Source organism: Salarias fasciatus, chromosome 23, assembly GCF_902148845.1.
Source record: "Salarias fasciatus chromosome 23, fSalaFa1.1, whole genome shotgun sequence".
NCBI classification, from domain to species: Eukaryota; Metazoa; Chordata; class Actinopteri; order Blenniiformes; family Blenniidae; genus Salarias; species Salarias fasciatus.
This window is the reverse complement of record NC_043766.1, coordinates 21,553,447-21,655,410: the sequence shown is the minus strand read 5'-3', so window position 1 is coordinate 21,655,410 and position 101,964 is coordinate 21,553,447. Positions and strand designations below refer to the sequence as shown.

Below are 101,964 nucleotides of genomic sequence, written 5' to 3'. Positions count from 1 at the left end.
GTTTTCGTTCTTCTTTTCTTTTGCATTCAGTGTGAATATAGACTTGGAGGAGACATTTACCACAAGAAACAGAGGAAAAATAAAAGGAAAAAAAAAAAACCCCAAACAAAACAAGGAGCTACAGAAGAGAAGAATGGTGGACTTTTTCTCTCTTCTGGCATTTCACACATCAGAACTGTGGTACTATGAGCCCCCTTTAAGCTGAGCTCCAGGAAACGGGGTAAACACCAAAGGGGGACAAAATGTGACCTCCAAATGTCTTGGCTGACTCAGTATCTTTTACTGGAGAACGGGGGTGGGCGCGTGCGTGATGATGGTGGGTGGGTGGGGGTGGGTGTGGTGTGGTGTGGTGGGGTTGGGGAGTTGAAGCTCGGGACTCAATAGTTATCTGTATGGTCTTAAGATGCAACTGTAGCATTTTCAACAATGTAGTCAGACTAGCGGTGCAGATTAGATGAAGAGATGGTTGTAGAGGAGTTGATCAGGAGGTACTGACTAACTTCATGTTGCTATAAGCAGTGAGTTAAAGTCACCAAAGGAAGATGAGCTTAAATTGACTTGTGGTTTAAAGTTCAGTGAGCATAGGTAAATAGCTAGACTCAGCTTTAGGCATTAAGCTGACAAAATGACATTTGTTTGTAGTGAGAACCAATGTGGCTACCTCACACAAGCTGAGTGGTTTGTGAAACCGCCACCAATACCAAAGATACTGCAGCCTACCAGTCGCAAACTGCCTAGGGGGACACAAACCAAAAATAAAAGCCTCCCCCGTTTTTCGGCCACAGTGCTTACATACCGACACACATTGACAAACACACTTTTATAGTAACAGTGCAGTCAGACTGCATCGTGCCACATTGGAGGAGGTGGCTGCCTTGCAGATAGAGTTGAGTGCCTTTTCCCTTCAACCACGGGTGGGACTGCACTGGAAACACACACACACACACACACACACACACACACACACACACACACACACACACACACACACACACACACACACACACACACCACACACACACACACACACACACACACACACATGCAGATGCACACGTAACCCTGCACATCCATTTGCAAACATACACTCACACAGACAATGCACCCATAATTGGATGGACAGAAAGGGGGGGCAAAGAGAGGGACAACATAGAGTGGGGGCTGTGTCAGCATTTTCCCCTGTATTGACTTTCCATCTTGATACACTAGAATACAAGCACTTTATCATGTAGAAAGTCTATAAAACATTTTCTGTACACTATTTATTTAAAACAAAATTATATGTTTCTCCTTAATCTGTCAGTCTTTGTTACTGTACTGTTGACCTTCTACAAGCTATTCTGCCTTTGAGCTTTTTTCTTTTTACTCTCTGCCTGGTGTGCTTACACTTTCAGCCCCTTTGCCTTTCTCTCATCAGAGATATTTTTGTGTAACAGAGAAAGAGGGGGGTAAAATGGCTATTGTTCTAAGCACATACTGGTTTGTAATTGTAAAACACGACCACAAAACGTCTCTCTCTTTCTCTCTCCACTGCGTGTGAGCACAGAGGTTTCACCAGAAAAAGTGTGGAAGACTCGCTGACAGTTTATTGACACAAACTCTCTCCTCCCTCCACCTTGTCTGTCCAGTCAACCTTTCCCCCTGGCTAGTGCTAAGACTTGGTAGGCATGTGTTGACAATTAATTCTGAAATACCTCAAAAACCTTTCATGTAAACTTTATGTAATTTAAACTGAAAATAATACTGCTAATGATAACAATGATTATGAAACTATGATACTATGATAGTTAGTTTTGGAACTTGTGACTTGAAGCTTTATACTGTTAAATTCCTTTTATTTGTTTGCTTATTTTTCTCGTATGTTCTCTTGTTTGTTTTTGCTACGGCATGTACTTACTGTTTTCATAAAGGAAAAGACATTGTGAATGTTTCTGTGGAGGGTTATGTGAGAAAAGAAGAGACAGAAGAAGAAGACTAAAATAGAGAGAGGAGTGAGAGCTATTCTGTTTAGATGCATAGTTCAAGCCTCTCTCAAGGGTGGATAACTTCAAAGAGAAAAAAAAATCAAATGAATGAAAGGAATCACAAAAGATATTATTTGAACTCAATTATAAACCAAAAATTTGATGTTGAACCAAAGGAGGAATAACCTTATATTCACTGTTAGATTTCTTCTGCCTTTAAGTTGTCTTTTCTCTGGAAAAAAAAAAAACAAACAAAACAAAACAAAAAAAAAAAAACAACAACAAAAAAAACAAAAAACAAAACAAAAAAGTTTCACAGCTACTTTTGAAGGTTCCTGGGTGTGTTCAAGTGCTCCTGATGTTCTTAGAATATTAAAGACCAGCACCTCCTATTGAAAAGAAGGTGCGCTTTTTTCTTTTGTGCATGGATATTGTATAACTGTATAGAAACCAACAGGAATGACCTGTGATTTTGTGGGTAGAGGAGAAGGGTTCTAAGACTTGGGAGTGGGTGGTAAAGGGGTGGGGGATATTTTGGTTATCAAAGTAAACCAAAAAGGGTGGGAGGATTTGGGTTTCAAGCATTGGAGGGGTCCTTGTTTTTAGAATTTCCGTCACTGTTGGATTCACTGGTTGTGTGCATGTGTTGTTGCAACCCTTACCCTTTCCCCATGTTTTTTTTTTAATGTATATAAATCCAGACAGTAGGGGGCAGTGTGTGCTGGGGGAGGTCAAACTCCTCTCCTCCCAATCAATAGCATTCAATCTTCATTCCTCAGCTTGTGGTCCTCACTCGGGTCTTGAGATGTGTGTCTTGCTTTTCCAAAGACGGGCTGTTTACTTGGAGTTAATCAGAGGGACACACGCAGACCTGAGCGGCCTTGAATATACCTGTTTGTCTGTCTACATGCTTTTCTTCAATCTGTGTATGTGTTCATTTGTACCAATGTGGAAGACAAAAAGTATTTTCTATGTTATGTTTCTTTGCTATGGGTTGCAATATTTGTCATGCAAAAACTTTAAACCATTTCTTACTGACTGACTGACCAACCAACCGCAGCACCATTCGGCAAATGGTCATCCAACCTGAAATGGCACCATCTGCTGTCAAACAGCATGCGCGTGTTGCCATTTTGCTGTCGGACTGAACAGTTTGCCGATGGGACTGATGTAGACACCCCCAGTCACACTGTGCTCTCCCTCTTCTGTTACCTGTTAATCAATCAGAACCAAGTGTCTTTGTGATGGTAGAAGACAATCAGTTTCAAAACAAGAAAAAAGGTAGAGAGAGGGCAGGCCAGTGCGGAGGAAGAACAGGAGGAAGAACAAAATCAACGGGAAAAGAGGCTCTCTGAATCGTGACAAGCTGTAGTGCCCGACTGCCAAACGACAACCCCGCCACCCTCGCTCGCTCACTGCTTATGCCATCACAGCCAAACCCGAGTTCGATTCTCGAGGCGATTCACCGCATTCCGCATTGGCAACACACATTAGACATTCTGACTTCACCCTTCATCCCCTCACCGTTCATTCCTCTTCGCCTTTCATTCCTGCGTCTATATGGTGAAATGCAGGAGTATGAGAACAGAGCTGTAGTAGAAGGACCATGTTCCCCATAGCCCAACACAATTTTCCTGTTAATCCAACGATGATGTAACCAACCGCGAGGGATGAAAAATGGCTCCGGTTGGTGGCTTTTGCACAGAGAACTATGCAAACACCTGACCCCCCCAATCTTAATCGTTGCTGCTGGGTCAGAGTGTATAACCCTCAACCCATCCCTCTCTTCCCTTCCACATTTAAACCCACCCACTCACATGTTAACCTTCATGACCTTTCATCGTCCCCAGTCACCCACTCACACCGATCCCACGTGCCCCGCGTGGAGAGCAACCCCAGTCCCTCAGGGTATGGTAGACGGCAGAGAGCGGACGGGGAAAGAAAAGCACTACAACACCCCGCGTTTCACCAGACTGATGTCGCAAATAGTTTTACATGAGTGCCCCAAACTGCCACTGACATCAAAATGGAGTCCATGCTGACGTTTGCAAGCTGATCCTCCCTGCTCATGGCTCCATTGTTCTACAATGTTTGACTGTCTTTGTCCCCAGCGCCAAGGAAGGGCCACAATCAGTGCAAAGACACTTACATTGTATTTACTTAAGTTTACAAACTCGTCTGGAGATGGTGGCTTATATTGCACTTGTACAGACAGACACACAAACAGACACAGGCACATTCTGGAGAGGGTGAGTCTGCCTTTTGAGAGTGTTTGCTAAAACCAAAGATGAAATCAGAGGTATGACAATCTGGCTACCAAACCTAGAAGACAATGTTCAGCTCTCTGGGCTGCTCTACGGGTCCTTTGATTTTACCGGGCATGTGGACACTCCACATATTGCACTTAAACACACACGCGCGCACGCACACACACACACACACACACACACACACACACACACACACACACACACACACACACACACACACACACACACACACACACACACAGGGGATAAAACCCACATAATGTCCAATCAGAAAGCCTCTTTCCCCTCCTCCCACTGCAGAAGCCGGAGAGCCTGTGAAGGACTTTTAGTTTCACTCTAGTTGAGACTTTTGAGAAGGAAAAAAAATCTGAGTAATAACTGTTACAGAAAAATAAAAACTTAAAAGGATAATATGGGTAAATTGCGTGTTTTGAAATAAATTAACAAATAAAACAACTGTAAGACAAAGATGCTGTCTGTTTATTGTGTTTGGTCTGAAAGGAGATTTTTACCACAATGGTTTCACACAGAACAGATCAGAGAGAGCTGTACAGAAGTAAACTGTCAAAGTAAAGTGCTAAACAAGATTTATACCATAAAGTGTGCTTTGCATCATATTATTTTATATTAATGTGTAAAAGAGCCACACATAGAGATGACAGTTTTACCATGAGTTGCCCACAAATAATAGTTAACAAATAAAACAAATAAACGTAACTTTTCTGTAAGGCACTTCAAGAACAGAACTTCCCTTGCATTCATGAATGGTTATGGAGGGCTTCTCGCATTTTTGTTGGCCTTGTGAGTCGTCACCACGTTACCCACCGACAGCGCAGCGCTGCTGACACTGGTTGATGAAGTGATAAAGCATTCAGGCTGGGCTCCTTGAGAGATGGCATAAGAGGAACGGCGGTGAAATGACCCCCTTCTGAACTTTGACCTGAGCTCCACTGGGTGAGGTGAGACACTGTGGACCTAGAGCACAGTCAGGTAAGAATGACTTTAGTGACCATTTTCCAAGCTCACATCCACAAACAAATTAGATTGTCCAGTTTTCCCCAATAAAACGTCAACGAAATAGTCTTTCATCAGTCCTCCTGCACTGTGGCTCCTGGTCTCATTAGCTTGTGCTCTGTTGATTATTACTTTAACTCCCCCTCATTTTTTTAATCTGGCACTACTGAAGATTACATTTTTTGGAACAATTATTTCTCTCCGCTGTTGCTCAATTTTGCTCGTGTGAGAAATGAGGAAGACCTCCTTTCTGACAACATTCACCCAGTATAGAGCATCATCACTGAGTGTAGCAGAACTCAGTGAGTTCTTACAGGTTCTTACTGGCATGTGTGACATTGTCTTTATGTTCATTATTGTCTCATAAGATCTTTTGCATGTGTGTCTTTTTGTTGCTACAACTTCATTTCTGAGAGTGAAATTAAAAGTATGACTTGCAAAAAATAAAAGAGAGAGAGACTAAGTTGTGCTGTTACACCCTCTGGAACATGCAAATACTTCACCTTGTGTTTCTTCTGAGCAGTGGAAATGATTTCGAAGGCGTGGAACGTCAGCGACGGTAAAAAAGCTGTCCAGGTAGTGAGCAGGGCAGTGAGCCATACAACAGGTTCTCTGAAGGCCTTCTCTGACACTCCTGTTGAAAACAAATGTAAAGAACAATGCTCCCTGCCCACAGAAATGAAGACAGATACAAAGGTTCTTCACACTGTTTAAAAGTAGACAACATTTAGAACAATTAGAGCGAGGCTTTATGTGGGTGTTGCATGTTTGTGTCAGTTTAAACTAAACTGTAGATCTTTCAGGGATGAGATGGTTGAACGTGCTCAATCTGAAAGATTTTCATCAGGTTACAGGTTAACAAATGAGACTGAGATGAGTGTAAATGTACCGATGTAGGTATAGTCGCTGGGTGCTCTCTGGTAGAGGCCTGGACTTTGTGTGATCCTTGAACAGATGAAGAACATCACCACAGAGAAACACACCGCCAAGATATTGTACTTGGTCCAAAATCTGGTCACCATCAGAACCTGAGAAACACAAACACTGTTATTAAAGTAAAAAGTGGTGACTGTATAGACAGCGCTGTTGATATGACAACGGCAACAACAAAAACAACGAGATTCATAAATCTCACTGCCCATGTTAATTTTTTTTCAGGACATTGTCATTTAGAGGAAATAATCTTCTTTTTAACATAATTTCTGACAGTAATATCACAGAAAAATAACATTCGCACAAAATATTTTGAACTTGGGCAGAGAAGCCAGAATACAACACAATCCACGATTAAGGATCAACTAAAACAGAACCAGACAGAATCGGTGGTCTGCACCTCCATGTACCTTACAGTGACATATCCCTACCTTGAGTTTGGGCTTGGGTCCCCTATGTGTGGAGTTTGCATGTTCTACATACATACTTGTGCAAAAGTTTGAGGTTTATTGGTGATCTGTCAGGAGTACCCTATATTCAACATATTCAGCTGGGGTAGGTCACAGCCCCTTTAAGTTGGATATAGTGTTGCAGGAGTTGGGTGGATTGATACATTGGCACAGCAGTAATTAGTTTAGATCTCTATTTTGAACCTGCTGGCTCCAAAGCCTGTTTTTGTGGCGTTCATGTTATTGCTTTGTCTGAGAGACGTTTCTTCCAGAGTCCAAAAGCAAACACAATCTTAAACTCACTCTAATTTCAACAACTGTAATTTCTGTGGCTTTGCAAGAGTGATGGTCTTCCTCGCTATTTTGGGTTAGCCTAAGGTAATGCGGCTAAGCTCAACCTGGATGACAGACAATGAAATGCCGTATGTTCATCCATCTTCAGTGCTCACTTTATCCAACTTGATGTTATGACGGACTTCATGAGGAAGTGTGTTCACTCAGTCACAGCTGAGACCTACACACTGCACACACACAAGCCTCGGTGAAAGTGTTAATCCCGATGCAGCAATGTTGCCTCAACAGTACAGCGGCTCCATCACGTAATTATGAAAAATTCCAGTTATCAAAGAAGAAGAAATAAATATTGCCTTCTTAGAATGAAAAACAATTTGATTGACTCTGATATGCTATCATGCATACCAATGTTAATCTCTTTATAACTCTGGCAATAATGTATTGATCTATATAACTTCTTGGAGATGTAAACCATACAATCTATTTGCATAATTTTGAATAAATACATAATTTAATAATATAAAGGGCTGTAGAATTTTTTAAGCATGTCTGAAAGGAATCCTAGTATACCACTTAACCAAGGACTAAATTATCTGACTGGTTCCAGACTTAGTCTGCATAGAACAATCCTAATCATACTGCCAATGTCATAAAGTGTAATCTTGGTTCTGATTCCAACATCATGCAATCTTTTCGGAATTACATGAGGAGACTGATGTAAATGAGAGTCAGTCTGCATCCACAGAAAATCTGCTCTCAGTTATAACATATGGTTTTGGTAACTTTCCTGTTTTCTGTAGGAGGCGAGCCAAATATAAGACCCAAAATCAGGCCAACATCAGCCTACAAGAGGCTCCAATCTGTCCAAGGAAAGGGCAAAACAGTCAAGCCACTTATGATGATATTCGTTTGTGTGCGGTCGCTGAGCTTAAAAACGTTTGAGACCTCATGTCTACAGCTTTACCGGGACACTAGTGGATGCAAAGAGAAGCGGCACTAAATTCTCTTCTTCACTTCTTTTAATTCACTCGGCATCAACTGAAGTGATGAGAAATACAACACATAATACTTATTCATATCATGTTCTTACTTTCTGACAATTTGTCATATTTGTCAAAACATGTTGCCCAGCAATGTATGTTATGGGAACTTTTATGTTATATCTATTACTGTAAGTCAGCAATAAGTTCAAAAACAAATAAAACAACACGTGTTGTAAGTGTTTTGTGCTTAATGCTCCAGAGTAACTCTAATTTAATTTCTATGATCTTGAATTGAATATTTTGCTCTCATTCTTTTGACCGATGTCAGCAACACATAAGTAACACAAGGTGACCTCCATGAAAATAGGATCCTGACCTCAACTGTGGCAGTGAATGTGGCTGCCATGGAAACGGTGACTGACATAGTCTGTCGGTCAAATGCCGTGTTGTAAAAAACTCCACACGGGATGAAGAAGAGAACGAGTGACGTGTAGACAGCATACAGGAGTGACAGGCACATCTTCAGAGGGCTAGACAGCTCCTGTCTCTGGCCACACTTGTAAAGCTCGGGCAATTTCAAGCTGTTCTCAGCACTTGTATCCTAGGAGGCAAACAGAAAGTTTTACCCTCATGTTTCTCACTTTCTCTGGCATTTCACCCAAAAAGTAAAACAAGACAATAAGGAAAAACACACACAAACAATCTTACCTGTTCAAAAATGGCAACACACATTATTGGTGTTGCTGTGTAGAAAACAGTGTAGAAAGCGATGAACCATCTCTCATACAAGTACTGTGAAAGAAATTAAGTGATTTAGCACCGGTTCATAACGAAACTACGAGGCTTTGTGTACTTTTAAGTATTGCGAGTGTTCCTAACTTGAGCACTGTAGCCATTGTAGCAGCCAAACCAAACATTCACAAGAGCAAAGGCACAGGTCTTGAACAGGAAGTAGCAGAGGAAGGTGGAGATGCGACGATACGACCAGCGGCCATGGACGAGCAGGAGTCTCTGCAGAAACTTGAATTGGGACAAGGCGTAGTCTGCATTCTGCACGGCCTGCCCCCCTTCCAACCCAGCCAATCCCACACCAATGTGAGCAGCTGGAGATGTAAAAAGACAAAATAAATATATAAGAGGAGATAAAAAAAAACAACACAGAATTCAGTTTGTACAATTTACATTTTTTGTCATTTCCATGTTAAGTCATAGGACCTACTTTTAATCATGTTAACATCGTTGGCACCATCACCAATGGACATTGTGACTGCGTGGGTGTGTTTCCTGACCAGAGACACAATATCAGCCTTCTGTGAAGGAGTCACACGGCAGCACAGCACAGACTGACACTGTTCTGCTATTTTCATGAACGTGGCCCCCCATTCTGGTCTCTGGTGCAATTCTGTCTGTGAAAACAAACAAACAAACAAATAACACCAAATAGTTCAGCTTGGTGGTAGTCATGTTTGCTCTTAGGTTTTAACGGTGCCTCCAGCAAAAAAACATGTTGAAGTCGTTTTGATGTCTCTCCCCTTAGTGGTCAGTCCAGTATTAGAAAATAAGGGAGATGTGATTGCCTGGCTTGAGAACACAAAGCAAACAGTGCAATGACTGCAAAGAAATCTCATTCTGAAAACTTTAAGCCTAAAACAGAACCCATCTGTCAATTTTAGCATTTTTTAAATACACGTTCAGTATCAGCATATGTGAATAAATGTTATAAATATAACTTATAATTTATAATTGCTCGTGAAACAACAACAGCAGCCAAAGTGTTGAGGCTGATGTGAAATTAAAGTCACACTGCTGAAAGGCTCTTTACGTTAACCAGCAAGGAAAACAAGCAAACAAGCTGCACAGGAAACATCTGAAAGGAACACAACTTGTTTCAGACAGATGATTAATTAACAGGCTGCACTGAAGGGCTGCAGCGAAAAACAATAAAAAAGTTTCATTAAAAAAGAAGCTATTTATTCTATATGAGTGGATATTGAGAACATGGGAAAAATATAGGCATTCTTCGTTCTTTGTTTACAGTCTTGGGCGGTGCTTACCAGCTCACATCCGGTGAGGACTATGGCAGTTTTGGCCTTGGCCATTCCGGTGTTCTCAGCCCACATCTCTGTCTGCTTGGCATTTTGGAAGCTGACTTGTGGATATGGAGACTGAAGTATTTGTCTGAAGGGTGAAACAAAGGTCATGATGCTGTGTGTGTGTGTGTGTGTGTGTGTGTGTGTGTGTGTGTGTGTGTGTGTGTGTGTTACTAACCTCAGGTCCTGCCACTCTAGTAATCGGTCATCAGGATCAAGTAGTCTACAAGAATATCCGATGTTCACTGCCGTCTCTAAGCCCGCAGGTCGGTCAGGGGGAAAAAATCCCAACAGCAAATGCTTCAGTGACGGTTCTTTACAACTGATGACAACTTTTGATCATCATGAATCTGCATCCTCTGCTGTGTGTCACAGTACCTTTTTTGTCTCCCGTCAGCACCCATACTCTAATCCCAGCCTCTTGAAGAAGAGCGATGGTTTCAGGAACTCCATCCTGAAGCTGGTCTTCTATTGCCGTCACACCCAGAAGCTATGAGACATTTTTCTATTAAATCTTCACAATCTACAGTTACTTTACTCCACATGTAGAGCGGCAGTAACAGGGAAGGAAAGCCATAACAGGCTAACTTTTAAGGCCACAACAAGACAAAACAAGATCTGAAAGAGCCCAAAATTGGAGTGATGTTCCACACACACAAAACTCACTTTAAGGGAAAAGTAAGGGGCAGAAACCTTGTAGCACAATGTTAATAATAAAGAATTATCAACACTGGGCTTTCAATATGGAGCAGTCGGCCTGCGTTAAATGAAGGAATGACAATAAACATATAAAATCACAGTCAGCGAGAGCTCACCAACAGGTCTCTCTCCATCTGATCGTACAGCTTTTCCAGCACTGCTTCGCGGTCAGAGGTCACCATGGTAGCAGACTCGACCAGAGTTTTGCTCCACTCCTCCCATGTTGCCTCAGGAACAGATCGAACTGCAACACACAGCGTCCTCAGACAGTTCTCTGCAAACACCTGACAGAGTAAAGGTTAAAACGACATTTAGTAGGCTGCAATGTTTTGCATGCAGTCAGTTTCACAAGGGTGGAGGTTTGAGGACAAAATGAACATTTCTGTCACACACGGCTATGTCTCAGACGCTAAACTAGATTGAAAGTGGAGATGACTGGCCTCATCCTTGTTTCAAGCCCTATAGATTATTGATCAAGAACTTTTAATTGATCTTTAACTACTCTCATTGGCGCACATAGGAGGGAGACAAATGGCATTGAATAGCGATAGTGTACATTAAATCAATTTTGACATGTGCACATCCCAGTCACAAAAATGAAATATCACTAGACAATCTCTGACTATTTCACTTGCTCCTCTTAAAAAGACTTCTTTATACTCAGTTTAGCTATTCTGAAAGAATTACATTAATAAGGAATAACAGTGAAGTGTAGGACATTACTTCCAGAGCTTTTTCAGTCCTTTCCATAAACGGACAGTCGTTCTGCAGCCTCTCCATGATGACAATATCTGCTCCTTTACAGTACAGCTTTAGCCCACCGTCTGGCTCCCGCACTGCAAAAAGACAGAGAGCCAGTCTGTAAACAGGTAAATATGTAACAGACGACAAGAGATTGTTTTGTGGAGGCAGAGTGATGGAATCGCTCCAGACAGAACAGTTCCCTACCCACCCAGTACAGACATACGTCTCCTCTTGCTGGTAAAGTCCAGCAGCGCTAGCAGCTGATACTGGCGGACAACACCCAGCTCGGAGATGACAATAAAATCCCTTGACCTTTTAAGAAAGACCCAGCCTAATTCTCTGGCTGCACCAACAAGGGCTTCCTCATCTGGGGATGCAGCCTGGTAAACTGGAATCTCTGCAGACAGAGATGAGGCAGAGGTAAACATGTCGTCTCACAGGAATGGGCTGCTGTATCAGTCAGTTACTGTCATGTAAGAAATTATATCAGACTGCTGAATAAAGCTTATGATGTAAGAACTGAAAACAACTTTTGAGTTACTTAACAATACGCAAGCGGTGTCTGAGATTGCACTTGTCAGTGAATCGCAATGTGTTTATAATTAAATGCCTGAATTTTCATATCGAGACGAGTTTAATAATGACGATAGAAGTACTTCAGAATGGACCACAAAGAATACGAAATGATTAATCTCACCATTGCTCCACACTGCCATGACAGTGTGGCACAAAGCCAGAGCGGTGATGAACTGTCTGCTCATTGGACACTGCTGCTCTCGAAGTCGCTCCACTAGTTTTGGAGACGACATGAACAGACCTCCACATGAGTATGAGTTCCAGCTCAAATCCATGGGCTGAAAAATGAAAAAAACAACACGGGGCTGTTCTAAGGAACCACAGCATCTATCAAATATCTGGAAGTTCAAAATGATCACACAGCGTGTAACTTGAAGCAAGACTAGACACAAACATTAAGTCAAGTCACACAATGCAGAGCCAGGTGGAAAACGAACAAAACAGAATGAAAATACAAACACAGATGTGTGCTTATATGGTACCTCAAAATCTTCTGCTCTGACTGATGCATCACCTGTGAATGAGAAATTATTGGTTTGAAAGATTCGCAAAATGATTTAGAAATGGATTTAAGATGAGGAAAAAACAGCAACGATAAAACGGACTAACATGTGTTGTACATACTATATACAAATTGAATTAAAAGAACCCCATATAAAAACAGTTGCTTGAAAAGAATAAGATGGAGAATGAAAGAAAGAAAAAAGGAAATGGAACAGCAATCTTCTCAGACAAACTGGTTGATGTGATTCTGGTGATTCTGACAAGGTGTCAGTTACAGTTTGTCTTCTGTGGGCAGAGCTGGTGTTAAATATTTATTGGTTGGCAAGGTGGTTGTTGTGTATGAGCATGTTAAGTGACTCTGGTTGTCTCTGCGGAGGAAAGGGATTAATCCGAGGTTCATGTGAGGTTATTTCCCCAGAGCAGGCTGCGGTTTACTGTAAGCCAACGCACGAGCTTTGCTTCTTGCGCTCGGGGAACTTCTAGTTATTAAGTTAAAATGTTCCTGTTACTGTTAAAATGTCCATTATTAAATATCTAAAAGCAGAAATTGTGTGGGTCAATACACAGAATTCAGCATAAATCTTCATGCTATGAAACATAAGCGAACTTAAAGGAACACAGAGGGAAAATGGCCTGTTGATGTTAGTCCGCCTCATCTGAATTACATAAAGACCAAAGTCTGGATATCTAGACGTCTGGAATATACTGACAGAGGCACTGAAATGAAAAAAAATTCTCTAGACATTGCATAGATGTCAGTGATGAACAAAACTTACTCATCAGAGGTCACTGATGCTGCCACTGATTTACAAAGCATTTGACTTATTCTGTTGATAAATCATTGGTTCTTTCTTATGTTCTTTGTTTGAAATTGGAAAAAAAAAATTATAGAAGTACTTGGCATAAATGGGAGTTTTATAAAATACCATGATATCATTTGATGTTTCAGACTCCCTCTCTACAGTTGCTGAGCAGAACATTGTGTGTGAATGCATGGGTGGAAAGCAATCTTTCTTTCAAAGATGTGACCTTTATGCTTGATAATATTCACCTATTGATAGCTGATAGTCAAGATGATAAAGTGTCACTTGAGAAGCGAACGGGACAAAGAAACTCTTTGTATTAAACTGTCTCTTTGTAGCAGGGTAGCAGCAGGAATCTGAATATGGCACTGCTGACTTTTTGAAGAGCAAAGCATCTCTAATAATAACTTCTAATGTATGAGGACAAGATTCTCAGTGTTAGGAAGAATCCTGCATTCTGCAGAATGCTGGCTTTTCTTCTTCTTCTTCTTCTTTTTTTTTTTTTTTTTTTTTATTTTATTAATAAAAACTGATTTGAACACTTGTCAGAGGGTGAGAACTGGCCCCTGGTTCCACAGCCAGGACAATATAGGCATTGTTTCTTCTCAATCTTAGGTTTGAATATCGGTTGGAGCCTCATTTCCACGTCAGCATAGAGACCGTCAAAGACTGGAGCACAATTTTAATGAGGTCTCACACCTCCAAGTCTGCGTTCATGTGTGATCGACATACAGAAAAAGATAGCAGGGAAGAGAAGGACAGTTTTTTTCCACAAGTGATGAGAAGAGGGATCGTGAGTCCGGCTGGATTCAGGCAGGTAGCAGCAGCAATATGGTCAGCTGAAGCAAGCAGCTGAAATGAGTTTTCTCCACAGGGTGGAAGGCGTTACTCTTCATGATAGGGACGTGGAGCTTAACCATCAGTTTCAAACAACTTCTCTTCCACATTGAGGAGAGAGGTACGTTGGTTCTGATTATGATGAACCCAGACTACTGCCTCCAATAGTTTTGCCAGTCTCGATCAAACTTCAAGGAAGCCCTAAGGATGGGCCAGAGGGATTATGTCTCATATGGTCAGGTATCAGCTTGGGGTTAAAACAGAAGAGCTTGTAGAGGTGGAGGGAGCAGGGATTTCTTGGCTTCTTTTTCCTCCATACATCCCCTGCCTGGGTCTTGGACAAATGGAATCCTATCTATTAATTCATACGTGTACAGTTTTAATTATAACTAACTGAAGAAATATAATACTAAATGTTTAGGGATCCCCCCCCCCCCTCTTTTTGTTAGCTCATGAGATAATTCTGACTTAGCAACCAGTAATCAGTGACTTTGTTTTCTTACCAAAGATCTCCCCTGCTACGCAGCACTGTCGGAAGAGGAGACGATTCTGGGTCAGTGTCCCTGTTTTGTCACTCAGCAGGTATTCAACCTGGCCAAGCTCTTCATTCAGAGAGGTATTCCTGGCCTGGGCCGGTCTGTCGTCCTGCTGCCAGTACATGTTCACATCCCAGGCAATAAAGAGGCTGTGGATTGTGTGGATCATCTCAAAACTGCGCACACACACACGCACACGCGCACGCACACGCACACGCACACACACACACACACACACACACACACACACACACACACACACACACACACACACACACACACACACACACACACACACACATGCACACACGCGCGCGTAAAACTCAACAGAAACACAAACTTCCCACCTTCCTGCCCACCCACAAGCACAAATGATTGCAGTGTGGTAGATGGAACTAACGTGATGTAGAGCGCCATGGGCATGGCTGGGCTGAGGAGGATCATGTAGCTCCAGTACATGACGAAAGCGTTGTACACTGGATTGCCGTTAACCACCAGAGCAGACAGCAACTCTGTCTGGCTCATGACCTGACTTGAAAACACGCCGCTGGCAATGGCAAGGAGCAGAGCTGCCAACAGCAGAGACAGGATTATCTAGAAATCCAGAATATAGACACACACACACAGTTTACAGCTCTGTAAAATGCCTCACGCTTGTCATCCCCCTGCCCTTTACCCACTCACCCCGATCACCACTCTGTTGAAAAGTTTTTCCATCTGAGTCGTCTTCATTCTCACTTTCCCACAGTTTTTCAGGATCTTAGTGTCCGCGCCTGGCATAAAACAGACAACTATCAGATGCTATCGCTGCAGTGGCCCGGCCAAGTGAGTCAGAAGACCATCCTGCAGCCAGAGGGTGAGAGTTCAAGCCCCCGTGTCAGCAAGCTTCTGCTGATGTGCCCTTGAGCAAGATACTGAATCCCTACCAGCTCGGGGGTGTCTGACCCTGGTGCGAAGAGGTCAGCGGAAGAGAGAATTTTCCTCGGAGGGATCAATAAAGTATCACATTATGTTTTCCGGTGATGTTGTCTCAATCTCACATAGAATGTTGAAAGACATTGAACTTCATGTGTAAAAATGACAGAGCCATTCAAGGGCAGAACACTGATTCCAACTTAGTCCTACTACAGCAACATTATGTCAACTCTGATCCTGTTTAACTTAAAGAAGGTTGTGTCAAGTGTGAGGTTGGTTCGAGTTATAATCGGGCTAAACTGGGGTCACACCAATAGACAGTTTCTGATGAAAGGCATGAAACCCATCTCTGATCTATTGATCTGCTTCAGCAGAACTGAAAGGGTCACAGCTCTGACATCCACGGCACCTCTGCCTGGTCCAGTAATATCCGATCAATGATCACTTAAAAGACAGAAGAAGCTTGTAATCTGCCAGACGGCAACACACTCATACTTACGACACAGCTGCAAGACGTAGGTACTTAAGCGCCTTAATGAGTCATACACTGCATTTCACATTATGAAAACGGTCGTTGTACGGTTCATTGTATATAGCATCGTCATAATATATGGTTCGGCATCATTTAATTCTTTTGTTACAGACTTAGTGTTACTCTGATTTACTGCACAAGGCACATAAACTTGTTTTACCCTCTTTAATTGACTTTCATTTTGGACGCGACACAAGCCTTCAATTAATGACCATAAATTCCTTTTCCGGAATACAAAATCCATAGCAAACGTGACCATCTCTGCTCCTCTGAAAACGAGTTCTTCTTCTTACCCGTGTATACAGCCAGTCCATAGGCAAAGTCTGTGTTGCGTAGGACTGTTCCCCTCAGGAGGATGTGGTCGTTGTCCAGGACAAGACACTCTCCTCGCCACTGCAGCTGACCTCTGAAGGTGTACAGGCGATTGTTTGGTTCCTCACAAAGCACAACACCTGCAACAAGACAATCGTTTTCATTTTCTCATAGTGGAAGGAGGCAGATTTGGTGTTTTTAAGAGCGTATAGGATGGATTCTTGAACAGAAAACATTTTTCACCATCAAAGGCACTGAGGGCCTCCTCAGACGGGTGAGAGGTCAGCTCGGTGTGTGTAGCACTAAGTGCCTGCCGGAACTTGAGGTTGGTCTCACTGAGTGGAGAAGTAGAGAAAAAAAAAGAATTGCTCAAAGTTTGCAGATGCCATTGACAATTTCATTACAAACAAGAAACTAGTATGCTGTTCAAAAACTAGATAAGAAATCTAAATTTTAAGAGGACTGAAGCTGTATATATTGTTTCAAGGGTTCGTCTGCACCAACTCTGATAACAATGTTTAGAGCATCAAGCAGTATAAAGCTAAATATATTAAAAAGACTACTTCACATCTGTTACTCATGTCCATCACAATTGTTTGTTCATTTCCTAATGGCACTGACGGTCATCTTTAAAATAGAAAATTCTTCTATCTCTTTTTAATCTCTTGGAATATTGCTGTGGTAGTCAGCATTACATACAGTCAGTGTGTTGGTTTGATTGCATAGTTTGAATTATTCTTGTTAATTGTGGATTTATTCCTTTTAAAAAATGTTTACAATGTGCACAAAAAAAAGAAAAAAAAGAAAAGGGTTTCTGCATACATGTCTACATACATTGTCCAAAATGAAAAAAGGAGGGAAGAGAACATTGCATGAAACATGTTGAGGTTTCATTGTTTTTCTTACCCATCAATATCAGCTGTCTCCACATAGCATAAGCTGTGAGGCTCGGAACTGCACAGAAGCAGAAGATCTGCCTAGGATGACGAGTAAAAGCAAGACAAAACTGAATAACAAAACATGGTAAGATGAAACTTATTAGAAACGCACATCATTATGTGCATTGAGAATTAACAAATCTTTCAAAGTTCAGCTGAAGGATAACACTCCTCTAAAAGTATGATGAATTTTAAATAACTGTGTGAATATCAATTTAATACAATCTCATTCTACCACAGAAACTGATCAACAATAGACAAACCACATGTACTCTTAATATATTTTCAAAATTGTGAAGCTCACAGGGATGACTTGGCCTTTGTGGATTCGGACCACATCTCCCACATGCAGATCCTTCCACTGTACTGTTTTAAAACTGAAAGATAAAAACGCTACCAAATTAATGTGTTATAATGTTGGAAATTTTAAATATACTGGATATACACATAATTTTGTTATATAACATAAACTGTAATTAATACAACACATTTTATTTTTAAACTCATCAATTATGAAACTGTATTTGTTAAAAACACACAACACAGGCTATCTATAATTTCCTATAATTTGTGTGTGCGTGTGTGTGCGTGTGTGTGCGTGTGTGTGGTATTTTCACTTTGCAAGGTAGTGATGACAACACACTTTAATCCACACAGCTCTGAACCTGATATTAACATCTATTGTTATCTTATATTTGTGTCTAACATCTGCACAGAAATGATGCGCTGATTTTCTGGGCTTTAATGGGCAAAGAAGCCATCCAGGGATTCACTCATTCACACTTCATTAGAGATGCATTTGACTGTTTCAAAATGGAGCTGTCCTGACTCCGGAGAGAATAACACATTGCCTTTGTCCTCACCTCTGGGAAGCAAGTATCTCACAGGGCCTGGCGTTAATCTCAGAGTCACAGCGCCTTCTCTCCTGGACCAGAGACGAGGACAGAGACACAGATGAGCAGTGGAAAAAGGGTGAAAAAGTGAATGAAAGAGATGATTGAGACGGGTTGGTAGATGTGACAAGGAGGCAAGATAAGAGTGATAGACAGAGAGTGTGTGAGAGGGAGTGAGAGTGGCGGTGAAAGGTTGGACAGCAGCGAGGAGAAAGGAGAAATGCCATTACAGGGCTCTACAGTGACACCAACTGGAAGATTTACACCCTCCACTAAATGATTAGTCAATAGAGAGGGGTCAAGCAAGTGTTTCACCCAGAGCTGTTAACGACCGTAACTCAGTGATGCACTTAACCAGAGAATTCTCCATGCAAAACATCACGCCTGCATTTAAAAGGAAAAGCTTTAATGATAGGGGGGAAAATTAATGCTACTGGGATGACTGGTTTTGTCAATGAGGAGAGGACAAGGAGTCAATGAGGACAATGAAGGGGAGAAAAGAGTGCGTACATTGCTAAGTGCCAAGAGCATCATTGCATATGTGAAGGTGGTCATATATTTGCATTTAAATTCATGCATGCTCGTAAGACCGCATACATCCAGCTGAGAAATACAATGCATCCAAGCATCCCTCATAGAGACGGTCAGGAAGAGATAAGCAGGGTTGGCGGTCGTACCATGTCGTGAACGATGTCTTTCACTCCTTTCACACTGAGTACAAAGAGTAGCGGGATCATGGTGATGTACCACGGTATGGACGAGATGATGGGGATACTCTGGAAAGCACATGCAGATCTGAGCACTTTCTACAGAAACGAAAACACTCTCAACAAACACTGAAACGAAATGGCAGAATCCCTCAGTTAATTACTGGAACAATTTCCCTTCTGGGATCAATAAAGTCTATTCTATTCTATTCTATTCTATTGTAAATCTGTGCTTTGTAAACTTGGTGGATATGTGTCTTGTTGGAGATTTCTGCGGAGCACGAAACATCTCACCCTATTATCTTCGGTAAGACCAAGTGTCCCGGGGTGTTTAAAGTGGCTTCGACACTGACCAGACACCTCAAAGTGTTGTAGACTTGACCTAAAAGTTGTAGTTCGCATGCTGCCCGTATCATCGATCCTACTGGGAGATTTACATTTACTGGACAACTCAGTACATTATTATTATTATTATCATTATTTTTTTTTTTTTTTAGACTTTCAGAGGATTTGTCAGTATTTGCATGACTGTTGTGATTGTGCGTTACTGCTGCATTCTGTAGCAGTTTCCACTGCTAAAGCATCAGAGTCTCACCTCCTTCGGCATATTAGCTCCTCATTCAAGTTAAACAGGCTAAGGTATGCTGGACTTTGCTCATACTTTGGTGCTCGTACTCTCTCTCTCTCTCTCTCTCTCTGGCTGGGTGTGTGTGTGTGTGTGTGTGTGTGTGTGTCTTTTATTTTACTTATTTAAAAAAATATCACAAATGATTTGAGAAACCATATGTGTCTGTTTATTCAAAGTGAACGCTTTTCTATCCCAAAAATGTGAATGAAAGAAGGTGTTCTTTGTGATCAGGCTAAATCCTGAGATTGCAATTATGATTTTGATTTTATTTCTTTTTTTAAACATGAATATGTATGTAATTTGAATTGTGTGGTAAAAGCTGAGACTTCATACTACCTGCAACACCAGCATGAGCAGAAAATAGAGATTGGCTGCTCGCTGGAACTGTTCATACAGTGTTAGCGGCAGGAAGGTCAGCAGGGAGTACTTGTGGCTGCGTATCACATTGTCCTAGCAACCAAAGGGGAGAGTCACTTAGGAGTTAGTGCAGCATGAAGGAGCACAAGGGAAATTCACACATGTCAACACATTAACATATGCCTAAATGTATTAGCGTGCCAACAGGTGTGTGCACGTGTGACTGACTCACTGCATATCGTCCCCAATGGAAGCACAGGAAGGACTTCTTCTGTTTGTGTTTGTGGTAGTGGTGTCTGTTTGCCAGCACTTCCCACGTGAGGCCTGCCAGACACACCGTCAGCTCTCAGTCCATTTGCATGCAGTCATTTGTAGAGAGATGGATGTGTGTGCATGTGTATTAATACAATGGTGTATGCAGCATACTTCTGCTAACCATATCTCAAGGGGCTGGTATATCACCCCACTTAGAGCTTCATGGGAGGAAAAAAAAATAAAAAAGCTAAAAGCATATGCTAAAGACATAAATAAAAACTGTGTAGAGTGCACACAAAACTGATATTTTGTAGTGATGGATACCAGTAATACACTCTTTTTATATTTAAAGACGAAGACTTAAGCTACTCCCTTAATTGTTCTTACTTTGCATATTGAGGTAAAAAGACAGCTGTAGCAGGGTAGAAACTGAGCAAATTATAGAAATATGAACAATGAACAACATACCAGATTCAAAGCCTTCCTTTGCCATGGTGCTCGGCAGACTACAGTGTTAATGGACTCCAGTTAAGCTGCAGGAAGTTCAAACACAGAAAACTTATGCCCAACCATATTCATTAGTCTTGTAACTACAGTAGCTTTAATAATCCTTTTGAAGTCTTTACATCATTAGATGTTTGACCAATCACATCTAATCAAAAATATCCCACAAAACCTCAAAAAAAGAAAAGGAGGAACTAATCGAATACAGTCCAAATAATAAGGACCACTAGAACTTTTTTTTTTTTAAATCTCTCAATTGAATTTCTAAACAATTTATGCATAATGAAAATTAATTACAATCCTGAACTTATACAACACATCCGGGCATGTTGTCATGCAGAAGGTCAAAAGTCAGTGCTGCTGATTCATACCTTTTCTCCAGCCGTACCTCTACTCAGCTCAGCCAGTTTTCTTGAGGTAAACTGAGAGTGCTTGGTTGTCAGTATGATGAAATACTGAGAAATTAACTGATTCTTCAAGCTGGATCTTTGCTGGGTCCAGAATGAGTAACACTGCTGAGACTGAAACCTATATCTGCTCTGACCCAATCATTTGCATCAAGCCTGTGATGTTTGACAACACTGTCAAAGCATATCAATCAACATTTGAATAATAACTAATGACTGTCAATGGAACATCTGATCAACAACCAAATAATGAATTAAATTTGTTAAAAAGTAACAGAGAACCACAAATTTGAGCATAATTTTAAAACAGCGTTTCCAACTATTCGTAAAGTTGGTTTGTGCTGCAGGAAATAGTAACACTGCCATAGAAAAACACACCCACATACATCAGAAAACACCCTATACTCACTTGCATCCTCTTCTCCTACTGTTCTGTCGTCCTCTTGCAACTCCTGCTGTGTGGTGACAGGGCTGCGCCACCAATCACTAACCTCCTCTGACCAAAGTTATTTGTTAACATGAGTGTTTTCATTAGCTTTTCTCTGCTGCTCTTCTGTATCCAAATCAGGTCCATTCATCTCCCTGCTTTGTCCTGATGTAACATGACTCTGGCTCCACCTTTGTCTCTCCCAGGTGAGGACGGCTGAATCACAACCTGCGCTCCCCATAGGTCTTACCTGAGGAAGGAAGGGCGGAAGAAACAGGGCCATGGCATGAGCATCAAATCACATTACAGGTCCCTGATTTCATGGAAAGAAAGTAAGCAAAGTAAGTGAGCAAAGGTCAATGCTCTCTCTCTCTCTCTCTCTCTCTCTCTCTCTCTCTCTCTCTCTCTCTCTCTCTCTCTGAGAGTGTGCGTGTGTGTTCGAGTGTACGCGAGTGTGTGTGTATATGTGTTTTCAAGTAACCCAAATACCTTAAGCGTCCCAGAAAGTCTTAGTTTCACAATGCTGCTTTCACTCAGCAGCTCCAGCAGGAGTATCAGTTTACCACTATGTGAAAGCAGTGAAGCCTCCAATTTGGACCAGGAATCCACGAACAACTCTAAAAGTTTGTCTTCATTCACTGTTATTCTATTTGATTCTGTTACAGTCTTCATCCACAAATAATTATTTCCTTATGTTTATTATTAACAATGGTTTACATGATAGAAAATCTTATCTCAACAAAATCATTAAAACAAACAAATGAATAAAAAATAAAATCCAATCCTGACTGAGGAAAATCTATTTCTGTTACTTGCTTACAATAATAAAAGCAAAACATACCATGGCTTGACAATTAATATGACATTAACAATTTTAAAACACAATATTAAAAAGGGGAAAATAAAATAAAACACAAGATTCACTTTTCAATGTGTATATAACTGATTAGTAAGATATTTCCTTACCAGTGACAAAAATACAAAGACATAGTGACTGACTTCACTGAACATGTCTCATCAGGTACAGTAAAAATATTTTCTCTGGCCTTCCTCCTACCCTTTTTAATGCATCTAATGCCACCTGCTGGAGGCAAGTCCCCACTGCACGTAAACCATCAGATGAAGGTCAAACAGTGTGTGAATGTGTTAGACAATAGTAACTCTACGCAACAGGGAGCTCACTGAAGTACACTGTTTGTCAGTTAAATGTAGTATTTGTGGTTTCATATCTCTTTGTTTCATTTGTCTTCCTTAAGCGCAGTCACCCCCACAAAGGCCACACATCAACACCTGAAAGCATGCCTGCTGAATTTCTTTTAGATGTCTGTAAGCTGCAGTGTGTGCATATCTAGGCCAACCTTTCCTATCTATTTTTACAGCTGGGTTGTACAGCACAGTGGTTAGGAAGATGTGGCAATGTATGTGACAGGGGTGTCTTAACCCTCCACAAACAAATTGCATTCAAAAAAGGCCAGGCTTTTCATTTTACAGTTTAACCGTTGCCCAATACAATTGGCAAACCGCGCAAACAAAATTCATAAAATCTGTCTCTGAGCTTGTGGTTGTGGGCTGAGCATCAAGCTGGTGGCTGAAAAAAAAAAACAACAACCAAAAAACTGAATAGCAGAGCTTAAACTTATGGATGATTTATCATTAATACACCTGGATTCAATAGTTTTGTTGCAATGTTTATTTCAATGTCAGTTGTTTTTTTGGGTTTGTTTTTGTTTTTGTTTTTTGTTTTGTTTTTTGTGCCAAGCAGTATTTCTCTGAACCCTAACCAGGAGTCTAAAGTAACTTATTTTATGTGGCTCACAAGTCAAAGAATTACTGGTTAAGCCGAGAGAAGACCATTTTGGAACTTAACACATAATCAACCAATTTCAAAATTAACAATACTAAGGATATCAAAATATTTTTATTAAAACCTCATATGCTGTGATCAGAGTGTAAATCTAAGAAGACAAAACAGGTAAATGTTTATTTCATTAAATGTAATCTGTTAAAAAAAATCAAGTCTTAAGTACTTTATTGAGTTACCTTATTTTGACTGTCAATGATACCAAATTGATCAAATGGCAAGTAAAAACGAGGACTATCTTTAGAAAATATTGCATTATATTTTAAGGACCTGCTGTTAACAGAAGTCTTTGAAACACTTGGATCTGACCAGTTCATGTTTATGTTGCTCTTCTTGACTTCATATACTTCAGATTCACAGCCTCGCCACCTTATCGGCAGCCTGTGGAGGACGCAAACAGAAGAGGAAGGATAATTCAAGTTGAACTTCTCCAAATTTTTGTTACATACCGAATGAAACTTTTCAAACGTGCGAAATCTAGAGTGACTTTAATAGTGCAGTGCTGACCACAGTAACCACTGTGCTGCAGCTCCTCAATGCACAATGACAGAAAGCATTTTGTTCAAAGAAGTAATAAAGACAGTGATGATTATTCCTTGTTGCTGTAAAGTATGTTGAAATACATATTTGCATCTTCTGCATTCCCAAACTGGATCAGACAACATGAAATATGATCTTATATGAAGCACGATGATATTCTTTTGGACATGTGATCATTTCACTCCAACCAACAGCGAACAAACACAATGTCCTTGTCACATAACACCCCATCAGAGTTACAGGCTACGTTTCCTTTAATGTAATGCAATGTGAAAAAGTGCGTTCTCCTGCCATGTTGTATCTCACAGGATCAGATCATCTTTAGACCACCTCTGCGAGTGTGAGAAAGCCCTGTGCTGTCAAAAGGTAGCCAGTGCTCTTATTTGTCAACATTCAGGGTTGGAGGGTTGTGATGTGGCTGCTCTTCAAAAGTCACACTGAGTGTGAGGAGGTGCTATCTTCCGCTTCCTGTTAAAAGTTGTTGGCAGCTCGACTGTAAATTAAGGATCTGCAATCAGGATGGCGAATGTTGACCTCAACCATCCCATAGATGACCTAATTGTAAAGCTACCAAAGAAATCAGGGATGTGAGATTAAGACTGAGCCACAGAGCCCAGAATATGGAAACCTGCTAAAAGTAGAACATGTGTGAGGCAGTCGCGCAGTGTGGTGGAGTGCAGGTTCATGTGTGAACGCCGATGGTTAGGTGATAACACCATTAGAGTGTGCAGTGAACAAAGCGATTACATTAAGCACAGATAATGAGTCGCTTGGTGGTCACACTTGTGTGAACAGTTTGACACATTATAGTGAGGTTGAAAAAGTTTACAGGATGACAGTATTTGATAAACAAACAAAGCTATCACATTCTATTAAAACCCGAGATGTTGGCAGCAACTCCACCTCATTGAACCAATAGATTTCACAGAATAAAAGTAATGAACTGTGTTGTTTAACATTGCAAATTGAGAATTTAATCTGAGCATTTGATTAGAAAATTGTAACCATGTTTCTTTCTATCTTTTTTTTTTTCAAATTGATTGCTCTTCAAAGATTAAAAAACATCTTTTGTGTTAATATACAATTCAGGTTGAATTCAAGCTAATGAAGAAAAATCCTGGCATCACTGCAGAGGCTGTCAATTCATACACTATTACAGTATTGTGAGAAAGCCCACACAGACAACAACTGTCACATGAGTAAAACTCACAGATGATGTGATTAAAATGGCAAAGCTCAATAACTGCATGGGAAATTAAAGAAAAGAAAGCCCACATCAAACAAGAAGATATTTAGTCGAACTGAATGGGAACTGCAACAAGAACTCACCACTGACAATCTTTTCCTCTCCGACTGACTGACAAGTAACAACGGCTCTGAAACAATCCCTTAGTCTACTGAAAGGTCACCTCAGGCAGAAACAGGATTTTCTTTTTCTCTTGTGCGTTTTAGTTCTTCACAAATCATATATATGTATAAGTACTATTGTGGCTTGATTTGACAACAAAGTCTCCGGTGCAGCAATTCAAAATTGTCAATGAAATTTACAGTCAACTAGACACAAAGTTGGAGTAAAATGACCTATCAGGAAATTACCTTAACTCCTATGGGGCCATATTATTATTATTATTGCTATTATTATCATTATTATTATTGTTGTTATTATTATTACTATTATTATTATTATTATTATTATTATTATTATTATTATTATTATTATTATTATTATCATTAATTATTATTATTATCATCATGATTATTATTGCTGTTGTTGATTTTGCTATTATTATGTTTCTTTTAAAGTATTATTAATATTAAGGATGGAATGAAGTCTTTAATCATCATCACCTTTTTAAGTTGTGCATTATGTCCAGTTGTTGTGCACCTCTTCAGTGCTACAGTTTTGGGAGTTTCACTACAATCACAACGATGCCTGCAAAAACTCATACAAAAAAAAAAAAAAAAAAGATTAAATTAACTGGATTTGATCTGAATAACTTTACACTTTGGTAATGAGATATCAGATATGTATTACTGCAACAATTCAGTGTTATAATAAGCTTCCATGTGTTTACGTGACTCTTTTCAAAACTCATTCGGAGCCGATGTGATATGCTGTGTTACTATTGCTTTAAAAATCTGATGTCAATCCCCTTACTGAGAAAGATCTGACTGTTGGAACACGTCTGCGCTGTGGCCGATGTGGTTACTGTGAGTCAGAACTTTTCTACAAACAGAGTCGATGGGACACCCACACTCCACTTTATCTGGACACCCCCTCACACTCATCGCACCGCAAGTGAATAATGAGTATAATCTGCAGAAGAATAATGTTGTGCAAAGTTTTTCCATTCATTGCATAAGTAAACGCAGTTGCATTGCTGAGCTTAAGTGTCTCCAACAGCTAGTGGAGTCAAGGGAACAGCCTCCATTTATGAAGCCCCCTACTGTAAATAAGGGATGAAACGTTTTCTGGGACACATGGACCGATTAATTTTACTTCGAGACAAGAGACTACTTTAAAGTCTGACAGTTTTCACAAATTAAAAGAGGTAAATTATATATTTTCATCCCCTTGCATTGTATTGGTCTTTCTGGTTCTGCATGAAGGACGGACAGGCAGATGGTTTTGTTTTTCCCATTATTTTTCCTGCTCACCAAAATCTCACACCCAATCTTTCAAGGTTTCAGGACAAAATCACACCCCTGTACAAAATAAAGGGAAGCCTTACACTTGACCCTTAACATGGCCATTATTTTAGCGGTTGCTTAAAAATTACAAAGGAATTAAGGAATCAATTTCCTCGCGTTGCTCCACGGCGTCGTAACAAAAGTAAGTAGGGCAATCGAGCAATTTCAGTTTCACCTATTGCTTTCAAACGCACGTAAACTTCCACTGAATTCAAAAGACACTGTGATGCGCCTGACCTGGATGCGCAGTGCGCTCGCACCGTGCGCTGCTGCACGGCAGCACCTGCTCTCTTCAGCACCGCTCACTCTGACAGAAAAGGTAAGCGCAGCCCTTTCCGGGCTGAACTGTAACACCCACAAAGCTGAAGGCCGAACCAAGAGACAAAAAATAGAAGGAGTCAGAATCAAAGTGCTCTGGACTGAGGCAGCGCAGCTCCGTGCTCCTGCAGAATCAATACAGACTGTTGGTTCCGTCGGCCAAATCATCTCACGGGTGTGATCGTCTTCAGGTCAGTTCAATGCAGCTCTGTTTAAACATCTCGCGGAAGGCAGGACGCTGATATTCAATATATGCAGACAGCTGCATAACATATAAATTGTCCCGAACATCAAAATGTTTGGATACTAAGATGTTTCCCCCCTCATTCTTTTGATGATTATGAAGGTCTGTATAGACCCGTCCTTTGTAAATTCCTGCTAAAACTAAACATACAGAATCACGCCTTAGGTCGTGTATGAAATGATTTGTTAGTTCAACCAACTTTGACCAGCTGCGTTTTTACAGACAGACAGACAGACAGACATATAGTTGGATAGATAGATAGATAGATAGATAGATAGATAGATAGATAGATAGATAGACAGATAGGTGACTGTTGGCACTTATTTTTCTACATTGCCTGCTGATCCCCCGCCTATGGTAATCTGACCATCACCAGATATATTAGATAATAAGATGTATTGACCGTCAGTGTTCATTTCTCTCACTAGGACCATGTCCAGCCCGAGCAGCCCCGACGGAGCCTCGGGGGGTAATGTCGGATACTTGGAGCCCGATCCGGGACTCGTCTCTGTGCCACGGTACGGTCCACTGCCTGGACGTCTGATGAGTTTCCGGACCTACAGCGGCCACTTGAGACAACCCGTCACGCGCCGCAAGAGGGAGATGATCCCCGCCGACCAGAAAGACGCCACCTACTGGATCAAGCGAGAGAAGAACAACGAGGCGGCCCGGCGGTCCAGGCAGAAGAGGAGGCTGAAGGACCTGATGGTCGAAGGCCACTTGCTGGCTCTGAGTAAGGAGAACGCCCATCTGCGGGCTCAGGTGCTCAACATGCAGTACAGCCGCAGCCTGTGCGTCGACACGTCCAAAGTGGCGTTTGCGCAGGAAGATGCAGCATGTGCTGCATCAGTCTTGCCCCCCGGTGTGCCCCTACCCCCTGTGCAGCACAGGCCATCTCTGCTGCAGGCAGGGCTTTGGGGCAGCAATACAGCATGTCTCGGTGGGCTGACACAAGACTCGGAGATGTACCAGCTGGAGGGCAAAATCCCGTGTTTTAGCCCGGCCAGGTGCGTTGGTGTCTTTGATCCAGTCCTCTCCAGGCCCAGTTTAGTCTCCACCGCAGAGGACAGTGCGGTGTGCAGTAGGTCAGCGGAGGTCAAGATGGATGTCCAACACCTGGTGTCCTCCGGCGATGACACCCGCCTGTCGACCGCTGCACCCGCACAGCTCCTGTCCCCAATCCCGGCCTTTCTGTCCAGCCCCGGCGCCCTGCGCCCGGTGTCCGCCCTCCCCTGCCCGTCTCATAATTGGGTGCTTCCCCTGTCTAGTTACTCTGCTGCGAGTGGACCTGATGATCTAACGCTGCATCGGCGGCCCCCCTACCTGTCTCCACCTGCCGTGTATCCCGGTCTACCTCTACACCTGCAGGAAACGCGGCACCGGGGTTTGAGCGTGGATGCGCACGTGGAGAGGGAGACCAGGAGCCGGTTCAGCGGCGCGCCGGCGCGGATCTCTCACGTCGGAGCGCATTTGAGTCCCGGAGGACGCTAAGAGTTTGCTAAGGATAAACCACAAAGTTTGCTGTAATCACAGTTGTATTGATTATCGGTTGATAAGCACATGGATCCGCCCACATGCACAGCTTGGGGTTTTCTTATTTTGCCACATTAAAAGCAGGTAAACCTTGTTCTGAGAGTTGTATGGGTGCAATTTCAATCATAAGTCACTGATTTAGAATTTCAGACTTCTGCTTGACTTTCTCTGAACTTTGGTTAGAGAGAAGCGACACATCATCAAACAGTTTAAACAGCTGTAGGCTCTTTTGTTTGAAACAACTCTATAAACATTTGCATTAAGTTAATGTAATTAGAAAACATGCAGAGAACAGTTTTCCATCCAAAACCAAATTCGTTTTCATCATATGCATTGACAGAGGGCGAGGTTTTTTTTTTTTTTTTTAAATTGGTGGTGGTGGGGTTACTGTTGGTGCATTTTTTTTCCGCAGTGTGAAAAAAACAACGCCAACGAAACTGGGTGCTGGCTGAATCGGTATTCCCCCTCATCCCCACTGCGTGCTTTCCCAGCACACTGTGATTGGATGGGAAACCAAATGTTTAACAGTTGTTTTGAAAACCCACATGTTCAGTGACAAACAAATCATGACACTCTTTCTTCTTAATCAGTTTTTTCTTGAGATAATCTCTTTATGGCTCACTTCGGATAGAATTAGGAATAACATAAAATCATGATAATAATACGTACTGTCTATAGGTATCTGACAAGAATGAATACAAAAGTGTTACTTTTTGCAAGAACAGGATTTCCAAGGTCCACTGAAAATAAGACAATGCGAAATTTCTAACTTCAATACTAAAGGCAACAAAATGCAAAGTCGTTTGAAGACAGGCTCAGTTGCTACACAGTGAAAATAAGTCATAGTTAAGTAAATGGATTTTAGTCCCAAACATAAATTTCCGTTCACTAATGTGACTCAATTGTATAGTCAAGTTTTACCTTGATATATGACTCAAATGCCAATATTTTCTGTGATGCCTCTTTAACTGAAACGATGTTTCTGACACACACACACACACACACACACACACACACACACACACACACACACACACACACACACACACAGTTAAAATACTCCAACAAAATACATTATTCCATTTTGTTTATTTCAATCCTATTGAAGGAGCTCAAATAAACCTATGAGAAATATCTTGATTCAAAGGGGCACTTTTTCTCCTTAAAGCTCAAGAATCAGACTCGTCAATTTGAAATATCCTGTACATATTTAGTGAAACCACTGGCTAAATAAAACTGATTCTTTTCACTGTAGACTTATGAGCAAAAGGTTTGCGAAGAAACCAGCAGAGGGGGCCATAACATAAACAGTGCCAGAAATGCAAATTAACTCGCAACACTGACAAGCAAGAGATCTGTTCACAAGACAGCTTGGGTGGCAGTCATCCATTTGTCATTTGCTTGGTCTTGTTCTGTTTTTTTGCAAGATAATTTCAGTTTCTGACTCCCTCTGCATGTTTTACACCTGCTATAAACAACAAGGTTATCAAAGCGCAGAAGCCAAGCTGAGTTGACTTGGGTAAAAGGCAGCGTTTAGTTGAAGCACACTCACACCCATCATAAAACATGCACTAACTAATGCTCACACATGCCCACAAAATACTTACGTCCACTTACTGCAGTGGCTGTTAATCTTTTTCCTTTGGATTGCTGGAGCTGGAATACACGGAGAAAACTCAGCAAGCAAAGAGAGAATAAAGACCATATGTTTGGACCCAGGATCTTCTTGCTCTGAATCCACAGCACAGGCTATTGTATCACCCTGCTTTCTGGAACAGCTTAGTTTCAGGTCTGATTCAGTAAACCAAACCTCTGAAATTAGCTCATGACCACAACTTTCAAAAAAGTGTGGTATACAGTTTTATTATCTTTAATTCTTCAACTGAACTGATGGTATTAAATATCATATATTTTATCTTTTGTAATGAGAAAATTATAGTGCTGTTGTGAATATATAAGATATATTTTAATGGGGGTTCATTGAAAATCTGCCTGCACCTTGAAAATAGGGGAGAAAGGCCTTTGACAAACTTTGACAGACATGTAGCATCGATAAGTCAAAAGTCAACAACAACAGCCGCAACAACAGTCGCAACAACACAGCGTTGCGCCTTCACAAATCTCTGAGGTCCAGATCTGTCACAACAGGAAACGTACCCTGCATGTGACAATGGTTATAAATAAACATTGCGATTGAGTAAAAGATCTGTTTACTAAAAAAGGCATAAGTTATAGTTTAATTTTCAGAGTTGTGTTTTGCTGTTTTGCTGTGGAATTAACAGATCACAAAGTGCACAAAGTCTGCAGAACAAATCAGAAGTAGGTTAGTGAGTGGATATTTCTTTTATATGGACAGTCTGCTCTTCAGGGCATATGCTAATTAGTGAGAATACTTCAGTATTCCTTTTGTGGAATATGGTACATTTATCTAAAACAAACCTTTAAAACTGTTTCAGTTGTGTCCGTCTATAAATATCTGACATAGTCTGTAATGTGGTGACACTTTAGTACAAGTGTTATGGCCTTTATCCTCAAACTGTTTCTGTCACTACGTCTGCTGCCAAGACGGTTATTTCTGGTGTGTTTGGGAATTTTCCCCAAAAAGAGAGCATATTAAAGTGTCTCAACTATAAAAATGTGTCATTAAATCATTTAAGTTAACACAAGACATCATGAGGCAACTTGAGCACAGAAAACAACAGGTCTGCTGCGCTGAACCACTAATAAGGCATTAGATTTCTGTATGCTTATTAATTTTTAATTAAAAAAAAAAGACATTGGGTGAATATTTATGCAATAATTTATAATAAAAATAATTTAATAATTTGAGCTGACATGACATTGCAAAATTGGTCATCACTTTGTTTTTTTCATTTAATTATTTAATAAATTATTGTTGCAAAAGTATGCTGCTGACCAACACACGCAAGAGTACATTTTCTTTTTACCATATACATTCTACCTGATTCACTCACACAGGGAGGACCTCTGTGTGGGTACGCCACTGACACCACAACTTCATCGAGATCGGAGGGGGAGTCAAACACTTTTCAACCAACAAAAGAGGTGGACAGAGCTAAACAGAGAACACAACAGACACAGTGAGACAAACAGAGAGGTGAGCAGGTGTAGGTCAGGAGGAAACTGCTGTGGCCCTTCAAGTGTTGGAGTGGGTGATCGGTTCTACAAGTCTAACTAAAGAGCAAGAAAACTCTATATCTCCTGTGAAGTTTTGCGACAGTGGGCTTCTTGTTTCCTCGCAGGTAAGATCTCGCAAATTTTCACATGTTAAAGACGTTTGAAACACATACACAAACAGACGGATTCAAGAAAGGAAATGTTTAAAACTCCTGACCGGGGACACTTATTTTACACACACAATAGGCCAGTCACACCACAACATTAATGGATATGCTGAAATCAACTGTCCATCATTTTCTGTCAAATGGTGCACTGGAGTGAAATAGGCTGACCTTTAAAAAACAGTGTTATGCCCTGTAAATTACCTGCAAATGTCTTCTTCAGTTATTTAACAGTAATTGTTTTGAGAAAGGGGAAGTGTTTATGCCTCGTAGGTATCTGCAAAAGAACACACTGTTTAAGCGTGTGTTGTTTTTTAATATAAACATTTTTTCCTGTAAATCATGTTCAAAATCCACTGGACCATCATTTCTTTGATGCACAACATTTACTCATACATAGTTGGCAAATGGATGTTCCTATTAGCATTTTGTTTTTCAGTTATAAATGTATCGCAAAGAAAATAAGGATATCTCTCACATGCATGGTGGTTATTTTTAAATGAAATCATGACTCCACATGACAAAAAATTCAAACAAATGATGACTATAAAATGTTAGCATAACAGGTCCAGTGTGTTGCTTCTTGTATTTCTTGATAAAACATACAAAAGAAATCCTAAACTAATAACATAAAAACAACATTTTAAGAGACAATGTTTGGTTTGTGTCTCCACTGCCATGTAGAATAACATTTCTTTCTGATGGTCAATAGTTCAGTCCTTCAATTAAATAAGAATGTCTAAGAATAGAAAACCCTTCAAGTTGATCTGAAGTCAAATCATTAGGTTCACAAATAACTTGACTTTAAAAAAATCTGGCATAAATGCCCTGTTATTGTGATCCATTCCAGTGTAACACGTGCAGTTGTGAATTTTCTGATCCCTAGGCATCAATAACAACACTTTTTTCTGAGTGTGCAGCTTCTGGTACCACAGTGCAGTTGTATGAATAACAGCATTGTAATGGAAAGGTTCATAGTAACAGGTTTTTCAGTCTCTCACTCACACACACACACACACACACACACACACACACACACACACGCTCAGTCTCGTATTTCTATCCTTGTGGGGACCGTCCATTGACTCCCATTCATGTCTAGCCCCTAACCCTGACCCTTACCCTAACCCTAACCCACACCACAACAAAGCCTAACCCTAAAGAAATGTTTTTGCACTTTTACTTTTTTCAGTAACAACAACATGGTCAAGAAAACACTGTTTCTCCTACTTAGGACCGGAAAAAGGTCCCCACAAGGCACGTCGTTTCACGTTTTGCTATCCTTGTGGGGACATTTGGCCCCAACAAGGATAGAAATACGAGAACACACACACACACACACACACACACACACACACACACACACACACACACACACACAGTTAATATACTCCAACAAAATACATTATTCAATTTTTTTTATTTAAGAAAAGATACTAATGGTATCTTATTTTTTTGTTTTTTTGTTTTTTTAAACGAATGCTTTTCATTGTGAAAGGCCTTCATTGTTAGTGATGATAAAGGTCTGAATTTAAGAGAATAAGCAGCCACAGTTCCATCTATTGAAAATATTGGTGGTGGCTTAGTTCCTACATGTACACAAGGCCAATGTTTCTGCACACACATATGCTAAGGATAAACAGTTATAAAATTCTAAAAGCAAATGTCATCCTAATGGAAGAAATAAGATTTTTCTTCAGTTGTTCCATGGTCTATTAATCAGGGTTGGGAGGGTTACTTTAAAGATGTAATCTGATACAATTACAAGTTACTTTTCAAAAAATGTAATGAGTAACTTACTGTAATTCTTTCTTTAAAAAGTATCGTACCAGATAACTTTAGTTACTATTTAATTACTTCACCAGCAAACATAAAAATAAAGACAGACAATTAGATTGTGTGAATTGGCCAACGGACGTTTTTTTTAAATGTGCTATAATAAAATTGAATTGAATTGAATTGATCCTCTCAGTGTATTGCCAACTCTACACACAACAAACACTAAATGCTCTTTAGTGCTATGAACACATGCAGACCTCTGTTTGTTCAGCCCAAACTAATACCAAAAACATATACATCCCCTAACCTACTGACAGTCTTTCTTTCTTTCTGACTCAGGATCAGCACCATCAGTTCTAACTGGTCCACTAGTATGTATACAGTCCAGCAGCAGCGCCAGGAGCTGTACTGGCAGTGTTAACACACATTTATATCATACTCAGTCTGCTGTGTAGCTGTACTGCTGTAGTGAGGAGCAGTAATTTGTGTTCAGGTAGGCCATGCACAATATTTTTTCAAAAGTTCAGAATTCATTCATTCCTCATTGACGGAAGGTAACATGCAGTCTCCAATAAATCCTCCATCCAGGCTGAAGATATTATTGCCTCCATCAGATTCTTCTGAGTTCAGCCTGGTGAGGCTGCGGTTCTCAGCAGCAGGTTACTGACAGGTTAGCAGGCTAATAACACTTTAGCTTCACTGTGAGTTCAGGTGTGTTTCATACCTGTAGATGTTTCTCCAGGTTTGATGATGAGTCCCTGGACGTTGAGAGCATTTTCACAGCTGGGAGGCAGGATTTACATTCTACAGAGAAGTTCTGGGCCTCATCTGACTGAAATACAAAATGATGTCTAAGTTTCCAGCCAAAGAACGAGTTTCTCTCCCTGGAGCAGCCACGACTCCAGCAGCAGGTGGTAAAGTCCATGGCAACGCGGGCTGTTTCATTCACGGTTAAACATTTAACAGTAGAACAGGAGGCTGCTCCAAGATGGTAGTCGATGCGGCGTCTATTGTTTATATATCTACAGTGTCTATTATGTATAGATCTATGGTGGTGTCGCGGTTTGTGCCATAAAGTGCTGTAGAGTGCAAAGTGTCGCAATGTCTGTGTACGGCGCGCATGTCTGATGTATTTCTGGTATATTCCGTCTGATTTTCAAAAGTTATCCGTATTTTTTTTATCACATATACATGTAACGAGATTACATGTTTTACGTACTGTAACGGATTACAGTTACATTTTTTTGTTTCCTAATTACGTAACGCCGTTACATGGAATCCGTTACGCCACAACCCTGCTATTAATGCTGTTATTCTTTAATAAACAACAATATTAATTCACAGTGTTCTCTTTCCTAAATAAATGGCATAGCTTTAGAAGCGAAATGCAATCGTCCGTGAATATGTTCTGAAGTGGCAGTTTGATCCAGGCATAAACAGGTCGATTGAGGTGAAAAGTTACTGTATGTGGACCATTTGAAATGAACAATCTCTTGTTTAAGTGGTTATTTTAACAAATTCTGGCATACTACACAGGGACAAGACAGCAGATGTTAGTATGTGATAAAACGGATGGCAAAAGAAGTTTCTTACTAAAAAGCAGCCAGACTATAATTAGTCAATAAGAAACAGGTGCAAATGTTCATTCGAATAGTGAAAAAGCTCTGTCTCAAGAGAGATTTCACTCAGAAGCCCTCGTTCTTTTTTTTTCTTTTCTTTTTTTAATGTATCTCCCTGTGTGATTATTGTTCATCGTCTTCCTGCTGGAGCTTTTTTATTTTTTTTTAAGTCTGCAAGGCTTGGTCTTTGTGTTGCACACTGGCAGGCAGGTGTGCATGCTCTCACACAGATGTACGAGCATGCGGAGTCTACATTCTCACTGAAACACAGGCTTGAATATTTTTAGCTTGATGTGCGATCCTACCACCACAGGGTACTTGGCCCCTTTTAAATATGTAATACTTAATGATTGTAACTCCACTAGAGTGGCATAAAAAAGCCTGTCAGGAAGGTAAATACATCTTAAAAAGTATACATTTCAGAAAAAAACCCCAATAAAACACACAAAATATTACTGAAAATGGCCATAAATAGACATGCTAATTCAGGAGGTGATGGACCATGAAGTTTTACTTTGAGCACAAGAGAAGTACTTAGTGTGACATCCTGGTTGGTGTCTAAATCTGCAGTTCTGAAAATCTCACATGCATAAAGCATTTCATGCCAGATCAACTGTGGATTTATCAAATGTTGTTCAACAAAAGTATAGGTCAAGCGTCAGTGAGGGAAAAGAGAGAAGCATGAGTTGTTTCTCACTGCGCGTGTCTGTGTGTATGATCTCTTACACAGGCAGCAGGTTGTGGTTTCAGCAGTGTTCAACCTTCATGCAGAGCTTCCCATAAAATCACCCACAAACCCAAACGAATGAACGGCAGTTTATTAAAAGCTACCAGCATCCTCCTTCAGCACTCTGTTTGATTTTATCTTATGCAATGCACTAGATGGACCATTACCAGCTACCTTTCTGCCTGTATAACTAAATAAAGCAAATAGATAAAACAGATAAAGTGAGAACCAGTGATGATTCATTGGACGGAACCTTGCCAAGTGAGCAGAACAATGACAAACAGCAGCTCCATATGTGTCTGCATGTGTGGCAAAACTCACAGAAACACTCAAACAGTGATTTTATCTTTACTCTACTACCATGTGAACACCAAAAGTGGTTGGATTACAGAAAAATATGCTACTTACCAGTGCATTATTCCTAACATTTGTTGATATTGATAGTGAAAAGACACAACTTTATGTATGCAGCTTAGATATACCTGATGTCACCTCAAGTGAACCACAGACTGAGTACAGCAATGACTTTTTAGCCACAGAGAAACACATGCAGTTCTGTAGCTGCAAAAAGTGCCTTGTTGGAAATGTCCTGTCACCCTCTTGCATATATGTGATGATTTATTGTGAAAGACACTCAGCTTGTACATTCAGCGTTACTTCTGACTAGTTGAAAGTGGGTGGTGGGTCTCTGTTGAGGGCTCTCAAGGAAAAGAAATGGCAACCTCTGTTTAGGTAGCAATGGGGGTGAGCATTCCCTAAGTTTTTTTTTTTTTTCAGCGAGATATTTTGGAATTTTATACACAAGTGAGGGGAGGAGGAATCATGGAAATATCTCAAGGTGTGAACATGACAGCAGTCAGGCAGTCTCTGTGCCAGACGGGTGAAGTAAAGATAGACTCGAGCAGAAAGGTAAACGTCTCTGTTTACAAGTCAGTCCTCAGTTCCACCCTCATCTATTGTCATTGAGCTTAGATCATGATTGAAACCAACAAACAAACAAACATTACAAAAGTACAAGTAATTAAAATGGGTTGTCTCCATTGTGTGGCATGATTATCTCTTCATTATAGAGTTACAAGCCTGACTATCCAGGAGAAGCCTTAAGTAAACTAACTAATCCTCCACACTGAGAGAAAGCATTGATGGTGGTTCAAATATTAGATTAGGAGCCTCCTGTTGAAGGTGTATCAGACACTCCCGACTGGGAGGGGGTCTTGCATTCGCAAAGAACCTGCAGGCTAGATTATAGCTCTTGGTTGTGTCAGGAGCAGCAAGGAGATTCCCCAGATTAGCTGGAGGACGTTGTTGGAAGGATAGAAGATTAAATGTCACAGGGGCAGTTTGAACTAAGAAAAAAAAAAAACCAATAAAACATTTATGTAAGCTATATTATAGCAATGTGTTTATATGTTTAGAACTCAGTAACGGAAAATGAAGACTTAACATGATTTTGCCTGTTCCTCATGTGTGACGTTTTGTATAATAACTAAAACTTTCAACTCTCTGTCAGCACATTTCTGTTCACAACACAACAACAGTGATTAATGAAGGGACCATATATAGCTGATTATGCAAGTGTGTCGAAGGAACGAAAGTACAGTTCCATGTCTTTGGGTTTTGGTTAGATGATCAACAATTTTTACTATAATTTGTTTTCAAGACAAAAAAAATATATTTACTAAAGATAACATTAAACACAAATCTGATACAGCCATCATGACACAAAAACAGTGGTAGTATTTTGGATTATTAAATTAAATTATAAGGCTCAAAAATCATCAATTGCAATTTTTAACAATTATGTTTGCTGGTAATCAATTAATCATAATGCATGTAACCACATTACCAATATACAGACAAGCTTCTGCTATCTGCTGAATGTTTGAATGTCCATGTCAAAAGTCAAAATATGCTCATTTGTATTGGGGGAAAAACAGCTTCAACTTTCATCTCATAATGAAACTGGAAGCACTGCTATTAAATGTTATAAAATATATGTTCTGTTTTAACTGAAATTTTTTTTTGAATGACCAAAAAGATTGCAGATCAATTTTCACTAAACATAACTTTTTTGTTTTTTTTCTTCTGTATTTTTCTTCAGGACTCCATTGAAACTTCAGCATGAACCACTTTCATAAAGGCAAAGGGAGCTTTATTTTCGAAGTGGAAAATGACCTTGGGCAAAAAGGGTCCCGTCGCAAACGGGAGTTCATACCCGAGGAGAAGAAGGACGCTCTGTACTGGGAGAAACGTCGTAAGAACAATGAGGCAGCCAAACGCTCACGGGAGAAGAGAAGAATGAATGACTACGTGATGGAGAATCATCTCATGGTTCTGAAAGAGGAAAACACCAGGCTCAGTGCAGAGTTAATGGCCTTCAAGCTCCGCTTTGGTCTGGTGCAACCTGCAGCCTTCAGTGAACACCAAACCAACTACCTGCAACAGCAGTTCATACCCCAGCCTGTCGCTGCCAACTACCAATCCCTGCAAGGGAACTACTACTGGGGTGCGAGAGATTCATCTGGTATGACTGCTGGGCACCCCTTTCACCCAGTCGTAATCCCTGCATATGCCCTCCGCACCATGACGGGCTATTCCTACCATAACACATCTTGTGCCAGTGGTTCTGGGGTCCTCACTCCATTTGTGCTTCCACAAAATCTCCTGTCAACTTACCCCCCTTGCCTTGGGGCTGCTCTGCTAAAGCATATTCCCACAAGAGCTGTGTCGGATGAAGGAGAGGAGCAGCAGGTCCCTGGGATGCCGTCGCCCTCCTGCTCAGCTCCAGCTCACAATACCTCCACCAGAGCAGGGAGAATCCACTCTGTGCAAAGGCAAAATACATCTGAGTGACTGCAGCTATTTGCTTCAGACAGTGTGAAAACGGCTGTTTTCCACTTGGTGTATCTCAGAAAAGCTGCCAATGCTGTGTAAGATGCTGATCATTCACACTACAGCTGCATTAAAAACATGCTAGATCCCCCCCAGATTAAAAAAAAAAAAAAATTAAGTTGTTATGTTTCTATATAACGCAATAAAATGTTTGCTTCAAAGCAATTTTTATTACACATTCCTGTGTGTATTTCCTGAGTATTCCAAAGGTACTATACAACAGTCGGATTTGGAGTATGAGAAAGTTATCATTGTTGTAATTTTCACCTGCTTACTACTAACAAGCATTTCTGCATGCAGGTGTAAGTCTTGAGAGCTGAACTGTTTCCTTATGAACTGTTTATTGTGAGTGTGTGTGTGTGTGTGTGTGTGTGTGTTTCTACTCATGAATAAAGATTGCATTATACAAAAAGTCATCTATACTAAAGGATTAGTTGTTTCCAATACATTGATTAGATCCAAATCTTTTTCTGGATTGACACCACAAAAAGCAATTACTGTAAGATACAGTGAGCTTCAGCCTCAATCTGGATGGAAACAGTGAAGGCAGAAGAAGTTTAATTAATCTCTACACTGCTTGAATAACCCCAGAGTAAGACACGTATTAATAAGCTTCACTGAAACATCACTACTTCAAATAGTTTTATTTGTTCTTTCAGTGCAAACTTGTAACCCAGCACAAACAATTGTAATCACAAAAAATGTAAACCACATTTCTACCAACCAACATTTCTTCATTCATTAGAAAACACCACAAACACAACCATCCATGAGAGTTCTGGGTAGTTAATGAACATCATAAATATTCAAAAAATGCACTTAAAGCTTAAAACTCAATACTAGATTTTAAGAAATCAGTTTATATTCATATATCAGTATAAGCTACATCTTGGTAAATCTAAAGGTTGTGGTTTCCAGAAGAATGTTGACTCAATAATGTCATCACTGATGGCAAAATTCTGCAAGGGCAGCAGACATTCTCAGAAAAACGATAATATGTAAAACCAAGTGAGTATTTATTATTCATCCTTGATATTACAAGTCAAAAACGCACACTAGTTAACTAGTGAGCTGCAAAACCTCTGACGTATCAGCTAATCATGTATTGACGTCACTAGTTAACTCGTGCGAAGAACTGCATGATACTAGTTAACTATTCATGGCCAAAATGCTCACTCGTTCACTAGTGAAGACCAACATGCTCACTAGTTAACTAGTTCAAGCCTTTTTCACCTGTTACGACCTGCTCGTTTGGGAGATGGGTAAAGGCAGTAACATAAAGTCTACAGATGGAAAGTGGAAATTAAAGTTATTTATTAACAAAAGTAAGAATAAACGGGAACAAAAAGAGACTCTAAACTAGAATTGTAAAGCCAAAAACATAAGGCCAAAAGGGCAACTAAACATATAGAAAACACAACAAAGGATTCCTGACACCAAAACACAACACCGAATCTCACAAACCGAAAAACCGAGTGCCTAATTAACCAACAACAGCCACAACTAACAACTGACTCCAAGAGGCACATGCGCATGGCGGGTTGCAGCCAGCTCCCAGTCGGTGTCCCGCGAGCCGAGCTGCTCCTTGGCCAGGCTCCCCAGTTGCAGACGATGAGGCGATGATTGGTTCCTGCAGCAGCAGCAACCTGGGAACCACACACTCAGACACTGGGGAAGGAATGGAGAATCAATGCGGCCATAACATCACCTTACTAGTGAACTAGATGGACTCAAAATGTTTACTAGTTGACTAGTAAAAGTAGGAGGTATACTAGTTAACTAGTGAAGCCATTTTGATCTGCACTTGTCTACTAGTGGGGCTGAAAGTGTATACTAGTTCACGAGTGAAAAGCAAGGTTCTGCATGTTTACTAGTCACGAAAGTTTTGGCCTTACCGGCGAGCTAGTTTACTAGTAAACTGACTGACATGTCCACTGGTGCACTAGCTCACTAGCTTTAGAGAGTGAAATGCTATCTTTTTTTTTTTATTTACTGATTTATTGATTCATTTACTGATTTACTTTCATTTACTGAAGCTCCAACCTTAGTGAAATGGTTTCAGGGTGTGTAGACAATCAACAGACAAAATCCGACTGGCTGAGTGTGCGTCTCTAAACTTAAATCTAAAATAAATGAATAAACTCTAAAATAAAAATAATTATTATATTAAGAAATACAACAATAATCCCCTACTATGAGGCTGGAGAGCCACCTGTCGCTCCACAGCCACGGACTGTGGATTCCTAGTATATAATTATAGTTTTCATTGTATTTAGGGCTAACTCTTTGTAGAGTACTAATTAAAATTCAGTTGTGATGCTGCAGCTGGTCTCTGATGCATAACAAATAGCCGTTGATATAAGACAGTTGTATGATTGTCATTCATTCATTCATTTTTACAGAACATTTACAACAATGTTCACATTATTCACCTCAGACAACCATAGAAAGAGGAGTGAGGACAGACAGCATCTGCAGGATGCTCTCAGTTTTTGGCTGTGCTGTGCCCTTTGCAAAGGACTAATGGGCAATAAATGAATCATATGAAGAGTCTGAGATTTGGTATAATCTAAACAGACACGGCCAACATGACACTTCATGTGACAAAACACTTGGCATGACAAATACAGTTTTAGTGCAGCTTTTTTTCTCTTTAAATATCATTTTGTTACAAAATATTAATGGAAAACAGATTATATTTGCATGTTATGTAATACATAATTGCAACTAAGACTGATGACCACTAATACCTTGCATCGTGTCTGGAGGGCCTGACTGAAGGGTGCCATTGAACTTTAGGGGGGATCACAGCAGCAGAGAAAATCCAGGAATAAAGCTGAAGTCCTCTCCCGACATGACTGGACAGTGGTGTTCTGGTTGCACTCCCCCCTCATGGCATGGCCCCACGTCTGAACTCCGGGCCAGGCCTTTCTGTTTAGCACATGCTCTCCTGTTGCACCAGTGGGTTCACTTTAGGTACTGTGGTTTGTTCCCAAAGTCCAAAATCATGCATGTCAAGTTAAATGATGAGCCTTACTTTCCCACTGTTGTGAATGTCAGAGATTGTGTCAGTGTGCCTGACTGTTCTGTGATGAACTAGAAAATGTGCAGAGTGTAACTTGTCTTTGCCTTTTACTTGAAACTGAATAGTTGAATCAAAGGATGGACAAATTTTAAAGACCTTTGACAAAACAAGTTTTTAACTGCTTATAGCAATTACAACATGTATATAAACATGTAAAAATATTCACACGCTATCTTTATAGGTGAACTGTTTCTAAAAATAATCTTATTTTTACCAACATCTCCACACCAAAGTACGACAAATTGTAGGATTACAACACACAGGCACCTACAAAGATACTACATAACATTATTTCAAATGTTCATCAACACTGCGATCAAATGCTGGAAATAGATTTGGTGAAACAGAAGTTGGGTATCTCTGCATGCAAGTGCATTCTGACTTCATTTCCTCTTCTAGGACAATGAAGAGGTCATTCAAAATTAGGTTTGAACACTTTGTAAACTGTGCCACAGTGATACACTTTAAGTCAATAAATTTTGAATTAGATTAAAAGGCAGGACACGTGATTCGTGTACATATTAGTGGTGTCTGACAAATGGCACATTGTTGAAAATAAATGATGTCCAAAAATCTGCACCCCTGCAGAGAGTCAGACTCAACTTAATCAAAAAGGTAGGGGAGGGAGTTTCACATGCAGCACAGTGAAACTGCAACCTGAAAAAAAAAAAAAAAAAAAAAAAAAAAAAAGTTTTGAGCACTTTTATTCAAATTTGTTTTCCCAACAAGGTTCCTGCAAAGATGCATTGCAAATGATAGAACTGCATTCTAATCCTCATGTGGAAATACCACAAAGGTTTACAGCCATGTAACCTGTAATGCACTTCTCTGTTCACTAGATGCTTAATACTTTAACGTCCCTCCCAGAAGTCACCGCCAAATAAGAAAGAAAGAAAGAAACACGAAGAAGAAAAACCACATGAAAAGCTGCAACATTGTCATCTTCTGCTACATAGACTGTGGGACATTGTGGGATTGCTGTAGAAACTGTAAATGTAATCCCTTGAGTGACCTACTTAAATGCTTTGTTCATACAATGCACCCAAAAAAAAAAAATACCCCCCCCAGTTTCAGTATGAGACAAGAAAACAACTCTTAAGGAAACATAAAACGAAACATAAAGCTTCTGTAAGAACATCAGATTAATGCTTTATTCAAAAAGAAGACTGAACAAAAAGAAGTAAATGTGTGAGGAATATTAAGAAACGCAAAGAAACCCAGGAGTGTTACGTCTAATACAATGAAACATTTAAATTCTTTTTTGTTTCATGCATGAAAAGGTTGAGCAGGGCCACAGGACTTTGATTTTGGGTAAGAGAAATCAGAAGGCAAAGGTCAAAATGAATCATTGTCAAATACTTATTAAAGATTTGTAAGTGAAAGAACTCAGTATGCATGCATGAACACACACATGCACGTGCACACACACACACAGACACACGCACACACACCTCTACACAGGTGTTGAAATACAAAGAGATGACTCATTCTTGACTATATTCTCAAGAAATTGAGTTGCATAAGAATGGTAACCTCAGAGAGGTATGAATGCATGCTTGACCCGAACACTAAGTGGAGGTGTTTGATGTGCTTGTCTTTGCCTCTCGGCTCAGTTCCCTCATTTAGGTACTTTCTGGATGCTGTCATTTCCTGAAAACAGAAGTTTCTCTACAGATACTCTTGAAATTACTGAGTGTTTTGTGGTTTGGTTAAAGGTGTCTGTTTGAATGATTTCTCTTTCTGACAAACGGTGAAAACAAAATTGTCTGAGTCATTGTGAGATTTGTGAGTATGTCTCGATGTCTCTTTCATTAATATTTATGAGATGTTTTACACCAACATGTGAAGGCAAAAAATGCCCCCCCTCAAAAAAACAAAAAAAAAAAAAAAAAACAAAAGCAAAAGAAAATTATGACTTAATTGCCCAAGCAATGTAGAAAATACTTTTCCACAAAAAGCTGATCGACCTTATTAAAGCTCTTTAAAATTTCTGAAAACACAGATGCTGCACCTTTATAAATTCAGCTCGAGCACATAACATGTCCTCCACATCATGGAAAAATACACCGCATATGCACTACAGGTTTTGGTTATGACTGGAAACATTTGCATGTGCAAGATTGTTTGTTTCCAAGATAACAACGGGGCGACAGTAGCTCAGTTGGTAGAGCAGGTCGTCTTATAACCGGAAGGTTGGCGGTTCGATCCCTGCTCCCGCAGGCGTAAAACTGTCGTTGTGTCCTTGGGCAAGACACTTCACCCACCTTGCCCAGTATGAAAGTTGTGAGAGTGAATGGTTGGTGGTGGTCGGAGGGGCCGATGGCGCAGATTGGCAGCCTCGCTTCCGTCAGTCTGCCCCAGGGCAGCTGTGGCTACAGCAGTAGCTTACCACCACCCAGTATGGTGTGAATGAATAATGCAATGCGTCTTTGAGTGTCCTGAAAAGCGCTATATAAAACCAATGCATTATTATTATTAACAACAGCAGACCGCATTGTTCTTGTACGTCCATCCATTCATAACTCATTAGACCACAGGTGAGGGTTGGAACATAGATTGACCAGCATACCGTGAGCTTGGCCTTTCGGCCCAGTTCCCTCTTCACCATGATGGACCAATACGACTGCATCACTGCAGCTGCTGTGCTGATCCACCCGTCAGTCTCATGCTCCAGCCTTCCCCCACTCGTGAACAAAACCCCAATGTATGTGAAACTTCTCCGCTTGGGTCAGGGTCTCTCCAGCAACCCAGAGAGGACAGACCACCTTCTTCCGGTCCAGGATCATGGATTTGGAGATACTGATCCTCATCCCCGTTGATTCACACCTGACTGCAAAACTGCCCCGGTGTTTGCTGTAGGTCCAGGTTCAAAGAAGCCGACAGGACGACATCTGAGAGGAGCAGAGACGGAATCTTGTGGTTCCAGAACTGGATCCCCTCCGGCCACTGATTGCAACTAGAAATTCTATCCATAACATTTATGAAGAGAACCGGTGAGAAACAGTAGCCCTGCCGGAGTCCAACGTGCACCGGGAACAGATTCAACTTACTGCCAGCAATGTGGACCAGACTTCGTTCATACAGAGACTGGACGGAACTCAAAAAGGGACCTCGGACTCCGAACTCCTGAAGCAGCACCCACAAGGTACCACGAGAGACGTGGTCCAACACCTTCTCCAAATCCACAAAACTTGTGGTCTGGTTGGGTGAACTCCCACGAACCCTCGAGCACCCTGTGGAGGGTCTAGAGCTGGTCCAGTGTTCCACGACCAGGACGAAAACTGCATTGGTCCTAGATCCGAGGTTCGACTATCGGTCAAATCCTTCTCTCCAGTACCCTGGAATAGACTTTCCCAGTAAGGCTTAGGAGTGTGACCCCCCCTATTGGAAACCAGCACCCCGGTCTGCCAATCCAGAGGTACTGTCCCCGACCACCATGCGATGTTATAGAGATGTGTCAACCAAGACAGTCCCTGCACATCCGTCCCTGCACATCCAGAGGCTTAAAGGTGCTGTAGGCAGGATTTTGCTAGTCAATGCTAATTTTTCTGTTTTTTCTTTGGATTAAATGTTAGAGTATCCATTGATAATCCTTTAGGAGTGCAGCATAATTGCACTACCGCAAGGGCGCAGCGTTTCCATCTGTTTCTGTTCTGAGCAGAAAAGGAATCTCCACAGCTCCAGGTATCTTTGACCAATCAGAAGAGGCCCTGAGGCTCTAACTGTGATTGGTCGAGGGACGTTCGTCATACGTTCTTGTGGGAGGGGCTTAACTTGCGTAAGGGCGTGATGTCAGAGAAAACAGGACAGGATTGGCTGTGCTGGGTTTCAAATCGCCATCTTACTTAGGTAACCCTAAGCAAGATGGCGGAGATGCGGAATCCTGCCTACAGCAGGACTCAGGGCGAATCTCGTCCACCCCCAGTGCCTTGCCACTGAGGAGCTTACCAACCACCTCGGTGACTTCAGCTTGGGTGATAAACGAGTCCTCCTCTGAGACCTCAGCCTCCTCCATGGAAGACTTGATGACGGGACTAAGAAGTATTCTCTCCACCATGCGATTCTATCCCCAGTTGAGGGCAGCAGCTCCCCACCTCCACTGTAAACAGTGTTAGTGCTTTTGAGCAGCTTTTAGTCTGGCCCATCACCCGGGACCTGTTTGCCATGGGAGATCCTACCAAAAGGATATTGGACCAGAGCATAGCTCTGGGATCACGAAGGGTGTTACCTGAGCTTAATTAAAAAAAAAGAAGAAGAAGAAGAAGAAAGAAAAGGCAAACACCCAATCATTTTAGTTTATGAACGTGAAAGCAGGATTTAAGATTCAGTAATGGCAGTTAAAGAGTTAAACATGTGAGCAACTATGATGAAAACAACTTCAGGACTATACACATTACCAACTTCAACTGAATTCCATCTCATCTGCTTTCTTTGGGTTTCACCTAGGCACAAACTGTGTTTTTTTTTTTTTGTTTTTTGTTTTTTTACAACAGTGAGTACAAGTCAGAACAGTACTGGTTCAGTTCTCACCATGACCTTGACGAAAACCGCATGGGGTGGGGGTGGGATTTTTTTTTTTTTTTTTTCCTTTTTAAGTGAGCTGCCAATTTTCCACACAGATTGTTGAGAGGGTTGCACATTGCAGCTGTGTTTAGGACTTCAGAAAGTGGTTCACTGGTTTCAAGCAGCTTGCAACTTCTCCTTTTTCCTCATTGGTGTTCCTCTGGAATTCCTGCTTCCTGCTACAATCCAGAGACAAGCTTTCTGAAATAGATTATCAGTCTTAATTGACAATAAATGTGAATGTATGTGTTTAGCTGTCTTTGTAATTCACACTTGTTCCTAAACATTAGGTCAGGGTGTTCATTTTTGGTTTTGATTACTGTAATTTGTCCCTGACCTACTGCAGGAGTTTAACGTGAAATAAATAAGAATTATGGACACAGAAAACTGGTGTATATGAAGCATGTAGCACAACTGCTTTGAATTAATTCTAGAGGTTTTGCTTTTTTTTTCTGTGCATAAAGTTTCTGCATGTGCTTCACTCATCCTCACTGTGCAAACTTGTAAAGTCATTTAAAAAAACAGAAAAAAAAAGTTTTAAAACATCAAGGTTTTACCAATACGTAAACATAAGTATCCTTATTCACTGATCAGAAAGAAGTACACATTTTATGTAGAACAGATGTGTTGAAGGAATAAAATCTGACTCATCATGGTGAGACAAAGGTCACCAAGAAATTCCACACTGAGGCAGAGCAGGAACAGCAAGCTGTTAAAACCACAAAACAAAATTATTTCTAAGAAGAGACATACTGAACTTATTCCAAGCAGAACCAAAGTCACTTTAAAGCTCATCAACATTTATTTTTAATTACTTGATCGTATTTGACGTTTTAATTTTTTTTTTTTTTTTTTCCATTATGCTCCATTTTATGCGGGGCAATACTACAAAAGAATTTCCCTCTGGGATTAATAAAGTCTTTCTATCCTATTCCATCCTTTTCTGTTCTATTCTATTCTATTCTATTCATGTGACTCCATGGGTAAATGAATTGCCCATACTGACTTTACAGGCTTGAACAGAATCTAGAAAGCCCATCAAGAACAAAAAAGACATGGACTTGTGAATGCAAGCTGTTCATCTGCTCACAAAATTTATTTTTGAAGCTTTTTGTGAATGCATAGAAAATAGACAATAAAAACTCTCCTCATACAGAATGGCATGCTTACATTGTTAATTAAAATGAGTAATGACAGTAACCCTCCTGAAGCAGTATGTCTTTAAGTCGAGAGTGGACAGTACACCTTGAAAAAACATTACTGTAATTATTAATATTGGATTTTGACAAAAGGAAGCATTGATTTTAAAAAATGGGAAAAAAATGAACTCAAATTTGAAAAAATGTGTGGGGTGGGGGGGTGGGGGCGACTGGCCTCTTGTAGACTGAATGATAAATGTAATTTTAAGACAGTTTCCAGAAAGTCTGAAAGACAAATTAACTGCTATAAAAGTGGTAAGGGGGACAAGACGTGACAGAAGCAGATAATATTACATGCTTTATAAACAATGTGCTTCCCTTTTTTTTATATGAAACAATACAATACAAAACAGTCCAGCACAATTTCCAGACACAATGCTTTTCATATTTACAAGATGAACTCAGCAATGAACAAGAAACTGAACTGTGATATTAACACCTGAAAAATACAAAGAGGAAACTTGTGTTGTTGAAAGAAATAGTATAATGTCATTAAGTTATGTTTTTGTTCGAGCAGTGCAGTAAATTGTATGTCTAGATTTGACTTTTTGCCGTTTATTAGAAAAGTAGTTGAGCAGCACTGTTTGGTGTGTGAGGAATGTCGTTTTCATTGATACATACAACACTGATAGATTGTGGTTCTGAGCTTTGAATTTTCCCACAATTTAAATGAGAATTGCTGACCAATAAGTTATGAAGGGATCCAAACCATATTCATCTATAGAGAAGGGGTGTCAAACATAAGACAGCATGCCAAATGTGGCTCACCAGACAGTTAGATCCAGCTTGAGAGATGACGTTGCAAAGTCTATGATTAACCAAGAAAACATTTAAAAACAAAAATACAGTTGGCAATTTCTCCATTGGAATAAAGCGGCATATGGCAATAATACTTCTGGACGAAATATCAGCGATGCTGCGTTAAAAGCTAGAGACCTTATGTCTAATGAAGCAATGGCATCAATGAGGGTGACTTTGTCAATTCATGCTGCAAAAATTGAAAGATCTGAGACAAAACAGGACTTTAATAACATTAGTCTGAAAAGAATCACTGAAACAGGTAGGATCTCTGCACCTTAGACAGATTCATCAAATATAACGTAAACACCACCCATTTCCTGCATTTTTGGATGCAATGACATCAAAAGAGTATGTATCAAAGGAGGATTTTTTTGTGTGCATTTTTCACAAAAAAAAACTTTTAAAAAATGACATGGTTTTTCAAATTGAGACATTTTATAGTTAACATTAAAATAAAAGGGCAATTTGAAGTTGTTATCATTCTATATGGTCTGATACATTTGAGCTCCATTTTGGCATATGTTGCGCCTGAACCAGAGTGAGTTTGACACCCCTGCTGTAGAGATCACATAATTATTTACCATGCCAAGCCAAAAGAGGGTGCCAGAACAATAAGGCTGGAAAAGAACAAGCTGAACACACCAAAACTGAAGAGACAGCTCATTTCTGAACGGGAAACTCCCCCACAGATCAAGTAACCTTTTTAAAATCATCTCCAGATCTAATTTTAATTGATTTTTTTTTCTTACTGTTTGTAAATTTTAAATGCTCTGCTGTCTGTGTTGTGGTTAAGCTGCAGAAGTCTCCTTACTTAGCTGCTCCTTATGTCTCAATTTCATTATGACCCTGATGCAAGGTCTTTGTCACATTAGCATTTCCGCCGCAAATCTTGAGCACTCCCCCGTGCAGATAAGAACCCACTGAACTCCTTCACCCACTCTTCACCCAATGGTCAGCTCTCTTCCACACTGTCACGGAAAAAACCCAAATATAGGTAAGGAAAATGAATCTTTCATGTACAAAATGCTCTTTAAAATTTGTGGAGTGAGATCAACAAAGATGTTTTTTAGCATGACACAAAGGGAGACTGAAAGGTCTGTTTGAAACTCGACTGAATATCAGATTTTAAAAAGAGACAGACAGTTAAATTACGGCAGAACAGTATGATTTCATTAGCCACTCAATAGCACTGTAAACACTCACAAAGATTTCAAGGTTAATAATTATAAAATATAAAGTACATTTTAAATAGTTTGTATTCTACCTGTACAACTTTTGGGTTAAGTTCACCCAGACATCAATTTACAAAGTTATTCAAAGTAAGAACCAATCTATGTAAATTCACCTCATTTTTTTTTAATACAGTGTATTTTTTTTCCTGTTCAGGAGGGTAAAATTGCACAGAATTACTGAACAACAAAGGAAAATGTAGTTAGCAAATATGCATTTGCATGTACTGATTTGTCACGACACAACTATGCATTCGGTCCCATTGTAGCCTAATCTATAAAAATGCTCATGTTATGTGAAAAATCATATTCAACCTATTTTTAACAGTATCAAGTGACACTTCTGTCCCTTTTTGCTCCTTAACGGACTGACAGTGATATCACGTGGTGCTTTGACAGTAAATTGGCAGTGTTGCAGAGTGTAGCCTTTAACTGTAATCTGATCTATACAAACCCACCATCAGCGAAATGCCTTAGAGCAGAGAACCTGCCTTTATATCACAATAGTGCTCTCAAGTCCTGACGGTAAATGAGTCTAAATATGCAGTATATAGCTGGAACTGTGAAAATACATATTGGCAAGTCCTTGGCATTCACTGAGCACCGCCTTGTCACAATGTATTTATCAGTTTGGAGATCGAGCGCTCGAATCACCTCAGCTGGGGCAGAGAAGTGACGTCCTTCAAAGTTGAGGAGGACAGAGATCCATGTCGGAAGTTGGCAAGAGCTTTGTAGAGGTTAAAGAGTGGTGGGACTCTAAATGCTTCAGCTGTTGGTCTTTTAACAGTCTTATCAGATTTTGAGAAATATTTAAATGCAAGTCAGATTTCCTCAGTAGAATATTGAGAACACACAACAAACAGCAATAGAAATATATCAAAGTCTCGCAGATTGCCATTTTTATACATACAGTAGTTTTTCAATTAGATTTCCAATAACAAAACCTTGTCTTAATAAAATGTCCAAAAAATTAATAGGTTTGATATTTTAAACACAAGTCCAGATTAACGTCTTTAATATCCCCTTATGTATTAGTTGCTTGTAAACCATATTCACTGGAAGATACTAAAAAAAAAAAAAAAAAAGAAAAAGAGGGTAGAAAAATCAAATCATTTTCATGTTGAATTTTCGTGCTCCACCCTGCCCTCCACTGGCTCCACTCGGTCCGTCCACTTTTCTGAAAGAATATTCGACAGAGAAATTGTTTTTGTGCTGTCCTCTGCCTCGACTCCAAACAAACAGCAGAATGAAACAGAACAGGACAACACCCAGAAACATTATACAGCCCATTGCAGTAGATATGAGAATGGTCTTGAGGTCCAGAGTGAACTTCAAAAAGACTCTGGTATCATTTAGATTTGTGTCATTAAGATCCCCAGTGTAGTAGGTACGGTTGGCCATGAGAGCTGCGTCGAGGGGCAGCCCACTTACTGTAAGTGTGGCAAAATAAGTGTCGTTCCCACCAGCATTGCTGGCTATGCAGATGTATGTTCCACTATCCGTCACCTGGGCATACCGGATTTCCAGTGTGCCCTCTGGTAAAACAGTCAGGCGGCCGCTGCTTTTTGTTGTGATGCGGCGACGCTGAGGAGAAATCCAGAATATGACTGGTGTTGGTTCCCCTTCTGCTCTGCAAATGAATGACACCACCTGCCCCTCCCGGGCAGATATCTGTTGCAATTTCCTGTTGCGGATTTTGGGCTTCTGGCAGGTGAAGTGGTCAAAGAGAGCTGAGTCAGAGAAAGCGTTGAGAGCTCGTCCTTGCACCTCAACAGGTGTCATACACACCGGGGACGCGCCGTCAAAATTCAGAGTCTTCCTGCGCTGAAGGATCCAGAGGAGTCGGCAGTCGCATGCCAAAGGGTTTCCATCCAAGCGCAAGGTCTCCAGAGTGTTGACAGACTGGAAAGCTCCCTCTTCCAAGGTCACCAGGCCGTTAGTGGAAAAGTTAAGAAGGCGAATTTGTCTTAGACCACCAAGCGCATAAGGTTGAACTACAACCAGATTAGTGCTGACGAGATGCAGCTCCTTCAGCCTGATGAGATCCCGCAGAGCCCAGGATTCCAGCACAGAAATCGGGTTGTAGGAGAGATTGAGGCTGGTGAGATGAGGCAAACTGCGGAGGGCAGAGGTGGGCACAGAGGTGATGTTGGTGTGTGTAATAGACAACCAAGACAAGTTAAGACCCTGCAGGCTGTGAGGAGAGATGTACTCCAAAAAGGGCCAGTGATCAATCTCCAGGCCCCTCAGGTTTCCCAGCCTCCGGAAGTTCTGGTCCTCTAAAGCAGAAATACTGAGGTAGCGGAGCCGTAGCGTCACCAGGTTATGCAGGTAAGATAAAGACTGGCTGGACACTGACGTCAGGTTGCACCTTTCAATTGTAAGCTCTCTCAGTCCAACAAGGCCCAAAAAGGCCTTGTTAGAAATATATACCAGATCATTATCTCCAACCTCCAAGTTCTTAAGACTTTTTAGATCTTGGAAGGTAAAGTCCAGAAGAATTACAATCTTGTTTCCACTCAGGTCCAATGAAGTTAAGTTGGTAAGTCGTGAGAAAGCCCCCATGGGCACCAGCTTTAACTGATTACCTCTTAATGAAAGCGACTGCAAGTTCTGAAGACTAGAAAAAGCATTCGGTTCCAGGACACTGATCATATTCTCACTTAGATCCAGCTTTTCCAGGCATGTATATGGAAGCAGATCGCCGTGCACTACCCATCGAAGTTTATTCCCACTGACGTCCAGGATCTTGGTGTCTTGCGGGATACCCTCTGGCAGCGCAGAAAGACGTTTACCATAGCAAGACACAGTCTTGAGCTTGGCAATGCAATCACATCGTTGAGGACATCCTTGACTTTGGGTGGGTGACACTGTGATCATAAATAGCAGAAACAGGAAAGGCAGGAACCAGCCTACTTCCTGCCCCAGGCTCACCCCCATGGTCCTCCTTTCTTTCTCTTTCTCAACCTCCAATATGGGGTTGATTCACTGGGCTGAACACCTGAAAAAAAGAGAAGAGAAGAACAGATTAGAGAGCAAAGGGGAAGACTAAGTGATAGATGTGACACAAATTAATTAAACTCAATTATTTTCAAACACCAGCAATCAAACAATCCTCAAAGGACTGGGTCTGTATTCAGTGGAAATGCTTTGGCTTACAATAACTGACTGTGCCTTGCAAATTGCGAGCTGTCAGGTTTTCGAAACACACGCCACTACACAAACACCATAAATCTACTATTTGCCGTGTAAATACTATATCTTATGTTCTCGCTCGCTCTCACTCACTCACTCTCTCTTTCTCTCATGCATTGTAAATGAACGAAAGCTTAGTAATTGGGGATCTATTGCTGAGAATGCATAACAAACTAAAAGAATTGTGGGGTGGGTCTCAAAGCTATTATCATCAACTAACACTGCAAGTGCTCTCACATGACCCATTTATATGGCATGAAGGAAAAGAATATTAAATGTGCTGCACAGAAAAATACCAGAAGGATCAATGAAATTTCCAAGTGACACTGAACAAACAGTGGACAATGTAGCACAGAACATTCGGCCTCCAGTGTGTCTTTGAGTAAATGCATGACAAGGTCACTCACCATAGCAAAAGGCTACGACTCAGTGAATCACAATAACTCAGCCCTTCGCATGATCTGCATGAGTCTCTGAGGCATGAGGCTTATCATGAGAGGCCCGGCCTAGCCTCGGCCTGCCAATGGGTTTCATATGACACACACGGACATTCACATAAACATGCACAATTCCCCTTGCACACCCGCTACCTCTGCCTGTTGATGGATGTTGACAGCAGAGCAGTAATCCCTTTATGGAGTCATTGAGAAATGCCAACCCGTGGAATGGAAACGGACTCCAGAGAACATATTCCATAAGATTATAACAGATTATAATAAATGAATAATGAGACAGACACTGCCTATGTACACAATAAAAAGCCTTGTCTTCTCTGCCTTTCTGTGTAATCATTACCACATTCAAACAGGAAACACATACAAAACAAAATGTTGCAGTATCCCCTCAAGAGACATTTGTTATTTTTCTTTTTAATAACAACTACTCACCATTCACAAATAAAGTATAAATTCAGTTTCCAACTACTTGGAACTAATATTTTACTTAAGTAAAACATAAAAACATAAATAAAACAAATAAACAAATAATTCACTAGGGTGCAGCTTTCTTTCTTTCTTTATATTTCTATATTATTATTTATATATTATTCCAAATTAAGTAATTCTGAATAACATTTATGAATAAACAAAGCATTATGCCGGTGAATTTTATCTTTGTTTCTCGATTAACTTTGATACTACAGCTTTAAAAATGTTTGCATTGTTATGCATCCATCCATCCACACCAACAAATATCATTGTAGCGTTACGACACTGAAGCAAATACTGGGAACTACTTTTTCTTTTGAAATCACTACGCCCAGACACCATATTTAGTAAGTAGTTCCGTCTTAGCAATCTTCGCATAAACAACTCAATCTCGTAATTTTGCGTTAATATTTCACAGCGTAGTCAATGTGCAGATTATAACGTGTCCACCAAAGTGTTTGGGGGTTGTTGGATTTTGTATTTGATGAGTTTGATGAGGGGAACCAAAGATACCATTCACTTCCATTGTGTCCGTCCCGAAAACCTTCCCCGACTCACCTCTGAATAAGCAACAGCTCGCCCTCACAAACAAAGTAAGTATGATGTTAGAAATGACTAAGGAATTGCGCTAAATGGGCCAATTTGCCAAAATGTTGAAGTATCGCTTTAAAGGATAAGTTCAGTTTAAACAGTTTTCACATTGCTTATAGAACGAAGTAGACCAGAAGAAGAAGAAGAAGATGTTTGCAGAGATCTTCTTCTTCTTCTTTGGAGCGGGTGGTGACCAACAACTTTGGTGCAAAGCACCAACTACTGTGTCTCTTGGTGAATGTACTTCAGTTTGCATCCAAGTCACCGTATTCACTTCAGAGATCTGTAAAACCGCAACAGCATGTATTTTGCGACACCGGGCTGTCGTGGAGGAGAGGTGTGAAAGGACCATGAGGAAATATTGGTGAAACTCATGAGTTTTTGGACGATTAAAGCCGTTTTGGGAGCCGGCGCCACACATGCCCCATTGGCTAACAGTATATGGATGTCTACAGCTCGACTTTGGATCTAAATTTCTCCTGAACCACTTATCGGATCAGAAAAGCCTTCTGGGTGAGTATATTGATCTACTTCGTTCTATAAACAACGTGAAAACTGTTTAAACCGAACTTATCCTTTAAGAGAATGCATCAAAAATTATGTTACTAAAAACAAAGAGATAACATCCACTGTGCAAAATGTATGAGGAGATTCTTTCATTCTTACTTTGGATAAAATTTTATTCAACACTCATCGGGAATAGGAAACAAATATTTGAAAACTTCAAAACTTTATGGCAATTGAAAACAGCAATACAAAAATCCTAGTTGAACAAAAATATATTAAATTTGCATTTGATAAAAGTTAAGAGTCACACATGGAATGCCTCAACACATGTAAAAGCTGATTAACTCATTTTACACATGCAATACTCTGGTGTATTAATATATGTATGGATTGAATGTATTGGCTGCATGTTGTCAAGTGGAAACACTGTTGCTTGCTTATGTGCACCATGTAAATAATTTCATCATGAGAACTGTGAATTCTCACCAATTAGAAAGCCCCCACAAGCTTTGCCTATCTCAGAGCCTCATTTACAATTTTCAATATGAATAGATTGCCCTTTTAGCTTGCATGCATTTCACGGACGGTTTTATAAGAACACACTACATGTGAACGGGAGCATTAAAGTGAGGCCTCTGTGTGTATTAGGCTGTTTACAGGAGAACAATCCGCAGGAAGTGGTTCACCTCTGTGCTGGTTTGCTCACAATACAGTAATCAGCAGGAGCGTTGGGGTTCAGTGTCTTGCTACAGGACACTGACAAGGGGTAGTTGGGGAATTGAACATGCAATATTCGGAATGTGAGACAACAATTATACCCTTTGAGCCAGATTAAACTCCTCCCAGTGTTTTGCACATATCTGAGAAAAACACCTGATATTTCATCTTCAAGATTTGCAAACATGCTAAATTGATGGTGTATGATGGCCTTTTGCGTGTCTCTAAGATGTAATTATCAAAGTAGGAGTTAAACGTTCATTATGTGCACAATGTGAATTTTGCACCCATGTTTATACTTGCAATCTCGAGTAGATCAGACTCTCACTGCCTCGCACCATTCTATATGTCTCTGTTTTACATTTATAGAGATGCAGATTTAATTCATTACTATACTAATTCATTAGAATACTAGTATTACTGGCTGTTGCTATTGCAATACGTTATAGAAAAATCATCAAATTCATGTATTTGAATTAACTGCTGCAGGATCTTGAACCTTTCTCTACACTGGAGGTCATGTACCTACACAGTTAAGCCCGCCACGATCACCTAAACCTGGTCTCATCATACAGTTTTTTTTTTTTGCGAACCTCAATAAGCAAAAAGTGTTGCCAAGCAACTGCATGAGGGTGATTTTTTTTTTTAAATCAAGATTAGTCTATTAACAAAAAGGAAACATTAAATGTTAATTGGATTATCTAATTAATAATTTATAATAATCTGTCCATCTATCTTCCACCACTTATCCAGGACCGGGGGTAGCAGTCTAAGCAGGGATGCCCAGACTTCCCTCTCCCCTGACTCTTCCTTCCACTTTTCCCGGAGGATCCCGAGGCGTTTCCAGGCCAGACGTCATCCTCGGGGCCTCCTCTCAGCGGAATATGCCTGGAATACCGCCCTAATAGTAACTTAATTAAATATTTTATACCTATCATTTAAAACGCATTGTAAAATGAGGGGGGTATCCCCCTCCAACATTTTCTGTGCTGATCCACATGGCGATAATCTCCTAGGCGCTCCTGACACCATATCACAGAGACTTCATTACACACCCTGCAGCTCTGCACTAGACGACCAAACAATACACTCTCAGTCATATTTGTGAGTAGACAAGCGAGAAGATGAGCGCAAAGAGAAGACACAAGAGAATGAACCGACAACGAAGCATCGTGGTGCGGTTGTGGGGCGTAGTTAAGCTCAGCTGTAGGGCAGAGCGAGATGGCTGGGGCTGGCTGCTGAGAGGTGTGCGGGGAAGGATAATTGTGATCACCTGTACATGATTATTGACTGTCCCTCCCCCTCCCTCCCCCAGTACAGGCTTTAAGACAGCTGCTCCAGCAGACAGAGGGAAGATGATGGACTGCAGTGACGTTGAGCAGCACTCGGCCAACATCAGAGAACCTTCAGAACCCAATAGAGGCGAAGGGTGCTTTGGTTTTGGTGCCACCTGAGGGGAAGTCTGAAAAGGCTCCCCAGGTGGTGGTTTCTGTTTGTGACAAGCAATGAGGTTCAGGATATTATATGGGAGTTGTACCCTCAAGACTACATGGATGAAGCTGGATGGGAGCAGCCCATGGATCTGGAAACAATGGGGTGTTCATGGACAAGCATGATCCCTTAGCAAAGACCACCTTTCATCGTCCCTCAGCAAGGACCACAGAGCAGCATCCCACAGGGTTTCAAGCCGATCACTGTTCCTGAGCAAGGAACACCAGTGAGCAGCACCCCACAGGGATTCCAGTCCTTCATGGTCTAAAGCCAGAGATGCTGATGCAGGACATGTTTGCACATATTGTAGAACAATTTAAGAAAAAGGAAAAAAAATAGCATCACTAGTGTGGCTCCTAGAGCAGCCACACAATACCATTGGCAGTCTCACACTGGTATGTGTGAGTTTGTGTGTGTGAGAGTGAGCATTCTCCAGGTACTCAGGTTTCTTTCCCCCCCCCAAAAAAAAAAAACAGTGTGCCCCCCCAGATCATCAGTGAACATAATTGTCAGTGATCTCACCTGGTAAAATAACAGAATAATGTTAGAAATATTTCATCTCATTTTTGGAAGTAACGCTGCATTTCGCTGTAATAATTATGTTTCTCTGGTTCCTTCTACAGTTCAAAAACTTGCACTATGGCTCCCTGAACAAGACTCCCCACACCACCCACCCCTCCTCATCCCCTACCAGATCATTATTGAAAGTAAGAACAAGTTCTCAATTAATTCACCTGGTAAAATAAAGGATAAAAAAATATTACAATACATTTTCATTTCATTTTGTTATAACATCACATATTTTTATAATCTGTTGCATTTTATAACTTGATAGGTTTTATAGCCTCTTATCCTTTAATTTTGTAATAAAATCTCAGTATATTTTATCCAATCCTCCCTGCCTGTCTTCGATGAACTCACCCCATGATGTTTTAAAACCTACATTAATTTTTTTTAACTCATCATTCACATCACGTAAGACTAAAAATAACCAATAACAAAATGATTGAACAAAGGTCAGACAAACAGTTCCTCCTTTCTCTCTTTGCATCCATATCATTTCTTCCTTTCTTTCATTCTTTTTCTTTCTTTCCTTCAAGCCAGAAACCATACAGTAATGGATTATGTTTTCCAAAAATGCTTTTTCCTCCAAATGTTTTCAGTCTCAGTGGAAGACACTGTTAAGTCCAGCTGATTTATAAATCCTTGTATACTTTTATAGGCTTTCAGCTCGAGATTCCCTGATGAAGATTTGAGGAAGAAATAGTCCGGAAAGGTCACGATAAAGTTTAGAAACCCTGTGGAATACACCGAGCGTTGACATGACAGCATCTAGTGTCAACTGAATAATATATGACAGCAGTTCTGTTGGCATGTCAGAATTTCTATCATCATATTCAAATAGAAAGGTGTCATCAAAATGACAGCAACACCTGCATTTTGTAATAACTCCTATGTGAGTAGTTATTATAAGAACTGTGTGGTTACATGGTGTTTTTAGTTTGAAATTAGTTTACTCCAAATTAAGTAATTCCAAATATTTATGAACTTTGTGTTTACATGCGAAAAACAAACAATTAAATCCTCTTTGAATTACGTTTATTTCCGAATAAATATTTCAGCTGGTCATTTTAGAGCAGAATTATTGTTTATTCAGATTTTAAGAGGAATAAAAAGTCCCACTTAATGCAGTGTTCATGAAATGGTTTGTAAACGTAACACCCCACCACCACTACACATGCACTTGTGCATAGAAGACCTATTTAGTGTTTACGTATTTAGCAGTTAGCCCACAATGTGTCTAACAAGGTTCAGCTGAGTCAGAAGCAACTGTTCTTATTTGCATGTATGAGAAGCACTTCAATCTCAATTCAAGCTTCGAAACTGAAAAACAAAGCGAAGAAACACAAAGGCATTTTGGGAAAAATTGTCTGAATTCACTTTGCCTCTTGCTGCAATCGGTAGCTGAATCTGGGATGAGAAAGCAGCCAAGAATTACAAGATAAAATCACCTACTGAAGCTGATGCTTGCAGGGCTTATACATAAATAATGCATTTTCAAAAGTGTACAATGTAAACCTTTTTCTGCACTGCTGGTCCAGCTTCCAGTAGGTGTTACAGAAATTATTACAGAAATTATCAAAACTAATATCACTCTTGTCCTTGTGAGATTTTGTAAATCGACTAGCACCTACCGCAGGCTCTGTCTAATTCATTTAAGTATTTTTCTCATAGACAAACTGTATATAACAGAGATTATTTTTTGTCTGTTCATGTGATATATAGTGAGTAGCAGCTTATATATAATTTTAGTTCTATGATATGCAGTGTGCAGGTCTTGGCTAATGAACGATTCATTATTTTATTGTGGCTTGGTTGGTTGCGTGAGTCCTCCCTCAATCTGAATATTGCAGGTTCGATTCCCTGTCTGTCCATATGTCAAAGTGTAATAAAACACTGAACTCCATCCTGCTGCTAACGGTGTGTGGCTGTACAGATGAACTTGGTGAACAATGTGAAGTGCTTCACAGACTGTTCAAGCAATGGAAAAGCGCAACAAACGTGAAAAGTCTTTACCGCTGTAACTTAGCTGCGAAGAGAGGTTTCTATGACATGAACACTCCACTAAGCAGGAGTCTTGAAAGTGTCGGGGGCTGAGACGACCCACACAAAGCCTGGACGATGAGGCACACCCTCAACTCTCACGCGGAATATGCTTCACCATATGCTAGGTGGTATTTGTCTTATTGAATGAGGGCTTATGTCTCATTTTTCACATTAGATGATAGTCTTTTAAACATCTGACTGTATCCACTGTTAAGTAAAAGTAAAACGGTTCTTGTGACAGTTAAATGCAGTTCATTTGAAACACCTTTGAAAATTTTAAAAAGAACTGCTTTAAACAAAATTTGAAATGCACAGTGGTGTTAGGTGTTACAGTTTAGCGTACATCAATGGTTAACCTTGACAGAGTGGGCTGAACCTTCGGCTGCTTCAAGAGTGTCAAAACTAGATTTATTCTACAAACAGAATTTCCAGAATCCAGAGGAGACCTGGAAAACTGAAAAGTTTTGAAGGCTTCTGATTTTGTACCACAGCATGATTTTAATGGAAAACTTCAAGGTGTTTCCTTCCATAGACATCAAGTGGGCAGTGACTGAAACACCTGCGGCTTCAAACTTCCTCTCTGCCAAACTTCTACCCAGTTCCAATTTTGAAATGTCTCCAATTTCCCAGTCAGTCACATGGCAAAGGTTTTTGCAAACTCGTATCTGGTAGCGGTCACTCAATCATAGGCGAGAGAGGCCCCAGGCAGCAAATCCAATAAGGGTCCACAGCAGGTGGATAGAGCAGTGTGCACTCTCTTGTGTTCAGCACGATCTTCCTCTTACAGGTACAGATCCACACCGCTGGTCGCTGTTCCTGAGAAAGTCTAATGCTAATCCAAAGTGAGCAGCAATCAGAAATAACCACATGGTGTCACATTGTCACATCTCTCATTGCACCTCCGGAAGAGGACAGCAGCACTTTTTGCTGTTGACCTTCAGCTGATGCAGGTGACATAAGGAAAAACTGAGATGAGAAAGAACAGTATGACCTAATGGAGGATTGACTGGAATTGCTCAAAATTCATTTGCACTTTTTTTTTTTTTTTATGACAATACAGCTCATGTGGGTTTCACACAGTTAAGTGCTAAAACTTGATTCATACTTTCTGATGACAAGTCATGAAAAGACGTGAAAAGAGACCTTTTAAGAGGTCACAGCACTTCCATAGCAGAGTAGTGAAATAGCAATGACTCATAAGGAACATTAAAGTGACTGGCATTGCAGATTCAAAGAGCAGACAGCTATGAAAATTAGTCAGCCGTAGCAGAGTTTGAAATGCATAAACATGGTGCTGTCTCACTGCAATTTGTCCAGTAAAGTTCAGTTATGTAAAATTTAGTCTGTGAAGTGGGAAAATGTTCATAAATATAGCTGCCTTGCCTCACGTACTGAATCAATATGCACTCTGATATGAAAAGCAATACTCAGATTGGCTTCGAAAGGACAATACCGTAGGTGTTTAATGTTGTCATGGCAACGCCTGCACCATCTCTACCTAATCTGCCGGTGTTCCTAGCAGGCTGAATCACACCTGTCCAGCAGACACCTTCAGTGTGTTTCCCACTTCTGCTGGCTAACCTCACCTGCACATCTGGGTTGTTTGTCCGCTGCCCACACAGGTCTGGTTTATTTGCTCCAAGGTCTTCAGAGACTAATGAGGATGAAACTATTTTTATTTTTTTATTTTTTTCTCTCAAGTGGTACAGTGCGGCAGTGTGCCAACGCACTGCAAAATCCTGAAGCAGCTCAACCAAATACAGCACAGAAAGGAAGTGCCTGCCACATCTGTTCAATAAACTCATTAAAATGTAAGTGACCATTTGCAGAAAGTAAGAATGACCATGAGAAAAAAGTATCATGCAAAATGTTGGAGAACAAATTAATCAAAAACTGTGTTGTTTGGAAATGTGTTTGATACAAATGAATGTTAAAACTACTGAGTCATTAAGGTGAGTCATATGGCGAGTCTCCACCAGAATCTCTCCAGCTGCCGCCTGCTCTGCAAACAGTTAATGATGCATACACAGCTACCGATGAAAGTCTAGTCTAGTAAGCATATACCAATTAATGGGCCCCGGGCTCTACAGCCCAACAATACTCCTCTTAGATTGTATTCCACTTCGGAGTTCAAATATCAAAAGCCTGTGGTGTCGAATTCAGGTTCTGAAAAACTCTGTCATGTTTTAGATGTGATGATCCTTGCTGCACCTCTACTGCATTTAATGAAGTTTTCATCTTAAAGATTCACAGAAAGCCTGACAATGAGACTTTTACTGCAGGAAGGAGACACCTAAATCATGCAGGGCAGTGGCCCTAAACCTCATGGTTAAAGGTATTCTAAGTTTATTTTGAGGGGCACAGCTTGTTGGTTTTAGCAATATGCGAGCGCTATTAACTCACTTGTGTCAGAAAACCACCACAATTGTGCATTTTTATTAAATTGAAGTAAGTAGTGGGAGGAAAGAAAAAGTGGTGGTACATTTGGCTGACCACAAAGATTATTTTCATAAAGAAATAAAGCCTATAATAAAGAGTTACATAGAGTTTCATAGAATATGGCTTTATTTAAGCGATGAACAAAATTGAAAGCATCTGTTGCTTTGAAAAATTGGCAAACCAGTTTGAAACTGCCAGCTGAAGCTAGCTGTCAGTTAACGTTCCACAGTTAAGAGTAACAAAGTAACAGTATCAATGTTCTTGTACAGAGCTCAGAACAGCAGGACGTCTTTTTTTTATTAAATGCTAATGCACACATTAATAAACTGCTGCCTCACAAAATAGTGTCATTACTATATTCAGCACACGTCTGTTTAATGGCATGCTTCAAAGGCAAGTTGTCTTCAGTCAAGAGCTCACAAAAGCAATTGGGACTGTGTTGTTATTAAAATTTGATTAAAGAGACTCTGAAAAGAGAGAAGCTGTTGTTGATGTCTCCACTTTCATAATCTGTCACATAGTAAACAAGGGTCCTGGAGTTGCAGCTACAGATGTTCTGATTATGTGTTAATGCTGTTCTCCATTTAGTTTTCACATTTTTCATTCTTCACTGTGAACTTAATCACAGCCAAAAAAGCATTTCTGTGCTCTCAAGATAGAAAATGAAAGATTATTCAACTCAACTTATGATTACAAATACTTTGTAGAACTTATCTGTGCTGACTCTTTTTCTACATGATGCTTTGTGGTTGATGAGACTTAACAAAACAGCAATAATGTTGAAATACAAGAGACAGAGAACCTCCCCATTGACTGAGAAAACAACATCAAAAGATTGTACGTTTTGTAATATTTCATCTCAGAGGCAGAAAAACTGAAACAGTTTTTTGTTTGTTCAATTAACACAGTTGTATCTGATCTTGGACACGTATGTTCTGTCATGCCATGATGACAACTCTTCCAGTGCCACTGGCTGATTGATCACTGGACTGATTTCTTAAAAAAAAAGTTTCATTCATAATGTGGCATAAAAACTTTTTTGTATCTGCCTAATTGTGATTTGCAAATTAGTCACAATTCTTCCTCTCTTCAAATATTTAATCAGCTGTAGCGACCAGGAGATGCACAGAATGTGAGCAAATGTAGCGCACAAGTACAAAACTTCACAAATAGCTAAAATTCTTCATTACTATTTCAATTTGTTTTTTTATAAAGTACAGTAACAAACAGGTTTGCACAGTAACAGCATGTTTACAGCAGCAGTTGTCAAACTGGGGTACCCAGGAGTCGGCGAGCCATAGTTTTGGGGGTCCATGAAAAAAATTCAAATAAATTAATAAGAAAAAAGTATATCTACATACGAACAGCATTGCGCCAGTAATACAAATTAATTCTTCCCCCTGAGCTTAGCTATCTATGAACCAATTAAAACTCCAACAGGATTGCTATATGTCACGTAAATCTGCCCTGACTGCTCCTTGCCGTAGCATATTTGTACCATCAATTTGTACCATCAACCTGTGACAGTAGTTTTCTGTTTTGGATATTGTTGTTTCTTACTCAGTACAGAGTTGGTATTTCTGAGCAGCCATTCCTCCCACATTCTCTGCATGTATTGCCTTTCACTGGATTTTCTCCGATAGCAGCACTCCATTAATGCCTTGTTTTCTGATCTCATCCAAACTCGTCTTCCACTCGTGCTCCAGCAGCCAAGTTGTCATGAGTACACATCTGGTTCCACAACACCTGACGCGAACCTTGTTAACCCTGGTGACGTTAGAGCCGGCGTTCAGTGTGATGAGCCTTGCCCAAGGGCCCACCTGGTTTATTCCTCACCCTGACTGGGGATTGACCCACAGTCTTTTGATACCAAACCCATCGCTGTAACCCGCTGAGCTAACATAAATAGCATCACTCTGGCACACAATATATGTGACTACACGCTAATAACTCCTTCTAACTTTAATATCAGGCTAACCAATGGTGGAGACAATATCTTTGCAGACCTATCTTAGTCACATGAATAAATTGAACACACATGAAAAATAAAGTGATATCATACAAGTATGGTTTGCACTGCACCTGGATACTTTTCTCCAACTGTACATGAAACATTCCTCCAGGTGCAGCTAAAGACACTCGTCCTCAATGTTTTTTTCTTTAATTTCACTATTGACAGTGTCGTCTTCCGTCTCCTTTTTCATTTCTTTTTGTCCAAATCTTAAGTCCATAAATTACCTTTTTTGACTCCACTGTACAGCTCTGTCACCTCCAGAAACCTGAACACGGCTGCAGTGGCGCTGCTCCGTCTTTCTAGGTTAATTGTTGATGTGGCGATCTGACAGCCTTGTTGGCTGCAAAGGCGCAGATTGAAAGATTTGAATATAAATTCAAATTGTAGGCGCACTCAGTAGTGACTTTTGATTAGATAACATGGTGTGAATTGTATTCAAGTATGAATAAAATTACACACTTGAAAAAACACTCCTAAAAGTACAAATAACCAAAGAATCTACTAAATTTCAGCAAGGTCACTATTTGAACACAAAACCCCTGAACACAAAACACACACACGCACGCGCACACACACACACACACACACACACACACACACACACACACACACACACACACACACACACACACACACACACACACACACACACACACAGCATCTCTTCTCACACCCCTTTCCCACTGAAACTAGCAGGTCGACCCTTACTTTTCACTAACTGTGAGCAACAACAACAAAAATGCAATAATAAATCATAAAGTTTCCTGAACCATGAATTTCAGCATTAAAGGTGCATTAAGTGATATTATGTCGTAATCTGGGTCTAGCCCCGCCCACCAAAGTTGTTCCGGCTGATCCCTCTTATTTTGAAAGAGAAAAATACTTGACCAAGATGTACAGAGACCAAGATCGAGACGACAGATTGTTTAAAGAGAATGGTTCTTCAATAGCAGGTGGAAAAATGAGAATGGTTTTAATTATTTTCATCATGAATTTCTTACTTTATGCACTTCTAAGTTTAAACAAATGTATGGCCTCAAAAAGTAGAAACATGCTTCTTTTCTGAGTCTCGTCAGTACAGATCCGTCAGTATTCCTTGTGTGCCTCAGTCATGTACGTGCGTCTTACCCATTTTGTCGTACTTCCTATTTTATTTTGTACTTATCTGTTGGTCTCTGCGTCGTCTCACATGCCCTCCTGTCTGGCCTCCCTCAGTGCGTCTGACCGTGTGATGTGCTCCACCTCTGTCAGCACCCTCCTCTCTTAGCTCCCTCTCTCCGTGCATGGTATACAAGCTGAAGTAGGATTTAGTGTGACTTCTAAATGAACAAGTCAAAAGCAGGTTAAATAGCAGCCGAGCCAAACTTAAGACAGTGTAAGACATGATCTGCCAGTTCTCCAAACCCACCCCGCATCTTCTTACACCGACTGCCTCCACATCCCGTATTCTGTGACCTCCTCTCCTCCTCTAAAACCTCCTCTAGAGCCTCTTTTTGTTCCAACTGATGCTATTAAAGCTTCAAAGCCAGCAAATCAAGCTAATGGGCTTCATGCAAACACGGCCTTCCCTGGCAATTGAAAATGATAGATTGTGAAGCCGCTCCAGTTTTAACATGAGGACATTAGGAAGGGATCAGACGGAGGGCACTGTTGATGCTCGACTGGATCTTAGACATTAAACACGCACATGTCTCATTAACATATGCCTAAGCCTCCTCTAATGAACCAAAAGTGTGTGTGTGCGTGCGCACAAGTGGTGAGATTAAAGAATTCAAGACAGTTTATACAGATTATGTAAAAGTTTCCAAAGAAATCGCTCATATATTGATTGCATCAAAAGGATATGGAATACAAATATAACTTTGGAATATATGTGAAAAACCAATTTACATCGACTCATCTGGGGATGTTTTAACGCTGATATTCGCGTATCTGTGAAGGTGTACTCATACTCAAAATGTTACAAATACTCTGACACAGCTGATGCCGTTTTAAGGCAGCATTTTTTTGGCGTACCTTGACATCGACCCTTCAGTAGAGCAGACAATCACTGATACCGGGGCAGAATGAGCCATGTGGAGATTTTTTTTTTTTTTTTTAATAAATCTAAAAAAAGGTTAAGCTGACTGCAAACTAAGCACTAATCTTGTGTCAGTGGCTGATCTGATTATATATTGGCCACTGAAGGGATGAGCAATAGTTGTTCTTTTCCCCTTGGCAATGCTATCAGGAGCATCTGCACACAGACACTTGGACTGATCTGTGCGCATCCTAAATAAAGCTTGTGTTCATATCAAAAGCACTGAGGCTTAATCCAGACACGTCCCAGGAGCATCCATCTATCCATCTATCCATTTCTCTATTCATCAGAATCACAGAAGCTGCAGAGGAACAGAGCAGTGGAAGAGACAGGCAGACTGATAATCACGCTGCAGGTGTAGGACTCAGCTGACAAATGAGCAGGAAGTGTGTAGGTGTAGTTAACCACTCACCAGAAAAGCACCCAGGCCCATACGTAGCATTCACAAAAGCTCCTCAAATGGCTGCGCTCGCTGATTTCTGCCGTGCCCACGCATTACTTTTTACATAAGCAAAAATCTTAGTGTGTGTGTGTGTGTGTGTGTGTGTGTGTGTGTGTGTGTGTGTGTGCATGCGTGCGTGTTATGTGTTAAAGTGTCCCCCTGAGAAAACACATTTGTCATATTCACTGAGGAAAGCCATCTACAAAGTCCATCTTCCAGTGAAGGGAAACCCTGAAGCTCACAGACACACACAGACACACACACACACACACAGACACACACACACACACACACACACACACACACACACACACACACACACACAGACACACTTCATGCCAGTGAAAAAGAGCCCAGAGATAAAAGTGACTGGTTTGCTTGAGTTCTCAGCTCTGCCCTGCAGTCTGGTGAAGGATCGTTGTTACTACCAGGGTTTAACTAACCACCACACACAAGGACATTCAGTCACTGAGTGAGGAATAAAACATGTTGTATGCATGTCTGTCTGTGTGCAATTTATGAGGTTCAGAGAACAATTTATTGTGTAATGGCATGATCATCTGTTGTATTTGTATTTAAGCCACTGGAGTTCCTGTGGCTTCTGTGGACTTTAAAAAGGCCGAATTCATAAAGAGATGGGTGAAGACGTGTGCAAACAGTTCCAGTATTTACAGAGGCTTTATCCTTGAGTCCTGCATAGGCTACCTAATCAGGTATGTTCAAAATTTCCATTACACCTCTGCACTACATGCAGATATGACATAAAACACTTGTTTAAAGGTGCCAATGGGATTCTCATTATGATATTGGATTGCGAGGAGACTCTTAAATTGCATTTCTGTCCTATGCAAAGCATGAGGAGTGAAACTAAAGGACACAAAGGGGTGATTAAGAATGTGTCTTGCCATGTGCCATGAATCTTTAATAGGAGCGAACTGTTTCAGGGCTTATGGGCGTAAAGGTTTCTACGAACAAGAACTCAATAATTGATGAAGTTATGCTGCATGGTCATGACCCACTGACATGAAGCAGTTGACATTACCGGGAGCTGCAATAGCCACGAATTCAGTGAAAAACAGATAAATGATGCACCAAAACCACCTGCAACTGCACAGGTAAAATTCACATGCATCATGTTTTCAGGGCCTCAGCCATAAAACAATAACATTTCCCCCGAGGCATCTCATATGACACCTTAGCTTCAAGCAACTGTCTTCCTCTCTCAGTTCACTTATTCATGTGAACACAAGGGCCCGCATCTTATGCCTTCTCTCTTTTCAGCTATAATTAACCCTTGGCGGTTTGTCCTTTCAGACGAGAAAAACGCACACTTAAAGACAAACCCCACCGAGCAGGGGTCATGTGATCTGCTTCTGTGAATATCACTGTGATTAATGAGGCAATTAATCATAGTAATTAACTTCAAATTCAAGGGCAATATTGTGAATGTTCTCTAATACTTGTTCTTTATAATGCAATTTTGTCCAGCAAAATTATACATCTGTGGTGTATTTCTTGTTTAAGTTCTTTCTTTTGACTTTGTTTCAAATAAGACTGCAACTTCATGCAGTGAAACTCACTGTTTTATGAAATCCATGTCAGTGCAGCAAGTAATCTCAGCAGTCTGCTATAATCACAGTGTATAGAAGCCTTAACGCAGACTCTTTACTTGAACCTGCTCAGGCAGGTCAAATAGAGGTAATCAGTCAGATTTATTCACACGCAGTATGCAATTTAATGATTTCTTCTGAAATTTGAAGGACCCTTTTTTTTCTTATTGTGTCAAGATCTTTCTTGTGAGGACCTTGTATAAAAGAGTTTAAAATCATTACTGTTCAAACATTCCTCATCATGAAACAAAGGATTAATTAAAGAGTTTTAATCGAGACTTGGAACTGACTTACTGATGTCAAAGTTAAATCTGTTTACCTTTCGTGTTTGGAAAGATAGCTTTGTTCACAAATCAAAATAATCAGAAACACAAAATTTAAAATTGTTATAAAGCAGAAACCCCAACTCAAACATGCAACAAACTGCTTTTTACTAAGAGGTTCTGTTTTGTTGAGCAGAACTGAACACAGATTTCAGCTCAGCCTTTCATAGCAGTCCTGATAACTCATGTAGCCTCTCCAAAAAAAAAACCAAAAACAAAACAATCAACCACCCTGTAATTCCTTCCCAACTGTGCAGTCAGAGGATGTGACCTGGTTCTTTCCCTCTTATAAATTTCAGCTGTAACATGTTCTCAGCTGAAGGTTAAAACAAATATTGGGGTTCCTGCACAAGCACTCCTAAACAATCTGAGCCCTCGAGCACTTGTCAGTTTGAGTTAACGCAAAGTGATCTGTGGCTCCAAAGAACATTAAGTTGGACGCCACACTCTGAGGGGCCACAGGCCATCACTGTAATGCAGGCTGAAATGTCGTCCACACTCTTCTCTCCGCTGTCATTAGAGGCTGACAGACCCATCAACAGTGTTATTGTATCAACACAAAACCTCACACACTTTCATTAGCCATGTTCTGTAACAGTAATTCATTACTGTGCTCCATTAGTTCAGGCCCATTATAAGGGTGACAGACTTATTTATCCTCTGCTTGTTTAATTTATGGTCTGATGAGAATTGAAAACCCACAACGATTAGTCTAATAATGATTTAAAACCATAGTCTTATATTCAGGTTTCTTATTTGATATCTTAACACTAAAGGTTCCCCACAATATCATTTTCAGTATTAAAGAAACAATTTTTGAAGCCCAAATTTAGCATGTTAAGGTCATTTCAAAGGTAACATTTAAAATATTTTTTTTAGTCTGAAAATGTCTTGTTACAAATACAAGGATAAAGTCAGTGGATTTTTATGGTTTGCCTATTTCTTCTTGTTTGAGGATTGCCTAGTGATAGCAACAGTCGTAAAACCACAATTTGTTATTCTTACTACAGAAATCCCTTGTGCTAATTAAACAAAAGCAGAGAGACAGTGTAGATTGTTTCTGATCTCAAGAAGTCGGGAAATCACACATTTCCAGTTGCACTGAACGAACTCGGCCCCTTGCCATGCAAAGTTTGGTGAACCTCCGAATGGACCGAGTGAAAAACAAAAACCCGCCTGCCACATTAAGCTGTCAGTGTGCTTCTGATGAAATGTCAAGGATGCAATCTGTGACGGGATCAGAGTTGATGTTGGAAAGATGTGTATTTGTGAAGATATAAAGGAAAAAAAAACATTTTTTTTTAAACAACATGTAATGACAGCACAATTAATCTAAAAAATAAGCTTTAGTAATAATCTAAGTGTGTAACAGGTACAATGATAACAGGACGTTATATAAAGATGTTCATTAACTCTAAATCACCAGTGACTCCACCCTTCTGGGGTTGTTGACAGGCTGTGAACTCTCTTGTGCTAAGATAAGGCTGCCGTGTAGCAATTACTGACAGGCTGACAGAAAAAGACAATTCCCTTTCAGTGCATTGGATCCACTTATCACAGAGATTAAAACCTGTGAAATGTCCCTAATCGAATGCTAAACGTAATGATGTGAAGACATCCACTTCTTTGTGACTCCATCACTGCACATGGCTTGTTAACGTCTCCTTGGCTTTCTTTGCTAAATATGCATGGCACCTGCACAACCCATTACTGAGTAACACTCTCTCGTATTTTCATCATGTTGGTGGAACACATTTGCTGATTTTCCCACTCAAACTGTTCCTGCAAAGCTAGAAATGTGTACTAACAATGACACTTTATCAACAATACAGGAAATTTTAGGGCAAATGTCCTGTACAAAGTAAGCCGTAAGCAGTTAATCACAAAGTAAAGATCAGGTACAAATTTTTTCCACAGGAAATACATGAATACAGCTTCTGGTCAAAGGATAATAATAATAATATTACATTTTTTGCAAACTCTTGTGATTTGCAAATGTATTAGAGGCAATGTTTACCTCTCACAAATTATTTTGAAGTTATTTCTACCAGAAATGCACCGTTTAATTTGTTTACCTTTATGACAAAAGCCATTTGCAGTTTGTAATCAGACATATATCAAAGAGACAAGAGCCAGAGAGACAAAGTCATCAAGAGGTGGAGGTGAGTGTGATTTCTATCTCTGCTGGCATGCATTTCCTGCCTGGCTGGCCTGTCTGCAGTGTCAACACCCATCACTTCAACCCAGGCCCTTTCTATGCCAATTGGCTTTGCTCTCCGTCATTCTCACATTCCTTGCCACATCCAGTGAGGACAGGAAGAGATGGGGCATATTAGGCCAGCATCACACGCTTACAGTTCTTTGCACTTTGCATCACCACACACAAAGACAACCCCCACCCAACCCAACGCCAAACACACACACACACACATACAAATTTGTGTGTTCTATTTACGAAGGAAAACGGATGAATGCACTGAGATACAGAAGCAGACTGACAGGCGTGCATATTCACACACACTCACAATGTCCTCAATCCGTACAGTAACGTGTGTGTTGCATAGCAAAAGGTTAGAGTCTTGGGGACACTGACCTTTCAAAAAAAAAAAAAAAAATCATTCTGCTATTTATAGCATCTCTGAATAGAGAGCAATACAAGGTTATTGCTTGGAAAGATATTTAAAACATGAAGCATCACTATAATAAAAGTGAACTCTCATTTTCTATTCCGACTCTGAAGTCTCCCTCTTCCCCTCATGTTTTGAAGACTTGCGGAAGCATCATACGATGAATTTTCTAGAGAGTGCTCTAATGCATCTTGCAGCCTTCAGGCTCTCTATGTCCTTCTCATTGGCTTCATTTAAAGGATGCCCGTCTCCTCCACTTTCCTTTGACTGTCTGCTGCCTGCTCATCAGCTGGGCTAATTACAACCCGTTATAAGGAGTCAACAAGTATCTACGAGGGGTCACACATGTTCTGTCGCTTCCCTTGTCATCTGGAAATAATAGGCCTGATCTATTAGAGTGCTTCATCTATCAAAATGGACGTGACCCTGACAATGCATGCACTCGTGTGGAAGTTAACAGTGATAGGGGTGTGTGTGGCAGAGCGGAGCTGCAGGGGTGAGTTTGGGGAAGAAGCTAAAGGGACAAACCTGAGTCCCACGAAGGACTTATTTCCTCCGTCCTCTCTGTCACAGTTGCGTCGGTGTGACGCGAGGGTGAAGACTAGAGAGCGGCCTGAAAAGGCGGCAATAGAATGTAAGCCTGGAGAAATAAATGGTCAGTTGTAGGTCGATTTTGTGTCTCACTGCGAAGGAGCTTATCCCGACAACGAGGCTCATTCTACACTGATTTACTGATGGCTCCACTGAGAATTTAGCGCATTTGCCTTCATTAATTATGAAATATGGGACATTTCTCTAAGGTTATGAGAAAAAATTAAAGGCGTTTGTGCTAATCTAATAATTTACAATGTGACTGATGGAAGCGTTTGCACTGTTTATGATTGTATTTGTTCTGAATATGTTTGAAAATGAAATGAAGTACAAATCAGCTCAGCCTCTAGCAGACAGGTTGCTACTGGTGTGGTGAGAGGTGTTTCGTCCATGACTTTCGTTTGCAGACTGTATTATGACATTTTCATTGTTTTTCTCTCTCTTTTTTTAAACTGGTTAGCACTCATATGTTTCATAACTTCATCCACCAACACATCTAACTCGATGTGTTTGTGCTTTGTGGTGAATGTCTATGGTGAAAGCAGGCAATGAACACACCAGCTGTATCTTTTCCAGAAGTTCCTTCTGTTTGCACAAAACCCATAATAACCATAATATCATTTTTAGTACATAATTTGAAATGCATTTGCTTGACATACCTTTTTATATCATACCTATTTTTGCCTGAAGGGACAAACGGTATTTATCTGCACTTAGGAAGCAAAAGCACACATGCACGTGATGAAACTACAGAATGCACATTGAGCATCCACACAGTCTAATTTCTCAAAATGTCTTATTTGATTGGCAGGCTTAGAGTTTCAGGTGGCAATGTAATACTGAACTGGAGGTCCCTGGAGAAAGAAGTCCGCCTAGCAGTGCGAGTCAGCAAAGGCGCAAGGGGAGCTGTGTGCAAATTGAAAGTAATCCTCGGGCCTGGCCTGCAGTTCACATCCATTCATAATTCATCACTCAACAGCAGTGAGGTGGAGAAAGTTCTGTCTGTGTAATAAACCACGAAGAGACATCTCGGAGAGGTACTGATGGAAACGTGCAGATCAGCAAGTGCATGGAGAAGTCCCAGGTGAGAATAGCACTTGTTACAGTCAGAAAGACAGACAGAGCAGATATCTACGGAGTGCACATCTTATTAGATGCTACAGTCGTCCGTCAATGATGTTAGGAGGACACGAGCAGCGTTTGCCACAGTCAGTCCAGTAAGCCAATTAGACAACTTCCATGCATCACTCACCCAGACTTTTACCACTAAGGCACTATATTTTCTCCAGTTGGAGCCATTTTAGCATGAAACCACGTGTTCATAAAGAAGCCAAGCTGCTCAGCCCCTAAGAAGAACACAGAGAACACTACCAAAGAACAAACCAGCAACTTGTTATGTTTAAAATCGAATATTTATAGAAAAAATATGACTGAATCTAATATTATAATAACTTGACTGGTTTTCCTCCAGTTTTACAGAAAAAATATCAGACATAAAAATCATTTTACCAGTCTAATCATTAAACTTACCTTTTTTTCAATGAGAAGTAGTTACTCAACAATATAAAAAGCTCAGTCTGACACAGAAGATATGTCAAATTACATCTATGAGTTTTGCATTTTGAAGGGGCCTTTTGCAATTTCATAGATAATTTGAGGAATTGTTATTATACAAGTGCAAGTTGAAGCCATTTCATCAGGTTTTTCCTTCTAAAACAAGCAGGACAAAATTTCTTTCTGTCAATAATATTCATGAAATGTTAGATTTGATGGAACTGAGAATCTGTAGCAAAACCTGAGAAGAAAATCAATGTATTTATCCCAATTTGAATTCGATCTGAAGGGAGCATAGCTGGAGATGAAAATTTAACAAACTCATGTGACTCAGGATGCAGAAAATCCTCCTGCAGATTGATGCTGACAGTTACAGAAGACAGTGAGCAATGTGTGATGATCGATGATGACAGACATAATGACAGACAGCTCACGGATCTCAGTTAGTCAGCTCCACTCGACTGGAGTGGGCATTAGTGAATGTGACTGCATAAGATCACAAAAGAGGAGAAAACATCACGCGCTACGAGGATACGCCACACCATGAAGTGGCTACACTCGAGGGGAGACTTTAGCAGCTTCACCTTGAAGGAACACATTTACAAGTACACAGAAAGCTCAGAGAAATGTCCCCCTGCTAAAACACACGCTGCTTTTCTGGCTGACTGTACACAGCGGGGGGTGGGGGACGAGGAGGTGACTTTGTTTGTCTTGGGTGCCATTCCTGCAGCAGACTGACTCCCCGCAGTTATGATGCCCGACTGACCTACAGCTGAGGAGGAGACAGCAAAAGTGAATAAGAGGAAAAAGAAAGACGTTTAAAGGTTGCACTGCTGCAACTGCTAAATGGAAATAGCTGCAGAAAATGTTATTTGTGGCAGAAAAAATAACAGGTTTGGTGCCATTTTCCTGAGGAATATTAAATTTGTTATATGAACATCTTCACTTAGTTTATGATTATGTCATGGTAACACAGAATCGCAGAACATATACATATACAAAAATGTTTTCAATATTTTCTCTATTTTTTTAAATAAGCAAGGCTACGTCAACAGGGTGTGTGGGGGAGGAAATCACTTTCCATAACAGCACTAGCAACTTTGTAGGACGTTATCAGGTAAACTGACAAACATGCAAATATTCTGTTAATGATGTTTGTTCTTTTGAGTTAAGCTCAAGCCTGACAAAAATAAGCACTCTAATGAGCTGCAAGCTCAATTTCTTTCTTATCATTAGCAAAGCATCTGTGTGTACTGTGTTATAATGTGTTAATTTCATTGCTGGGTTAAGCATTAAGCAGTTAATTTTACAAAGACAGGAAACAAATACGAAATATTTTTCCAGCAGCAGATGCTTCCAGCCGCCACATGTCACTGCACCATCATAATAAAAAAGCTTTGGTAACAAACCCCAACAAACCGCTGGAAGCAACCTCGTTGCTTTCTCTGATATTGTCATGTGAATGCTGTAATCGAGTACGTCAGACCTCCTCAGCTGGTAAAATAATTCCAGTTCAAAGCTACACAAAGCGACATTTGAGTGAGCCGTTTCCACCAGCTTAGAGGACAAGGTCTGAGCCAAAATGACCAGCTCCTGCTTCTACTTAACAGCTCCACGTTTCATCTGAGTAAACAGTCACAACACTCAACAAATGACAGCCTGAACACCTGAAGTACTACAAATAGAGTTGCCATCGTTCAGTTCATGCCAACTGAGGAAACATTTGGACCTTTTCCATTTTCTATGTACTGGATTGTTTGTTATGGGGAAGAGTCAGACTGGCTTATTTATTTTTGCGTTTTGTTTCCAGCTGGCAGTAATATCATTAACATTTCGAGCTGGGCTCCTCAAATATCGAATGGATTTGCTTAATGCAAGGTTAAAATAATTAGGTACATCTAAGCTACAGTATAACGAGAAGATGGGAAATACCACAGGTGTCAGAGTTCTTTCTCTCAGTCAGGAATGGGACAATCGATGTAGAAAAAACATTTGTTATGAAGCACTTCCTGAGCAAAGTAGAAAAATCTGATCTCAGCCATTTTCTCTCCAGGTCCACTGTAGACCAAACTCTGGCTGGCATTACTGATCCCTTGATGATTTGGGTTTTGCCCTCACTTCACTGAACATAAAGTCCCCAGACCACTCATGTTTAACAGAAAATAAACATAGCAACAGTCTCATCATTTTGTTTGGTACTTTGACAATTCATAAATTAAGTTTCAATAAATGGGTCTTATTCAGGAAAGCTTCAGAGAAGGGTGCTTTCGAGACATGAGGCCACTTCTTCAGTTTCTACAAAGTACATTTTCCACAGAACTGGTGTCCAAATACACTGAGCAGTAACTGAAAGTCTAAATCCACAGAATATAAGTAGAAGAAATACTGCTTCAATTTTTTCTCAAACTCAATAAATCTGAAAAACTGGAGAGTTTATGAGAAGACTGAAGTTTCCTTTCTTTTAATTATTATAACCTTAAAGTTACTGCTTTCATGCCGTTATAAATGTGTACAAAATGACTGTCTACAGTTTGAATGTTAAGGTATAATATTAAAAAAGCTTCAAGGAAAACGCAAATGTGTACAAAGACACATCGATCATCATATCTACATATATTCCACTGACATAAAAACTGAGCGATGAGTGCCAACCCGGTGTCCAATAACGATATATACACCAGAATTTATGACCTTTTCACATATTTCTGTGTCACTTCTTTTTTCATACATTTTAGATGAAGAAATTACATATTTAATTTTATTTAATATCAGAAAAGGAGAGAAAAAAACAGAAAACATCTGATATCATAGTCACCGACTCAAGGTAAAAACATCAGCATCCACAAGTGTCCCTGACCAATAATTATCCATGTCTGACACACATGCAGCCCAGTGGCTGGCCTGGGATTACAGCATAACGACATGCTGATGAAATGTACTGGGCAATCCAATTCTGTCTATGTTATGGCCTGTTATCCATATCTCAGCTGAGCTTGTTTGTATGGCCTACTTCGATGTCCTGCCCTTTAATCCTGTGCCGTTGGGAGCTGCCACATTGCCCGGTCCACTTCCTGTATCCCCTCCACGGCTTTAATCTAGCTGTAGCCAAGATAGCAACAGCGAGCTCGGAATTGGGGATGGCTGACAATCAAAAACAGGCTTGGCAAGAACGAGGGCCATGATTGTGAGCGGCATTGGAAATACAGAAGCTAAATCTGCATTTATCTCCTTACTTGTGCACGTACTTGCAGCCATTCTGTAAAAGAAAAGATCAATGAATAATCTAATCTTGCAATGTACACTCCTGCTCTTGATACTTGTGTGCATGTCTTGTTTCCTGCCGCACTGAGCTTGATAATGTGAGAATAGCCTGGTCTGCGATTCTGCTGTAATTATCCAAGAGTGTTAATTACAGAAGGAATTCTGAAGCAATTATAGGATTTCAAGAAACGGGGCTGGCAGCGCTTCGCTCGCACAGGCTCACGCGCAGTGTCAGTGCAGCTGATTGTTGATTAATGTTAAAACTTCAATGTCGTATTCATGACTTTCTGTTTCTGCAGAAATGAGTGCAAAAAATCTGTGATGACAATCATTCATTTGTTACTTCATAAGGTTATGCATTCGCCTTGCATTTCTTTTTGGTGTCAGTTAAGCGATAAGTAGATACTTTGTCAGACCCTGTTTTTAGCTTGGAGCTGAAGTAAAAGAGGGGGATTCTGTATCTGTGCCATGTCTGTGGAGAGATTAACTAATGTTGCATTGAGTGCAAGACCAGAAGCCATGCATTTGAAGATAAAGGGAAATGCCAGAAAATAAGAAGCATCTATGAAGGTGCTGACCATGTTGAATAAAAAATGAACACTGTAGGGAAGAAAGTAAAACAAGACAAAGAAATGCCTTCAACAATTCATGAGACTCAAGAGAGCTGCAGAGTAGTCAAAACGTATTTAAAAGAAGAAATGAGAGACGTAGAGAATGACAGATGAAAACAGGAAGCAGAGATGTGAGATGGTTTGGGGAAGGTGATGAGGGATTATACATCCTGACAGAGCCACAGAGAAAGGAGAGCTTTAGAAATGGATTTGTCAAAAAATGAAGCACTTCAGAGGAACATGGACTATAAGTCTGTGTGTGTGTGTGTGTGTGTGTGTGTGTGTGTGTGTGTGTGTGTGTGTGTGTGTGTGTGTGTGTGTGTGTGTGTGTGTGTGTGTGTGCTTGCGTGTGGTTAACTGCCACACTCTCTTATCTCTCCGGCGTAAATCTCAACTCAAGAGAAATCCCATCACCAAATGTCTGCTGCAGCTCCTGCAGCAGCTCCGACTGACTAATAGGAGAGTCTAATGAAGAGCACATGGCTGCAGACAGTGGTAATGTAAACATGCACACAGGAATTGAGCTAAATTGAGACAACATACACACACACACACACACACACACACACACACACACACACACACACACGCACACGCACACGCACACGCACACGCACACGCACACGCACACGCACACGCACACGCACACGCACACACACTCTGGGCTGAGCCTCTGCAGAGAGTAAATAATGAACACTGGCAAATGACACAGGTTATAGAATAGAAATACATTATTAATCCCAGAGGGGAATTCTAGGAACCCATGGTCCATCCACTGGGAGCAATTTGGAGTTCATTGTTTTGCTCAAGGACACTCAAATGTATGGATAGTTGAGACTGGGAATTGAACCTTTGACCTTCAGATCAAAATATGAACACTCTTCCAACCAAGACACAGCTGCCCTCAATTAAAGCTTTTTCCTGCATTAGCTCTATTGCTGTGGTGGACCAGCCGCACTCTGGGGAGCGGATGGGTCTTAAGGGTCTTGCTTCAGGGCCTACATGACCTGTCCATCATGTGGCTTGATCCCACTTTGAGAGTCCGGCTCTTGAACCACGAGGCCACCACTACCTCTGGGCTGCCGGCTCCTGTGAGGAAGGCTTATCGAGAGACAACAGAAGAGAGGTGTAATAAGGGGCAGCAAAACTGTACGATGAATGGGGGAGGAGAGCGGCGAGTCAGCTGCTCAGGCCACCAGGAGGAAGAGACAGGAAAGAGAGTTGAAGAGGCACCAAATAGGAGGGACATCCATGCACCACTCTTGAAGGAGTCACCTCAGATTTCCAAATAGGAAAGAGGCAAAGACGGGGACCTGAAATAACTTGTCACACATGAAATTAGGCCCAGAGCAAACACACAAAATGTCCACGATGAAAGCGTAAACAATGAGCAAACCGTGTCCTTCAAGGGGATCACCATGCCAGGCCATCTCCTCACCGATCCCTGCACACTACAGCGCTGTGGCTCTTTATCTGGCATGCTGTAGGTGCAGCTATGGGCAGCCAGTAATTGGGCGCTGCCTGTGCATTGAGCATAGATCTGTACCGACATCACACAGGAACACAGCACTGGAGATACTGGGATGAAACAGCATGACGGATGGAGTCAGAAGCACACACTGTGCCACAAAAAGGAAAAAAGTACAAAGCAGAATCCTCATCCAAACAGATTCAGCCACAGCTGAAGTCTGATGTACATATTATTTACTTTTTTTGAAAGCCTTTTTTAAGGTGTTTACTCTGAGATACAGATGCTGCCATCCTCTTAGTGGTGTGTCGAAAGAACCACTGAAAGAGTTTCTTATAAGATATTTCATTGAGAGACAAAACTGGGTAACAGAAGCAAGGAAAACAGAACATTCTTTGAAAGACAACTATGATATGGGTGTATACTATAGAGGACGGAGGAATAGAAAAGAAGGCAGGGTTGTCATTGAAAGGGATTGGGTGTGTTCTGACAGTGCACTGTTACACTGGCTGACTGCCACGCAGACATGTCAATCCCAATCTGTGATCAATGTTTTTGGTACAAAAAAACCACCAAAAAAAAAACATGAATAATTCATCCGGAGCCAATGACAGACTTGTGAAGGCGAGCAAAGCGGTAGCGCTGTGCAACACTGTCTCTCTGCAATTCTTCCAGCTCCAATGATAAATTCGCAGCATTTCCCTGATGTCCAAAGGCAGCGTCGTCCTCCTCCCCTCAAAGTGCTGCCAACAGCGCACATCAAAAAGTACACCTGTCAAATTGAGGAAATGCAACAGGAGGGGAATATACAGACGCAGTTGTATTTCTGTACATATGCGTGCTCAGTTGCAAGCAGATATTTATAGTCATAGAGATCTACAGATTGTGATCTATACTGACAAACATAACCCCATACTTCTCAGAAGCAGCAGGCAGCCAGCCTCCACATTAAAAAAAAAAAAAAATCAACCAAGTACAACAGAGTGTTGCAGTATTTCTTTGAGCAGAGTATAGCTCCTATACACTACTGGCCTAACCGACAGACGCGCCACAGCTGCAAGTCAGTTCAAAGCCGGGATCCTCAGAAGATTACTTCTGATCAAACACCTCGACAGACAAACAAAATCCACATGTCAAAAAGAAAGAGAGGAAGACAAGAGAAATGAGACAAGGGAAAAGATAGGAAACAGTCTGTTAGTGCAATCTCATCACATCCCTCTGTCACAATCGCACACAGTGGTATGCAGCTGCAGATTTATTAATTCAAATGATTAGGCGACAAAACGAGGCACGCATTTTCTTCCTGGCTTTGATTTAAAATGACAGACTGGGAACAAACTTTCGCCTAAAATAATATTGTCCAACACACTCATAGGCTCCATGCATAAACAAAAGATCGCAGGTATTAGGATTCTGTATCAGTACCGTTTTAGTGGAGGCTGAAATTATACTGTTAAGATCTCCTGTCGTTACAATCCCAGCAACAGAAAATATTCTGAAAATAAGTGAATTAAAATTTCAGAAAAAAAAAATATATATATACAGATTTTATGGAAAATAGTACATAAATATCATGTCAGATTTCTTATTTAAAAAAAAAATTCTTATCCAAATTTCTTATCCCCCAAAAAAAATAAAAAAATAAAAAAATCCGTTAAGTTGAATTTTGATGTACACAACTGAAAAAAGCTTGGATAGAGGAAAACACAGTTGGGAAAGTAAACGGCAGTAATGAAAGCTACAGAGTTATATGTGCATTTCACATCCTATTAGATTATCCAGCAACAATTAAGTAGCATGACAAAGTAAGAGTATGTTGTAGACAAAGAGAAATGAACACGGAACATTAAAAACCGACATCTCAAAAATGTGGAACAATTTAAGAAAGAAACGTTTTTTAAGGTTCTACCTACAAAAAAATTAGGAACATCTGGGAAAATATTTGTGCACAGTCCAAAAGACACATAGTACAAGGCTGCATTGTTCTGAGGTGTGGGCAGCAAAAACACATCTTGAAAAATTCTCTAAATACTGGACAATAAATCGAGGCTTTTAGAGAAACATCTGCTTCCATCCACTCAACACCTCGTTCAGTAAAACAGTACCGCGTTTACAGCCAGTCAGACGTAAACCACATACTGCATTGATCACAGAAGCACGGCTTCACAGTAGAAAAGCCTGAATGTCTTTATTATAAAAATGACCTTTCAAAGATAGAGAATGTCTGCTACACCAAAAAACTAAATAACAGATGCTGCCAACAAAGATCCAGGACTGTTGAGCCGCTGAATCCAGCATCAAGGTCGCAATCTTTTCTGGAGTCAGTAAATTGCTATTATAATTTTTACATTTCCAGCTGTACAAAAATCCATGGACTGTCTGGGTGAAAATACTTCTCTCTCATCAAGCGACAAGGTCACAAGAAGAAAAAAGCAAACCAGCTCAAAGTATCGTCTCCATAATTAGGTCTTACATTACCGTCTTTGTCAGCTGACACATGAGTTTATCACCTCCAAGCTACAAGCTCAAAACCACTAATGAACACAGCAACTGGAACGGGACTTTTCTGACCTCAGTGTAACCTCCACGTCATTAAGATGCTTAATAGGAGGAATAATATGTAATCCCTCTGGCCATCAAAATCCCAAATGATCAAGCTTAAGTCTCATTAATGCATTTGGCAAGAAGGAGCAAGGAAAATCTGCCAAGAAACCAGGAGACAAGAGAAAATTATTTCTTCAGAGCAATGTTACTAAACATTTGTTATTAGTCCACGCCACTCGTTACTACTGGTGCTACTTCACTATTCAACGACAATTTAAAAAAAAGAAGAAGAAAAAACTTAGAAAGAAATAAACACCTGCATTAATTTTAATTGTCTGCTAATTTGGACGTCTGGTGGAAACATTGCTATGACTGATTTACTGCTGAAGTTAGTTGGATATCAGACAGGAAACATTCTATGATGGTCTTTCTGAGCTAAGCAGTGATTATTAAGCTTAAATATTTTGCATTACAAGCGCAACACAGCCTGCCCTCCACTCAGGCCCAGGTGGGAACATTTTCTTCAGTCATGCAGAACTGAGCATTTAATCAGTCCTTTAATGACGCTGATGAATGAACAAGGAGAGAGGAGATTGCTAATACAAACAAACAAAAAACAACAATAATCTCTAACTGACTTAACAATATTGAAGTATTTAAAGCTAGGGTTGGCGATTTGAATGAGATACATTTTTTTAAATACTGGTTAAAATGATCTTTATGATGGGAAACAATTCATAGCGTGTTCTTAAAGTAGTTTGGAAAATATCCGCTATCTACAGCAAGAGTAAAACGGGAAAAACAGCAACCAATTGTCTTGACGAGACACCTTTTTTTAAACCAATCAAATCCCTTCGCCGTTCGACCTGCCCCCTGCGCGTACATGTCAATGGCGTGCACTGACCCTGATTCAGTGCGCGCGTAGAAGGACGGAGCGTCGTTGCAGAATGGCGGAGAAGAATGTTTGGGGCTTTACTTACCGGTGAGTGCGCCATATTTGGCATAGTGCAAATAAAGAAAAACGAAGAAACGAAGCGCTGAGGACAGGTTACGCCAGGAACGCACTGGACGCAGAAGTGCTGCGCGCACCGCGCGCGTGGAACGTCTCTGCGTCTCCGCTCCCAACGGAGCTCCTCCAATGGGGTGGGAGCTGGGTGGAGCCTTGGGAGATGCTACATTCGTGCTACATGCTAGTTTTCCAAGATCGCCAACCCTAGCTTTAAGTTACAATAAGGCCACAGGTGTGGTTTAGTGTTGATACTGTAACGTGTCTCTTGATAACGCTTTCTACCGAGCACTGCTCCTGAAAGATAATACAAAGTAGGGTTATTTCTACATTTCTTTTTTCAGTTTTTACACTGTTTTTAATTGTTTACAGTTGTAATAAACAGGCTAATAAATGAAGTCAGTATACTGGAGCCTCCATGGACTCTGATGTTTGCAGATGAAACTGTGATTAGTTGTGAGTGTAGGGAGCGTGAGCACATTGGAGGGACGGCTCAAGTTGGACAGTTTGGCGAGAAAGTGAGAGAAACAGGTTACTAGGTTTATGTCTTTACTCTAGAAACAATTTCACGGTTCAAAGGATTCACAACTAGAGATTAAAAGTGATTTTTAAAAAATACAAGTATTTTTCAACTATTGATAGAACATTCCTTCATTTAAGGCCAGGCTCCGGTGGTGTTGGGTTCATTTCCATTTAATGCTTCTCTTTGAGAAGGTCTGACATTACTGAAACAGAAACACAAACCTGTGATGTGCAACAATTGAATACTTCTTCACTATAACTGTTACCATTAGCTGCTTTGATCCTTTCATTGCAACTCTGAAATATCTTCTATAAAGGTTCAAAGAATTTATTTATTTTGAGAATATAAGGGGTATGTTGTCTCTCAGTCAGAACGATGCTGGTACGATTCCTCATCTCCCCCTGTCCAAATGTCAAAGTGTGCTTGAGCAAGACACTGAAGCCAAAAATGCTCCCAATGGCTGGACTGAGCGCCTTGCATGGCACCTGCCTCCGTTGGTGTGTGTGTGTGCATGTACGAATGGGTGAATGTGATGAACAATATAAAGTGCTTTGGAGACTACTCAGGCAGTGGAAAGGCACTTCGTAAGTGAAATCCATTTACCATTTAATATTTGAATTCAGATACCTGAAAAATCTAAAACAGAGTAATGCTACTATATTTTGTCACTTGGCAAATCTGCTGGGTTTACCAAAGCAAAATAATGTGAAATCACCAACAGTTCATCCCTATATCTTACCCCAAGAAACCCATAATGGCCCATCATAAATGGATAAACACAAAATGACAACGCGTGAAAATGGAGTACAAAATAAAACTAGAAGGCGGTTGAAGTGAAACTAAATGAAAAGAGTAGCCTGACAGAGCAGTTCAATATCATCCCTCTGTTCTACTGATCTCCACTTCAGGAAAATGATGTGATCAACTGATTATCTGATTTATGTTCAGTGGCTACAGAGGAGATAAAAGTCGGCTTTAGTTCTGACAGCGTGATCCACAGAGCAGACAGAGAAGAGAACAAGAGGTTAAGGACTGATAAGACGCAAAGAAGAGTGAGTCTTTCATCTTCACTTATAAAAAATAAAAACAGTTCAGAGATAGTTTAAAAAAAAAAACTCAGTTTAGTGGGTTCAAAGAGCAATTTCCTAATGAGGACGATTACAACATGAGGAAAATACATAAAACAGTTTCAAATACAAGTGTAGATCTCGTGTGTGGTTCGGCTGAAGCTCATCTGAATGCATCGCCATCACCCCTCAAACTGCTGGCTGAGTGGTTCAGAGATCAGCTGAGTTGGAAACGCTGATAACTGCTGTGGACGACGGGAGCTATTTGAAGAATGATTAATTAATCCAGCGTGTAATACCTTTATGCACAGTGTTAATTGTGTCTGACCACAACACGTAAGGTTCTCATTAGAGTTGAAGTCATTAGTAGGTTCAGGACTGATGGGACATTGCAACGTTTTTTTTTTTTGTTTTTTTTTATCTTCAAGCACTTAAAAATCAATTAAGAGAAGCAGGTGGCTGGATGAATGTGAACTGGTGCATAAGCATGGATAAAAATATAGCAGAAAGGATCTGGATTTAATTCTATTCTTATGCCTAAAAGTAAATGTCACAAATTCATGTGAGCACCGAAGCAAGAATAACCAAAGTTTATGCATCATACTCAGTCCTGCAGCAAACACACTCGGTTTTAGGGATGTTCCAGCAGTCAAATGTATCTACTGACAAAAAACAAAAATTTTACTTAAGACTACTCTAAAAGAGTAAAATTTCTTACAGCAGTCACATTCTAGCACTATGAATACAGTCGCAATGCGTTTAAAGCAGCTACCTTTGACAAAGGTAAGTAAAAGAACAGTAAACCAAGGATGGGTAAATGATATCTAACGGGACTGAGGGACGCTAGCCCCACAATCAGCAGCAGCCTTCATTCAGAGTTAATCTCTAAACGCTCAAATGTGGTTGAGCCAGTGGAGTAATTATTGCATTTACCATTTCCTTCGTGACAAAGCAGGCTAGTCTTTTTTTTTTTTTTCTAGACTAATATACCACCAAATTGTAGTCCAACTTTCATTCTGACATGTTATATTGGGATATAGAAATTTGCTTTATGTAAAGTTGCATGACCAGCCAAAAAAACTGAAAAGTGTGACTTATAGCCTGAGAAATACAGTATTACAGAGATAAACAGTGAGGCGGACTCCGCAGCTCTTTACCTTTATGACCAAAATAACGAGAAACAGGGAATAAGTTTAAGTGTGTTGCTTTTCTGTTAATAATCAGTAACTGACACATGATTGGCAAAATACTGTGGCATGACAGTGACACTTACATAAAACCTCCTCATTACAGAAGAGAGCTGATCACACAGCAGTCTCCTGTACAGACTCCATGTTAAGAAAGATGTGTGCAACATGAGCTGACCCACAGGACACAGCTGGCTCGACACATTGGCTCCTAATATAGCAAAGCCACGACTGCCTGGCTCAGCCGCTACAAATGCGGCTAATAACCGAGCTGGAAGGACTGATAACCACTTCAAGTGTGAAGTAATAATATCTCTGTGATCTATCGTTTGGCCTATATGAAACAGAAGGAACTCGGTTTGCACTGATGCATTTTTTAAAACACCGAGACATTCATTTTTAAATTGTAACATATATCTGAAGAAAATACAAGCTCGGTGTATAGGACAATAGTTGTGAGAGAAACCAATAAAAGGATGTAAATTAATCCAATCCAAGAACAGGTGTCTGTCACACTCGGTGTACTTTTCTATTTGAATAAAGAAACCATTTGCAAAAAAGTGAGAAAAAGATCAATGGCATCTTTGGGGATTTCACTGTGAGGACAAAACTAGCAGACACCTTTCAGTGCTCAGCATTGATAAAAGCAGAGAACCTGAAAAGAAGTAAAGCTACAGGTTTTTAATCATATTAAATAGAAATGCAGTGTTATCACTGAGGAATAAAGCCACTGACTGTGTTGTTGTGTTACTGGTGCGTCGGTCTGAACAACTGGAGACTGTCCATGTGGCACAAAAGACTTCTGATCACTTCTTCATCAAATGGAACATGTTAAAAGGTGAATATATGAATAAAAGCACAAAATAAAACATTTTCTGTAACTAAATTAGTCCTTTTTGAAATGTTCGTTGCTTTCATAAGTTGATGAGAATGGATGTGTCCACCAGCTTAGACTGCAACAATTACCGACCAGTAGGCCTGGGCGATTATATGATCGTGATTGGTGATCGAGATTAATTTCCAGTCGATCACGGTGATCAGCTGTGAGCACATTTACTCGATCAGACATGGCAGAAATGTGCGTGACACAGTCGACTTTTTCCTGCTCAACTGCCGCCTGCAATTTGTCTGAGAAGTAAACAGAGATGGAGCTGAACGTGGAGCAGCGAAGCAGATGAAGTCAGCCATGTATTGGCGTTATCCTCTGAAGATGAGGCTGCTGCTGACAGGACAGGCTGCTCCACCCGCACCGCTGCTAGCACACCGCTGCTAGCACACCGATCCGCAAACAATCTGGTCTTTTGAGTCCAGGAACTACTTGTGATACAGTTTAACTAACGATCGTTCAGTTCTTCTTTTACTGAAAATGACGGTGCATCGCATCATTGAAAATATCACCACTTCTTGCCGCTAACGCTCTGCTTCTAACAACATGCAGAGAGCCTGCAGCGGCTGCAGCGCCGGTCTTCTTCTGTGGTGTCTGTGTAAAATAAGGTTGAACGTGCAAACAGCACACCTAGTGGCATGAAGTGCAATTGCAGTCATGGCGTCGCCTGTGGCCGTGGTCTGAATGAGGATCTCCCTGGGGTTATTCCAAATGTTTCAGAAACCAGAATATTTATCTTAACACGAATATTGACTGCACATAAACGTAGCCAGTGCTGTCTTTTCAGGCCACTGCACCATACGAGCAACATTGTAAGAGGAGAAAAATGATTAATTTTGTCTATTTTTTTTATATTATTGTAGTTTTGCACCGTTACATTTTAAATCTAATCTGTCCAATCTAGATTATTTGAAATTTGTACATTTGATGCAAGCATTAATGATGGCAGCAGCATATTTAGCATCAGAACTTGAAAATAATGTTTACATTCTAAAGCACCTTCATTATCCCCAGGCGGTTTCTTTAGTTTTTTAATCTTTTATAGCAACAAAAATCCTCAGGGCTGGAAACTGTCACACTTTAACTAACGATCGTTCAGTTCTTCTCTTTTACTGAAAAAACGGTGCATCGCAGGATTTTATTGTCTTGGTGCTAGATTTTTTTTTTTTCCATTTACTGCACTGTTAAGTGAAATTGTTCTTATATTTTTCTATGTTTATATTATTTAATTTGCATTGCTATTTGCTTGGTTTGTTAATAAAATGTTAAACTATTCTATAGTTCTAGTTTTCAGTGCAGATGCTTTAAAACTGGTTTAAAAACAATATAACATATCGTGATTTTAATCGAGATTGAATGATATGGAAAAAATAATTGTGATCATTTTTTTTGCCATATCGCCCAGCCCTACCGACCAGTAATGTGATATAATGTTATTAATTATCTTTATGTCAACGAAATGCACCCTGTCAAGATTTCTTTTTACATTTGTTGCAGATTTTGTAAGTGGGAAACTTGAGAAAGGTTATTTAAAAACAGCTAACTATCGGACTAGTGTGTGGACAAGAAGGGTCAGTTGTTAAAATTATTTTTATTTGAGGCTGGAAAATCTGTGCTTTTTATGTGTTTCATATATGATGTTGAAGCAAAAGGAAAATAAATGGATCGCCACATTTAATCTCCATTTTTGAGCTTGAGACTTTTTATCAGCAGTTTATCCATGACCAAGAAAACTGAATGAATACCAGAGACATATTAACAAATAAGATTGATCACTTTGAATGTAAGGTCATCACATGAGTTTCCATTCCCTTAACAGTAAGATTTAAGAAATCAGCAAATCAGTTTACAGATAATCTAGATGCTTCAGCACTACTGATAAATTAGGCCAGAGCTTCTCAATCCCGGTCCTCGAGGTCCGGCATCCAGCATGTTTGAGGCTTCTCCCAATTGCAGCACATCTGATTGCAATAAGGGACTCATTACTGTGCTTTTTTTTTTTTTTTTTTTTTTTTTTTTTTTTACAAGCCAGATGAAGACATCAAGGTGGGGTTGTGCTGAAGCAGGGAGAGATTTAAAATATGCAGGACACTGGACCTCGAAGACCAGGACTGAGAAGTGCTGAATTCCACTATGGATTAGATACTGTTTGAGGGTGGAGAGAGAGTTGAGACCACAGCGAGAGGCCCTGAACTCCATTTTCCCGGGAAATACCAGCCATGATGGTTGATCCATATTGAAAAACACTGCTTTATGGCCGCCTTTTCAGAATGCCTCGAGCTGCCAGCAGCAATAGAAATACATAAAATGAAATGAAAGCTTGACAAGTATATAAATGTCTCAGACACCCTGCTCTTTATCCCGTTACACAAGTCCATTACGGAAACGCCGTCACACACAACTCCGTTCAAACCAGAGGCTTAAACACTTGCTTTTCCAGCTACTTTCATCATACATGGTTACATTTTTACATCAAGCTGGCATAGTGTGAGGAGAATTTATTTGGAAAGGAATTTCCATAATCTGAGGAGCGCTGGGCAAACAAACCAACTGCAAGCGGAGAAAGCTGCGGTGTGATCTTTGAACTCGCCCAGTGTGTGTCTGCACGCACACTGGTGAGATTCGTTCGCTTCCTTTTTAATGCTTACATAATGCACCGACTATCTCATCACACATTCTTTCATCCAGAGACCTCAGCAAACATAAAATATGCAGCAACCAAAGAGCAAAACCTTTTTTTCCCCCCCATTACTGCTCACCCCATCACTTCCCCTCTGAATTTCAAACTCTGGTGTGGCTTCACTCATCCTCCACCAGGACCAGCCATCAGCTCATAGGAGCTATTCTCACTCAGGACTGGTTTCTCCAAAATATACACAGTAACCAGGAGGTGGTATTAAGAAGCATGAAATAGATTATAAAAGTGTGAAAGCGCAATAGTTTTCAGAGACGATATGCGAGGCGATGAGCCGAGATGAGCGCCTGCCCGGATAATACAGGCATTTTAGTTTCTGCATGTGAGGTAATGTAGTTCTAAACTATAGACCGATATTTCCTGAGTGGGCACTGGTATAGATTGTATCTCAGTTGTGCTGTGTTGCTTAGTACTTTGGTTTTGATTTTGCTGGTTTCAGAATCCATAACTAAAAAGGCTGTGTAGTAACTCGTGGCTCCATTAGTCATATAAATAACAGCGATGACAAACTGCGGTATGCGGCACTTCATTACTGCTCTGGCTTACTAATTTGTCTTGACCCTCAGCCTATTTTCCACAGATCAGCAAGCACAATTTCGAATAAAATATATTTAGTGTTGTGTTATGCTGTCCATGGTGGAGAAAACACATTCACACATTTCCCTAAATAAGACTGATTGCCATTTAGAGACATGATTTAAGTATTATGACTCACTGAGGTCAATCTTTAAGGCGGTGACTGCCAACCAGAGGTACTGGCACCACAGGAGCGTTTCTGCTGCTGACACCAAGCTGGATTAAGGCATCAAGGAGCTCTGGGGCGATCTCCAACCAATTTACACAGGAAAGCTTCAATATTGAATTCACTATGACTATGAAGGCCACATGGATTTATGGTTACGCAGACCTCATCACAGCTACACACACACACACTGCAAAAAAAAAACAAAAACAAAAAAGAGTAACTAACGAGTCACAAAAGTACCTAACATGAGCTAAGAAATGTCAAACTGACCTTCATACTGATGCACAAAAGTGAAAGAAACTCACTTGCCAACACACTTCGGGTCACTCTTTCCATTAATATACAACAACTACATCTTAGAAAAATTCAGCATCCATGCACACAAACAGCAAATGAGTTTAGTTCATAAAAGGGTCAGATTCCCATTTCCTATGTTCACATCACTGAGAAATGGTTATATTTAGAATTGTTTGCATTTCTTGCAGTAAATAATTTATGCTGAAAATGTGCCAAATAATCTCATAGCCCAGCACTTATTGTGGTTTCCCTTGACAGACTGGGAAATTAAGTTCTCACAAAGAGTCTGAAATAAAACATTACCATTGATTTTATGTAAGTTTTAAATAAAGACATGAAATTGAAGGAAAGTGAAGGAAAGTCTCTACATGACACAGTAACAAATTAACAGAACAAATGCAAATCTAAATCAATTTCAATACTGAAATCCATCTAAACGAAAAAAGAAAGAAAAGAAAAACTGCCACGTTATTTGTGGTAAGTTCAACACATAAGTGATATCGCCTTTGAAGTACATTAAATGTGCACTGCACTGTAAACCACTGCCCCAACTGAGTCGGGCCAGCAGTCCACCTCCGTCACAGCAAATGTCAACCAAAGCAATCATGTTTCAAAATTTAAGACTTGTAAGGCACAGTTGTTCTCTAAGCTCGGCATTAAGGTTACTGCCCCATCTGAGTGTCTATAATAGCATTATAGCGGTCCGTGAGTGGGACGACTGCCAGCGCGCACAGGCCAGCGATCTCTCCAGCTGAACATCTTAACAGCAACAGCTGACATGTCAGCACGGAGGTATCGGACGGCCCCTCGCAGGAGCCCGCTCTCTTCATCTCTTGCCTACATTTCCACCGTTGAATTCCTTTTCTTGCCAAGATATACTCCCAGAAAGAGCAGTGAAGCCCTCATCTTGCTGACAGCAGATGCATCTCCGTTTTACTGCCCTCATAAATACTCCAGAGTTGAAAACAATGAGGCTGAGCATTGGCAGCGCTAGGCCGAGGTAATGTCACTATTGAGCTCAGATGACAGCTTTATGTGCAACAGAAAGGATCAGAATGAGAAGGTAAGTGTAGGCGTAGTAATGGACAAGGCTAACAATACTGATTCAACGGTGCACTCCAAGGGACACATAGACCTGCCAGTAGACATTTCATTACTGGCACATGAATCTGTCAAATAGAGAAGCTAAGTGGCACCTTGGGTCCCATTAAGTGCGGTTGCATAATTGCATTCGTTCTAATGCTGCTTTTTTCCTCTTCATTTCTGGACATTAAGTGCCCTCCTGAAGCAGGAGAAAGTCTATTATATGATATAAAGAGCCGAACTACAGGAACAGATTCAAGTTTCCTTAAAATATGAAATTCAAGAACACAAAAAAGGACTTCTCTTAAAATCATGTTATGTACATTAAGCTACTGAGTCACACACCGATGGAAGCTACACTTGCTTCTGCAAACAGTGAGAACTTCACCTGTTCAAGGACACTTTAATGGAATGAGCCACGCGCCTCTCATCCAACCACAAATCAACAAAAACACAGGTGACTTGCACCACACTTGCAAAAAAACATACTGTTCCCTGTTTTCTATTACGCTGGTTTCCCAGAATAAAAATTTAGCTGAACAGCAGAGACCAGGTAGCTCATAACACAACAAACGTTGCTACTGTCAAGATTTGAAAGCATCTCTGAGGTTGTACAAAATTAACTTTATTCAATGTGGAAATCGAGTGGCTGGTGTTGAGTGAGAGCATCAGCGTTCCTGCCACAATCATCAGTGAAATACATGCAAGCCATCCCAAATGGCACGATGAGCGCTAGGCTGCCGATTCATTGAGGAAAAGATGAAGCAGTGGATGGTACCGTGTCTTCACGGCAACATGCTTTTGCAAACATATATTCTATGTTTTATGGATACGAAATAAAAATGAAGAAATGCAATCTACTTAACCTTCTGAGCCCCTGAGCCCTACATAGTCCTAAAAAGTATAGCTACAATAATTCTCCTGAATTCTGTGAATTTTATACCTCATTAACTTGTGATATGTTTTGCAAATTTAAAAAAAAAAAATGCGCCACTTCTGAACTAAAATAAAAAACAAACATTGAGCAATAGTTTATGAAACTGATAAAAGATATTTAATGCTGCTTTTTATGTGGCTCTCTGAACATACTCTCTAATCTTTGTGCTACCGCCTATTTAACTGGGGCAAGCATGTAGTGGCAAAGCTAAAAACCTTTGAGGGCTAGTGTCCAAAATCATTTATCATGACTCGAAAAAACAAACTGTCTGCAGCGGAGAGATGAGAAAGTATAAAACCACGGGTGCTCTGATGGGCTCGAGGCTTTAGTTTGGATCCTTCGGGGATTTTTGTTCCATATCGTTATCTTCCTCTGTCGTCTGCATATGTCAACTTTCCCAACTTTCACTGTCTCCAAAAAGAAAACGAAGAATCAAGGGGCAAGTGAAGAAAGAAATTAAACCAAAACTGCATTTAGATGTGTCTTATCATAATCACCCAGTTTTGAGAAGCCTGCACGATGACCTGAACACAGGTACAGTAACAGGCGGAAGCAGAGCCGGGAGAGGGCTGAACAAACAGAGACACCAGCTCAGATATGTCAAGCACACAACAGCCACTGAGCCTCGTGCACTGAGATGACTGCAGGGATCGATCAAAGGCTGCCCTCCCCTTCCTAACCTGCATTTAGATCATTAAAACCTAATTGAGAGCTGGTGACCAAAGACACACACACGCACATTCACACACAGCGGCCGTGCTTACACAGTCGCTCATACACACTTTCTAAGGGATGACAACAGAAGAGCACAGGCAGCATGAGATAGTAAGTCGCGATGTCCACCTGAGTTAAACAGAGAATCGATCAGCCAAGACTGCACCATGACAGTGTGAGAAGAGGCTGAGGGGATAAACTAGTGTCACGACAATCTCAAGATGAATGTCACACTCATCAACTTGTCTCTTAATGTGAGAACTGCGTGAAGCAAACTGCCGAACTAGACAACAATTCAGACGACAAAGAGAAACGCATTTTGCTATAATGTGGACCAGCATGTAAAAGTGTCACAGCAGATCAGGTGGACCAAAAGTGAGAGAGTGTGTGCAGGAAGTTCACTCACCCAGGACTTGAACTTGCACTGTGCTCCATCTGCATCTACAAGCTTGGATGTACTCTGGTCACAGCTGGCTGTTCGCACTGATATCTGAATCTGTGCAGGACAGTGATGCTCCAGAATCTTCAGATACTCGGCTTCCTCCTCCTCCTCTTGGTCCAGCCGCAGACGCCGCGGCAGCAGCAGCAACAGCAGCAGTGGTTGAAACAGCAGCTAAGCTGGAATGCATTCACTCACCTTCCCACCCCTCTGGCTCTGCTCCTCCAAACACTGCTGCTGAATTATCTACCCAAATGAAGTCCCCCTGCTCTCCCCTCTCCTCTCCTTTGTGCTATAAAGGCAGCAGCAGCAGCAGCAGGAGCTCCTTTCCCGGCAGGCTCCCGGCTTTGTGTCTCGGCGAAGCGGTGAGGGGCAACCACCAGCGGCAGGCAGCTCGGACTGATGGTGCTCTGGTTATCGGATTGCACGTGTATGAGTGTCCTGGCATTTGTGTGTGAGGGATATAGAGCGTAGTGTGTGTGTTTATGTGTGAAAGAGGACCCGGCTGCTGTTCATTGGGGCTCATCTGCGCTGCTGCCTCTCTCTCTCCCTCTCTCTCCCTCCCTCTCTCTCTCCTTCCCTCTCTCCCTCCCTCTCGCTCTCTCTCCTGCTCTTTCTCTCTCTCTCTGGCTGTTTTGTGCTGCATTCACGTCCTGTGGGGGAAAATGGAAGAAGCGCTCCCTGCTTAAAAATACATCCCATTTCAGGTTTCAGTGGGTGGGTGCATTCACAATACTACAGCGCTCAGCAGGAATTATATGGAAATCTGTGGAGGAAAACATTTTGAAAAGACAGTTGAAATCACAGAAATACATTTTGGAAAATTTATTTTATATCTTCGTTGCCAATGACACTGTCAACAGTGTATTCACATTGGCCTGTCTTTCTATTATTTTCTATATGTCATATTTTAGAAGTGTTATTCATAAACATCTGGATCTTATGTTTTCACGCCTCATTAATTTCACCATTTGCACGATTGGTACGGATTAAGGAAAGCTAAAAATCTGATGCTTTGTAATTTATGTAAATGTATGTAATTTATGTAAATGTCTGTAAAGAATGGAGCGAGGGTTGTTCACATTGTGATATTCTATTCTATCAAACTTTTTTCATTGTAGGTGTTCATATGTGAACAATTCACTAATTGCATCTCAATCCATTGATTTTGTTCTTGTTCTGTCCTTTAAGAAAGAACAGAGTAAAACATTTGTACTAGTATTTTCAAATCATTTGTGACTTTTGTCCATGCAGACCTCATCATTGATTATCAATAAACCAGTTATGTTTGGCAAGAGTGTTGTCATAGATCCTTGTTTTCAATTATTTCAAGTTACCAAATCCAAGTCGCACACATCGACTGCTGACTACTAGGATTTCTGGGCTTTATGCACTGTTCATTTATTGAAACTACTCAGCATGATTGACAACTGCAACCGTGCAAGCTTTCACTAAAGTCAATACTATCAATATCCTGAAGATGACATGGAACATAAACCCTTTAAAAACACATCTGACATAGGGGAAACCAGTTGTACATGGAATATTTTTTATTTTTTTAAAGTGTCCATTAAAATTTCCATAACTCAGGTAAACAAACAGATATTTAAACAGTGTTTTCTTTTAATTGTCATGTATGTTTTTTAGAAGCAAATGTCTGTGATTAATATAGGCACAGAAAAGTTGAGTGCAGCTGTCACATCACATAAATTCCTCAATTGTTTAAGCAAAAATATTTGATGTTATTAATATTTACATTACTTAATTAATGACTTGAAAATAAAGATTATCTTCTACTAGAGAAAACTGTATTTTTTTTTTCTTCCATTTTCTCTAATATCATGAAAGTTGACTGAGGAATATGTTAACAATGATGAAGTGAAAAGTTGAGTCACACAGTGCTAAACAGAGCAAACGGCCATAACATTATGACCACTGATGGATGAATTAAATGACATTAATTATTTCTTTATATTTGGCAGCAGCGAACATTTTATCCTAAACGCTGATGTTTTACTCATTTATTTGATTTGGGATTATGAAACATTAGAGGTAATCCCAGCTCACAGTGGGAGGAGGCAGGGTCCATCACAGAGAAACAGAAACCACACACTCACATTCACACCTTTGTGTAATTTAGAAGTTATCCTTTAACCCTCAAATGCGTGTTTTCGTACTGAAGGAGGAAACACTGGTATCAGGAACAAGCCCACAGACACCCAGGGAAAACATGGAAAGCTTTGCTAATCCTGAAAAGTGCCAAGTGCTAATCACCACCACGTGCACTGTGACTTGGAAAAGCAGGTTCAATCAAAATCGTGCTGCATCATGTTTCCCTTTGGGAGTCATGCAATAAAAACAACCTTGAATCAAGACAGTCACTTAGGTAATACAGCTGTATCAGCCTGTATGAAACAAAAATTCACATTTCAGGAAACTTAGTAGGAAGTTAATTCATGTTTTTATCAATCAGATATTTAATTACAATAACACAATAATTACAGTAGTTTTTGTTTGTTTGTTTTAAGAAAATACCGAAAAGGTTCTTTACCCAAACTGGTTATCAGCATGAAAAGCAGTTGTCCAAGCGTGAATCACAGTTTCCAGGATGGTTCAACTTCTTCCTTCTTCATGTTGCCGCCATAGTCGAGGCAGTTTCCACACAAGAAGACCAGGTTCCTGTTAGTATTACGTTTGGCCATAGAGGGCGCTACTCCCCTTTATCAATATTTTACTAGGACGCTTTATCCCCCTCAGAGAAATTAGATTTTGTTGTTTTTGGGCTTTCACTTGCCATGACCTATTATATTGGCGCTAATGTGTAGCCAATTGTACCATTTTGGTAGTTGTACATCAGCACTGTTTTGTTCCCCCTTCTTCTTCCTTCTGTCTTTTCTGTGGTTGCCACATCCTCTTCGAATTTCCTCAGTCTTCTGTATTCTCGTCCTTCACGACAATAACCTGCATACCCTCCCTTACTGCCTCGATGGACCTCCTCACTGGTCTTCCTCCCATCTAGCAGCTCCATTCTCAGCATTATTTCACTTAACATAGTTATCATTCCTCATGGCCAAACCATTTCAACCTGTGGTATCCTTAATTATGTCCATTGTGGTCTCTCTCAACATGCTCACCTCCGCCACTTCCAGGCCAGCCTCCTGTCTTCTGACCAGTGCCTTCAGACTTTCCCCTTCAACCTAATCAGGACCGTTGTATCACAGATCACTCCTGACACTTGTCTTGAACCATTCCAACCCGTCTTTACTCTCCTCTTCTCAAAGAAAAAGTCAAGTGTTTGTAATCCCTTAAATTGCTACCATCAGAATGCGCATTTCCAAAAAAAAAAAAAAAAAAAACTGGAAAAAATTTCACAGCATTTTCTAAAAAAACTAAAATGCTATTTTGTGTTCAATGGCACAAAGAGGAGCTGGAGCTCAAACCACAAACTGTACAGTCACCCACCACCACTTCTATGCAGTGAGGAGTAGCTTGGAGACTGCAGAGAGGGCTTGTGTAGAAGGTGGATGAAAATACTATAAAGCATTAAGGGAAGCAGTGTAGTTGAGTTTAAAGCGGAGCAACTGCTGTTTGAGCCTCAATCGGACTGAAGCCAAAACATGATGTTTTATATCCCTCAAACTAAATGCCAAATGGAAATGGACAGAACTGTGCCTGAGCTACATGTACAGTATTGTGCAACATGATGCATGATGGATATTCTATTTAGGAGCCTGTTTGACATGAGCAAAAAATTATTTCTGCTCTTTTCCCTTATCATCCCACACATTGCTCAAATATGAATGAAAATGAAGAAACAAGGCGACGAGGGCACAAAATGCTTCCCTGCAATGATCACCTTTTCATAACTCCATATTTAGTAGGACTGAATTTAAAGATATAAAGATTTAACATACATTTGAAAACAGGCTGGGCACTTTGCCTCTTCATTCATTCTTAACTAAAATGCTGGGAGACCCATTTTACTCTTTAATGGGCTTCAGATGCCGACGAGAATGGGGAGACTTGCACTCTTCCTCCAGGCGGCCTCACACATCTTTTACACTTCGCTGCTGCATTTTTAACAAAGCATAAATCGGAGCCAACGGCAGTGCAGGAGTGTCATATCCAGGTGAAAATGGAGGACTGTGGCACATTTCAGTCTATCTGCAGTCTGGGCTGCTCTGTTCAGCAGACTCAATGGGGTTTTCATCTCTGCTGCAGTCTTTGTGCACGCTTGTCAGCGCACACTGGCTATATGGTGAAAATAAGAAAATAGAGAAACTGCGCTAGTCAAATGTTTCACAATGTGAACAAATTTACCCATTCAGTTTTGCAGTTGTAACCTTGGTCGTGTGTACAGCATCAGCCGGTAGTGCAGTGACCTTCATGAATGTCAATTGCCTCCCCAACCATTTTCTTTTGAGGCTTATGGGAAAGGCTTTGATGTGAGGTGAAGGATACTGTGTCACTTGGCTGAGGGCTCTGTGGCAGCTTTGCCATAATCACAGCACAGTAATAATTACCACACCTCCCACATGTTTTATACCTCAGGGGAGAGGCGGATTCACGTCTGCACTGGGTTTCCAAGAGCGGCTTCTGGCAGAATATTTTTTGACAGTTTCTGCAGTATTCAAGTATTGAGGAGGTGAGTGGTGATAAATATGTGATACATAAAACATGAAGGCAACGTACCCCACTGTGCAGGCTGAAAAGGCTGTATATCAGCTCTAGAACTTTATACCCATTTGTCACATTGAAAGGACTGCTTACCCTCACTTTCTTGTGGCTGCCAGAGGCTGACTTGCCATAATATCACAATCATGGTCTTGGGATTCACACTTTGCTATAAGGCATAAAACACTACAACCATCGTAGCAATAACAATAGAGAGTTCATGAGCAGATGCAGAAGACATATGCTCACTTTTGTTGCCTGTTCCATTTAACTGTTCTGCAATATAAACATTGCAGTTTATTAATTTAGTATCGTTTTTTTGTTTTTAACAAACTGCTTGCTCCCATTGTTCTTTTACTAGGTGTCTTGTCTGACTTGTGTGCACTACTTAACAATTTTATTTGTCTCTAGCCAGGTGTGGGCGTTATAATGTATTATAAATGTAATGTTTTCGAATTTGCAATCAAATTATCAATAAAAACTACTTCTTGTTTTTCAAGAAATATTTTTGATGAACTATTCCATATGACGGCATATCCATTTTGTGTCCTGAAAAATTAATGTTGTCGCACTTCTCTATGCAATGTTGTTAAAAATCATTCTAAAACATGTTGTTAAATATTTTACTGCAAATGTGTGCACAAGGCAAAAGACAACCCATGACCAGAAAATCATACAATAAGTGTTCATTTTTCAGACACAGGCTTACAGCGTAAGATGATGTGGTTTAAAGATGTATTTGTACAACCCAACCTTTATTTTCAGTTGTAGCTAATAAACTACATTCTTTGGCTGTTATTTTTGTACACAAACATATCTATTTTGCTGTTATCTGACTTTTGTTGTTGCTGTAAATGCAATTTTCCATTTGTTTTCATTTTGGATCATGCATGTTCAAATCTTTTTCTTTTTGTTTTTTTAAAGTTTGCTATCTATTTAATGAGCTTCAACTGTCCCAATTCCAGTTATGTGTTAACTTCAGTGAATAATGACCTTCAAACAGTGCTCATTGTACCAGTCTAACTCTACTCCATCATGGCAGAGGTACTTTTGAGTCACTGTCTTTTTTTGAGTCATTTTATTTTTTTTAACATAGAAATGCCGCTCTCAGACACATTGTTACCTGAATCAGTTGTTCAAGAATTTCTACTTCTGTAGTGCTCTTCTTCTCAGGTTTCCTGCTCTCAAATTTATCTATTACCACTGCTTTGGTTAAAATTTCTGTAGACTGGTCTCAACTTGTGCCTAAATAAAAACTCAATAAACTCAGCTAATTCTTGCTTGAAGATCATTGGGAAAGCTTCATCCAAAATGCAGACACATTTAAATAATTGAGTCACTCTTTCACAAATACAAAAGACTCCATAATAACCACAAGGAAGGGAAGAGCAGAAGAACACTAGGATTCTGTTTACACCTACTCAACATTTCCTGAAGTACACCATCTACGTTTTGTATGACAGTGAAGCAGGGGAGATGTAGCGCACTGGGAAGAATAAACAAAGTGCCTTGGATAGTTTACACAATGTAGGTTAGAGGTCTTCAGGTCCAAAGGGACACACCGCTGTAGGAGGTGAGGAACAGCAGAGCAACGGTCCTGTGAGACATCACCCTCCAGATGGACAAGCAGCTGCTGCCTAACAGACCAGATAGAGCGGTCGACAAGGTGCGGACAGGCCCAGAGCTGACAGAGTGCCAGTGGCAGGTGAACATCAGGAGGAACAAGCGTGAGAAGAGTGAGGAGTTCCAGAGGTGAGAGGAAGAGACATGGAAAGTGCAGACCCTTTCAGCATGAGGGGCGAGGAGCCTCAAATGCAATTGGGATCTGTTGGAGGAGCTTTCCCAGTCTCTGTCCAGCAAAATGAAGTCCCCCAAAGTGAGACGATTGAAGGAAAATATTAATCATATTATATTTTTGTAACCTTTCCTTTTTTAGGTTAAAATATTAATGCAGTTCCTCATGCTGTGCTTTTGCTTCGAAATTATTTGTTAGAGTTGATTATATATTTTCTTGGGTTAAAATAAATGTATAGATTTACAATAAATTATTAGATGATTTCTGGATTCTGACCTGGGTGTCTGACCTAGGTTTCCACCTCCAGTCAAATTTTATTTCACCTAATAATCTTTGCTGAAAGTGTTTCTAGTTTTTGGATTTTGTGGCAAATGGATGAAATTGTGTTCATTTTAATTTAAAAATTATAACAAACAAAAGGTTTTACTATTAAGCAACTTTGTGAAAAAGTGCCAGGTCTTTTCTATATTTTGACATCCAATAAAGCTAATAAAACTGCTTCATCTCTCCTGGGAACAGGATACCCAGCCGGATTTGGTTTAAATGTGTGCTTTCATAAAAAAAAATAAATTAAAAAAAAGATTAAAGGGATACTTCAACATTTTGGCAAATTGGCCCATTTAGCGCAATTCCTTAGTCATTTCGAACAGCATACTTACTTTTTTTGTGAGAGCGAGCTGTTGTTTATCCAGAGGCGAGTCGGGGAAGGTTTTCTGGACAGACACAATGGAAGTGAAAGGTATTTTTGTTTCCCCTCGTCAAACTCATCAAATACAAAAATCCAACCACCCCAAAACACTTTGGTGGACACGTTATAATCCGCACATTCACCACGCTGTGGAATATTAATGCAAAATTACCAGATTGATTTGTTTATGCGAAGATTGCTAAGACGGAACTACTTACATGGCGTCTGGGCGTAGTGATTTCAAAAGAAAAAGTAGTTCCCAGTATTTGCTTCAGTGTCGTAATGCTACAATATTATTTGTTGGTGTTCCACAGCGTAGTGAATGTGCGGATTATAACGTGTCCACCAAAGTGTTTTGGGGTTGTTGGATTGTGTATTTGATGAGTTTGAACAAGGGGGAATAAAAACACCATCCATTTCCATTGTGTCCATCCCGAAAACCTTCCCCGACTCACCTCTGAATAAACAACAGCTCACCCTCACAAATAAAGTAAGTATGCTGTTCTAGATGACTAAGGAATTGCGCTAAATGGGCCAATTTACCAAAATGTTGAAGTATCCCTTTAACCATCTCTAAGATTAGCCATCAATGTAAAAAGATCTCATCTAACACAGAGGCGAGTTATTGTAAATGATCAATGATGCTCATCCATGAATATCTTCTGATTTAGAATATCATTTTGAAAATCTGTAATTTTATATTTTAATAATCCATAGCTGCACAATTAAAAAAAACTGAAAAGGCTCCAAATATCTCAGATTGAATAAATTAAGCCCTACTTTTATAGACAGTCTACTTTTTCAGTTTAATAATGGGAAAACTAATTTAGACATTTTCATTGGTAAGATATTCATGAAATGAATTTTGATTTTTTTTTTTTTTTTTTTTTTTTTTGTGCAACACCATAGCTTTATTTAAATCGTGTGTGTCGTACCTGCTTTGCATGCACATCAGGATGTGCTCAGGAATATGTCCTGCAGACTCACAGAGTGCCGTGCAGAACCCATCTGGCCTCTGGCTGCAGCCGGACATTGGCAGCCAACGATGCTGCTGCTGCCGTGACACTGACGAACAGACCAACCACACTGCTCACGGTAGTTGCGTGTGTTCAGTTTGTGTGTGCGCGTGTGTTTGTGCATGCATGCACATTCATGTGTGTGCGTGGCCATCTAAGTGTTAGATCTTCAGTGTAACCGTGAAAAACTGGCTGCGTGAATAATCGTTGCTGCTCAGCTTGTCCTCTGCCTGGGCTGCCTGTGGGTGAGGCAACTCAGAGGTGGCGCATGTACTTCACTAACACTGTAGACACATACAAGAAGGGATGACATTCACCACTATAAGCATGTTGTACACAAACTCAAAAAATGTCAGGAAGAGGTCTGCCCCTGCTGCTGTGATTTCTGCTCTGCTCCATGTGCAGTGTGACGAAACAGGCAAGCAGGAGGACATTGGTTTAAGAAATGCAATACTGTGCTTTAGATTTTGCTTTGTGTTTCCAGTCTGTGATGTAATGTTCTCATCCCAGCAGAGCGTTACAAGGGTTTTTAATTTTTCTTCATAATACGATGTGATGAACTGAAGTAAGGATTTCCATGCTGTAGTCAGGCAGAGGCAGGATGAGTAATATACTGGTGCTTGCTGTGTGTGTGTGTGTGTGTGTGTGTGTGTGTGTGTG

General features: G+C 40.4%; 3 protein-coding genes across 3 annotated transcripts; 1 reads left to right on the top strand and 2 right to left on the bottom strand.

Moving 5' to 3' along the window:
* Window positions 1-5,002: 5,002 nt before the first annotated feature.
* On the bottom strand, window positions 5,003-21,689 carry atp8b3 (ATPase phospholipid transporting 8B3). The gene is made up of 28 exons (XM_030083715.1): window positions 21,554-21,689; window positions 20,702-20,766; window positions 20,211-20,302; window positions 19,958-20,071; window positions 18,964-19,062; window positions 18,257-18,318; window positions 17,698-17,770; window positions 17,362-17,432; window positions 16,699-16,790; window positions 16,437-16,595; window positions 15,381-15,469; window positions 15,097-15,290; window positions 14,664-14,872; window positions 12,499-12,530; window positions 12,138-12,294; window positions 11,649-11,837; window positions 11,420-11,532; window positions 10,813-10,980; window positions 10,376-10,487; window positions 10,176-10,251; window positions 9,962-10,085; window positions 9,127-9,313; window positions 8,787-9,010; window positions 8,616-8,699; window positions 8,284-8,508; window positions 6,138-6,276; window positions 5,752-5,882; window positions 5,003-5,209 (listed from the first exon to the last, which is right to left on the bottom strand). Exons 2-28 carry the CDS (start codon window positions 20,724-20,726, stop codon window positions 5,003-5,005), a joined length of 3,447 nt encoding a protein of 1,148 aa, XP_029939575.1. The 5' UTR covers window positions 20,727-20,766; window positions 21,554-21,689.
* Window positions 21,690-31,869: 10,180 nt separating this feature from the next.
* Window positions 31,870-39,156, top strand: LOC115381917 (uncharacterized). The gene is made up of 2 exons (XM_030083560.1): window positions 31,870-32,021; window positions 38,287-39,156. The coding sequence occupies exon 2, from the start codon at window positions 38,307-38,309 to the stop codon at window positions 39,036-39,038; it is 732 nt and encodes a 243-aa protein (XP_029939420.1). The 5' UTR covers window positions 31,870-32,021; window positions 38,287-38,306; the 3' UTR covers window positions 39,039-39,156.
* An 11,811-nt stretch (window positions 39,157-50,967) lies between these two features.
* On the bottom strand, window positions 50,968-52,950 carry lingo3a (leucine rich repeat and Ig domain containing 3a). The gene has a single exon (XM_030083493.1). The coding sequence runs from the start codon at window positions 52,892-52,894 to the stop codon at window positions 51,059-51,061; it is 1,836 nt and encodes a 611-aa protein (XP_029939353.1). The 5' UTR covers window positions 52,895-52,950; the 3' UTR covers window positions 50,968-51,058.
* Between the last annotated feature and the right edge of the window lie 49,014 nt (window positions 52,951-101,964).

What these genes read in the sequence shown, in the direction of transcription:
- atp8b3 (XM_030083715.1), bottom strand. Translation starts at nt 20,726, where the DNA reads ATGGCAAAGGAAGGCTTTGAATCTG. An exon ending in AAGACATCGTTCACGACATG is followed by an intron (nt 18,319 to 18,963) that starts GTACGACCGCCA and finishes TCTCTGGTCCAG; the next exon opens with GAGAGAAGGCGCTGTGACTC. An exon ending in CCCATGGCGCTCTACATCAC is followed by an intron (nt 14,873 to 15,096) that starts GTTAGTTCCATC and finishes GTGTGTGCGCAG; the next exon opens with TTTTGAGATGATCCACACAA.
- LOC115381917 (XM_030083560.1), top strand. Translation starts at nt 38,307, where the DNA reads ATGAACCACTTTCATAAAGGCAAAGGGAGCTTTATTTTCGAAGTGGAA.
- lingo3a (XM_030083493.1), bottom strand. Translation starts at nt 52,894, where the DNA reads ATGGGGGTGAGCCTGGGGCAGGAAGTAGGCTGGTTCCTGCCTTTCCTG.